At 41.0% G+C, this 138260-nt stretch overlaps 1 protein-coding gene, 1 long non-coding RNA gene and 1 other non-coding gene across 3 annotated transcripts; 2 read left to right on the forward strand and 1 right to left on the reverse strand.

Annotated features, from left to right (window-relative positions):
• The first annotated feature begins 6324 nt into the window (after positions 1–6324).
• LOC118122382 lies at positions 6325–9648 on the forward strand. The gene is made up of 3 exons (XR_004698462.2): positions 6325–6462; positions 6839–6977; positions 8999–9648. It is a non-coding gene; the product is annotated as an uncharacterized LOC118122382 (long non-coding RNA).
• A 43689-nt stretch (positions 9649–53337) lies between these two features.
• On the reverse strand, positions 53338–120570 carry LOC118121701 (follistatin-related protein 4). The gene is made up of 12 exons (XM_035177758.2): positions 120384–120570; positions 116601–116721; positions 85746–85912; positions 81592–81712; positions 78007–78168; positions 74050–74184; positions 72866–72892; positions 71321–71439; positions 69439–69588; positions 63958–64065; positions 58784–58893; positions 53338–58549 (listed from the first exon to the last, which is right to left on the reverse strand). The coding sequence occupies exons 1-12, from the start codon at positions 120558–120560 to the stop codon at positions 57847–57849; spliced, it is 2100 nt and encodes a 699-aa protein (XP_035033649.2). The 5' UTR covers positions 120561–120570; the 3' UTR covers positions 53338–57846.
• On the forward strand, positions 88793–88864 carry trnaq-uug. Its single transcript has one exon. It is a non-coding gene; the product is annotated as a tRNA-Gln (tRNA).
• Positions 120571–138260: the final 17690 nt, after the last annotated feature.

The following is a 138260-nucleotide window of genomic DNA, read 5'->3' on the forward strand; positions in this document are numbered from 1 at the left end:
TTTGCTATTAGTCACTCCGCCACAGCTCCCTGGCTTTATGGAGAGTTTCCTGCCACGGTTCCTGCTTTTTAATTGTCATTTAAAATGCACTGACCAGTGTGTCAGTACTCCCCCTCTCGCTCGCTGCAAACCCACACTCCTCTCTTCCCTTATCGCTTTAACTCGCCGCACTTGACTGACGTGGGCTGTCATTTACATACAGCGTGGCGTGACAGATACGGCCCCCTTACCTCACATCTCACCAGCCGCTGTGACGGCGGGCAGCTTCTCTCCCGTCGGAACGGTTTTGCTTGTAGAACCTTGTTCTGTATTCTGCCTATCTGTACACGCACCAGCTTCTGTGTGTCAATGTCATTATTTCATGGCCTTGTCATGTGTTGGAAAAATAATGCAACATTCCCGTAGGAATGTGAAACCAGCTCCCGTGCGTGCAGCCGAGCTTTCAGATGCTACGAAGGGGAGGAGATGGAGACTAATGCCTTTGAGGTCAAAGGGATGCAGATCTATGAAGCAGAAAGTGCCGCTATTAATGCAGAGTTAACGCTCAGCAGGGACAATGGGAGCATACTGTGTGGAAATATACATTCTAAAGGTTGTTTACATGCAAAGTCTGTTTTCCTCTGTGTATACTGATATTTTCTCAAGTCTTCATTTAGTGCATTAGTTTTCCCAGCACAGAGGCTGGTAGATCTGACTTGATGTAAATCAGAACACTGGAAAAATCCACCTGAAACTGACGCACATGTATTAACTCTGCAGCTGATTTGAAAACGAGCCAAGGACGTCCGACCTCATCTAAACTAAAGGAAAACTAGACACACTCCAAAAATGCCATTGAGCCAAATAAAACGTAACAGGGCAAACAGAAAAGAGAGAATTAACAGTTCAAACTCGACAAAATAAGAATCATTCTCAATGAAGTAATATTCATTTACATGAGCTGATATTCACTTGAACTTAATGGAACCCTTGCAAATAGACAAAACATAAGCAAATTAAAATAACATCATTGAAATGAAAACACATGACCTGAAAATACTCACAGCTCAACCAAAATGACACATTTGCTGCAAATACATACAAGAGAACACACACACGCGCACACACACACACACACACACACACACACACACACACACACACACACACACACACACACACACACACACACACAAAACACATTGTAAATACTCACATCACAAATAAACAAAAGTTCTGCCAGTAACAACGGCAACAACTTCAACACCCCATTTCATTTACTTCATATCTCAGACAGGAGGACAGCTGCACATGTTTTCTTGTCTATTTGCAGTGCATTGAGCTCTCAGGGCCACCGTAGCTTTTACCTGCTCCTGGACACGCCTGTCATTCAGTGGACGTAATGATCAGCGAATAACAGAAAAAGACAAGCTGCCATTTGGATTATTCTCACCCCGCTCGTTGTCGGAGTTTAGCAAATATTTACATTTTACCAGCCTGTCACATCATTTATTCACATCCACACACACGTTCACACATTCTCACTCTGTGGAGCCTGGCTGTCATGAATTCAGTTCTGCGGTAAAGAAAGAATCAGACATTAGTTGATATTGATTCATTAAAATATGCCTGGATTGACTCATGTACTGATCCTTTATATCATTTAAATTTGACATATATTGAAAGATTGTTTTTACGAGCTGCAGATACAAAACAAAGTTCACAGGATTGTATATGAACAGTTTAATGTTTGCTACAACAGAACATCATTAATTGTGGTTTTACTGGCTCACAATTATTTTATAACATGTTCAGTGGTTTGAACAGAGAACAGCCGCACCTCAGTGTTTCACCCTCCGTTTCTTTTCTGCTCCACTTCTTCAGATCAATGAAAGGAAAGACCGCTGCGAGAGGACCACGTTCCTCTGCTGTAGTGGAACAAACCATTACCTGAGTCTGTTATTGTGTGGGCTTTCAGCTTATGCATTCCTGGGCAAATGTGCAGCCTGAGCAGAGCATGATCCTGAATGTGTTAAATTATGTTAGAATGCGCACTAGCATAAGCCATGTTTGTCTTTGTGTTTTAGGCGTAAGTGTTTTTGTGTGAAAGTTAGTTTTCCTTGGTAGTCAATTTTCACAAACGCCCCGAAAATCACAACTCTCAGAGCAATCAGACGCGACACAGGTTTCTGAATAGTTTGGACGGGTCAGTTAGTTGCTTGATGGATAGGTACTAGCAGAGAGCGCGAGAGGAAGATGGATAGAGGGAAGAACAGGCTGAGACAGGTGGGCTATTAGAGACAAATTAAAGAGGGGAGATGGAAAAATATAAAGTAATGGAAAGCGAGATGACACACACGGAGAGAGAAGGAGACACTGAGCGTGTGGACGTCATGCTGTGCAGCCAGGGTGCGAAAGCCAGTTCAAGGACACTCTCCCCCCCGGTAGTCGTGCTCTGCTGTGATGTTTCTGAATCCAGAGTTCAGGAGTTCACGTCCTCCAAGACCGGCAACCTGTTTCATCTGCTCTGCTTAGCCCACTGTTGATGGCCGGTGGGAGCCTGTGTCCCCTTCCCCATCTGTCACCGAGCATACACATCCCCCAGAAAGATGCACGTATACACACTTATATAAATGCATATGTTAGCTGAAGGGCAAAAATCATCACACAGACCTTCATGTTTCCCCAGTTCAACGGAATTATCCTGGTTTCACAATGCTGATGCCGAGATAGAAAACAGTTTCTGCCAATTACCTTCCCTCACTTTTAAAAATAGTAATAATAAATGAAGATAACATTTTAATTGCAATGATAATGGCCATGGCAAAGCATTGATAAAGACTAACCTCTGTTCCCAAGTAGGGCTTGGCGATGGCGATGAATATTATCAAAATAAAAATGTCATATCAGGTGATACTGATAATTATCATTATAAATGTCAAATTTGTTTAAAGAGTGATTTTTAAAGAGTGATTTTTGGTTTTTGAGAAGATTGTGGTTTACTCTTCACTTTGACAAACAGCAAAACCCTTTACAAATCGGAGGTAAGATTAAAACCAACCACGATTCTTACACAATGCAATCGATACATACTGAACTTCTGTGACATTGTTATTGATTAAAATTATTTTGCAATGATAATTGTTTTATTCCCCAGCCCTACTTACAATAAACATGTCCTGGAGATGACTCTGAATAGTTAAGAAGCATAAAAAAAAGCTAAATTTCGACTTCATTTTAAAGAAACAATCTTTTCCTTATTTCTCAATGATATTTGTAGATGATTTGTAAAATCATTTTCATCCAAGGGAAGCAGTCATGTTAAAGTAGATGATTGCTTGATAAATCCTTCCAAATCCATCAACACATTAACCTGCCGTCAACCTTTGGGCATTAGACAATATTCACATGTGATGGAATTGTTTCAATGTTCAGTTGTAAACTGCCAAAGTTAATGTGTGCGGTAAGTTACCAAACCATTAAGAAACACCTTTCAGACCTCTGAGCCATCACCCCTCTCTCATATTTGCCTCCCCAACTAAAATCAATAAATACTGCATTTGAAAGAAAAACACTTTTCCTCCTGAGCGGTCTCTCTCAGCTTTTTATTTTATCTTTCACTCAAAATATAACTGTCTAGTTGTTGTTGGTTGTCTGTGATGTTGTGGATCCCAGTTAATGTATTCCCTTGCTGCACTTATCATAAGTTGCTGTGGAGTGACAGATACATGCTTCAGATGTAAACACCTTATGTTGAGCTTGAATAGTTCCCAGCTTTCAATGCCGACTGCTATTAGAGATGGCAGATAATGATACGATTAAGGATTTTTCCGCCACAGAGCTGAGGGGGAAACCTGCTGCAGTTTTCAGTTTTATCACACTTGTTAATGGCTTCTTGAAGTGGCTGATGATGATGATGATGAAACTCAGTCCTTCCATTGAGAAATGAAAGATTGGAATATATTTTACTAACTTACTTTTCCTCGTAATCTTCTTTGAGTATTTTAGCCATTACTGAAAACAGGTTTCAATGCAAGTCCCAACGATTCAATAGACAACCTGTGTTTATTGTGTCTCCCTCAAGATTGGGAAAACTACTTTTGCCTTCTACTTTTGCTTTTTCTCACTTATGAAGTGTTACTAATGTTCCAGCAAATTATTGCACCTAAGTTTCATCCCACCGTGACATAAACTATTGTTTTGTGAACAGCCATTTTGATGTCTAAGCATTTCTGGCATTTTGTCCAGTGCCTTCTTGGTTTTATGAAACAAGAAGTAACAAGAAGTAAGGGGGACATCGAGGGCACTACAAGCCAACCTGCACCCATTGGATGGTACGATGTATCAATCACACAGTATGCATGGCCCAATGCATTATTTGTCATCTATTTTCCTGTGAATTTACAAAATGAACACAATGCTGTGTTGAAGTAGACTTGAAAGTATAGAGATTAACACCATCAACTTCTTATTAAAATGTTTACTGCAACACTATAATCATGAAAGGAGTATGGGCATTTTAAACCTCAATAGAAACTGACTTCCTTTTTCCACCTGGGGGTTCACCCTCTGCTGGTCAGTCTGGAGAATACAGGTTTCACTAATGCATTGGCTTCACTTTTTGAGAGCCGCGGTCTACGGCCATTTTTATACTCACTTTATAGCTGCACCAGAGTCTCCATTTTGTTTAGATCTGCTTCCCCATGAGATCATGTGAGTGATGCACCATTATTTTGAAATCTTGTCTTGTGTATTGAGATGTTTTTCCTTGCGTGAAGATGCAACCTGATTTTAATGTGTTAGCATTTTAAAACTCCCTTAGTCTGACCCCAGCTGAACATATTGTTGTCACAGCATCCAAAAAACTAAAACTAAAGTTAAAAATGATTTGATTGCGGGATCTATTTGAAGCTGATCAGTCTTGTTTGCTCTGTGGCCTTGGATTCATCTCTGTCGTCTTCAGACCACGTTAGACTTTCTGCTCCAGTCGCACATTTGACATCAGCTCGACAAACGTGATCTTGACTACAGCTCTGTCAGAGGCTGAGCCGTTTCTCTGGGGAAGGGAGACTGATTTTATAGCTCTGCAGAAGCTGCGTTTTGTTGATGTGAGCATATAACTGGGTTTGTGCTCCAATCTGTGTCACTTGGTGGCACACACACACACACACACACACACACACACACACACACACACACACACACACACACACACACACACACACACACACACACACACCGTTTGACAGCTGCATTGTTTTGAGATTTGAGCATTCATGCCTGTAAAAGTAATAATCTGTGACATTTCCACATTCCTGTTTAGTTACCCTCTGTCACCTATTGATGAAGCACTGTGGTGACTCACAACCTATAGCCAACTCAAAGGCTCTAATATATGCTGTTCTAAAAAGAACATAGAAATAGAAAAAAGACATTTCTTGTTTTCCCTCACTCAGGAAAAAAATCCTCTGGGCCACAGAAAGTTCATATCATGTCTCTGCAAGCAGCACACTCCCACAGCTCTTCTAATACCTGTTGTTTTTATAGCACAAAAACAGTCATCTTCAAATTTAATCATATGTGACCTGTGACTGTTAATCAGGAAGAAAGGTAGGTGAGAGGAGAGAAGCCTTCCACTTCTGTCTCCTCCTTTTCTCTGCCCTTCATCACCTCTTCTGTCCACATATCTTTGATTTCCCTCTCACTTCTCATCTCTTCCATTCTTCTCTACAGTTCTTCTCTTTGCCCACTAAGCCTTTTCCTGTACAATCCTCTGGTTTCCCTCATTTTGTAAAGATGCTGCTGCTCCTCTGTCCCGCGGTAGTACTTCATTAGAATTCCATTCTGAACAGCGAGGACAAAGATAAGCAATGGTAATGGACCCTGATAATGAGTGAATCAGAATTTTTCTAGGGAAAACCAAGGTAACGTTCAGGCAGTGTCTCTTGAAAAGTGGTATCGAATTAAAGTTATCTGTATATTTCATGAAATGTTTTTGACACTATTCACATTTCAAATTTCCATTGGGTGCACATTTTATTTAGTTATTACCTCTTTTCATATTATTTTGTATTGTCAGGGGCAGAGTCTGTCAGCCACATGAGGAATTCAAATAGCCTTCACATGCATGAGGGATTCACACGTTACTGTTTTTAATTTTTAATCAGCTTTACTGTTTGCTGTTCTCTCGTCACACTATATCAGTGGTGTAATAAGTTGCTGCTAATGCAAACCCAACCTTTCCTACCTGCTGCTGTGCGTGATAAAGATTAATCTGGCATACCGCAAGATGGCTTTTATTGTGACAAGGCCATGTCAGGACATCGTTTTGTCACTGAGCTCAGCGACGAGCTGCAGTTGCTCATCCGAAATACTCCTATGAAAGCAGACAGAGGTCGGGACGTGTTTGAACAAGATGAGCAGTCGTGGTGAACTGTTAGACGAAGAGTTGCAGGTGATTCGCTGCTCACCCTCAAGGTCACGGTGAGGCCGCCAGCTCCTTTTACTGTTACCTGCATGCTTACCTGTGGCATGAAATCAGATTGTGTTTGCTCATGGCCCAACATTAATAAAATAACATGATATGACAAAGTAGTAGTAAACCCAGAATTCTTGGACTTGTAGTATTAATGTAATACCATATGGGTGATGCAACATCAACCAGGACGGAAATATTAAGCATTTTAACTTTAATATTACAAGAATTAATCACAATATGATTACCAAGTTGTAATAGGTCTCATTACCTCACCTGTCTTACTACATCTTCTTACCCTGGTAATACAAACGATGATATGCAGCATTGTGCAAAACATTTTAGGCTCATAAATGTTTAGATTTTGTATCCATCATGCAACAGCACAAGGGAGGCGTCTGGTCTCAGATTCTTTACCATGACAACAACCCCAAGAATACAGCCAGAGTTGTGAAGAGCTATGAGTCCTGCTGCAGCCGGATCTCTACTGATGGAGCCAATCCCATCTGACACTGAGCGAGAGGTATAGGCACACCCTGCACAGGTCACCAGTCTATCACATGGCTCACATGCAAAGACAAAGAACCATTCACACTTACATTCACACTAATTTTTAGATTCCTCAATCAACCAAAGCTGCATGTCTGTGGACTGTTGGAAGAAGCCAAAGTTAATTCAGAAAAAACTGTACATGTCATTACTTTTAATAGCATCCTCACTTTACTTGTAGTTGCTAAAACTTTTGCACAACGCAAGTACCTTTAATTGAGGTATAAAAAAATACAGGAAAAATAAATGTTGTAACACCTTGTCACCAGAAAGTAAACCTGAAATTGAATTGTATTTCTTTCCCCTTTTGTCTCCACACTTCTCCTTATCTGTGATCGTAGTTCCTTTCCCACCGTCTCATTTTTATCATAATTCTCCTCTTTTCTCTCTCCTCTCGACCTCCTGCTCTGTTCTGTTGTCAACACGTACAAAAGCAGCCAGAAGAGGTGCTACTTGATAATGAGTTTTTACTTCCCCCATCCTGCCATCCTCGCTCCACATCAACCAAGGACTATTTTCACCCTTTACTTACCTGCCACCTCATGCCCCCCACCCCTTTCTCCTCTCTGTGTAATTTCAGCAATTAACATGACGGTGGTGGTAATGCCGCCATCCATTTTTTAATGTCCATGTAATGCAGTTAACTGCCTGGGAGAGCTGTAATAGATTGGCAACAAGTACAAGCAAAAAAATTATTATTAATACAACAGATTTTTCAATTACTTTTGTGTCAACGGTGTTGCCTGTTGACCTTTTTCAAAAAAAATATATTTCAGAGGCACACTGAAGTTTTCATGTTTCTTTCATTTTCACTTGCTAATTGGTCTCAGTGGGTTTCCCCTCATTAGCAGCCAGACATTTATATTCACATTGTAGTTACAACTTTAGACTGTAGCCGTGGAGGTGGCACTCAGTGACCAACTGCTTTTATTGATCTGCATCTTTTATAGTCATATCAATGCCACACAACTGAAAGGCTCTCATCCTTTGTAATTTCATATATCATAGACTAAATATGAAGATGGACGACACGTCTCCGCTCCCTCTCACTATCCAGAAGCTGAGCCAAAATATTCAGGATACCAACGCTGCCATTTTGCGCCAATGGTATCCTTTTGAGCCAGAGCAATCAGGTGGGGGGGAATGGAGCCACGGTGTCAAAATCCCATTGATACACTAGCTCGACCAATCGTGAGCCAGTCTCAGATGGAAATCATAACGTCTCACCCAATTTTTATGACATCGAATTACTAATTGAAATCAAACTTAATGGAAACATATATCAGTGTGATAAGAGTCCCTTTCAATGACAGACAACATCTTTGAGGAAAATAATTGTATTTAACTTATTTTGACTCAATCTCTATGGGAACTTAACTGCATATATGTTAGTTCTTGCAATACAAATGTTGATTAATGGAGCTTTCAGTTTAAGCCATTTTTCTTGTAATGTTAAACAGAGAATCCATTAATGATGGCTGTCATCCATAACTTCACACTCTGTTATTAAAAACTGCATCAACCTACAACCTTTTTCTAGATGTCTCCTTTAAAAAAAAAATGTTTTTTTGTGCAGGGCAATTCTTTTTCTCCCAGTTTCTGCATAATATTTGCATCTTAAGACCATAGTCATTGTTTCTCAAAATGTTATGAGACAGACCAGGCCATCTAATCACAGTAAAACCACATGGGAGTAATTGCTCACGCAGCCATAAACTTAATGGAGGTGTGCCACAAAGTGATAAAATCCTCACATTTTCTGTTATGTGAGTGAAAATCTCAAGCCGGTAAATAGCAGCTTCAGTGGGAGGACAGAGAAACATTCTGTGTAGGAAACACAGAAGGGCACAGCTAATAGGCAGAACAAAGTTGCAGAGTACACCTCCCACGTCTTCCCACATAGAATCAGATGTATAATACGAATCTTCAAATCATTTTTAGTTGGTCTTTGACAGTGTCTGCCATTTGGACCTTAACACATTTATGTCTCCACAGCTGAAAAGTCTGACAAGCCTTTCTCCACTGGGACGTGACTGACAGTGAAATGATCCGTCTCATGGCCCGGGCTCCTCAACAACGCTCTTTATGGCATGTCATCACACTGTGTTCCAGGCTGTGTTTATGTTCTGCATTTTACTTACTGTCAACAGACTCCATAAAAAGATCATAAGCAACAATGAATTCATCCATAATAACAAATATTTTCCCACTACTTTTAAAAACTATTAAAGAGACATCAGTGAGTCATCGTGCTGCAGCAGGTGACATGTTCCTTTATTACCATTGTCAGGGAATGAGGGACAAAGACACCTTTAATAATGTGTGTGACATATATTATGCCCCCCCCCCCCCAGATGTTTGATGCGGCCATTCTTCATCAAACATCTGTGCACAAGGGTTTTTCTTCATCAACCATGAACCTGGTCCCTCACCTTAACCATCTTGCTGATGTAAACACTCAGAACATCACATGTGCATTAATCCACCACTGAAAATAGCAAATGCAGAATTGAACCTGGATTTAATTAGTATTTAACCCTGTGTAGAAGTGACAGGGCAGGAAGGTCTGACACTAATACACCACAGCCGGGCTTGATCAGGATTTGTAACAACTGAATAAAGAGCCTTAATCATACCCGATTTGAGATATAAACATGTATTGAAGTTCCAGAGCAGATTGAGGAATTACTGGTGATTTTCCAACCAGATAAGATTGATATCCCCCGTAGGAAAAATTTGCTTTTAAAAGTTTTAATTGCACATAAAGTTCCATTTTCCTGGCTTAACACGGTACTTGAAGTGAAAAAAATAAAACATCGGACGTGAAAATGATAAATAAGGAGATAGCATGTCCATATCCGAAGAGCTCGCCAGAAATGAGATTAGTTGTTTGTGTTTTATCTCAAAGTAATCAAAGGGTTCACTGTTAATCCAGATGGCATCCGATATGAATGTAAAAATAAATGTCTGTGCGTCGGGGTTTGGATTTGTTAGAAGATGTGCCTTTTCATAACGTAACCTTAAAAAATGTTAAAATTAACCTTAATCCCTTTTCAGTTCCTTTTCATAGTCAAAACACTTTTATGGGATGTGTTTGCCATGTAACAAAAAAATCTGCAGACTGGCAGGAGAATTTCGTTCTGTATAATCCTCTGATACACACCAGCCTACACACACACACACTCCCACACTCCAGTATCTTCCTCTCTCTGAGTTTGTCCTGGAGGTAGCGTCACACAGAAATACACACACTTCAGTGTTTATACAAACACACACTCATCATGACTTTTCTAACCGAGGCTGTTCTGCGGGTATTCCCTATCTGTTGATAAGGGTGAGCAGCTGTGTGCTGACAAAGCAGAGCCCTGAAGCCTGCAGGCCACATAAAGGAACTGTTTAGTCGACTGACCTTCCACATATATCACTGAGTGACCAGTGTCTGTGTCAGCACACATAGGAAGGTGTGTGTGTAGGTTTCATTGTGAGGTATAACTGTATATAATATATAATACTGAGATTTTACATGTATGATCAGAAATGTGTATCAGTAATTGTGTATTTCTGTGCTTTAGCCTGTTCCCTGGTTTCAGGTTCAGTTTATTCGGTACTCTGAGCTCAAGTCAATACAATCTAAAGCTGTTTTCAGATATGAATAAATTTGCCTTCAACAAATGAAAAACACAGCAGGAGAGTGTCTCGGTCGGATGTGATCACAACAACAGGAAAACTTGCAGAACATTCAGGTGGGAGGTGGCAGGTCAGGAACAGTAAACATTTAGCGTTTGTGTTTTTGTCAGAACAGCATCGGCTCTTCTCGCCAAAAGCTCTCGAATCTCGTTGTCTGTTTCAGGTTGACATCTTTGTCAACCTGAAACATTCGTATTCTCTCAGTTCATTTGTTTCTGTCGCATGTTAGAAGCGTCATCGAGATGCTCACTCACTCACATACAAGTGTTTGTATTATGTAGCTGTTCATATAAACAGGGGGGACAAAAGAGAGTAAAACCTGTCAGTATCCAATGTAAGAGCACTATAAACACCACATTTCATTCAGTGAAGGATGATTTATTGCAGGACCCTTGCATTGGGATGCATTAGTTAACTTCCTCCCCCTGTCCCTCTGGTCCCTGTCTTTAACAAGTGCATTGTTACACAAAGGGCCCTGCATGGCTTACAGTAAAATTGAAATAAGGAAGTTGAGGGTATTTTGCAAGACAATAGTGACTTTAAAAGAAAATCCACATTGTTTAAAATGTTGCTGATTTTTATATTCTATTTAGGCCTACGAGCCCCGACACTGCCACGCCCACTGGTAGTGGCTGTGCTATGGAGGTGTTAAACTGGTGAGTCAGGATATATTTTATTTACAGATGTTGCAGTACAGTCTGTTCTTTTCAAGGCAAATTTAACTCTTACAATTATCAGATGCAACATTATACCAGACATTCTGTACTTACACCTCCCAGGGAGAAAATCTGTGACATCATTAAGGTTACACCTGAGTTCATCATCATTGACAACATTAAGAGATATAACATGAGAGCCATACCTCAAAATATGGGACAAAACTAATTAAAATCTCAGTAACTCAACTTACAATTTTAAAAGTACAGCAAAGGCTTCAGTGAATGGAAACCTCGGCCTCAAGATATGTAAAGAAGAATCTGGTTTTACAAACCTCACAACAGATGAGCAGCAGATAAAACCTTAATATTTTACACTCTCTTAATATTAATCTTTGAGTCTCCTATCCCAAGATGATCTGTCTTATATCATTATCTTGAACATTGGGTGAAGAGTTTATTTAACAGACCTAATCCTCATATTCTTATTCTTCTAACAGGTTGGATTATTATTCCATAATGAAATTAGATATAATGTGTGTTTAAAATACTGAGCAGCCTCAGAACAATGTATAATCAAGCACCAAATTATAATCTTGGGATGATGAGTATTTAAGTTTATGAGAACAAGGAAATTGTAAATGATGTCACGGAAAGATATTGGCAAATACTCTTTTAAAACTTCAAAGGAAGATTAAGAAATAACATAGTAAAAAATAGATAATGTTTTGGACTTGGAAAAAAATTGGAATAAAATATGCTCACCTGCTTTTTAAAAACCTCAGTTATTTTCTCTGAGCGCGGATAGAGAAAGAAAAAATACCTGAGAGAAGAAAAGCAAAAAAGTAAAAGAGGATCTCAAACTGTCCTTGCATCATCTTCACTGAGACTTTCTGAAATCTGTCCGTGTGAAAGTTTGATGGAGAGAAAAAGTGTAGTTGCGATAAAGTTGAGCTGTGCGAGACAGAAACGTTGAAAATCCAGTTCTGTTTTTAAGAAACTCCTCTCGGGGGTTTAAATTAATCATCAATAACTGATTTGCTTTTAGGATGGAGATTGTGTGTTTTAAACATGAGGAAGTCCAAAGGGACTATGAGGCAATACGCTGCAAACTGCTGCAGTGAGCACGTGTGACTTCTCCATGAGCTTCAGTTGCAGCGTGGAAATGCCCTGTACTTCCTATTGAACTATCTAAAGATGGATTTTAATTGGACTGGGTTGTATCTGCTCCAAACCCAGTGCTAAGGTAGGTCAAGCGTTTTAGTGGAGATTCTGCCTCTTGTTTCATGGTTTTTATTTTAATCATTTATAACCGAAACCACATATTGGACCACATGCAGCGTCCAGATACTTTTCAATCTGCAACCTGAAGCCAGTGTAAAAGGTTTTCACTAGTAAAAATCTGATTGTCATATCAGTTATAGATCAGCGCTGATACCGACCTCTTTAAGCCGATTGGGTTCTGGCCAGATTTAAATGTTTAAACGATTTCTCCTCTTCTCTGTTGGTTTGCTGAGCTGAGGCACTTTTCACACTTTGTCCTGCTGCTTATTTGTGAGGGCGGGGGAAAACCGTTACTTAGCAAACACTACAGAAGTGACATGATGTGTTGTGCACTTTTGATTGGTGGTATGTTTTGTGGCTCAGAAAACCTGTTGTAGCATAAGTAAAAAAAAAAAGTTTGTTTATATAACAGCAGTGATGAAGAAGGATCTCTGTGTTATGGTACATACTATGAAAAGGTTAAAACAATATAATTAAAACTAATAAAGAAGTTATCAATGAAGGATTACCCCATGGGAAGAGTTAACACATGCCTGAGCGAATGGGGGCCATTAGCCATGAGATTTATTTTTATGCTATTTTTAAATGTGTATGTATTTCTTTTTTTTATATTGGAGTAAATGTGAGTCTCAAAATGTCGCAGGATTATGAATTGGTTTGAATAATTAGTTAAATAGCAGATTAAAACACGTGATGTTATGTGGTATATATTCCGTCTGATACTTTTTACTAACGATTGCGAGGAGGAGTGGTCCTTCTCTGAAATGTCGAGAATTAAAAAGGAACTGGCTGAAGCAGCGATGACTCAACACGCTGTCACTCACGGTCATTCAGTCGGAACTCTTCCTAGAGTTGGACTTGAACATTTACTTTTCCTAAAATAAGGCCAGAAGGTTTAACCTGCAGTTTTGTGTGGTTGTAAATGCCTCTCTATATATAATCTGGCTCTATATACTACATTTTCATACTTTGCTCTACATGGCAATACAGGAACTAAAATGACAGTAATTTAACAGGTCAAAATAACAAATATAATTTTAGAGTAATATATATATAGGTTGCCCAAGGACACGCACAGTCCATCATAATCATGTGTTACCCTTACAACCAGTTGTTTTCATGCAGGAAATGTTTTGGATATGAAATATGGCAAAAGAGAAACCCTGGTATCTGATGTGTTCCCTTCACCCTCAGATAACCTCAGTTTTTATATCAGAAATGGCGAATGTGAAACCGTCGGATTGGTGCTTCCCTTGTAAACACCAGAATTTGGCCCAAAGCAGAATTTGTGAGGATGAAATGAAAAGAGGATTTTCAGTTTGACGGCTGTCAAACCTCCCTTTGCAGGGGACAGATAATGTTTTGATCAATAACAATCACTGAGCAAATACTTTGCCACAGGAATAAAAGGCCAGAGGTTTGTAGTAGGGGAGACCCCGCTTTTCTAATTCAACCACTGTCCGAGGGCAATAGGGTTGATATATTATGTAGTGCTCCTTACATGACCTCTGTCAAGGAGTTTATGTTTCAGCCACGATCGTTAGTGTATTTGTTCATTTCATTGTTTGTCAGCAGGATTATGCAAAAGCTTCTGAACGGATTTCCACAAAACTTAGTAGAAGGATGGGACATAGGCCAAGACAGAAACCATTAAATACTCAATACATTTTGCAGTGGCTCCATACAAAGGCACATATCCAGGAACCTTTTGACACCTTCATTCATTTCACACTGAATAATTCATAGATCTTGATGAAGCTATTTAGGGGAAATTATATCTGAGTGTTTGGAATTTAGTATGGATCCTAATGAAAATTTGGATCTAGTGGATTTAAATGTCCTGTTGACAAATGAGGTTCGGTCAAATAGTTTTTTTCCAAGAGTTTATGGTTTTGCCACTGTGAGAAGATACAACACATGCCAATACTATTATGTGTATTTCTCCTTAATTGCCCATAAGTCTTTTTTCCTATCCTCCCCTCCCATCTCTACTTCTGCCTCCATCTTTGTCTCCACTCCATCTTATGCTGCATCTCAGAGTTGGTCTTTATGGATGTTGTGGAGTCGGGAAAACCGGGTTGGGGCGCTGCGGGGTGTGAGCAGAAGATTGCCCAATACATCATAAAACCCATCATAGACTTGACCCATTAAAGAGGCTGTTATTAGGTTTTCTAGGTGGTGAGTTTGCAGGGTGCATACCATCTGTATTTGATATATTCTTTTTCATCCATCGCTTCTGCTGACTGGGAGAGTCTAGCTGGTTTAAATCAAACTTGACCCCAAACAGTGGGTGAAGTTGCATCAGAACTCCTCATATTGTACTTGTTTGTGAAGAAGTGGGAGACGATCAGCTTGTAAGAGGAAGTCTGAAATCTGTCAGGGGTCCGTATACTGCCGCCTCTGAACTTTTCCTGAATGTAAAGGAGAGAGGAGATGGAATGGCTCTCAGACTGCTGCAGTGTGTAATTTGCTCTGTGGTGGAGCTGCAGCAACATGGTGCAGTCACACGTTGTCGTGTGTGTGTCTGCCAAATGACAAAACTGGCGGCGTGTGCTGCCTGTCACCAACAGATGCAGCTTAAGGTACTTTTGCAACCTATAAACGGTGCATATACGAGCATATGTGCACTTCCATTGTTTCTCATGCATGAGTATTTGAAGGTCTTCTGCGCTACACACACACACGCACGCACGCACGCACGCACGCACGCACGCACGCACACACACACACACACACACACACACACACACACACACACACACACATATTGAATAGTTTTGGGTGTCCGTCAGACTAAAAGAGCAATTTTGTAGATAATTAAATAAATAGATAGATAATTTTCAAATGCAATATGTGTGTGTGTCACGGCAAAAATGTGTTACTGCTAATGTTGAGTACTTTGGCTGATGATTTTATGTCTTTATGTCAGATTTTGTGAGCTCCCAATGAAGGCGGAGAGTGAAGATGCATGTGATGTACTGAGATCTCATGTATGCATGACTAAGACTAGTACCTACATTTTGACAAGCGTTAGGGTGTGATCTGGTGGCGGCATTTTTTTAATTGTCAAATTAATTTTTCCAAATAAAAATAAACAATTAAAGGCCATTTTACAAACAGAGCCCCGTTGTTGTGCACATTTGAATGAGGGCTTAGGTTATGTATTTAACATATGTGCAGAAAAAGTACCAAATTTAACAAGTAGCAAATCTCCATGTATAGCTTCGTGCCCAGTGCAAAACGAATAAAACACCTGGTAAAATCTATCCTCTCCTCTACAAATGTAGTAAAATTAAAGCCATTAACAGATTTTTATGTTGAGGCCCCGGAGCCCTGTTTCAGCAGATGCTCCTCTGGGTCACATCAGAGAGGGCACACAGGTGATAAAAAGTAGGACTTCTACAGTGGCTGCTGTGTCCCTGCCCATCTGAGCTTGAATGTGTGTAACGAAATTATGAAGCGGGAGATTGACTTCACTCCCAGAACTGCAGAGCGAGGCATCATGGTAGATTGGCCACGGATCCTTGGTTCCCGGCCTCGGCCCCTGGTTCTCTGTCCCTCTCCCTGTCTCCCCATCTCCCCTCCGTGTGTTGCCTGGAGATGCCTGAAGAGCCTTGAATCGTTGCAAATGGAAAACAATGACAGTCGCCTTCGAGGAGAGGTTAGTGCCCACACATAACGGGAGAAATGGAGCAGCAAGTCAGGAGAGGGAGGACAAAATGTTGAGAGATGAATGTGCCATGAATGGATGGGGGAGAGAGGAGGGAGTGTGAAATCCTCCTCTTACTTTTTCAGTGGTCCGTAATGTCCGGAGCTGTCACAGTTAAAGAAACTTACTGCAGATACAGCGTTTGTGTAAAAACTCCTTTAGTCTCTTTTAAATGACAACACAAAGCACTTCTTTATCATTATTAATAGGATTTGTCTATTAGTAAGAATTGGTACGATTATTACAAAGTGCATTCATCCACTAGTTTTTATTTTTAAATTCCATCTATTCAAGTGATATGTTGTATATAGTAGATTTTTAACAAAAAATGCTGTGAAATATACACATGGAAATAATCTCTATCAATCTACTTTGTGTATTTAACATATCCTTTTTAGAGTTTTGACATTTTTACTGGAAGCAACTCTGAAACTGAAATAACACTGGCCAACAAATCCAATGGCAATGAATACAAATCATTGAAACAATGAGATTCCACAAATGGGACAATTAGAATAAATTATACCTCATACCAGCAAGAAACAGAGTGTTATCTGGGTCCAGAAGAATAATTGAAAGCAACCACAAGTACAATAAATTCTGTTGTTTGAATGTTTTAATGTCAGATTTTTGAAGAGTAAAAGGTAAATGCATCAATTCAGCAAACAAATTATGTATTTAATTAAACTCTGGCATACAACTGTAAATGGTCAGGTCAGGCTCTTGGGAGAAACACAAAACAACCAGTAGCTACTCGAGAGCTGAAATGAGCTGAAAGCTATTTGCAAACGTTAACTTGGGCTTGAGGAAATAACATCTCTTGCTGACAATTTATTCTCTGGACAATCAGTCAATCATTGTAGAAGAATAATAGTCAAATGTATTAGTACCTTTTTGTTTGCAGCCTTAAAGTATTAATCTGATCAAGTGATACTTACTTACCCAAGGTTTTCAACGTGTTAATTACCTGATGGAAATAAATAAAATGATAGGACTTTGATATTTAAATGCTAACCTTATAACAAATGAGCCCATTATAAACTCCAACAGTTAAAGTTTTGACACAAGACCATGTCAACAAGATGGGCCTCTTGTAGGCCTCGTTGATGTTATACTTCATCGGTGCATGTTTTAACACATGAAAGAGAAAGAGTGTTTTGGGGCCCCTGAGAGTGTTGGGCCCCTGGGCAATGGGTTCTTCCTCCTGGTTGGTAATACAGCCTTCTGTATAATGCTTGTGTAGTAATAAGTTAATGATCACTGATCTCTACAAGAAGAGAACATACAGATAATTCTCAAACATTTATTTGTGGGTTAGATTAAAAATGCTTGTCGATATTTGTTTGGTCACAGTAATGAAAAGATGGATGTGAAGCAGCGACTGCTGTAGACCTGTGCCGGTAGAGGTTGCTATAGCAACTGCATGTTCAACTTGACACAAACTGCTGGAGGCTGAAAACTTACAACAAACTGGTTTCAGCGCTGGGATTAAGTTTGGTTTTAACAGGCAGAGTTTAAGTGTTTTATTTCCAACACAACAGCAGCCAGACACAAATTAAGTTCATCCTGCTTGAAGTGAGCTGCCAATGTCAACTTCAGGTTCCAGCTCAGTGAAGTTTCTGACTTCCCTCATAACTTTACCAGACCTTCTTCATAAATCTTCACCTCAAACTAAATTCAAATCTCCCTCATCCGTCTCCGTCCCCCATCTTTCTCCCAACTCTCTGTCCATCCGTCTCAATTCTCCCTTCATCCTCTGGATCATGGTGTTTTGCAGCTTCATGTACCCTTCAAATAATTGGTGTCAGTGTCTCTTGATGTAATATGAATGGACGGCATTGTGTCTGGGGGATACACAGCTCCCCGAGAGCCTGTGAAACTGCACACAGTAATGGAGGGAGAGAGGTGGGGCCGAGAGAAAAATAGCAAGTACAAAGCTGGAGGGAGATAAAGAGAGAGGAGGAAAGTAAGAAAGAGAACGAGGGGGAGTTTTCTCGATGGAGTGAGAGAAAAAGACAGGCAGTGCAATGGTGGGAGGCTTGAGCGAGACGGGATGGTTCAGCGGGAGAAGATTTGATAACTTGGTGTGTGAGAGCGACAGAATGATGAAAGAAATTCAGACCTCCCTCCTCATTCTTCATCTTCCACGCAGGGATTTAAAGTGGCCTCTCGAGCCAATCAAGATCTCTGGATCGCTGGCTGTGTATCTGACTGGCAGTCATCGTCATCGTAGGCTGAAGCTGTTCAAGACCGAAACATGCTACTGAGATATACAGTGACATGGTCAGTGCTCAGTAACAGTCTCTATTGGAAAGAATCACACTTTTAAAACAGCTTAAAATCTTTTACTTCTTTTCGGGGGGGATTTTCGCCCACTGTTTCTTCCAAAAAGTTTTTAGTTCTATGAGATTCTAGCATGCACGGCTGTTTGGAGGTCACAAAACTTTGATTAAGTTTTTGTCATGGGACTGAGAGAGCCACGGCAAACTACTACCCACTCTATTGGCAGGCTTCAGATTCTGAGGTGTGTTTAGGATCATTTCCCGTTGTAGTTCCCATCCTTGTTTCATCCCCATCATTTTTACAAACAGTGTGATGTTTGCCTCCAGAATTTGCTGGTAATTAATCAAATTCATATTTTCCTCATTATGCCACCAGCTGCAACACAAACCCAAAGTGTGATCCGTCCACCCCTGTCCTCTACAGTCCAAACAAACCATTAGTTTAGCTTCACTGCGCAAAACTTGTTTCCAAATGTGTCCGCCTGACGGAAAAACTGCCTGAGATGCTTTGCTGTCGTCTTGTAGACTTCCCCTGCATTGTGAGCATCCTTTTAAAATTATTTGTGATATATTCAACTGGTTCGAGGAGCCTATGGCGGCTTATTGTTGTGACAAGGTTTGAAGAGCCAGAATATTTATAAAGCTTCAAAATTTGCTTAAATCTGAAAACCATAATTGAAACAGTTGGGGATACACTTTATCATCGAGAATATTGAACCCCTTGTGGTAGTCAGTGTGTTGTTCTTGATTTGTCGTGTGTCAATCATATCAGCCGCCCATCCTGTCTTTATCATATTGCTGCGTGAAGCTTTGAGGAGATCAATACTGTGTTAGATGTTTCTCTACGCTCACATGAGGACAAATAGGTGAACCCAGGATTTATGGGATGAAAGGTGCCAGACAGTGTAGAGCCCTGGTTAACCTCTGCATAAATGCCCCTAGGGCTATAAAGATTCAGTCTGAGTGTTGCTGTGGGATTTATGGGTTGTTTCTGGACTTTTTGAAAGTGATGAAGTAAACATGTGTGTGCCAACTTTGCTATGGATTATCTTGTATGCTCGTTACTAGCATCCCTTTTAACTGAGGTGATGGCATGACTCAGGCAGACGCCACACATCAGTTTGATTTTAAAATGTAATTAATTAAAGGTACAAGAAATCCATACTTCCCCCTCCTCTTGTGGGCAAATGGCGCATCCCACCTGAGACAATACCAAGTCACTCAACGTATAGGGGCTAAAAGTATGAGACCTGGAGTTGGCGAGGAACCGACTAGGGAGCACTGGTCTGTAGGGGTTAGCCTTTAGCCTAGCCTTTAGCCTAGCGCATAGCCTGGCTCGCATCCCGCGCTTCTATATCCTCTCCCTCCGCCTAAAGCTTTCAGCCTGACTGCTGGAAACCGTTGCTCTGACTTGGCCGGTAATCTGTCCTGACCACAGATATTGAGGACAGTTTATAGAAAAAGGCAATTTCTCCCTAATTTTCTCATTTGCTGTTGTAGGAGCTTTTAATAGACCTTCCTATTATAAAATGTATTCACATTTGAACTATATCAGAATGATGCATTCAAACCATTTTAAAATAAGCTTAAGGGTAAAACGAACGACCGCGGTTAGAGCCCTTTAGCAACTCCACTTCCAAGCTAAAGTGGGAGAATTGTGTAATAAGCACTTCATCAGTTCAGTGAATTCATTAAATCAGTTCCTTTGGCCTTGATAAGAAGGAAGTGAAGATTTGTTCTGGATTAAAATCCTCAAACGCAGACTAACGGCACGGTCGTAAAAACTAATTGAATTCCTTTCAGGTTTGACTCTTCTTGGACTTGCTGTTGCTTCCTAAATATATTTCATTCCTCAGCACATTTTGGGATGGTTCAACAATTCTTAGAGGAGCAGAACACGAGCCATCTAATGGTGAAAATCCCTCATTAAACAGGAAGTTTTCATGCAGCTAAATACTCTATAAGTGTTTTTTATAATAATACCTAAATGCACTGTTTAAATTAGTATCTTTATGATATTTTTCTCCCACCTTTTCTCACCTCTTTCCCGGCGTTCATTGATTGAATGAAATAAACAGATAAACAAACCCTTCATATAATCATCTCCATCACCTTGAGAATACTTCTACCTGCAATGATAAAAAATACCTACAACAAATCAATATCTCCATTATGAAAGTTTATTCTAGCATGCCCGGGCGTCTCCAAGGTGCTGAAGAGAAAAGTTTTGCTTGCATGCCTTTAGGAGGCAAACAAGGTAGAAGGATGGATAGAAGGGGGATGAATGGAGAGATGAAGGGAACAGATCAGAAGATGAGTGGAGGTGTGAGGGAATGGAGGATAGAGGACGAAATGCAGATAGACAGGTCTCCCTGTGGGCTGGCAGCTTGTTTTTACTTCGGGTTCGTCTTGATCTTGGGTGCAGTCGATCGGGGCAGAAACATTCGCCGGCTGTGGTCGCTCTGTCGAGTTTGTTTGCAGATCTTCATGTTGAGAGGAGTTCACAGGTTTGGTGCTGACTGTTCAAAATATCTGTCTTTTCTTCAGGAGATTGATGTACATACATGAAGAAAGCAGTTTTGTTGCTTAATGATGAATGTCATGTTTAACCCTCACAAGTCGACTATATATAGATATATATACGATCTCCATGTATGTGGCCATCGTATCCCTTTCAGAACCTTTTTAAACCAGCCTTGAACTTTACTGTCTTTTTGTAGACCATAATGACAAATCTAATACTGGATGTTTTCTGTGATTATTTATCCATTTGTACGAGATGAAAAAAGTTATTGCTGTTGTTAGCATGGTTGTTAGCTGTCAACCAGCAATCCCACAATGCCTTTCGTTGAGTCTGTCAACCAATCAGAGGCTTTGTTCCTGACCTGTCGACCAATTATAGGCTGTGTTTCTGACAGGGCAAACACACAGTGCAATTGAATAACATGAGATTGAAGCCATTCTGGTATCTATAGATTAGTGTGTTGGTTAGAGTTTTCTTTTTTTTCTCCTGACTACCCAGACTTGGGGGGGAAACTATTTTCAAAAGCCAAACACCTTGTTCATAATGGTTCTCTGTGTTATTTGAGTACATTTCTGTGAGATTTTTTTCTTCTGTCTTTATGGTTATATAACTATTCATATATTCATTGGACATCACTGCAGTATACATATTGAGATGTATATAGCTTGACCGTCCATTACAGGGTTGAGGTCAGACAAACATTATACCAGGCGAAACAAAAATAGGAAAAAATGGCTTAGACTCCAGAGGGTTAAAGTCAGTCGTTATTTGATGAAGGAAAGTAATCGTTGGTCTACTTTCACAACAATGTACTGAATAAGTGATTCATATTACGCCTGTTGCTTTTGAATAAGCCAAGTTCAAATGCATTAGAAAACAAAATGTGTTCCGACTAATTGAAATGTAATCCGTGGAACGCATATCCAACCCTGGCTCCTTTCTCGCCTCCTCAGAGTTGACCAATCGTGACATGAGGTGGGTGTGAATGTCAGATTGTTGGGTGCAGAAAGTAACAGAAATGATCGGAGACAGCCCGTCAACCTTAATCCAACGTCGAGAAGGTGTATGCATGTGTGTGTGTGTGTTTGTGTGTGGGCGTGTTATCCTGATGTGTAAACACATGTCAACCCACAGTAACACAAATGTCGTGTGTGCTTGCATAGGCTATCATATAATAAAATAGAAAAATAGAAAAGTAAGTGTTGTTTTCATAATTGATTGATCTGCTGATTATTTCCTTCACTATATGTTTTCGTATACGTTTGTTTTGTAGTTAGGCTACAAAATGTGGTCGGAGTATGTGGTATGGGTCAAGAAAGAATCCATTACATTTTGGTGTGGATTGGAATCAGGTGGCGGATCTTTTTTCGGTAACATTGCAAAGATTAAATGACATATTTCCCAGGGAATAATTCATGGATCTTAATGAAATCATTAGGAATATCCACGAGACAGATATCTAAGAGTGGGTGCTATTGAACCTGGTTTGAGGTATGTGGTCTACTGAGTGCCATTTTAATTTTCATTATAGGTTTGTAATAAAATCTAAATGTCATCAAATGATGGCATTCTTTTGCAAATCAGCGTAGTCTCACATTTAAGAAGCTGGGACCAAAATACAAAAGACTTATTAACTAACATATGCTGATGGTTCATATGACTTGATGATTGGAATGTAACACTTTTATTCAATCATGTTTTAAAACATTTCACTCATGAACATTTTTTACATAAGAACATAATGTGAACAGCAGACTAGAAGCAAAGAGTATAAAAGCAAACAAACAAGGTCATGGGATAAAACGTTGATCAAGGCTAATCTGCTTTAGTTAAAAGAAAATATGTGGTATATATATACAGTATTTTTGAAAGGTCCTTCTCATTGTTTAATAATAAACACATCCCAGGTTTTACTCCCAGCCGTACGGAGTAAGTCATCTGTTCTCCTGAATGTAGGTACTGGGAAACATAAACATGATTAAACATGATTTCTCCACCTTAACTCCAGCAGCATAGCAGAGTGCCAGTTTGTTTGGACTTGTGTTTGGGAGTGATTAAAAAAAACTGAATCAAGTTTTTCCAGCAGAAGGTCAAGGAGTTGGTGGAGGACGCTTGTGTTTCTCAGACACAGCAGCCACAAGCCGTCAGTTATTTCAATGTCAAGCTCTTTTTTCCTTTTTCTTTTCGTCTGTAGTGTCCTTATTCAGCAATGTGATGCAACGGTATAACTTGCTGTCCATTATTGTTTCCTGTGGTATAAGCATCCTGAATAACAGTTGGTGGCTCTATTGGATTGTAAGCTTTTACCTTCCCATAAAAATAAACACAACGCTTTAAAAGCCCACCCGGCTCGATCCACCTTAAAGGCCATCAAAATGATTATGCTCTAACTTTTTAACATCTTGCACATTGAGGTGATACCAGAACAGACCCATTTTGTCTGTGTCCCAATTCAAAGGTTGCATCCTTACAGTGTCGCGACCAGGTACGATTTAGAATTCTCCTTCATACGCTGCAGGCGGATGCATCCTTTCAACCTTCACCGGCACCGATGAGGACGCTAAAATGTTGGCTATGTGGGGGGGGGCTGAGCTGCAGTAGGTGCTGCAGCTCAAAGTAAAGTAGCTAACTATGCAATGGCAAGGGTGGGGTGACGCAAACAGGAGACCAGAATTTAAGTTTGGCCTTTGTGATCTACTCTGTCTATGAAGGTGTTTGATTTGAAGCATGCAGCCCTTGAATTGAGTCAATATCTACAATTTTGCAATGTATGCACATAGTCGGGGTCATATGACGGCCATCTTAGCAGTTTAATGCCTGTTTTGAAGTCCGAACCTTAACCATACTTTCACTGAACAACTTCCTATTTGAGAGAATGTGCCAGTGCTGCAGTCTTGTTATTCATCCCCTTGTTTCTCCTACTGGACAAAATAAAAGTCCACATTGACCATGTTAGGCCTTTATTAATCCAGTGTGACATTTAGAAAAACAGGGTTTTAGTGAAAAGCTGGATTACTTTCTTATTCTTCGGCTGCCTTGTAGTTTTTCTTCCGTTGGCTGCGGCTCTTTCTTCCTCGTACCCAGAGAACCCTCCCCGCAGACTAAACTGTGCGCTCAGGGAGAGAGCATTAACATTTATATAGAAACATGAGGCCGATGTTTGACGGACGATAAATGGGGTATTTTGCTAACTCTGTTTCAAAAGGAACAATGGGGACAAAACTCTGCACAACATTGTCCATTGGCAACACACTAACCCTGCCTAAAAGCTACATACATCAACACAATTGCCTTTATTAGTCTGCCTCTTAGAATTCATTGTTGGGTCGTTTATATGTGTGGGTCGCCTTGAGGGGTAGTTGGTGCGAGGATGTATGGAGCAGTGTGGGAGTGTGGTGATGGTGGTGAGGGGGTGTATATGTCAAGCCTGCTTATGGGTTTCAAAGTCGATGGCAGCGGCAAATTCAAAGTCACACACATGATAAATACACTATGAAAAAAGAACATGAATGGGAACAAACACAAAAACCCCAGAGCAGGAGCAACGTTATAAATCATATGAATAAATCCGCCAGCTGACCACTAGGGAGCACTAATAATCCGAACCCGACATGCCCTCTCGCTCTTTCTCTGTCGCTCCCTCTGTTTTTCTGTTTCTCTACCCCTCTCGCTCTTTTTTTTTTTTCTTAAATCTCTGCATGCTCCCTCCTTCCTTCTTTGTTGCCATCGTTCCCTTATTCTCTCTCTCTGCCTCCCCACTGTGTCTGCCTCTGTCCCCCTCCTTGGCTCCATACACACAAATCACACACATTATACTGTGCCTGGCCCTGTAATGAATTAATCAGAGCTGGGGCAGCTGTGTATTTGAACAATGCCAGCGCGAGAAGTTGGCTGGAGTTTTAAGCTTGTGAGTGTGCATATACGTGTGTGTGTGTGTGTGCGTGTGTGTTTCAGTCGGGGGGGAAAGCCACTAGCAGCAGCTAAAACAGTGATATTGTGTCGCGAGTTTCAGCAGTAGTAGATAAGGTTGATGTAGCGACCTCTACAAGTGCAGACCACTCAGAAAACTGTTTTAACCCTCTTAAACCCTCTCGACCCCAAAGTTCAAATTCACAATACATTTCTCTCTCACTACCCTGCTGTTCCTCCAAGTGTCTTCGTCTTTTATTATCTCTCTTTTTGTCCCAAGGTAAAAGGAAAAAAACGTCAAAGGTTTATCAGTTGCAGAAACGATTCTCAAAGCACCTTTTCTTTACTTACTCTCTCCTACTGTAGTTCATCTCCATGTGACGTTAACATGGTTTCCTTAACATTTACAACAGGCACTATACACTTTCATCATACTGTAGAGAAAGTAATATGTCATGGGTTGACCAGGACATTGGACTGGCTGATATTGCTTTACACAGACGTCTGGGTTTGGGATATACAGTATATGGGCTGAAATGTTGTGAAAATTTGCATTAATGGAAATAAAAGAACTTTATAAAATATTTGTATCCAAAAACAATTTAGAAACACCATCTCCATTATTTAGTTTGTCCACCAGATACTGACAGACGGTAAATAACCACATCACAAATGATGTGTCTCCCCATACCGTCCACATCAAATGTTTGTTTAAACCAGAATTGTATAAGAAAACCAATAATAAATTGAGTTTGATAGTTGTAGTTATAATAGTTCCCTATCACAGAGGATAGACGATTACACTCATGATTTGATCTTCATTATTCCCACAGTTCTCTGTTGGGGAATTTAGCACCATCCATTTTTGTTACACATCGTTAAAGAGATATTCAACCCAAATTTAAGCAGCTATTCCCACATGAATTAAATGTGCAGTTGTGTCCATCTACATCTTCTTCTATCAGACTACTCAGTTTAGTTTTCCAACTGTAAAATTGGGTTTTGTGAACTGGATCTTGTACAATTCTCAAATATCAGCATTAGTATATCAGTGGAACCACCAATACTGTGGTTCCACGAAGCACAAGATGGCGGCACCTGTATCATTTTTCTACAACAGGAAGAATTTAAGATGCTTCCTCTATCATTATGCACAATCTGTGGCATCCATCTGTCAAATACCCGTGAAACAGTTCTGCTCGATGTTAGCTCTTCAACTTGACCGACTCTGTTTGGTGTTTCTCTCTCACACGCACACGCACGCCTGCACAGTGGAGAAGTTTACTCAAACTGCGGAATGCTGTTTACTTTCCTGCCGCTCTGCTGTTCAGCTGTAGTCTGTCAGTAGGTGGTTCTTTGTCAGAAGTAAATAAATGTAGTATTCAAACCATAGCTGGAAATGGAGGAGTGGTATTTTATTCCATTTTCCTTTTTCATTGTCTGGTGACAGGAGACTGCACCGCTAACAGGAAAATGCAAATCATATGTTTAATATGCAAAGATTATGTTTGTGTACTCTACAAGGTCGTGGTTACCGTGGTTATTTATCACTTGCCTCTCTCCTGTCCTATTTTGACCCGAGCCTCTCAGCTGCTGTGAATCAGGTTCCTGTGTCTGATCTTCTACCCTCGCTGGAGTTCCTTTGTCAGTGGCTGTTGTTTCCTGCATTTTATTGAACTTACCTCTAGCTGAGGAGGATTCCACGGATAAGCTCTCATGCCCTGGCGTCATACAGAGAATCCATCAAGCCATGAAACGTGTGTTTGGCTGTGAGTCAGGGTGACAGTGCTGCATGTGGAGTGGGGACAAGCACACACACAAACACAAAACAAAGGTATTTGCTCACTCACAAGCACATACAAATACACACATTTACATACACTCTGGACACGGTGAATAATGATACTGCTTGTTTTTTTTCTGTTGTATGTTTTAGTGTATCGAGACAAAGACACACAAACACACACATCTCATGCAATAGGTTACAGACTGTTTGGGTTTTTAGCTTATTGGCATGGCTCGCTTCTGAAATTATAAAGATAAAGACTAAAAGCAAAGAAAAGGTAAGATGCCGAAATATCTCACCATTTATAACATGGGTTGGCACATGTGCAGTTATTCATGGTCCCCAGAAGATACACCCAACGACTTTGGTGATTCCATTGACTTTTCCCGTTGTTCCATGAAGAGGACAACATTTTTCTCTCTCAACAATTATCTGATGTATTATCCATTTTCTTTTCTGCAGATCTCCCATATAATGAATCCTAATGACTCCCAACCATTTTTTTAGTGGCACAATGAGTTAAATGCGATATTTTGAGGATATTTTTGATGGATTGGCATAAAATTGGCTACAAACATTCATGTTCTCCACAGGACGACTTATTATTACTTTGTTGATCCCTTACATTTTTTATGTTGAAACATGTTTATGCCAAAATCTTAGCCAGTGCCGACACACTCCATATCTTTTGAAAGAATTCCTAAAAAATTGCAGAAACACAAAATGAACAATCAATGAGGACTTATTAGTTATGTGTTTACTCGTGTTACTCAAAAGTCCACTCTAAATACAGTTAAACAGTTTTCCATTGATTGTTGTTGTGGACTTGACACACAGCTGTCGTGTTTGTAACAGCAGCTTCCTATAATTGGTATTTCCAGTGTTTAAGTCTTTGTTCATATTCAATGTGAGCTCAAGGTTGGATAAAGATGAGGAACACTGCACCACACATGAACTACAAGAGGCTGCACGCCAGTTGGAGCAGTTTTTTTATTCTGCTGATGTGGTAAATGATGTAATGAAATTATCATTAATGTTAAATTATGTATCTAAATGTCTTTTGTAATTACGTTTCATACTAAATCTTGGCTCCCGGCCAGGCCGCAGGTCAGTCAACCAGAGAAACACCTCGTTCTCCAGATGGCCGAGCTGCCTGTTACAAACACAAATACGCATCAAACCTCAGCCGAAGATAAATATTGTATATCTCTGTATATCTCATGGAGCCAGAAACACAAACAGTGACTGACACACATACAAGTAAAGGCTTGGGGGTAAAACCTGTTTTTATTTTCCTTCCAATCAAAATTTGTCAGATTCAGACTTACTTTACTTATTCTTTTTTCACCAGATAGTTTTTGTAGAATAAAAATAAGGTTTTGTTTATAAATATCCCTTATAGGGAGACTTATGTCTTATGTTGTTATGGTCCTTAAACTATATATTATGTATACTTGCATAACTCAGTCATATAAAAGTGTTTTATTTAAAGGATAGGTTCAGTTACTCTTAATTAAATAAAACAAGAATACTAAATACCAATATTTTTGATGGAAGAGAAGTTAATTAACTAGAATTTGATTTTTTTGAATATTTAGTTGTCAACTCCTCAGACGACTGAGATTCTTCAAATTAATCTTTTTTTTTTTTTTTTCCATCAGAGTACTTTTCTTCAGGGGACATTTCGGTCCCCAATAATAGCTGCAAAGTGAGTGCTCCTGGCTTTTATGCTTTCTGGCTAAATTATTCAACTACCTCATGTCACCTGGTCCACTTCAGGGTGAGTGTGTGATGGGTCGCTGATGGACCTCGACTCAGGGAGAAGTTGCGTGAGAAGGAAGCTGCTGCCCCAAAAAAACATCATCTCGTGCCTCCTTCTTAGAAGTTATGAATCAACAGCTCACAGAAACATGTATTAGTTTGAACTTGGCTTGTTTACAATATTGCTTGAATGTCACTGTGACCCTGAACATTCCACCGACCCTGTTCAAAAATCTGCCAGTTCAAGAAAACCTTGCCTGGAAATCTGTTTTTTGACAAATGTTCAAATATTGAAAGTCGTCTTCTTAACTAATGTGAGCCTTCAGCACTCAATTTCTAAACTCGTTATTTCTTCGTGCAAGATTTTCGATTGTGTTGCAAATGCTGAGCAATGGCAGGTGGATACAGCATTTTAGCACTATGGTAATTGTCAAACTCCAAATTGAAACTGGCAGAGATTATTTCCTTCCTATAATGTTAACAGAATATATAAACCTTCCCTAGTCCTTTGTAGAAGTGAGAACTGTCAAAAAATGTCTTCATCTTTAAGGATTTGGATCCTTGTTCCCATCTTATGGGCACATTTGGTCCTTATAAGTATAGAAACACATTGACACTCTTCACACTCTTCCCCTCACACCATCGACAGTCCCTTTTTCTTTCTGCCTCTCCTCTTCCCTTTGCAGGACATGTGTGAAAATGTTGAAAGCAGGCCCACCAGGCCTTTTGGATTGAGAAAAACAAATAGCATAATTCAGGAGAAAGCCCCACAACTCCAGGCTGTTGGACCTCACCAAGCCTTTTTTTTCCCTGTAATTTGGATAGATTTGAAAGTGCAGCCACACTGTGGCCACAAAAGCGAGAAAGGGAGAGACAGATGGAAGGAGAGAAGGTGAGGAAGAAAAGATATGCAGGCACAAAGATGGAGAGAGAATAAAGGGAAGGAGGGAAGGGAAACAAACACAGACATTTGTAGTATGATTGAATGAGGTTGGGCTAAGGCGTTGGACCAGCAGCAGTTTCCCTTTCTCTCTCCGTCTATAATATATATTCCCCTTCAAGGCTCCTTATGATAAATGAAAGAGTGTTGAAGAAGGGCCACAGCTTTTTCTTTCTTTGTCTTTTTTCTTCTTATTGAAGTGGAAGGCTTTATTCACGGCAACACAAAGGAATAAATTGGAAACATGAAGGTGTAGGGTTTGGTGCAGACGAAGCAAAGAGTGTCGATATGGTTGTATATTACAAATATGTAATATCACAGACAGTATGGATGTTATCAAAATAATTAAAAATGTCAACGTAAAAAACTGTATTATTTGCATGCGTGGTTTCCAATTTGGAAAGGACAAGGTTTCACAATAACATTTGAACACCACAGCTTTCTTAGTTTTACCTGGATTGTGTTGAAAGCAACCTTTCTCCACAGCTTGCATTTCAAAAGCAATACATTTTCTAGTTTAACTGGGTAAACAGAGAGTCTGAAGTGTGAGGAGTCACTTTCTACAGAGTCCAAGAAAACTATTACAAAATGTCTGAAAACTGCAAGATTCAACTTTCCAAAGAGCATGGAAATGATTCTGATGAATATCTGCGATGCTTTCTTCTGGTCAGATGAAACCAAAATAAAACTCCCTGGCTCCGGGGGAGATTACATTTATAGATGTTGCTATGAATGCACGAATATAAGTTCAAGAACACAAATATTGAATGAAAATGCGATTATCTGTCGAGCTTTAGCAGGAGAGACAGGATAGTAAAAAAGTTAAAAAAGTGAAATCTGTGACCTGACCAAATATGTCCCCTGACTTGAATCCAATAGAACACCTTTTTGAATATTTCAGAGCATGAGGTAGAGCAACAAAAACCCCTGCAGCTAAGTGCAGCTGAGCAGCGTCATCTTTGAAGAATAGCAGAACATCTCTCCACAGATTTGTGCGAGACTGGAATAATCCAGGCCCTGGAGGATTGAATCTGTCATCACAGGTAAAAGCAGACATACAAAGTATTGAAAAAATAAGAGAAGGAAGCTTCAAATTTATGTGGAGTTTTGTTTTGCGGCACAGTGACCTTTTTGCTATAGTTTAATCGATTCAAATTGGCTTTGTTATTCTTCGGCTTCTACCCCATCCTTACTAAACAACTTTAAAATTAAAATTAAAGTTTTATCTCCTTAAATAGGTGTAAGTTCCAACAGCCACATTGTGTGTCCCTATGTGAAGTGCAGAGTGCTGAGGTTGATATGCTTCCAATTTGCTGGTGCAATGCAAAATGAACAGTCCATTGGTTCCCTGCATACTCTGAATTTTGCAAGCTGTCCGCTGCAGCCCATTCCTGTATTTGTATTTGGACTCATTCCAGTAAAGGTAGGATATGTGATGATGGGAGCGCTGACTCCAGGATGTCAATCATAAGGTGTGACGCTTAAATGATGAACTCGACAAATTAGTCCAAAAAACACTTTTATTATATTTTTTGAAAGTGAAAAATATTCTATCAAATATAATACAAAATAACTATAGCGGTTAATTTCCAGCTTATATTGTTACTGATTAACGATATTATTTATGTTTTTATTTTTTCTCTGCAGGACGTTCTACTCATGGACGCCCTTTTCATTAACCTCCTTCCTTGTTTACTTCGACATGTTTTCAAGAGCTTCCTCGGTGACATTTGATACCGCTACAGTGATTTATAATGTCTGCAGCCATCATCCCCTGACTCGGAAAAAACTATTTTAAGAATCGATACCAGACTAAATAGCTGACGATGGATATTTTTGTGCCGTGTGGAGAACTGGCAGGTGCCCTTTTTTTTCCCTGTGTGAAATGATGCCCCATCGACTGCTCCTGTCCCGACCTTATCCTACGTGCTGATCTGACATTTCCTCCTAAAAGGCCAAAGATAGATCATGTGTTTGCAGACTGGGTGCAGGAAGATCCGCTGTAAAAAAAAAAAAATGTGATGAGTCTTGCTGCTGCAGTTTGTGTTGTAGTTTACGAGCAAGCTGACTTTACATGGAACATAACTTTTACACATGTTAATAATTCATGCTGATATTTAAATACATCCATTATCCACGTCGTTTATCCTTTCAGGGTCGTGGGGGAGGGCGCTGGAGCGTATCCAAGCTGCCATATGGAGAGAGGGTAAGGGGGTTACACCCTGGACAGGTCGCCAGTCCATCAAAGAGCCGGCATACAGACACCAACAACCTTTCACGCTCACATTCACACCCACGGTCAATTTAGAGCCTCCAATTAACCGGAGCTGCATCTTTTTGACAGTGAGAAGAAGAACATTAACATGGTGTATTTCTCTGAGGCATCACTGTGCTGCCCGCTCATATTACTATATATTTTTTTCAAATAAAATACTTTATTCCTGTACTTTTGTGGAGAATATTTATTGGATATCTATGATAGTAATCTGTTAGTTTAAATTACAGATTACAGAGAGTGGATCTCGCCATGTTCAATGGTCGTATCCAGGGAATTTTCTCACTTTCTTGGTTCGGATCTTGCTCCCAGATGGAATGGGTTCTTCCTTGTGTCATGCCACACTCCCCCACAAAGTTTCTTGGAAATCAGCTCTGTGGTTTACGTGTTATCCCGCTAAGAAACAAATATAATAAAAAATAACCTTCTTGGCGATGGTAAAAATTAGTAAATGATTCGATTTTAAGTAGAACCTGCACCACTCTGTGAAACACAGCTTTTCATGATTCAGGAGGTACGCTCTCCCACGTTGGTTTTATACAAACAAAGGTATATAGAATTATAAAGTCCACCGAGATTTCATTCAATTTTCTCAATTCTGTCTGCTCTAATCTTAGCGGAATCTGAAATCTCTTCTATAATAAGCATCTGGGCTCCATATAAAAAAAACAACAGCACAGCACAACTCTGTTTCTGATCAAAGCAGAGATTAACCACTGCAGCTTTGTTGATTTTTACCAGTTACCTTAAATCCTCCCGTCTGTGTATTTTTCATTTAAATTTTTTTCAGATCATCCACAATCTACAGATGCACATCTGTGAGTGTGTATTGACCTTGGCTCCTCTGGAGTGTGTTTGTACTCGTGGATGAGTGTGCGCATGATTATGAGCGAGAGAGTGGAGGAGTAATGAAGGAGAAACTACAACTACATGAGGGCACGGTGGAACATAACACATATGGAGATAAACAGCCTCACTCACAAACCAAAAATCAATCAAGTGTAACTGGTTTGTTTCTCCATCTTCTGGGGTTTCTCATAAACAACATACCAGCAGACTGCAATCTAAGAAATAAATAAAGCACCACATGAAGTAGAGAGTAAAACAAAACAGGAATATTATTCAATTGTTATTGGTTACAAAAGATGTGTCAGGAGCGGTGAACCTGTAAAGAAGCAGAATTAGCCATGATAGTCACAAATACACTTAGTTTTTCACATCAGTTGGTGTAATATATTATGTGCTACATCACAATATGAGTTAAGTCCTTATTAAAGGCACATCTGGACAGAAACGTGCTGTTTTGCGTCTGTCACTGCACCCAAATAATGATGTCACAATGTAATGTTAAACAAACATTAACAATGTAAGTTAAACAGTTTCTGGTTTGCAAACAAAAAGTTTATTCAGACTTTTAAATTAGGCAAGAAGAGACAGAAGTGTTGTATTTGGTTTATTATTGCATTTTTGTAAATGTAGTTATTGTCTCATTCAGTATGAGCCTGAGGGAGTTCTTGACCTTTAATCCTGAACAATATCAAGTAATATGCAAAACTAACTCAACATTGCTCTGCTTATTTTGTGATGTGGGCTGTTGGGACATATGATTGGTTTAAAGTTGGCTGAAATGGCACAATATGATTAGTTGTCACTATGTTGTCAATACATTTATCTTATTAAATGTAGATATTTCAATTTTTTTTACTAGGAAAACATTTTCATTAGTTTCCAAAACTGCTTTTATATGAAGCCATGTTATGCTGAACGAGCTGGATAAACACTCACCGTTGTTACTATTATTAGACATGAGCACAGCAGCTACACTGAATGGAAGACTGTGTCCATTGGAGTGTGAATATGTAGAGGTTTTAGTATTTTAGCCTTGCTTCAATTTCTTTTTTGACATCGGTGTGAACCCACCTACCAAAAAAACATTTGGGAACCCCGGATGAAACCGCTGCAGAAGTCGGCACAGAGGCAGGCTCGGTCCTGCGGCTCAGATTGTGTGTGAGTTCACATCAGCACTTTCCCTTTTCTCTCTCAATGTCTCATCATCCTTTCCAGCTCACTTGGCCACACTTCTTCAACACCCTGAGAGAAAGAGGGATTGGGTGGGAAAGACTGAAACACTGGAAGGGGTCAAAAACAAAGAGAAAGTGGATTAAAAAGTGAAAGAGTTGCGAGGAAGTGGAGAGGCAGAGAAAAAGGGGGAAACCTGTTGGTTCACTTGGCTTTACCGGAGAAGGCGTTTTGGGGCGAAGTGCACAGGATTTACAGACAGACCGCGGATGGGCCCTGACAGATCTCTCAATCGCACTGCTGCCGACAGATTTCCGCTGACGGTTTCTATTTAGAAAACAAACCAACCCAGAAAAATGTGCCCGGAGTTGATTTTTTCGCCTGCTCACGGCACACTTAGAATGCACAGGAGGAAGAAGCTCTGTGCCTCACACACCTCAACAGGCGTGTGACTTTGGATTGAAATCTAAATTTATACAGTGGAAACTCTAACTGCTATTGCACTATGCCAATTAAGGTCGAACTTGTGAGGATGCCAGTGATAACAATAAGGAAGGCGGCTTCTTTAAACCTCTGACGTGTTAATTGAGCAAATCTGCCCTCAAGGCTTCACACGGGCAAAAATAAATCCCAATCACCCCGTCTTGTCTCTTTTTCTTCTGTGCATCGTTACCTTTTGACAAAAAAAACCCCTAAAACATTATTTGCCCTTTTCAAGAAGTGTCACTCATTAACTGTTGTTGGCTTTCACAGTATTCATCTTTAGTATAATAGGTATTGTTGCGGGCAGATTGTAATTAGCAGCCTTTGTGTGAGCCCCTCAGTAGAAAGAATAGTGAGTCTGCAGCTTTGAATGATTGAATTCTCTCATTAGATGTCGGGCCCGGGACAATGTGTGTCGCTTTCAGACAGAAATCCATCCATAAATCATGATAATTACATGTTAGCGTTACAATTAGATATTTTTTCGTTGTGAAAAAATACACATCTTCATCATCCTCATGCTCGAACACGGTTCCCACAGTTCATGTCTCGTAAAGTAGTGCAGTAAGTGGAGCAACAGAAAACTCAGATCAATAGCTTTTTTAAAAATCCATCAAACTCTACAGAAAGGTTCAAATGAAAATACAATATTCTAATGTCTACTGTTCCTCCACAATATTACACCTTACCTTACTTTACTTTACATTGACTTATACCTTCCATAAATGTTTGTGGTACTATAAGTTGTCTTTAATAAAGCCACCTCGTTCTCTGCTACAGTTTGATGATGACAGAGTTTTCCCTGAAATTCTCTTGAATTTGTCGCTAAATATTGTTCAGAGTTAGAAAAAGACACAGCTCATAAAAAGAAGATTAAAGACATTTCAACTGACATTCCACCAAATCATGATCTTTATGTAAATCTAATTGTTTTTGTGCCTAAACCTGGTACTCTGTAGTTTGTATGCAGCCATGGCACATGTTGATGTCCTACAGAGGCTCTACTAACCCTGCATTTATTTTACCAATGATAGCAGCCATTTAATCGGGTTATAACCTTTGAAGCAGGTCTAATACACAAACAAGATAAATGACAGACACAAGTTGACATTGTAACGTGGCTCACAGAGCCTGTAGTGATCAGCTGACAGTGACCCTTCGTCTGGATTAGCTTTCTAACGCTAGTTCCAACTTAGCCACCTCCGTCAGTGACATTGCTGTCGCTAAACATACGAGGAAGCTATCTACAATATCACTGTCAAGGCTCAGATCATTTCAATATTATCGTTGCTTGTCATCCTCACTTATGACAAACCATGGAGCGTGTTTTCCATGTAGCTGTTTTGGAGACGTTTACAATCTCACGCCACTAATACAGATGCTGCACAAATTCAAAAGCTCTCCATCTCTGTCTCTTTTTTGGTTGAATTTCCACTTGACTTTGAAATCCCCGACGTGCATTAACACAGTTGCATCCATCTTAGTCTCTGTTTGATCGTTTTACAATATTTACAGCTTCATCTCTGACACGCGGTGAATTGTTTCCTCCCCATCGGCTCTCCTCTTTTGATAAGTAAATTGCTTTCTGCTTTCTGGCAGCATTAGCTTGTCTTGACAACACTGGGAGTGGGAGCTGGGATTTGTTGTGACACAGTTATGATGTACATCATTCAGCAAAAACCTGTCTGCTAAAGGCCCCAAAGAAGCCATCAGAGGAGAGAATTCAGATATTAGGCGAAGAAGTGCATTCATCATTCACTCCCAGACAAGGCAGATGACACCTGTATTTATTCTCTGCTGTGAGAATGTTGTCTTTTTGATTTTCCAGCCACATGGGTTTGAAAAAAGTGGAAAGACAAATGAAGTTGTTGTCATGTTGACAGGTATTATTTCCTTGTTGTTGAGGAGAAAACAGTGATTTATGGTAATATGGTGATCTTCGTTCAAAGGCCTTTAACTATCGCTCACAAAAATCTCTATAAAAATAATACGTTTTCATGTTTTTAGTAGTAAGTACTTTTAAAGTCTGGGACTGATGGAAGACAAAATGTTGCTCTACTGTTTTTCAAATACCACGTCAATGACCCACAGTGTACCTGTTAAATTTAGATATCAAAAATACATTTATTTTGAAACTGTCACAGATCAGAGGACGTCATTTGAGTAGGCGGCTCGTCGCATGTGGCCTCGGACGTATTTACATTCACACTGCTAGAAGAATATGGCCACATGTGTCCCAGACCAGCTCCTAAGGTCTGAGTGATCAGATCTCAAATGGAACCTGAATCTTGGGTTTATACAGACCTGTACTCAGAGCTGTCCATTTCTGATCAGATCACTAAGGACTTGTTTCTTTGGGCAATTCCACAGACACCGTCCTGCTGCCAAAAAACGATTCCAGTTTGGGTACGAGTGACAAACTGAGGGGGATTGTTTATGAGAGGCAAACTAATGTCTTTTTGGTTTCGTTTTTATATGATTTGTTAGACCAGACTCAGTCTTTAAGTTATGGCTTCAAACGTGTGTGTTTCTGGCAGTGACCCACCCGTGGTGTTCAGCTTGAACAATACAATTCATGTGTTACATATATGAAGATCCTCCTTGTCTTGTTTTTCTGCTACTTGCATTAAAAAGTTTGAATTGGTACATTTTTACGGATAAAAAACAATTTACCATTTTATAATTTATCTTAAAACATCCTGCCAGGCTTAAAAGAATACACATTTTCATATGTCTCTGGATATTCAGCATTTAATTATGCTGCTTGCACTCTTGGCTGATTAACAGGTAGAAATGATTTGACATTTTTTCTATTTAACAGAAAATTCACTTCATTATTCCCTGCCTGTCTGTCACGGTAGATGATGATATGCTGCTAATTGCACTCACTTATATCACCCTGCGCTAATGTGTGTAATTTAGGGCTCAGAGCTGATTTTGCTCGAGTTCCATGTGACTTGTTCTTTGTGAGAGGTCAACTAATGTGCTAAATTTGAATTTGAATGCATTCATCGTTAGGTGCTGGCACGTGCATTACCTGTGGAGATCTTAATGTTGAACACCAATCACAGTGTCATTAGGTTAATCAATGTTACATTAACCAATGTGTGATGTGGTTCAGTGGCCACACAAAAGGTGACTGGTAATTAATGAAAAATGTCCATTTAAATCCAGAAAATATTCATCATGTTTTAATTTGCTGCTACGTCATTAAGGCTTCAACATGTGAAATAAAAATATAAGAAGTAAAAACACCCAAAAATGCTGACCCCATTATAAGGACAGGTGCAATTTAGTTATATAACCTTTTGCAACATTGCCTTGAACAACTTCAGGCTTGAAGTGGAGGACTCAGTGTTTCTCCAAAGGAGGATTTCTCACGAAAATCTAGCAGAGCTGACTGTGTCCCTGTTTGGCTCGTCTGTTGTCCAGACAGGACAAGGACAAGGAGACTTACCTCAGGAAGGTTTAACTGTTTCTGCAAGGACGCAGAGCAGAAAGCGTTTAGTCAGCAGAGAGCTCTCCTTCGGCTCTGTGTGTGTTTTCCTTCAGCTCTGTAAAGGATTGAAACCTCTGAAAGCGGTGTCATCACGTCCTCAATGTTTGGAAATGTGATACAAATGTTTGAAATTTGTCTTTCATACATTATTTAAACTGGTATCAAGACGCATTAACAGTTGCCTTCTTGTTTTTTCTTCGGAGCAAACAGAAGTTGAGGGTGTCGTCTTTTACAACAGAACACAATCGCACATTAGACAGAGAAATGTGATCTCGACGAAACAGCCGCACAGGGCATATGGAGAGAGGGTGCTGAAGGAAGTGTGAGCGTGTGAGAAAAGAGCAGAGAAAGTGAAGAGATGCGATGTCTTTCCTTCTTCTACAAATGTAAATCTTCTCTCCAGCATAGAAGTGAGTCGCAGCTTCAAAGTTCATTGAAATTCAGAATATATAAAAAAAAAAAAAAAACGATTGTCCAAAACTTTGCTTTAGCTGTTTATACACACAAGGTGTTTTCGTGTGTGCTATTGTGTTGATGTGAAAGTTAAGAGTGTTCTGAACTCCCTGTCAACTTTGCAGACACACATTTGGCAGCGTTTGGATTTTCTCGGTAAACTCCGTCGAGGATCATCCAGTTTTTCTCGGACCACGTGGCCGCTGCTTGTTCTGGCTCGTCTGTTATGTGCTGTCAAACATTTGCTGAATAAAATTTTTTGAAAATCCTGTCAAACTCCTGTCTGTACGCTTGTGTATTTCCAGTGTATGTACACAAGCCGCGTGTGTGTTTGGGTGTTGAATGTGTTGTTTGTGTGTGACAATGCCTATCTCGTTGTGTGTGTGTGTGACAGGGTAATTGTGTTTGGAGGTAAGGAGTGTGTCACTGTGAAAGGATGTGCAGCTGTGTTCCTGTTCACAGATGACTGCCTGTTTGGATTTGTGCTCCGTCACTGCTGATGAGTTATTGACCGCTGTATTCAAACCCATATAAGCCGACACGTCCTCTCGCTGGAAAGCTCCCAGGATCATAAGCTCTTGTAATTACAAGGCACGCTGGACAACATGGATTGTTTCCCTCTGATTAAATTACAGAGGTCAAATCTGAAGAAAAGGTGCGGTAAACACGGCCGGCGCTTCTTTGTAGTCCACACAATGCCGCTTGATCGGAGAGCTCCTGTTGCGTTGAGGTGCATTGTGTTTTTTCCACTGTGTCTTATCAAGTGCTTTTTGACTGCCCTGTCCTCACGTCAATAAACCAATAGAGGAGCAATTCTCGATGCGTAAGCTTTTCCATTTCCTCCTCAGGGCTTCGAGGGAAGTGACCAATTTATATTTAAATAAACAAGATGCAAATGAGTTTGTCGTTCAAAACCAGCAAGGATGGATATCAACCATACGTAATCATACAACACTTGTCAATTAGCACTAAATGCAAAGTACAGCTAAAGTGAATGTCATTAGTTTTGCAGGTATGTCTTCATAAACTAAAATAGTGGACAAAATTCAATTTTGACCTGCTGATGAAACAACAATAGATGTGCAAAGGCTTCATCACGGTTTTCTTGCGGGAGACATGAATATTTATACCAAATGTCATGATGATCCACGGCAAAAGCAGAGTGGAGAGAGTTTACTGCTGATGACATAGAGGGAAACTTTCCATTACATTACATTTATGGGAAATTGCCGGAACCTGAGGTTGACTGGAGAGGGGGGATGTAGAATTGTGAAAAAGAATACAGGATAGGGGAAGAGGATAGAGGGCAAGTAGGGGAGAGAGAGAGAGAGAGAGCAGTGACAACAAGAAGACAGATGAAAGGAAAACAACTTTGTAAGGACCGAAAAGCAGAATGAACATGGAAACAGAGATTAACTGTGGATAGGTCGAGTTAGTAGTTTTGTAAAGGTGCTGTCACACCTATCCTTGTTTTGTGCGCACCTTTAGACTTTTCAGTTTTGTCTGAACTAGGTGTGAAAGGCGACGCAGGCCTGTCTACAAATCAATCAAAGTCAAGTAAAGGTACATGCAGCCCACGTAGGTGATGACGACAAGGTGTTTGTCATAAAAAAGACTTAACTGCGCTCCCTTAATAGCAAAGTGACACCAAAACTAACTAGATCCAATGTAAACAATCTAACACAGACTTAAAATGTGCTTCAGACGTTGATCTGGACTTTCAGGTGTGGAAACGCTTTAGATTGTTGACTAATGTAAACGATTCTGTTCAACACTAGGATGAACAGAACTGTAATCTAAACAAAAGTGGACGAACAACTTGTAACGACAATTTCTGCTTAGCTTTAGAACGTCCGTGTATGCATGTGTAGTAACCTTCTTATATATTATAGATAAAGATATGACCTCCTCAGCCAATCCAAATCCTCCTACAAATAAAACATGAGAAGCCCCAAGCAATCTTCCTCATCTTACCCCCTGATCTTTTCAAATGCTAGCAACGCCCCTGGCTAGAAGACACAGGATCGACAAAGTCAACCACTTTCATCTTCAGGGTACCGCGGATGTTTGTACAAGATTTCTTCCAGTAGTTGAGATATTTCAGTATAAGACAAAGTGATAGAATGGCTGAATGTCCGATAAACCATGAAATGTTTACGAGTCGAAGTAGGGACCACTGATGCCTGTCAGCATGAGGAGGTTAAACTGGAGGAGGACACTAAACCATTTGTCATTGTTCAGGTTTAATAAAGCATACAACTGATTTCTTGACTTAAATCTCTAGACACATTGCCACAGCCATCTCCTCAAGCTCTTCCCTGCCTGGTCACCACAGCCAGGAGACAGATCCAACCTGTCCCCGACACGGCATCGTCCTGACACACCAGTTCTCCTGCCTGGCTAATTTGTCTTGTCAGCACACATTCCTTACCTTTCTCCCATCTCAGACTTTCTTGGTAAGTGGCTCTGTCTTCCCGTCTGCATCCTCTTCTCAAGGTGGACATGAACTTCTTGTTCCAATTTTTTTTGTGTCTGCAGCTGTTGCCGTCATTGTCAGGCTTGGTGGTTGTGACTGTCTCCTCTGGGGACTGCAGTATTTACAGTGGACATTGGCTAGCTGCCCTTCCTTCTTCTCTGTATCCCACACAGGGTGGGTGGAACTCGAAGCAGATGTAAGGTGATGGAGAATGCTTTAAAAAGGAAATGAAAGCAAATATACAGTGGATTCCTACAAATTAAACCATGCACATTTCTTAGGACAAGAGAACAGGGGTGTAAATAAAAAACTTGACAAATCCCTTTTTCAGATGAAATAGAAATGCAGCTGTTTTTAGTTGCTGCCTTTGAATAGCTAACTGTTGAAGGACGAGGTTGATTCGCCAAAATGCAAAGATTCTCAGTCATCCAGGTCATGGACCTTCAGGTTTTGTAAAACAAAGGGAACTGGACTTGTTTGTGTTTCTTGAAGATGTTTCACCTCTAATCCAAGAGTCTACTTCAGTTCTGTGTGACTGATGAGGAATTCCAGGTGTTTAACCTCTGTGGGTCTTTATTTATCTTGAAAGTTTATATGTTAAACATGCGGGTAGTTGGACCCTCAGCCAACTTGTGGATCTTTACAGTCCCCTGTTAATTGAAGACTTGTGCTGCTATTCAGTGACACATAAGGGTCATATGAGAAACTGAAAAAAAAACACCCCATCTTGCAATGTTAAGGAAAATTACTGAATCTGCACCAAAATTTAACACATTCTTGCTCCATTCCTCTACCAAGTTTGGTACAAATTGGATCAGGACTTTCTGAGTAGCACTATTCAAGATTTAACTAACGAACAGTTAAATGAATTATAATCAGCTATATTGCTCATATCTTCCATTACTAATAATACACCTGCAGCAACATAGCACAGGAAGGTTGCTCTCTTTACCTCTGTCAGTTACTTGTTGTCAGCAAACACTTTAGAAGCCATCTATTATTAGATTTTACATTCTTACAAATGCAGTCTACAGAAACACCTAGAAAACGCCAGATGGGTAACTCAGTTTTGTACGAGGTGATAAAACGATACCTGTCAGATGAAGATGAGAGCAGGTGAGGGCTCCACTGTCCGACAGTGATGTCCAATCAGCTAATGACGGTTTACTTTAATATTAGCACAGAGCAGAGAGAGCAAGAGGCTGATTGGTGCTGTGATAATGTGTGACATCTATTTCTGGTCGGCACATTCTGCTCGTTATATTTACTAAATTAGATATAAACATGAACAGTCTGTCACTCATGATGCTTCCACCTTTGTGAGGAAGAGGTACAAAATTAAGTGTAATCAGTGTGTTCATGTTGCTGGAAATATACTCTAAGCCTCACAGAACACTGTTTCCCACTTTCTCCTGGCTGGCATGTTAAAAGACTCAGGGGTGTAATTGCGGCAGGATTCACTTTGAAGATTACACCTGCTTATGCCGAGTGGTCTGAACTGAAACGCGGATGAGATGATATTGACAGGAAGACGCGCTTCAGATTTTCTTGGCAGCTACACAGCTATCAACCAACGAGTCAAATTCTTGCCGGGGAGATGGAACAAGATTTTTTTTTTACTTTTTGGCAGCTTTGAGTGCTTTTGTTGGAGAGCGTCTGACAAATTCAGGGGTGCTTAAGTACCACTTTATCCCCACTTTTTAGACATGGTTGTTGCAGCGAGGTTCTGTCAAGAGGCAACTTCATCATCAATTATCTATAGTTTTTTTTTTTTTCTTGTGAAATTCTTTGAGAACTCCTCATATCCTGGAGAGAAGACAAGAGATGTAGGAAAGTCTCGAGGTATTTGACGCTTCATCTGCTCAACAAGTTAGCGGGGGGAAATCTTATCTGTATGCAACTTACAGTTTGAGCATCTTGGGAATGAGTGTGGAGATAAAGTAGGGCAGTATACAGGTGTAGTGAAAAACTATATTACATTTCCTCCACTTACTCAAACACAATTAAGTACTTTAATTCAAATAATTTTCCACATTGCTCATTAAAACTGGGCTAATTCAAAAATCCCACCTCTTCACCTTCTTCTATGCTGTTTCATTTGCGTCTAAATTTCTCTCGATGCAACATGTAAATTGATGATCACGACGTTCCTCCTGTGATTTGCACCCGTAGAACGTCAGATGCACATTTTTCTTTCTCGACAGGACTCACACACGACTCAGATTCTCCAGCCTCAGTCGAAACCACCGAGCGGGTCAAGGATTTCAATTTTTTTCCGAGCTTACCTGCACCGCCCGGCTAAATTGAACTCTTCAGGGATATCTAAGTGCTTCGCCTCAGTGGGCCCAAAATGCAATTCTTTTCACAAAATTCATTAGAGGGCACAGCTCTCCTCTGCCTCCCGCTCCTAAGCTGTCCACTCTTTTGCTATTGTACCTCGTTCCTCTGTCAGAAACTGGGGAGATTAGATTTGAAAAATGCATTTTACCGTTTCTTTAACCCCTCCGCTGGTACTAGCTGGGCCGTGTTCGCCTTCTCTTAGAAACATTTGAAAGTTGTCAAATCAATGCGAGTAACTGCAGGTCTGACACTGATTGGCTGTGACATGGCTAACTTATTTCTACTTGTGTCTCGTTCTGTTTTCTTACACTGTTGATCACATCCCTCTTTGGCCTTTATAAAGTTCAAGTGCTTGGTGTTTCTGCTTCGTCGTGGAGCTCTCAACACGCTCCTGCCTCTGCCTTTTCTCTCCTTTCCTCTGCTACACTCGAGGATGGCAGGCAAGACTTATTGGATGTAGAGTACTGACAGAAGAAGTCGTCCGAGATGTGCTGGCCCCGAGAGTGAATGTAATAAAACTGCTACTTGTCTGCATAGCAGAGGGATGCTCCGTGTTTGACCGTTGCATCAGCCAACACCGAGCACATCAGCCGGCAGTGTGTGTGGGCGTCCCTGGCCCCGGTGATGGGGAGACAATTGAGTGTGGAGCATTTTGCTGTATTAAGCACTGAAACTGTTATTCAGTGTTATATTGTTATAGTCGGGTTAGTTTTTATTCATTGTATGATTTTTTTAATGTAAATGTGCATATGTAAATTAAGTGTACGTTAAGATCAAGTTTCTTATCGTTCATCATCATGTTGAGCTTTTTGAAAAAAGAGCATTGGTTCTGGCACCGTTTCGGCACCGGGTGTGTTGTAAAAATATTGATTTGGTATCATAAAAAACCCCAGATGATACCCAACCCCTTGTTAAGATGCCACCAGAGTGAAGGAGTTCAAACAGAAAACAGCCGTTGGTGTTTTTATCCGCATCATATGCACCGTCAGCTTTATCTTGAAAAGCAAACTCGCATCCCACACAAAATGAATGGGATCACAAACCAGGCTAACTTAAACCACATCATCACTCCCTGTTTGACAAAGGCTATTTCTGTGCAACATATCTTCCCTCATCAGTTTCCTGTCTTCACAGCTCCTCTCCTTCTGTTTCCTCCTTTTACTCATCCCATAAAGCTGAGACAGGGCCACAGCTGGGACGAAGCCTCGCTGTCAGCACATCAGCGACAACATTACGTTCATTAGGCCCCGTTATATCACCGCAGACATCCTTGTTAAAACATAATTTGCTAACTGCTTTCAATACTCATTTGGCTGTCCCAGCAGAATTAACGGTAACATTAACATAGTGGGAAGTGAAGGCAGGAACTTAACGTTGATCAGCGAAAGTAAACAGAGAGGAAGGGAAGTGTGATGGAAGAGGAAGGAGGTACAGTTTCTTAAATGATTACGTATCCATGGCAGCCATACTGAGCTGAGATATTAAGGCTAAAAACACTGATTCAGTTTGTTTGTGGATTTATACTCATGCTTTGTTATTTAAAGGGATAGTTCACCCAAAAATGACAATGCACTCATTATCTACTCTCCACTATGCCAATGGAGGGGTGGGTGAAGTGTTTGAGTCCACAAAACACTTTTGGAGTTTCAGGGGTAAACAGTGTGGCAGCCGAATCCAATACAATTGAAGACAGTGCTGATATTCAGATTTTAGCTGGTGCAGCTTTTATCATATTGACCATCTTGGTGGTGAACGTTTCAGTTTTTACACACAGGTCAAACTAAATTACTTTAGTTTTAGTGCCCTTGGACAATTTGTCTCTGGGCTCATGTATGACCTTGAGGTCCGAGGTGGATCCCCCTCGGTTTCCTCAGCCAAGGAGATCTGTTTATTTATTTGTTTGTTTGTAAGCAGGATTATGCAAAAAATGTATTTCCACGTAACCCTTTGCAGGGATGCAGTATTTGTGAAGGAAAAATCCATAAATGTTTGGTGCTGATCCAGATCAGGGAGCGTATTTAGTTTGTTTTTTCACTGTCTTTAAAATCGCATTTTCCTTGAGAATAACCAATTGAGAATGGTGAAAAAAATTTGAACGTTTGGGGAACTGATATTTATGAGTTTGTTGAATTTGGTGCCGATCCAAATAAAAAAATCCTTTGAATGTGGTTTCCTTACAAGACTGTTGGGCCTTGGCGGAGGAAGGTGCTCCATCATTCTAGTTGAGTGTGTTAACACCTCATTAGCACTAAACACAAAGCACAGCTGACGCGGCTGGAAATTTTATTCTTAACTAAAGTGTGACAAAAGGAAAAGTTTGAGAGATCACCAAATGTATTACAGTTCATCCTGAGGGTAAGATGAACGCATTCGGAAAATTTCACGACAATCCAGCCAGAAGTTGTTAAAAAATTCCATTCAAAACCTGAAATGTCAAACTCCCGCTGACACTAGATGGGGAAGTCATTAGAGTAATGAGGATCTATTGTCTGGAAACAGGTTAAAACACATTTCATGGTGATCTACATTACAGTCATTGAAACATTTTTTATCTGACGTTAACCTCCACAGAGGCTCGCTGCTAACGAACTGTTAAAAAGTGCTGAGATGAACATGTCAGCAGTTTGTCTGATAAAAGACCACTTTGATATCTCTGACTTTGAATGAAATTAAACAGTCAAAGACCACTGCTCTACGCAGTGCAAACGAATTACTGCTCACTGCCACTTCTTCGTTAACTGAGAAGCAGCACGGGAGGTAAAACTGCTCCAATATGCCTGCTTTGATTCGATAGGAAACATTATGGGAGAATGTTTGAATGTTCTACCCCAAACCAGGTCCAGATTTAAGTTATGAAATCAAATGGCAATGGCTTTAAATTCAAATCAACTCCACCATGAATGCTTTCTTTAACAACCACACTGGACTATATGTTTGTCAGCCCTGTTTTCGGGTGCTTGTTGTGTATCTGCCCGTTTCTGAAGTCGGGCTGTGTTAATGCATTAAACCGGTCGTGTCTGCTCTTTCCCGCCTACAGAGCGCACTGTACCAACTGCTGTATATAAAGACGCTCTCTTTCTGGATGGCTGCTTATTTAACTGGGATAAGCCAGAAGCCTCAGTAGTTTCAAATAGGTTTGGGCCAGTGCCACGGCAAAGCGCAGTCCTGTGTCTGCAGGCGTCTGTTTACAGTGTTGTTACTGCTATTCTGGAGTTTCACCATGAACTGAAGCTTCTCTGTCTCAGGGACTGTTTTGCATCATCTGCTGGAAACATGGAAATACATCTTTTCATGTAAAAAAAAATAAAACAAAGACGTAACACCTTAGATGTGCATTGTTTCTTCTTGGGGAGAAATGAAGCTATAGATTAAATACACCTTCTTAATTTCATATAACACATGAATAAAAAGAGTTGTACAAGTTGTAAACATTTTCATGAAGAGTTTGTGGCCTCAATTACTGTTTCAAGTCTTATTCAATACAACATGATGTTCAGTTTGTAAATTATGGACCCATTTAAAGTAAAATAGACGATAAAGCATGGTTAGCGTGGGGGCGTGGATACCATGTGATTGACAGCTAGTACCGTCCGATGAGTACAGGTTGCAGGTGTAGGTCAAAAAATTAAAAATCGCAGAATTCGAGGCTTCGAAACTATATTTCACAAACCAGTGGTTGACGTTACAGTTGGTTTCCACTTAGTCCCATTTAATATTGAAAAACTGTATCAGTTCCGATCGACAACATGATCCTGATGACCCTGATCTCAAATGTCACACGGGTATATACAGTGATGTGTTCACTGACAGTTGTTACTGTCGCACGTACTGAGAGCATTCAAACACTGATGCGTTCTGGTAAAACCTTAGTTTAAAAGTGAATCAACTGCATCATCGCTGATTGTGAAACTTTGAAATGGACTTTGCAAAACAAATTAAATCAGCGAAGTCATTCATAGCATTTACCTCCGGTCTACATTTGTTTATTCAGTGTGGTACAGAGGGAATAAACTGCTCATTATAACAACTGAAACTTCACAAGTAGTTATGAACCTGAGGAAACACATTTTGTGAGATGAAAGCACGATGCGACTCAGCGGTCACTTGTTTTGTTCTTCGGTATTGTCCCACAAGCTGTTATTGTTATATTGCTGTTACATTTGTTGTATGCGTAAGGCTGTGATGGATAATGGATGACAATTTAGTTTGCAATTATTGTAAACTGTTCTTGACAGGAACATCAGGTGCGTGCCCAAAAAGTAGATGCAATGTTTTCCTCATAACCCCCGGGTCAGGTGGAAGTAGTGAAATCTGAAGTTTAATGGTTTGTACCATTGTGAAACCGAATCAAGGTGCCGCCTGTGACAGATCGTCCCTCTGCTCCTTCTGCTAAAAGAAAATTAAAACAAAAAAACCTACTTGCTGTTTTGCTGTGATTTAAAAGCTATTACTATCCCTGCCTCTGAAGACAGGGCGAAAGATAAACACAACAGTGCGTTCCACTGGCGTGTGAGAAGTGGTGTTAGCGTGTGGAGAGGAGCGTTTGCAATCTCCGTGGTTACACTGGTTCATTGGAGACGATTCCATCCATATTCCCTCCAGTTGGCTCTGGGACTCAGCGTGAGGAGGTCGCCGCCTGCCTGCTGCCGCTGAATGATTTTTAACTGAAGTGAAGTGTTGCATGTTTTCACACGGAGATGCGCACAGCGGCACAAGACAACATATCAATTATGCCCGTGCGACTGTGGAGTATCACACACAGGATCAGAGGAGGATGAGGAGCCTGTGCTTTGTGTCCAACTGAGCCAGAAACATGGAAAGCAGCAGCGAGTACGGAACTTGATACTTCATTCTATTCTCACCTTTAAAGTTCAGCCGAAGTTCCAATAACTTTTATTTCAAAAAAACTGCATCCTGTCAGTAGCCACTTTGTTAGCTACCCCTGTACAACAGCTCTGCCTAAACATCTCATTATCATTCACAGACTCATTAGCCTCCGTTTTGCTGACAATGTAAGAAAAGCAATTATGTTTTTATTGATGAGTGTTACAAACTAATTATTCATCGTTTTATCAATATAATACATATTGAGTTCGGGCAAGAGCAATTTGTACTTTAATTCCCATCGGTGCCCCTGAAATTCTTCATAGAAATGCTCCTCATTCTTTTTTTTGGAGTACTGGGGTATACAAAAGATGGATGCACCTGAACTGATGGATCAGAATTCTTGAACCTTTGTTACGCCCCCCCCTGTCTGTCTGTCCATTGGTTTGTTTCTTTGTTCATTTGTAAGCAGGATTACACAAAAAGACAAAACAGATTTCCATTAAATTAGGAGGGAGAATGAGAAATTGGCAAAGTAAGAACCCATTCAATTTTGGCACAGATCCGTACAACAGGGCGGATCCAGTACTTTTTAAAAAATTTGAAATCATTCTTTAACTATGTGAGATAGGATGTTTTTCTTTTTTTTTTACATTTTCATCAATTTCTCAGGGGATAATTTATGGTTCTTGATAAAAAAAAAAAAGAAAATCTGGCAAAGTTCGGGACTGATATTTATGAGTGGGTTTAATTTGGTGTGTATCCAAATAAGAATCTGCATCTGATGGATTTAAATTAAGTTTCTTAGTGAAGGGATGTGATCCACTGAGTGTCGTTCTCGTAGAAACACCTCTCTGCATAATGCAACTCTAGCTACATCCTGTAATGTCACACAGATGAGGGTGTGGAGATTTGACGCTCAGCAAATTAAATCCATACAGGTAAATCACTCCCTCGTGCTGCTGTTGTCACACTTCTGCTCTAATCGTTGTGTTTCTGCACAAGAATGTTTTATCAACCATGAGCTGGAGACAGTTGCTGCTATATGCTTCCTCACGTCTCCTCATATTCATCACTGTTGTTTGTTTATTATTTTTTTTTGTTGTTGCAATGAATGATGCATGGATGACAGATCGGTAGCAGAACATGTCTGTGTTACTGATCCTGTCGACGGTGAGAAGCAGCTCTAATGACGAAAACGTCACTCCGCACCAGCAACGCTCAGAAAGCGACTGTCAAACAGCTCCGCGTGTCTCGTTACGGCTCCGGGGTTTTTATTTTTAATTTTAGACGCATGTGGAGTAAACATGATGGGATGTTCTGGTGCTGTGTTCCTCACAATCATAACCTGGAGAGGCAGCTGGATTTCTTGGAAACAAGAATCCAGGTTTCCAGGCTCCAATGTATCTGCTTCTGTCCGAACCATCAGTCATGAGTTTGGATCGGTCTGTGTCCTCAGAAGAAGAACAAACGACAGGAAGCTACAGTGTCTCAATGGTAATCACAATGAGAAGTGACGGTTCATTGACAACAACAGCTTCTACTGAAGAGGTTCATCAGAAGTGGAGAGTATTTATATATTTTTAAGGAGCTGCAAAGAATGGATCTGACGACAGACAGTCACCAAGTAGCTTGTGACAGCGTCTGCTCTTTACCAAGAAGTTTCCAACAAAGCCTCAACAAATGATTCTGTTTAGACTCTGATGCTGATATTTATATAAACATTTTCCAAAACCAGCACATCAGCCGATATGTACAGTGTATTAAAAAATGGCTGTAATTCCTAATATGATGTTTTAAAAACCCTTATGACAAAGACATGTAACTGAGGCTTTACTAAACTTTATTATAAATAACTATGAATAAAAAGAACCAACCAAATATATAGAACTTGAATTAAGAAAACTATTTTATATACAATTTCTGCATTGTAAATAAAACGCTTTTATACCGCTTTTATGTGAAAGGCTGATAAATCGGCTGTGCTCTTGTTCTCTGGAACAAACCATCTGATGTGTCACTTTAACTCAAACATTATCAGACCTGACGTCGACCTGCTGCAGCTGGTTTCTCAGATTTTGGTTTGTTGGTGTAAATCTTTTATCAGACGTCTTGTTTGACAAGAAACAGATTGTCTCAATAAAATGAGAAAGATGTGTTTCCACTTCAACTAAACAAGCGATATCATCAGCAGTGATGCAACAGTGATATACTGGTGCACCATTTGCGCGCAAGCATTATATTTGATTTATATTGAGTGACAAGAACATTTCTGCTGCAGAAAAATATGTTAGAGTTTCCTTGTTTAATCCAAACCATGGCTTTGCAACATTAGTTTCCCAGATCCAATCCAGCATCATCCTGCTTTAACTAAAACATTACCTCTATTAAACTTTACTGACACTTAGTGTGTGTGCCTGGTCCGGTCACACACTCAGAGTTTGATCCTTTAATCAAGTTTTATGATGGGTGTTGTAGGATTAATTTAGTCGTATGAGTCAAGTACTAATAAAACTCTCGCTGGTTCCTGCCGCTTCTTAAACGTAGGTAGAGTGGAAGAAAACACGACTACTGGGAACAATTAGAGCTTTTAGAGGAAAGGAGACATAAATTCTACTCTAAGTATTTTGGGCACCGGTGGGATTCAGCAGTGGGGATGAAAACGGAAGTCTGTAAAAAGGTAAAAACGCTTGAACAGTCAACAGTTTATGTTACAGCTCATATAATTTGTTCTTACTGTGTATGTGAAGAGTAAAAAGGGGAGAGCAGTCAATCCAGTTACTGAATGTTTTAATATAAGGGGATGGTCCTTCTTGTTTGGTAATTACGAGGTTAATCAAAGTTCTAGTGCTTACTCCATTTAATAAAAATAATTTCTTTATAATCTTGATTAACGTTGGAGAGTTTAAGTGATTGAGGTGCAAACACAACCAACACAAACAAAGGACACAAAGGCTGTATATGGCCACCTCTATGTTTTAGTATTAATAATAATCACTGTTCCTATGGTAACGTCTGGCATCAACACCACGAAGTTTTGGAGCGACTACAATAGAATAGTTTGAAAACTCCAGGGCTGCTCTTTAGTCTGGATGTGCAAAGAACAGATGTTTGGAAACAACGATGCAGTCATTCACTTCCTGATTGGTCGTCATCAGTCACGATTTGACTACCAGCAATGAGGCAGCAATTTACTTTCCACCATTGTTGTCTCTCGTTTGGAGGATTTTCTGTAACTAAGCAACCAAATGCAGAGTAGACAATCTGCTTCCAGATTACATGTGCACGTGAATGGCCATGTGATCTTCAGGTGTGTTAGCGTGAACAAAGAATAAACGGTTGTTTTTCTGTTACAGCACGACAAACTTAAATCAAACCTGACAGTAATTAGTCGTTTGAAAAGTGCTTTAAATCATTGACTTTGAGTCGGTACAAATAAAGCTGCAGAGAAGGCAGCTCATGCTGTTAGGAGCAGGTTGTGGAAACTGATTTATTTCCACCACTTCAGCAGTGGATGATGATTGTGTTGCGATTTTTCTGTAAGTCTTACGTCTGTGGGTTTGGAGACTGGACTCAGGGCCGTGTCCTGGTTCCTCTTCTCTCGTTTAAAGGAAACTGAATCCCAGGTACACAGGATGATGATAGTTTGATCTCTTTCTCCTGCTTCACTGTTGCTTTGGCTCCTGAAGTCGTTTTTTTCCTCCTCGTTCCCCTCTTAGTGTCGCCCTGACGCTGATGGAGAGTTTATTGACAGCGTCCCTTTGCAGTACAGTGTTGCAAGTAATGGACATGGATTGTTGGAGCGTGTTGAGCACAGACACACAATAGATGACATTAACTTATACGGGAGTGAAGGGCAGCTCGATGCCAAGCTCATCAGCGGACCGAGACCGTAAATGATAGAAGCTGCGACGCCGACAGGGACGATGGATGAATGTCATGTCACAGACGAGGGCTTGTGGCAAATAACTGGTAATTCTCCAGATGCTAAATGATAATTCTGTGTTTTTGCTGGTTGAAAAACACCTGATTTATCTCATGGAATATTTCCAGAGACCTGTTTTATATTTAAGAAAGTATTCGATCAGTATGCTACTGATTCATGTACAGACAATGACATATATAATTGATTTTTAAACATCTCTGCAGCAAACAAATATTAAAATGAGCTTTAGTTACCTTTTCGTGAATGAATTTAAATTGTAATCAGTAATTGCGGCTTGTGTAAAGGTCTGGGCAGCGTCCTACATCAGTATTTCTATCTGTACTTTCCGTAAAAGTCTATTTCTGATTTAAGATTTTCTTTTTTTCTCCCAGTCCTCCTGCAGATCACTTCTGAGGTCTGAGATATTTTTAGGCTGTCGTCTTGCACACGCAGCATGTTTAAGATCCACCCGCAGATTTTCAAGGATGTTGAAGTCAGGGGGACCTCGAGGGTCGTTAATAAAACCTTCAGCTCGTGTGTCTTGAAGTGTAGAGCACAGTGAGGTAGGAATTTGAATCATTGCTCTGTTGTAGGAGCCGACCTCTTTTCACTCTGACTGCGGGACATTTGCATCCACATATTTTGTTTCTCTCTATCTGTGCCACAGTGTTTTCTGGTGTGACAGCCACTCTACCTCAAAGCAGAATATTTCCACCCCTGTGCGCAACATTCAGCAAAGGGGTGTTTGGAGGTGTGGTGGTTTAGTGTTTCTACTTCTGTAAATAAAAATATAGAGAGTAAAAGCACATGATCATTTGAAGGCAAGCAGATCTTAATGTCTGTTTGCTGCTGGAGCTGTATCTTTCATTTCCTCTCCAAAAAATTGGATAGATTCTATCAAAAATAATACATTTTATTAATTGTGAAACTGTGTGATTTGCTTATTTCCTTCATTCGTCCCAATTTACATGATTCATTACAGACCTTTCTGTAAATTACCAGATTATAGACCTATAGAAAAAAGATTAGCATTGCAACAGTGTTCACAATTAATTACGATATATTATATATAACAAAAATATTTTAAATGTCTTATAGTTTCCCAGAACCCAAATTTAAGTCTTACAACTTCCTGCTTTGTGTGATACACCAACGGGACGGATTCATTATCCAAGAATCCATTGATAACAGAGCTCACTTTATATATATATAGAAACTATTAAATGACATTTGTGTTGATTTAGTTGATAAAATGTGAGGATCTGTTACTTTTCTTTGTCAAATATGGCAGAGAAAATTTAATATTTAGAGTTTGATTGTTGTTTGTGACAAAACAAGTAGTAAGCATCACCTTGACTATTGACAAATTGAAATTTGTAGATTTAACCATTTTTCTTAATTTCTGTTGAAGAAATGAACAGATACTGAAAACAATACTTCTCTGTAGTCGTCTCTGTGAGGTGCAAGTGACTCAATGATGTTCAAAGAAACAGCAAAACCACTGATTTTTACAATATATTTAATTCGATTTTTTCTTACAAAACAATTCCCCCATAAACCAGACCACACAAAATGCATAAAGAAAACTGTACAGTCAGTTTTGTCATGTCGGAAACCAGTTTTTAAACATGAACAATGTTATCTACAACAGTGGCTCCTATAAATGTCTATCACACCAAGCGGTTCAGCTCTGCAGCCCCTTGTCTGGAGGGTCGGAGGAGAGGTACAGAAATAGTCGTGTGACACTGAAGGTAGATCCCAACAAACAACATGAGCTTAGCCAATAACGTAGTTATTACATCAGCGAGCGCGGGCGCGGCCTCTTTGTTCTTGCTCTCCTTGGCTCTAGTAGCGATGTCAAACTGCCGAATCGACCTTAAGAGTTAAGCTGACAGACGTGACAATGAGAGGGCGGAAAAGTGACGTTTTCACAAGCAACTGTAAACTGTATGAGACGGTGAGAGATCACTGAGGTCGATGATAATCATGTTGATGATCTATTTTCATTACATGCATTTCTCTGAGCTGTCAGATACTGTGGATAACGCGTCCGAGCCGTCGGGGAGTGACATTGAATGTGACAGTGACTGTAGGAAGCGTCAGAGCCTGAACCTTTTCACAATAAGATTTTTTTCTTTTCGTTGAAAAAAACCCCAGAGAAAACTGGGCTACCCATTCGACAAATTTCAATTCAGGTTAACATAAATGATGCTATATTATTTCTCTCCTCAGTGCAACAGTGGTCTAGGAAACTTGGTCAACATCATTACGTCATTGCCTTCAGAAGGTTAATCAAACAGGCTTTCATGCCAGAATGGTTTTCATGGCAGATTAGCAGCAGATATCTAAATCACAAACAAGAACGACAAATCTGTTTCACTCCTGTGTTTACTTTTTTTTTTTCTTACAAAGCTTGCTTTCTACCCTACACATCGCATCGGGGGAGTTACAGGCACAGCTACCTATTAGAAGAAGATGATTAATATTTAATTTGGGCTGTTGTTTGTTTGTGTAATGGATAACATCCATGAGCGGATATTCCCCCGTTCACAGGACTCCAGCTGGTGTTACAGTCGGACACTTTTCTTACAATCCCACAGAACTTTTTGTACATTAGAGTTGGACTTTGACCTGTTATTTTGTGGGCAGCCGAGGCCTTCAGAGATAAATGTGAGTTTAATATCGTTTGATATTGACCTGCCAAAAAAAAAAAAAGGATCAACAACCGCAAAATCCCAGAGGCTGTGAGTATTTGTGCAGTGATACACACTGTGTACAAGAGAGCTTCCCACGTTCAGTTTCAATCACATTTCGGCTCGAGAAAATAACACGACGAGTGTGCTGTGATGTGCTGTGATGAGGTTGAGACAACCTCGCAAAGTGAAGCAATAACAAGACATATTTAATACATATTTAAACACTATTTCTCAAGTGTCATTTATCTGTTTATCTATTTGAGATTTTTTTGTTCTGACAAATCAATTACTTAAATTTCCCAATTTCCGTTATTATCATTTATTACAATCGCGCTAAAAAGCCTCGGTACTATTCTGAGCAGCATTTAGATTAATGTGAGTTTGTATCTGACACATTGATAAGATTACATTGTGAAAGGTGGACAAACCAAACATTTAACAGAAAGGATCTTGTTCAGGATCTTTTTTATAGTTAAGACTATCTGGTCAATTGCAGTTGAGACAGCATTAAACAGTAGGAGAAGAACAAGAAGCACAAGCGTCTCACAGATTTGCTGCAGACTTTGAATTAATGTTTGAACAACAAAGACGATATTATCAAAATGAAACCGTTGATTCAATCCTGCTTTTGAACAGACGACAAAGGTACGCCCATCTACAAACCAATCAATGTCAAGTCAAGATAAAATATGTCGAACAAACATTTAGTCAACTTCATACATAACTATGATAACCAAAACTAACCTTGATCACACTTGCGTGAAAACGCCCTCAATTACTGACACAATACAAGTTGAACTGGGACATTGGACTACACAACCACTCTCTCCTTTACTTCAACACAATCTCCGTCTGAGTACAGACAGCAGCGAGCAGCGAGCACGTGGACTCGATAACCGCAAAGTGTTTTTTGGTTGTTTTTCTTTTGGCCTGTCATCCAGTTATTTTATTCAGCCACTGGCGACGTTTGTCATTTTAACCGGGGAAAGCGACAATCTCTACGCTAATGGGATTGCTAATGAGAAGGAGAGAGAAGTCGTAACAGATTTGTTGCTGTTGGAGGGTTGTGAGATTTGCCCACGCCGGCGTCAGAACAGAGTCAATCATCAGTTCGACCGAGTAATTTTTCCCATTCGCACGCTCCAGTTTTTCACTTTCCTCCGAGCCGCTGCACTGTGGCTCCATTAAAGAGAGCAGTGCTGCACGGAGAGCAGGCTGCTGTGGACACAACACAGCAGAGTGCATGAAAGAGAGGATCAGATGTTATCAGCTTTATTTCAGCCGATACTGATCCATTAAAACAAACCCGGATCGACCCCGATACAGATGTTTGGAATCAGCTTGGGACATCTATAAAGACAACACTGTTTCCTCCTTTCATGCTGTAAATGAGCCTCAGTGTTACTGTGTATTTAGAAGACTAAATTAAAACTGATTTCATCTAGCAGAAAGAGGACATTATGTTATCGTGGACTATGGGATACATTTCTTGCTTCTAGCTGTTCTGTGCTCAGCCTGAGAAGCTGTCAGAGTCATTTTATTTGCTAATACCAGCGGAATGTAGAAATACACTTTAAGAAGTATAATTCCTCAACTCTTCACTTTAATTTGGTGACAATCTTATGAGATTAGAAATGTGGATTCTGCCCACAATGAGAAAAATAGCATCTTATTTGCTTTTATCAAGGCGGAAAGTGGATAATACTGAGGGCTGAATATTCAGGGCTCTACAGCGAAAAAACGAAAAAGCCGATACCCTTCAACTGACATCCGTTTGATCCAATATCCATCAAGTGCGTTGCCCGAGTATTGATGTATAGATCTCAGCACTACTGTCACTTATAGGAGACACTGTGGTCCCAGTACTTTTTCTAAACATTAATTTATTACATCTACAAAGAAGCAGAACTGCTCTCTCCTGCTAATGGATCATCATTGTGATGGTTTGTGTAAATGACCAAAGCAAATAACACAAAAAAGACAATGTTCAACCACAGAGAGAAAATAAAATCTGCCGGTTGGTTTTATGAATGAGTTGCTGGTGTTTTTTATTTTGAGACGAGGTTTATGAAAAGTAGGTTCGTTATATTTACGTATTGATGATAAACGCGCCTGTACAGTTTTGTAAGTTAACAGTATGTATGAGTGGAAACAGCTCATGTCTATAAAAATGTATCCGTTCTTTTAAAACAGGCGGCAGGGGTTTGAGATACAGTTTATATTTCTCCTGTGGTAATTTACCGAATACAAATGTGGGACCCAGGAGCAAGTTTTCTCTTCTTTCTGCCAAAGTCCTGTTAGCAAAACTGAATCATTACCAAATGAAAAGTATATGTCTACCTGCCTCCGAGTTTGATCTTGACGCCCGGCTTTCTGGGAGGATGTACAAATGCTCACAGCCAGTCAGATTGCAGAGTTGATGCTACTTTGGCACGGCCTCAGCATGTGGGTCAGCATAAACCGAAGTCATTACCCTGAGGGAATCTGCTAAGTGGCATTTTCAGGCTCCACAGCACAGAGTCGTGCTGCAGGCACAGAATAACTGTGAGAGACAGCGTGGGACAGATTATACCATTCCGAGAGACCGCAGGGTAGAGACTGCGAGCGAGACATCCATTGTCGACGGCTAATGGACCAATCGGGCTCTTTGGATAGACAATGTAAATAGAGGGTGTTACACGTGTGCATAAAGCCAGCCTCTTCCGGTGTGAGGAGAAAGAAAAGGTTCAGAGGGAGGATACGGGACAATACCATGACGGAGGCGATGGACGGATGAGTCGGTAGCTTTTTAAAGGACTCAGAGCACACAACACTAAAGGCAGACGGGACAGACAGACAGTTTGTGGTGATTATATGCAGCACTGGTGAAAACGACAAACATTGTTGAGATGAACAGAATTGGAAAGCTTTTTACTCTAAAAAAAGTGAGCATTGTGCATAGTTCATAGTTCGTTAATAACCCCTCTTCAGGTACCTATTTGCTGTGATAACATGGAAGGAAGTGCAATAATGTACAATTCTTTATAGTTAAGTGCACATAGATCACTGTTGCACTGAACGGCATTGACACTTTCTCCCAATAGAAATATCACAACAGGGTTTCTTAATGTTTTTCTCAATTACTCTATTTTTTTAGTGTACTTTAGTTACAATAAACCCAGGTGTGTTTCCCTCGCGCTCAGTCCCAGGGTTGAGTCCACATCTTGTTTTCATAGAAATCTTTATAATAGGTAATTTGGCCTGATTTTTCCTCTCTTTTTTTTTTTTTTGTCTTTCCCTAAACCTACGTCCCCTGCTTTGTTTTTTTTTTTCTACTCATACCTCGCCGACCCAGACAACTGTGTTCCCTCTCTTGATGTCTGACACCTCGCAGTGTGGCGTTCTCTGTTTGCCGTTCAGGACAAAGAGGGACTCGGCCGATGGCGTGACCAGATACTGTCCGAACAATCCGCTTGAGACCACCACTCTGTTGGGGACGCCCCAGGGCCAGGCTTGGGGGGCCAGGGGCTCCTTCAGGCTCCGGAGAACCTCAGCGCGCCCCGAGGACAGATCGGCAAATAGCAGGTCCGTGCCTGAGCCTGAAGTGGCCACCACCATGTGCTGGTTGGACTCAGTGAAAGAGGGCTGGAAGACCAGATCGGAGACAGCTACAGGCCCCTCCATTACCTGGTTCAGAGCCAGCTCCCCCTGGAACGACACTGTCTGAACTGTCAGCTTGGAGCTCACGGGATCGGATGTCACAATGTAGCGGCCGTCCGGGGACACGAAGGGCTGCCCCGTGATGTTCGAGTTGGGACCAATCACGGCGTCCGTCACGCTGTCGATGAGAAGCTGGGGCGGGGCGTGCAGGCTGTTCTTGCTCTGGCATTGGACGAAGTAGAAGCCGCTCAGATGTGTGTAGGCCATGCTGACGGGTATGCAGCTGAAGTTCTTCAGGCTGATGGTCTTGACGCGGTGGAGGGTCTCCAGATCAATCTTGTGTACCGCAGGTTCATTTTTGAGGAAGACAAAGGCAAACCTGAATCGACAAAGTTCAGAGGAAAGGTTAATAGCCTTTCTAGATTTCTCTGGGCAGTGATTAATACCCATCGAGATTCTCATTAGAATTCTCATTTGCTCTTTTCTCCTTTACTTCAGCTGGACAGCTGTGATGAGTGAGCAATGAGGTCGCCTCTGTTTTAAGGTCAGAGGTGGCTGAACATGTGTGTGTGTGTGTGTGTGTGTGTGTGTGTGTGTGCGTGCGCTGATTTACCTAACGTGAGTGATGATGAGGTTGGTTGGAGGAATGAAGAAGTCGTTGACTCTCTGGAAAGTTGTGCGGACGGCTCGATGGACTTCTCCAACACTGGCTTGAGGAATTACCTGCAGAGAATGCATAGAACGACATGAATACAAAAACAAAGGTATACACTTTTCAAACTGAGGTGCATGTTCCCCGGTGTGGAGGGAAGACAAATCTTTCTGAGAAGAAAAATCTCCAAAAACACACATTAATTACCCCATTAAAAGGAAACAATCCCAATCCATCAAATCACTGTAATCTCACTGCTGTCATAACCACACCCGTGACCTTTTAGCTTCATTGAAAACGTCCTGTAGCTGTTTTTCTGTAAATAAAATAAAGGCTCATATCTCAGGTCGTGTCCAGGTGACGTGCTCATATATCCCGGAGCAGATAAAGCATCCTCCTCACTGATGGTTGTCTTAGGGGCACCCGGCCCAGTAAAAGCCCCATCTCTCATGTCATACACCTGGCACTGAATCAGCATGTTTGTAAAGTGCATCCGTGTTTGATGGGCTCCCGAGGCACCGCCTTGTCCGTGACACACGCTTCATCATGCATGCCTACATGATCAGGTCACAGACAAGGACGGGCGGGATGGTTTATGGGAACTTCACATGTGACACCGCGCATTTTTCAAGAAGCACAGTCAACTTCTGCACCGTGATGCTACTTTTCCAGAGTGCAACCAGCTCTTTCCCCCCTCGTCGTTTTTTTAAAACCGTCGCACTCTCAGAGAAACCCCCGGCTCATTGAAGTGGTTCTGGGTTTCCAACACCTAGGCAAATGTTGCTAGAGAGCATATAGAATATTCTTTTAAAAGGAAAGAACTGAGTGTGAAATCTATTTTGATGTCTACACCCACACCACTGAAGTAAAACCTCTACCTGATGCACAGCGGGGGGGCCGAACTCAACACTCCTTCCTCAGAACTACCGAACGCAAGGAAATAAAAATAGCAGTTTTAGTTGCCAAAGTTGTTAACTCTGCTGAAATATATTCCTCTCGAATATTTTATCCATTTTTAACTATATAGATCATCTCTTTTTTTTCTTCCTCTCTGCTTGCAATACATAAAAAGAGTCCTCGTTAAAGGAGCGGCCATTACAGCGGTTGTAGAACACAATGGCGGGAGTTAATGAGGTTCAGTGTAGTATCGCTCATGTATTATTAGGGCAGCTGCTGTGGTCTCCGGGGCTGCAGGTGCTCTCAACTCTAATGCCCCCGGTTTCCCTTTGTCATTGCTCATCCTTGGAGTTCATATCCATGCATTCAGCAACGAGGCCCGATTGAGTTTTTGCTCTGCTCCTGTCTCATACCTGAGGGGGATTTCGGTTCTGACTCAGTTGCTTTTTGCTTTACAACAACGTTCACAGAGGAGTAGCCCCCCCCCCTCCATCTACCCACAATAGATCCAAATGAGATGGCGTTTCTCGAATGCCCTGGTGTATTTGTGTCATCTAGGAATTCAAATGAATCTCACAAGGCACTTTACAACAACCGGATGCCGCGCATGTTTCTCGGGTCTAGAAAGCGAGGGCAGAATTACTTGTTTTGTTGCTGCTGGGGAGCAATAAAGGGACTTAATGGGTTCTGTGGAAGTCTCTGGGATTGTTACTCAAGATCAATGTTCAATGCCGAATTTAAAAATGTGAAATTAAAACTTTGTGATTTCCTCCCAGAGGAAAGTATTATGGGTTTGTAAATCTATGCATTTTTGATATCAGACAATGGTCCAAAGTCCGTTTCAGACCCTCCTGCATACAGGGCTGGTAATTGAACGTCACAGAGTACAGATAACTGTCAAGTAATAAACGTTAATCAACAAGCGCTTCAAATAAAACAACAGAATACGTTGTTTGTAGCTGCCCTCCAGACAATATAGCACTGATATAGCACTGATTTCTGATCCAAATCAGTGCTATTATAAAGAACTGCTACAAAAATAAAACTGCCTTAAAATATTACATTGGCCATTTTATGCTTCCATAGTGACGAGCCAAACAAACAATTTCCTAATTTGACACCTACAGTTAAAGTTTGGTTAGTAAGTATGAAAATGATTTGGTTGTGGGAGGAGCCTGGTTTGAGGTTAGGTGATCGTCATGATAAAAATCATAAAGATCATGGTCCGAAGAAAACAATGACGTTTGCTGGTAGGTGGGAGAAAGGAAGCTGTGGTCTTCTGTGTCAAAGTCTGACATTCTGTCTGCCCATCAAACTACCCCAACCTCCTCCCTCTGTGGACTTTGTTCCTTTATTTCAACATCACACTGTTTCCTCTGTTGCTCCCAAAAGAAACAAGTCAGAGATGTTTGTCCCTTACACATGAGCATGGAGGAAAGCCTCAGTGTAAAGGGTAAGTAAAAGGAGAGAGGGTTGGCTGTATATGATGTTACTGATGTCCCTGCTGTCAAGAAACAAACCAGGGATGTCGTGAGACCACTAGGCTTTTTTTTTTTAACTGAATTTTCTACTAAATGACATGTATAGTTTTGTATAAAAAGAGGCTTAAGTTTCTGGATGATAGATTAAAAACTAATGCGTAAAAATAAGGTATTTATACGACACAATTCAAAACCAAGTAACAGTGTCATTCACATTAAACAGAGCTGGCAGTGGGATTAACTGAGGAAAAAAAACCTAGTTTCCTGTTATGCTAAATAGTTGTTGTGGTTCATTTTCTAATAGCGACGATGATCAGTCTCAAACACATATTTGGCAAAGCTAACAGAGAGATAAATGGGCTCAGTCCAGCTGGGAAACACTTTGCCCTTGTGTGTGAGAACGCAGAGAAACAATATGGCCGTGAGTTAAATGTCTTCCTGGCACGTAGACGCAGCGCGGACTGACAGCCTGAAAGGCCATGTCTCTCTCCGCTCAGCAGAGATTCCTCCATTTGTCTTCTCTAATGAATTGACAATCACACTCCCTCTGATGTTTACACAGAGATATTGAGCCATCCCAAAACTTGGCTGCTTTAAATCACCGCACAGACACACAATCGCATGTCATGTGTGCACAAATTAACACGCACGCTCACACTGACGCACACGTATGATCCGCTGAAGCGAAGCGGTGCCGGTGGCGGCGACAGGCTGCTGCCCAACAGGTCAATTACATTCAGTCCAAATGATAATGACATTATCAGACCATTTATTTGTCGTGTGATCCACGTGGCCTCTAATCCATTATGCGGTTTCCCTGCAATTGCATTTTTGAGTGATTCATGCCCCGCTCTCTAATTATTCATTACTCCTGAACGACTGCGGGAAACCGGGAAATGAATTAAACCGAAAAACAAAACAAAAAAGGTGTTTTTCTGCAGTTCAGACAGCACACACAAAGGGAGAAATGTTATGCAAAGCTGCTTTCAATATTCCGATTGTTTCAAATTATATGAGGAGGAAATTGTTTTGTTTGTGACAAAAAAAAGGGTCTTTGCATAGAATTTTCTGCCTCATTTAAAACTATAACCTCGCACAGAAGTTTAAAAAACAACTCAGAAAGGAATTTACAGCGAGTACACCCACTCAAAACCTAAGCACAGGCAGTATACGTGCAAACACACGAGGCCTGCTTGGCTATGCAGATTGTAAATCAGTAGAAAACTGTTACAGCCCACTCACACACACATGGTTGTTTCTTTTACTATATTGTGTTGCCAGAACATAGTGGCACCTTTAGATCCAACACAATCTACCACTACTGTGTGACACTTGTAAGTGTCTTCAAAAACATTTATGGAAATAATAGTGTTAAGTGGAATTATCACACCAACATGAAGTGTTGTGTGTTGAACCATTTGCAATCAATAACAGCTACACAACCATCGATGAACAACTAATAATTCACAGGAAATCTCCAGTGTTAACAAACCAAGAATGGCATAAAAAAAAAAATCATTATGTATTCAGATGATTTTCTGAATCTGAAATCAGTCATTTCACTGTGAAGAATTATACATTTAAGAGTGAATCATCCCTCTGCAATCCTCACGTCGACAGATCATCCCCCAGCAGTGACGACGGAACACAACACCTCACACCAACATAATGGGATCCTTCCCTCCAATGGGACACAGCAGAACAATAAACATGTTTGTGTCTATTACAGAGATTACAATGGGATCCCTCGGTGGCTTTACCTGTAGCGCCGTCCTCCACACGCACACACACACGCACGCACGCACGCACGCACGCACGCACGCACGCACGCACGCACACACACACACACACACACACACACACACACGCGCACAGTAAACACTAGCCCCATAAAAACAGCATCATCCCTCTCCCCATGGACGCCGGCTCTGCTCCCTTTCCCTTCCCCTCCACCTCGTCGACCCTCTCTGACTTGTCCTCTCTCATCGCTCGTCTCACCCAATCCCCCGAGGTGGATTAAATACAACCACACCTGTGATCATTTCTCATTTGTGAAGCCTCTAACACCAGCGGTCCGAGGGGACGCCGGGTACAAGCCGACAGTGCCGCAGCTGTGAATTGCTGTTTTGCTGGCTTAGTAAACGCTCCGGAACGTGCACAGGCTCAATGTTGTCACGCACATAAACAGGAGCACGGGTACAAAGCTGAGCTCAATTAGTTATGAGATGCTGTTTTTTTCTTGCTTAGTGAAATTTTTACATAGATTATATTCAACCAGGCAAATAATCACTCACCTCAGTTCCCAAATACATGCATAGAAACAGTAGGAGGTGTGGAAAGAGAGAGACAGTAATAAAGAGGGGCTATTTTGTTCTTTTAAAGCTGCACTGTGATAGATTGCATGTTAAATAAACTTGCCAGGTATAAAAATGAGGCTGCGACAACGGTGAACTTCCTGTTCATTAATCAACGGCTTCATCAGATACAGGAAGTGACAAAATAAAACTCAAAGCCAAAATACCCCCAAATTACTTTTCCCCCCCCAACAAACAAGGCCTTTAATCCATCCACGAGGATCTTAAACTTGTCATCCCACTTACACGATCATAAACTGTTTAATTTACTGACATCATGTCACATCTTGGCTCCAGCTAACACCCCACACCTGAATCTCCAGCTTTTTGCCTTAGTGTCCAGCTACACATGTACTGTTATGACAGAGGCTTTGTAGTGAGACACTCACACAAACACACTTACCTGAAGTGTTGGGTGTGTTCTGTCCATGTCCCCCCATGTCAGCACCCACACCTGGTCATGTGATTTGTCATAGAGCATCTTCACTGGGAAAGCATCTGTTGCCACTGCCTAGAGAAGAGAGAGAGAGAGAGAGAGAGACATGTGGATTCGTCATTCTTGATCGCAACGTGCCGACATATTGCCATTTCTTTCTTTGTTCCCTAGGGGGCACTGAGACTTCAACTGACGTCACACTACTGGTCAGCCGGCTGCGTTTTGGGAGTTTCCCTATTGGCCGCTGCTCTTCTAAAATAAAATGGCAAGATTGGTTTCTACTATCGGAGACCTTTCTTGACTTTGTGGACAAACCGCATCTACTTTCCGTAGAAGAGATCAGTTCAGTACTGCCCTGCAAACGAGAGACGCACCTTTCTCTGCGTCTACTGCTCCATGGGAGGCAAAGAGCGAGAAGAGTTGGTTGTTATTGCTATTCTACACAAAAGTGTCTAGATCAGTTGAAGGGGACTCTAACAACACTTTACCCTGCTGTGCAATGTCCGATATAATATTGGAGCTGATATGCAAACATATAGATGACCAAGTATCTGTGTCACAATAATGTCATCATCAAATTGAAGATCAATTGAAGCTCTCTAGCAACACCCAGAATGCTTCACTCACAGAACACAGAAGTGAAAAAGAGGTTTCTATCAGATGATTTTCACACAGGATAATGGACCGGACAGAGCAACACATGACAGAAAATAACTGTGACCTTGTTGAGAGCAAATAATGGGCATATGTAGTCGCTCAAGAAATCATCCTTTCTCCAACTTTCAAGTGTAATTTGACATCACATTGAGACAGCGAGCGAGGACTAAGGACAGCATGTCTACTTTTACTGTCACGGCTGGAGAGGTTTGACTGAGGATATCTGACACACGCGTGAGGAGAAAGGCCAGAAATAGAAAATGACTTGCAGAGACAATGAACGGGGAAGAGAACAGGGCAAACGGCAAAAAAGGAGAGAGGGAGAAATGGCGAGTGTGGGGCACATTCAACCTCGGGTCTGCTGCAATGTCAACAACAAGGAATAACACAATCCATTACCCTGCTTCTGGCTGGGTGGACAGGGAGCTGCTGACACCCTCACCAGTGGAGCGAGACCACGAGCTCTGTGTTCAGTAATGGGAGGTCCGGCCCTCTGCTCTCCACCGGTCAGCCAAGTGTCAACTCAGCATGTGTGTATGCACATGTGTGTTATATACATTGGGTACAGTGTGTGGAGGCGGTGGACGGCTTCTGTGTGTGTTCAGCCCCCTCGATGATGGGAGCAGTTAGAGCTGAGGTCAGGGCCATTCCGAGGCAAGCACGGTAATACCCCAGGGCCAAGGTGGGCTTACAGCCATGTCACAAATCTATGCAGCCCCAGTCAGGCCCCCTCAGGCATTTTAGTGGGCTATATTTTTATTTTTTAATAACAAATATATACATGATAAAGACTCAGTCCCAACCCGATCCCAGGCTGCGTGCTCATACTGTGATTTTACCATATGACGTGTGTGTGTGTGTGTGTGTGTGTGTGTGTGTGTGTGTGTGTGTGTGTGTGTGTGTGTGTGTGTGTGTGTTGTGTGTGTGTGTAATGCATAATGCAGGTGTCGTTGTGGCTGCACTTCTTGTTATTGTGCTTTTGGATGTTGTTGTGTTATGAACTGTGGCTGCATGGCCGCTGTCCGGTGCTTAAGGTGTTTTTGTCATCTCCTTGTGGTCACTAGTAGTTTGTTGAATATTCGTTGGCCAAATTCAATTAAAAAACGATATCTATATTTTTTTTTTGCCCATCGACTTCTTGGTCCAGCTCCCCCATAGTACACAGAGAGAGAAACAAATCCTGGAACCTAGTTAAGAGGATTGAGAGGAAAGTGCTCATAATATGCTTTTCAGGGTTTTTCCTGTCCAAACAGATTACTGCATTGAGCCAAACTTTGTCGTCGTGTAGCAGCACACTACAATCACGACTGGGCAGCATTTTTGTAGATTAACAAAAGTAGCAGCAGGGGGGACTTAAGTTAACTTGCATTTGAATTCCAACACGCAGGATTTGTGTGCCCCACCAACCAACACATGGCATCTAAGAATGAGATAGAGCTGAGCAGAACACATGATAATGCATCTGGGATCCCACACTCAGTGGGCCTTGCTTTGTTCGATGCAGAACATCCCACTAAGACTCAAATATTTAGAAATTTGTTAAGAAAAGTACATAAAACTCCTCCTAATGCAATACATCTTTAAAAAGTGGAGGACATTCAAAGGAAGTCTGGCAAATGGAGAATAAGGACTAAGTCACATTGTACTTCCTGTTGATCATGTAGCTCCAATTTAAGGAGAATATTTCAGTTGTAAAAATAATCTTATTTCTCAGCCACCAAACTATCGCAAAATAATCTTGTTTTTCACTGGGTTTGGCTTGCAGCTGTTGTTAACTCAATCTTGGATAGATTTGAAACAGTGAAGAGCTCTGCAGAGTCAACAACAGATTCAAAGTGACAGATATTATATCTTGTGTGTACACCTTGACTGACAGGTGATTCCACAGAGGTGCAGAGCAGAAACCCCCACAGCAATGAGAGATTTCTATGTCAAAACACAAATAAAAATGTCATCCTTCAGGAAACCCGAATATTTACTTTACAAAACATAAAGCTTTTTTTTCTGAAGCCGCTTGAAGAAAAGATGCTAATTTGAGCTCAGAGAAAAAGAACAAGTGCAACAGAAATGGTTTAAAATTGCCTTCTGCTTCACATTGATTTACCGCGGCTCAAATTAAACAACCACGGTGAGCTAATGCGAGTACATAACCGGAGGTCTTTGCCCTGGGTTTCTTTTTAATTAGCCGATGTGGCGTTTTGTTTTCAGACAGAGACTTAGCCGGCGCAGGTCTGACACATCGGAGTCAAGGTTAGATCCCTTTGAGGGTGAGCGATCACAAAGGCGCCGCATTTTCAGGCAGGCAACAGCACAGAAACCATGAAAAAGCCTTTATCGGTGCAGCTTCTCCGCATGTTTATGGCCTTAATCTAGTGTCTGCTGGGACTCACGGCGGTGCCCGAGGACTGAGGGGTCTCGGAGAAGTGATGGTTTGAAAGGTGCACGAGGTGCTTTTGCTTGGAGAGAGCAAACGCACAAGGTGATGGAGGAACAAGGAACGATAAGCTATCCAAAGAAGCTTGGCCTCTAAGATTTACATTTCTGTAAATTTGTATATTTTCGTTTTTCCTGTAGAGAGAGGTACGTTGGAGGAGACGTCCATTAAGTTTGCCTCCTAAATTTGCATTTGATGGAGGGATTTTAAACAGTGACTTTAACAGGAACAACACTTTCTTCTCTGTCAAAGTCTGTGCACAAGCGTATGTAAGAAGACGTTGCTTTTTTGATATCATACTTTTCATAAAAGCTTCCCATCTTTGTGTTTAGTCTCTGAAAACCCCACCGTACTGACTCTACGATTTCAATCCATTGTTTTGTTCATGCATTCCCTCTGTCACCGAATGAACTACATTCGCTGCTGTTTGACATTTTCCTCTCTCGTCCTCAAAGCCCCGGTTGTGAAGACGCCACAAATGTGCTTTGTGGGAAATAAAAAAGAGCCGAGAGAAAACAGAGCAAGACAACAGAGAAAAAATGGGACGGTGCATTAACCTCCTGCACCCAGAGGCCATCGAGGGCCCTCAAGAAAGAGAGACAGGGGTGGGCGAGAGAAGGATGGGGCGCTCATGAGAAAGAAAGTGGTTTTACAGTGTTGTGAGGAGAGAAAGAGGCAGTTGGTGGACTGCAATACACTGAAGGTCACTTATCTGAGCTGTGAGTGTTGTGAGAGCATCCTTTGTGTATTCGGAGCTAAATAAGGGACGGCATAGATACAATTGTACTGGGTGTCAAACAAGTCTCAGCAAATATTTGTATATAAATATCTAATATGTATCTGTTTTTAGACTAATAACAAGGCTCAGTTACAGGTTTATATTGACATCTCCACTTATATCTTCTCGTATTGAGTTGGGCCTATTTCCTCTCATCCTGTATCCCTGTATAAATGATGCTGACCCTGGGAAGAAGCCCTCAGGGGTTTGGTCTCTAAACAGCCGTTACAGGGAAGATGAATGGGGAGCACCCACCTGGACACCATATTGTTTCAAGCGCTTGAGGTGTTTTGATTTATTTCACCTTGCATGTGGTCTTCTTACATTGTTGGCAGTTTAGTAGTGTGGCAAATTGAATTGAAGGCGCCACACGCTGGTGATGCTGTTTGACATATAGCCAAGCAGTGGCTGTACGCAGGTATATTCACTAGATATACTGTTGATTCTAAAAGAAATAAAAAATACAACTATACCAAGCAAATGGATATTAACTAGTTGACATTAACTCTTTAAAATTTAAAATTTAGATTTTTCCCAATCTTGCAGGTATAGAAGAATGGGAAAGTACGATAAGAAGAAGAATCAGAGCAGTATTTTGTTTTAAACCTGTTTAGATGTTGTTGTTTTTTAACAAAAGAGCAAAGTCGACCCAGTAACCCAGGAGATAGACTCAATGCTTTATTGTTTGTATTTTCAAGCAATATTTTTTCATATTTACCAGACAAAAGGCTCGAAGGACAAGGACTACCTGGTGTGTAAATGTAACACTACTTCAGATAAAGAGCTTGTCCAGGGCTGCAAAAGTGTAAACCCAAATCCAATAAAGAGCAGAGCAGTGCTGCTAACATTATTATAAACTGATACAGTAAGATACAGGACCAGCTTGTAGCAGCAAGGGGGTGATACACAGTGGAAATGCTAGTTGTGATCAGTTTTTCTAATGTTGTTCTAATAGGTTCATCCTGTCAGTTATTCATGTTAATATGAAGTATAGTAGAAAAGTGCTTCTGGGTTAAGGAAGGTTAAAAAAAAAAACACAACGCTCCACCCTCCAGACTGTGTTCATGCTGACTGACGCTCTAACGCTCAGTGTGCACACTACTTCATCATCGGGAGAAATCCAAAGCTTGACAGGCCAGAGATGGCGAGTTGTGGTCGCAATGCAAAGATCGTGCGGCGGCTGTTTAGCAAAATATGAAATGATAAATGGACTGCATTTTTATTACACTTTTATCCAAGGTGCTTTTCACTTTCTATGTCATTCGCACACATTCGCCTTCACCCAACGAGGGGCTGGCCGGACCGTCGGGGGGAAATTGGGGTTCACTGTCTTGCACAAGGACACAGGAGTTTAGAGGTAGAACCAGCAACCCTTTGATTGGGGGGAGGGGGCAACCTGCTCTGCTTACCGAACATCAAACACCAAGAATTAAATGGAAATAAAATCTTTGTCCTCTGAACCTTTCTCAGAGAGGTACCTTTGTTCCAAAGTTTTAAACCGCCACGAACTTCTAGATGAATAATTTCTGAGACGTTCTTAAACTGTGATGTGACAGAAGTGATAACCTGCTCCACCCACCTGCACCACCTTCTGTGCCTGAATATCCACGACCAGCAGTCGGCTCTGGAGGGGCTGCGTCACGTAGATGTACTTATCCCTGACGTTGACTGCTGAGGACCACACGCAGCGCTGAGGTGACACCCCCTCACCTTTAGGGCACATCTCCTCCTGCGAGGAACCAACAGAGAACAGAGAGGATGATGGGAGGAGGAGCGGAGCAACAAAGGGAGGAGAAGGTTGGCAGGATTTACTCGTGTGTCATAGATAAACAGTATGGGGCTTTTTCCACTCTCATCCATCACCGAGGGTTGGGGCTGGGCAAAACTCCAGAACTGTGCATTACCTACTTTCATTGGAATTAAATAATGATCATTTTACAAAAAATCACTGCAAGTTAATTATTTAAAGCAAACTGTGATTGAATACTGTGAAAACAAGTTGGACGATATTAATGAGAGAAGAATCTGAACCCTCTCAGCTCTGAGGAGCTACAACCAGCAGATATTTCACTTTTTACTTAAAAAGATAAAAGATAAAAACCAAAAAGTGAAATCATTAACAATCACTTAATATGATTATTAAATGAAAACTATACTGTGATTAACATTTATACAGGGAATAATATTCTTGTTAAGTTCAGGCAAGGTTAAGCAAATGAATCTCGAACACATCTCTCATCTACATGGCAATTCAAAATGCTTTAGAATAATATGTGTGATGTTTATTTCTTTTGTCGTAATGACTAAGAAAAAGCATTAGTACACACAAATATCATTTTAAAGAGAAAAATAAAATGGACTAAAACACCTAAATAGAATAAGATGCATGGAAATAGTGCAGTACAAGATATGAATAAATGGATCCAAATGAGTCTCCAACCTTGATCTAAACACTTTTTCAATATAATATTAGTCCCTACCTTGTTTCCCAGCTGCAACCAATGTGCATAGTGACGTCTCTACCAGTGTATGTTTCGTTCAAATAACACTTTTACAGTTGATGCTACTCAGTATGATGGTTTCCCTTTTTAAACCAGGGACATTCCTCTTTAAAGTGACATTTTGCACCAGTTTGAATCAACAAACTCATTCTGCTGCTGACTCAGGTCACATTTCACCTCCACGGGCCCAGAAGCCCACTGTGTTTGCTGACCACACCCCCTCCATACTACGTATACTGTATGCAATCACTAATGCACGTGCACGCAGCCACAAAGAGTGTGTTTCAGGAGTGTCCACCTCCTCCCTCCTCCCTCCTCCCCACCAACGTGGTGAAACTGCTGTTTGCAGCAGGAACTGGCTAACACATGGCTTATTGAGTTTGTATTGATCTCTAATACAATTACAGGCGCCTGTAAAACCCAAATCCCTCAGAGGAACAAGCAACTTTTGCCATCTAAAGCCCATTGCTCTCAGAGAGGGATGTTCTCCAGTGGATTAAAAACCTTGGGACGTGTGATATAGACTTTATACAGTCTATCACTGGGAACTGCTGACTAATGGACACAATTGAACACATTATAATTAGTGAGGTGAGGAGCCTCACTGTGACACATTCAGGGAGGAAGAACGACCTCCATTTTAGTTGTAATTCCCCTTTATACTGGGACTAATGGATCATTATGTTTTCTCTTTGAGGAACACAGCAGCTCCTACTGATCCGTGCTGCCTGTGTGGATTATGGTACATCAACCTAATCAAGATCTATTACTCACGAGCAAAAGGTGCTTTTAGAGGTTGTACCTGGCTACATGGTACATGTTAATGTAAAAACACACTAAGTGGCATCCCACTGCATTAAATGTAATTTGATTTTTAAAGATAATCTTCTGAGCCTTTGCTGAAATCTACTTAGTGAAATTAGGTCTTGATAAAAAAAGAAAAGACTTTAAATCACTCACGTAGGTAGCAACAATCCTCTCCGAGCGCTTCATGTGTCTCCGTATCTCACATTCACTGGGCTGCAGAACTGTGATGCCTTCGTCAGAAAACACGTAGAACATGTTCCCCACACTCAGACCTGGAGGACAAGACACAACACATGGACATATATATATTTTCAAAGCAACAAATACAAATGAAAAACAGCAGAACAACACAGACCCCCTCTTATGTGACATTGGAGTTGGACATTTCAATTTCCCTGCTGCAGGAAATTGACGGTGTACACACTCCTAGCATGCTATCATGTTGGCGTAGATGGGCAGTGTGTGTCTGCCTGCCATTTTGACAATGCCGACAAAGGGTCCTGTCAGCAACATGCCCACAACTTACAGCAGGGAGAGGCATCAAATTAAAGGCACGGTCTCATACGAGGAGACGTCTCATCTGCTCGCTGTAAACAGCTGCTGATGAGTTACCAGGGATCACAGTGTAACGCTGGACGAGACTATTTACCGCATATTCAGGAACATGTCACAGGAACGGAGATAATAAGCATGAGCAGGTAAACACAAAACTTTATAGTGATCGATTTGTCAGACTGTTTAAATCTAGTTTTGGCACCGAAGCGCTGTCAGATGAAACAAAGTGAACCACTGACTGAACACTCTGAAACGAAGACTCTAAGAATTACTGCCGTACGACTGCATGCCTTCGCAAACAAGTGCAGTTTCACTATTTTCAGATTCATGTGAGGTCGCCGTGAACTTTGTCCTCTGACCACTGAAAGTCAAAGTGACAACTAGTCAAAATTTGAAGGGATTCCCTAAAGGCAGACTTGAGATATCATGTTCAACCGAAAAACATTACGCCTCCGGCCACTGGCTGTTAGCAGCATGGAGGCATATGAACACAAAGTATAAATGCAAGCAAAGCAAGAGGCTGAGAAATGTATGCAGAGACACAAAAGAGGCACTTTCTCACACACAACTCTGAATACTCATATATGCTCATATATAATGCAAAAATGCTTAAACGGTTTTATAAACCACACTGACTTATTTTGTATCTGTGGTAAACCTGATATGTATATGCATATAAACCAGAGTGTATTTGTATTATACTCAGTGGATTTTAATTAGCAGCGGTAAAACTGTGCTGACGGCCAATGCTCATAATATATACACTGTAAAGACGGTATGGATTTGTATACCGCTGAAACCCACAGCTGTTTTCCTCGTAGCCACCGCACTGAATCTGTGATATTATTTGCCAAATACTGTATATAAACCCCCCCACCCCCCCCCCAGGTGATCTGAAAATCCAGATAAAACGGAGCATGAGCAGAGAGAATGAAACACCTTGGGCATGCGAGGGAGAAAAACAAGAGCAGAGGAGACATTTTGCTGGAGAGAAAACAACACTGTGATTCTTCTGGACAATACAGCAAACATTTGGGAAAGTGTAGATATCCAGCTGCAGGCCCCGGAGAGCCACAAAACATGCACGCCACATTTTGTTATTCACAAGAACACGAAGGCATTTTGAGAGCTGCGATGTATTACCTTCTTCTCGCCACAGAATGTTTGCAACTGCAGAATCGGGCCGCCGCCGCCGCACAGTGGAAAGGAGAAAAGGGGGACAAAAGGAGAGAGGAACACGTGAAATACTGTCAAGAAACAGAGGAGCTGATTTCTCTCGTGTCGTGTCAAAACAAATTGTGTTTGACAGCTACTAACGATTCCTCAGTGCTGTTGACATGATCGCATTTTCTCCTGAATCAAAGAATTTAAGAGGAAAAATTACTGAAGAGAAGTCGATTAGATTATTCTGTTTAATTTTAACTGGCCTGATGAGCTCTTTCTAGGTTAACTTGCCAACATGATGAAATCTAATGAAAGACCACATATCAATGAAACATAACACGCGGCTTTATTGTTAAAAGTCAATGAAATCACTGCATAATTTGGAGTGAAGGTTCTTACACAGCCGGAATCAAGTGACTCATCCACGGATCCTTGTGCATTATGACAACACAGTTGGAAATAAATACCATTTTATGGATCTGTCCTGTCAGATGTGTTCTTTTTTTTTTATATAAAGGATGAGAAGGTTTCGAAAACAAGTTGTTCTTTAGTGATGTGTGTGCAATTTGATGTAAAGCCCCTGGGGGTGGGGGGGTTGAGGATTGATGGTTTAGGTCGACTAAAATAAATTCAACTATTCCTCTTTCACTTTGCCATATTTACAGTTTAGCAGAGACGACCAGTGTCACAGTCAAACTAGTTCCAGATGGTTTGTCGTTTGGACTTTGACAAAATGAACAAAGGTTCTGTCTGATGGTCACTTTTGTTCCTGTTGTCCAAGGTCTGTCAGATATTATCAGATTGATATTAAATTCTGATCTTTACATTCGTGTAAAATATGTCAGGCTCTTGGGTGAAGTTTTCAGCAAATGCGTTGCACTGGCACTTAGCTGTTAATCTGTTTTTCCCCTTATGCTTCTCAGAAAAGGTTAATCTTCACTTTCTTTATTTTAAAAGATCACTTCTTTATGACCTTTACATCCGTTTCATACTACTTCATAATGATGTCATATATAGGCAGCCATGCCAGGGAGATTTCCGCCTTGACAGGTTTATGTTTGCTTTAAATGTTATTAAGTTAAAGTGTTATTAAGTTAAAGTGTTGAACTTGAAATCAATATACAATAACAGGAAAAGGCGAAATTTGGCAGCATGTGACCTACGGGTCTTCTTGGCCGAGTCTTCCACAAACAGAGAGGAGATATCCTCATCCACTCCCACTTCGTTCTTGGCGATGCACGTGTAGGCGCCAGTGTCCTCGTACCGAACGCTGCCAATGAAGAGCTCACTACCATTTGCTAAAAGAAGAGAAACAAACAGAAAAAGAACAAGTGTTAGCACTTTATTAAAAACCTCCATCGAGTAATTCCATGAAGAAAAGACAATATTAAGACGAGGCCTAACAACAAGCTAATCTGGTTTATTTTCAGACTCTAGACTGCACAGGAAATTTCCAGTTTATAAGCTTTAGGTGAAATGGATCTTTTGGCATGAACTTAACATAAAATAATCCTAGTGATGTTTTTACTCGTGTGTTTTGACTAAATTGTACAAATTGTTGTTTTCTTTACACTAGAATGGGCCTTTATATTGAAATACTATATATTTACATCTGGAGCGGGTCCTCTCTACGGAGGCCCCATGTTTTTTTACAGTCAAGGGAAGGGGAGGGTGAGATGAGGGGTATTCAGCTGCAACATGCAACTTCACCACTAGATGTCCCTAAATTCTACACACTGAACCTTTAAGATTTGATTATGAAGTTATGAATTTCATTAAAATACTGAACTTAAATACTTCTAAATTCAGTAGGAAGATACAACACTGGATCTTTAGTGTGATACAATGCTGTTAATCGTCAGGAAAATTAACCTCAAATGTTTCTTCAGGAGACGAGTAACCTCCAAAGTAACAAGTAAACCCTGCTCTGCTGAGATTACAGGGTTGTTTGTTTTGAGTAGGATAAAACAAATTATATAAATGAACAAGATATTTTCCTTGGGAGTTGGTGGAGCCCAAAAACAGATATAAGCCTAATGGACAGACATGGTTTCAAAAGAACAATAATGTTGCTTCATAATTCCTCCATGTATAAATTAGCAAATATTTACTAATATGTTATTCATATATAACTTAAAAAGTGATGATATGGCAAACTCATGTCATTAAAGAATTCATGCAATTCTTACATCCAACAGCCTTTTTGTCTTTCAGTACACACATGTCTAGTTAAGAGTCCCGCACACTGCACAGTGCTGCATTGTTTGCCTCGGGTTGCAGCAGTGACATCAGTCGGAGGTGACGGGTGACGTTAAGACCCAGGAGCCGCCGCCAGAATCAAACCCTCTGATGTTAACTGCAGCATCCAGCCCTGTGATGTACAGCTGCACTCTGATCTTTACTGTACACTATGAAACACTACATACACCACAGCATCACACACTTTGCAGCACGGTGGGATTGATGTTGTGGGTCAGAGTGGAGCTTTTACACAGAGTTGTGCGACGACATTAAAGGAAGCTTCAGTTTTCATCCTTTTCTGTACATGTCTATAAGTATCTGTAGCATAAGTGCACTTGTGTAACATCTAACATCCACACTTTCCTCTCAAAACCTCCTATTTCTTCATGTCCATTTTCTATCGTTTAAAAAAAGCCGTCGTACCATGTTTGTCTTCCTGCCGAACTACGTCTCTACCAAACAGCAATAAAGCCGACACTTGCTCATTTTTACGCCGGAAAATAATTTCCCACCTTCTGATTTATGCCCACTCGATCGTAAAATAACAAGACATTAAAGGAGTTGACGCAAAGCTTTTCACATTAGTGAAATGTCTTTTGGATTCTGATAATAATTCTCTTTTATCAGAGGAAAGATGTGTGACGCTTTGAAGTGAAAACCGCCTTGAAGCAGGCCTTCGTGGAATGAGACACCGCTTTAATTACGTCTAATTCATAATTGTGTTCAGATCAATTCTTATTGAAAAGCACTGAATCAGCCGCTCATTAAATTACTCTCTATATCCTTATTTGCAGGCATGTAGCAGTTCAGCGTGACAGGGCTGGAGTTGTGTCTTTAATTATGACTTCTAGTTTCAATCCCCACCACCCTTACAGTAGTGTATTATCATAATGGCAAATAAGGAATCTGCAATAGGCCTTAGATCAGCCACAATCCCAGTTTCAATATTAACAACGGACCACATGACTACTTTCATATGATAAGGGACACGAGTGACAACCCAACACATTATTAAAACCTGAATACAGTCTTCTTTTAGCTGGGCGGAGGTTTATAATGTCTTTCATCTTATTGTTTGAGTTTTCTGGCAGCTGCTTTACAATTTGGGATAACTCGCCACTTTCATTATGTCATTTTCTGCTGCAGCAGGCAGCGGCTTACAGTGATAAAGCTCTAAAAAGCCACTGTAAATTACCTGCCCAGCTCCAAACAGCAGACGAAACAAATCTATCAACTAGTTGGTGTTTGGCCGCACAAGATCATTCTGCTGGAGAGAGCGAATCAGAACCAAGAGGAGTGTAAAAATTATATGTACATTCACTCCAAATTATGGCTCATGCTGCTCTGTAAAATGTGATGATAATAGGTCAGTTTTGTTTTTACAGCTTTAACTGGCCAAAAAAAACATTTTGCTTAGGTACTGACCTAAGCAAAATGAATTTCCCATTGGAGACAATAAAGAAGAATCTAATCTAGGTCTCTTTGCCCTGTGCTGTGTAAGCGCGGTGCCCGTACACTTTGTTAACATCAGAGGAAATATTGTATAATATTTTAACTTTCCGTAACATTGCTGCTTTTACGATAGCTATGATGAATAATTCCCCTGTGAACTCTTGAGTACTCCTAAAAAGAAAACATTTAGCTTACTCAACAGCCTCAAATGCAGCTTACAGCCATCATTTCCCTTTGATTAACTAGGGATATGATGAGCTTTCTTCCCAAAATGCATCTGGGTTGAGAAAAATGATTTTTGAAGTCACACATAAAGGTGTGACTGTGGGCTGTGCTGAGTTTTTCTCTGTAATCCACCAAGCAAAGAGGAAACGGGCCTGAGTGGTTTCAGCACCACGGACAGGTCCTGAACTCTGCAGCACAAAGCTGTTTATTTCTTCTCTGTTCGACTGTGGTTTGTAATCAATGCTCCTCAGCATCAACTGCCAGCGTGTGGTCAACATAATAAACACTGCAGACAAATAAACGAGGACGGAGGATATGATATGTGGAAAAGAAGTGGTGACTCTCGCCTCATCTGTGCCGTGGTCGTTTGACAAACTGTGGCAACATGAAGACGACTATCGACATCATTTAATCCACTTTTCCACCTGATCATTTTCGCTTTTATCAACTTTTTTAATTAATATAAAAAAAACTACAAGTAAGACTCCTGCCCCTTGTCATCTCCCACATTAAATTGTAATCCGAACCCACCGCAGTGTTTATGTGTTGGTGAACCTTGCAGAACTTCCCTTGTTTGAGTGTCTGAGGGCTATTACCACAGGTAATGACCCACACACAGCCAATAAACTCTCTCTTAATGAGAACTGGGCCATAAAGAGAAAAGTCATGCTCCATTCTGCTCTTTTTTGTCTGATAGCGAGAGTGTGTCTTTAATACCGCACTTATAGCCTGAACAAGAAGCTGCTGTCTCCTGATGCGCAGTATATCTCATTTTACTTCCACGCTTTTGATCTACCTTTTCAATCTCCTCTAAAAAACAAGTATGTTTATTTTGCCACAGGAGCAAATTGAAGAGAGTTGAAGAGGGCGACTGCAATCTTGGTTTCATCACCTTCGTGTGGAGTGAAGCTAAATACAAATTGCAACAAAATATTACCGCTGACAAGTAGCACCGCTGTCTTTTCAATCAACAAACAGATTTTAGTATGAAAGAACACCAGCTTGATTTTCAGCCTCTGTTTTTATTGTCCACATGCATTGTCGTGGTTTATAGAGATTTCTGCAGTGTTGGCATACTGCAGTGGTGTTGCTATGTAACACAGCAATTTAAAACCACTGCACCAAATGGAGTTGACACTCAAGATCTTTTAAAGCGCACAATATGCTGACAGCACATCCCCAAATAATAAAAAAATCCTCACCTATGAGAGAAAGCTGTTTGCTGGATCTTGGCTGCAAGTCCATGCCGTTCTTCAGCCAGAGGAGTTTGGGATTCGGGATGCCGTCGGCGTGGCAGTGGAGGCTGGCAGATACGCCGGGTTCCTGGGCCTGCGTCTCGGGATAGACCAGGATCACTGGAGGGACTGGACGCACACACAGACCAACAAAAACACAAACAGGGAGAGGGGACAGGGGCGAGTGAAAATATAATTACACACTGTTTCATGGTAGAATGGGATTCCTGGGGGGATATAGCACAGAAACCCACACGTGCAGTCCACAGAGAGGGATCCATCTCCCCCCCTGCATGTGATATATTCACACATAACAACAATCCACAGGCTCTGGGGCTGCTTTACTACAGCTCCAGTCCTGCATGAGAAGGATGTTGGGAGCCTCTACACTTACTACCGACTCCAGGGAGAAGACCACAAATCAATGTGGAAGAGTTTATGGGGGAATGAAATATGAGGTAATAGTTTACATGAACAGGTAACAAGTTTGGATGCTTCCTCCTCAATCATCTTCTACTGAACGTACAACCCTGCCCCTCAATCCTAATGTAATATTCACATCGCATTTGCTATATGCTTGTTTTCTCTCTTAAAGTCTCTCCTTCCCCCTCTTATTACTATTTAAACTTGAATGTATTGATTTAAATTTTTTACTAGTGGAGTTACTGTGGCAATGTATTTACTGTACTGTAATTCCGAGGTACTTGTAATCTATTTGGGTATTTTCACTTTATTCTAGTAGACATATACATTCAAGATAGGAAACTTTATTGTCCGATAATGCAGGCACTAATCTTTCACTGGTGTACGGCACACCAAAGAATACAAAACGTAGATAAAAACAAAATGCCAGTAAAATACATAATACTGAAAAGTACCAGGAGTAAAAATGTTGACCTATGGCAATTAAAAACTAAATATTTAATACTAAACATGAAGTGCAGTGTGTCTGCTCAGCTCAGTTACTCCTTAAGGGCATAACATATTTTTTAAAGCAACACTTTGCACTGGGGGCTCTGAACTTTCGTCCTGCCGGCATCAACTCAAATAAGACATGAAGCAAGTGGGAGGTGTCATTGAGAATTTTGTTGGACATTCTGTCAACTGCTTTAGCTGATTTATTGAGAGCTGAGTCCGTGTGCAGCCTGTGACATAAAACATTAAACTCCACATCTGGCACCATATATATGTGCCTAAAAGACTTTTATATGTAGTGGAGTATTTTTTGTGGTATTGGCCATTTTCCTTCTACTTGTTAATACTACTCCCACTGCTGATTACCTTTTATTTATTTCCTTCTTCTCATCTTCCACACACATGAGCAACTCCTCACCTCTACGCTGCAGCCTCAGTCTGTCTGAATGTCTCTGTAATATAACGTAACTCTCTGCATGTATGTTCTGTCATATCACCTATTGTACTTTTCTTCAGAAGCTCTTCCTTTTTTTTTTGTGCTTGACATTGCAGAAACATTCCTGAACATTGATATCATGTTCTAAAGTACCACGATAACACATATGTAGCACTGGACCACGAGTACGGCTACGTCACCGACACTGAAGCCGCGGCACTGTCGTCCCTCTCATTGCAGTATATTGGGCTGCTATTGCTCTAATAGCACAACAGGATACAAAGCGGTATGCCGGCCGCCCACTTAGTTTAATGTGGCACTTGGCTCCCCTTCATTCCACCTTATCTCACCTCTCGCTATCTCGCTGGAAATACTTTGAATCCCCAACACCAACATTTGGTAATTGTGCTCTCCTGATAACTCACCCTCCAGGACCCCAGTCTATCTCCACGAGTCCCCTCCCATCACTCCCTCTCCCTCCCTCAGCTCAAGGTCTAAAATACAGATGCATTTCTTTTCAATTAGCATCACAGAAAAAAGGAGACAATCACACCTATTGTCTGCCTTAATTGAAATTGGCCCAGCGGAATAATCTCTTTCCCTCCTTTGCATATCTGTCACCCTGAGACTAATGTGCAGAAATTAGAGAGGGCGGTAGCTTTGAATTGTTGTTGCAGACGGAGGAAACTTTTAAAATTCTTCTTCCATAGATTTTCTTTGAAGAGATGCCAATGAAAAAAAACTTAAGGTGGGGGAGACGAGGGCCCTTATGCATATGAAAATGATGTGCAAGACAGTGCTTTGAAAAGTTCAGGCTGCCAGAAAGAGTTTTGTCTCCGCTGGTTTTTCGATGTATTTTAGCTTAAGTTGCTTTTATCCATCTGCAAACTGCAATATGGACTTTTCAGCTTCATACACGTAGGGAAACTAATCATTTTGACAAGCAGCTTCTTAGGACACTAAAGCAGAGTGTAACAATTAGGGAAAAGGTCTGCATGCCTAAACTGAAAAAGGCCCGGAGAAGGGTCCTGGACCTGGTGTTCTTTGGTATTTGTTAGAACACCAGGTTCTTGGTCACTACAAACTATGACAAAAATAAAATGTCAATTGCATCACATTGATTTAGGAAAAGAACATGTGCCTTTAAATATATATCAATATAATAAAGTATAAAAAGTTCCCAGTGGGGCCTCTTGCTGAGCTCCAGAGATATCCTGTGTGGACACATTAACGGACCTAAAGGTTTGTCAGACTGAGGAACAAGATACGATGCTCTGATGAAACAATGATTGAACTAAAAGCATCATGTCCGTTCAAACACAGGTTTACTTGAGGTATCAATCCTAAGAATTCCAGAAATCTCTGTCTGTCTGTATGTGGGACGCATATCTCGACAACCATTTATCTTATCGGGGGCCCAAGGAAGTGCAGAGTCAGATTTGGTGTGATTTAGACTCATGATACATTCAATATTAATTACAATTTGAATAAACAGTCGACCAGCGCTCTGTAACGGCGGCGGCTGAGACATTGTCGTTCAAGCCAACAGCAATGACACCTGATTCTCCATTCCTCTGACTACAGGTCACTTTTGACATTTTCAGAAAGAGAAGCTGCAACCAGCGTCACCACAGGCCAAACAAAACAGGCCATTCCAAACCGGAAGGCTTAGAAAGGGCATTGCACTTGTAATTAAAATGTACAGCTTTAAGCTGAAGGAACACAGAGGCAAATCTATTGAAAAACGACAGAAGCCTGTAGCCTTAAAAAGTGCCAGCTGCAGGATCACCATGTTTTGTTTTGTCTCTTAGGATTTACATATGCCGAGAGCCGCTGTGCTTTCTCTGCAGTGGAAAACAAACCGTTTCTTGAAGGCATCTCAGCTGAGGAAGGGGCACAAAGTGTTGCACTCAAGCCCCTCGGAAAGGGCCGAGGGGCTGTGAAGGATGGGACCCATCGTCATGTGACGGTTCTGCACGTACAGTTTCTATGGTATCCTTGTGTTTTCCTGACATTTCAGTGGAGAGCAGGTTGTCTTAACTGTTTTTAACCAAAGGCCATTTGAGTGTCGCTGGATATTTATCTGTTCTATCACAGTAACCTGAGCAGCCAGTAAGAAAATCCCTCACTGAGGAACAGAGTCTAAAGCATTTTGTCCACACTTCTCCCACAATTTGAAGAAGGAAATAGCCTCTACTGACCATTCACCTGCAGCACATGTGTCTGATAGACGTCTTCATAGCCGTAGGCATGGCAACTGTAGTTTCCCATGTGGATGGTTGTCACCTTGGTGATGTACAGGGAGCCGTCGTCCCCAAAGTCCTGCAATACAGGGAGGAGAGGGAAGGGGGCAATTAAGTAGATGATTGTGAGACGGCGGTGGAGGTGAAAGAGAAAGGAAGAGGAGTGAGGGAGGGAGGAAGAGAGAAGGTGGGAAAAAATAGAGGAGGCGCAGGGAGAGAGGGAGAACAGAGTACATGGGGATGCGTGGAGAGAGCAGGGCGAGGAGAGAGGAGGCCCACAGCAGCAGGGAGTGATGGGAAAAGACAAGAAAGAAAAAGAGTGATGTGAAAAGGAAGAGAGACCATGAATCAACGGTTTCCCCGTTGAGCCGCAGCAGACGATGGGGAATTTGATCCCGCTCCTGCTCCCCCCCCCCTCATCACGCTGCCTCAGCCTGATAAATGGCAAGGGTTAAAAATATAAAGCCCATTAGGTTGATGAATGGAGCCGGTTGTTGTTGGTGCAGCACGCGACAGTCACCAGGGGGTTTCCGGCCACAGCTTAGGGTGGATTAAGGCATTAAATAGTTTGCTGTCCCATCAAGAGGCAGAGCAGATGTCCCGATGCAGCTCTGTCGTGCCGCGGGAAAAACCTCCAACGGCTGCTTTCTTTCCGAGGCCTCTGGAAATGAATGTGACCTGACAGACGGTTGCTTTATGAACCATTTGAAATACTTATATGACAGACAGGGGAGTTTGGGGAAACCTTTAAAGTTCAGAATTTAGAATAAAGGTGAAGGATGCAAGTACACCAGCGAGGGCAATTAAAACTGAATGGGCCATTTGGGTTAAAAAGTATGACTGTAATATATCTGGTAGATTCCTGATATGGTTTAGTTTAAAACCTTAACTACATGTTGTGGTTCCTGTGGAAAAATGTTTTTATGTTTTTGTCTGTGTTTGTTACCAGCGTTACGTAAAAACAACTTGACGGATTACCATGAAACTTGGTGGAAGGATGCATTATGGGTCAGGAAACAACCTGTTAAGTTTTGACGGGGGAAACATCGAGGAATTTGATTTCCAATTTCTCAGAAAAAAAACATCAGGGATATTTAGGGAAGTGATATTTATGAGTTTCTGCAATTTGGTGCAGATCCAAATAATAAATAAATTCAAATCTGTATCTAGTGAATTTAAATGTGGTTTCATATGGGGACTAGTATTATAGTTGGTTAATTTTAATGCTTAAAATTGTAACCTTATTGTCTTATTCAAAGAAGTTTGGTCAGCTACAACTTTTGACTGCATGCAAATGACATCCAAAGCATTAAGAGATTAGTCTCAGAAGTGTTGGTGCCGGCCTGGTGGCTCAGCAGCTGCATGCAACTGTGGCACAGAAGCCACACGAGCATGACTCATGTTTCTAAGTAATTTGTATTTTGGAATGAGTAACCATGAGTGTTTAATATTTTTCAAACTGAAAGTGATGACTCAGAGTCAACGTGGCCATTTCTGATTCAGGTTTTAGTATTCAGGCAGTTTTCTTTCCCTTTGATCCCAGAGTCTTGCACTGTCTCTGCTGGCTGGTGTCATAAATGACTGAGAAGATGTACATTTAAATTGCAGATTTGGGCTTTGAACGCTCCTCATGACATAATGGGAATAGTTGTTAACCTTTTCAGTTTGTGTGATGCGCTCACGGTACACAGCCAAACAGAAAAAAGGAAATGAGATGTGTCTGTAATGGAAGGAGCAGCGGAGGAAGCATACATGAAGATGGAATCGGCCACATTCAAAACAACACAATGCACAGCTCCATTAATGTCTCTTTTGATCTGTACTGCAATTGTAATCATCGCTGCGTTTTCCCAATTCACAGCGGTACTGATGCAATAAAGCTTTCATATACTTAAGAACCACATTCGTGTTGTTTCCCAAAAGGCTGCGACGCACATGCAAATAAAAGCAGCAGTGTAATAACCATTTTTAATAGAATAAATACATTATTCATATAATTTTGGTTGGTGTAATACCGTCGCAAGATTGCTTTGCTATTGTTCCTTTTCAAAAGAGGAAAACAAGTCCCAGTTTTACTTTTTTAACCGCAAAGGTTTCATGAATTCATAATGGGAATGTAGATTTGAATGGAATGATTCTATTTCAAGGAGCGCAGCACAGTGTTCAAATGCATCGTATTAACGTGCAACATATTCTTAAGGACACATTATTAATAGACTCTAGCATGTAGATAAACACTTTTCTAAAATGAAACAGGCACTACAAGATTATGAAACATAAATCCAGGCACTTGTTTATTTAAATTTGTTTTATTTTAATGTCTACATTCTTATTCTTTAATGACTTTTTGTTATCCTTTATTGAGCCAGGAAGTCAATTAAAATGACAAGAGACAACTGTCACAAATGTTTAAACTGACCAGTAGAACCTGGCCCATACTTAACATATATTATTTCTCCAGAGTCTGACCGATTTGAGCCTTTCACAGACATATTGTGTTGTGTTATGTTTGCTGATATGCGTCGACAATGTATGTGGGGGAAAAAAATCTCATATACTATATTTTCTCTGATATAGATCCTTACTTAACAAAGCAGTTTGGGTTGTATCTATCATTTTTGAATCTATTTGATAGTTGACAGTGTGGATGGAGACAGGAAACATGGCAGAAGGAAACATGGCGTGCACTGAAACTGTTCGGCCGCCGGAGCGCTCCCCGCTTAGGGATTTCTTTTGTTCCACTTTGACCTGAATCGATGAAAAAAAGAAAGTCAAACACAGCCGGGGTTCCACTCTCCCTCCTCCGCACGGATCACTGCGCTCTGTGGAAATTCATTATGTACGGTCAGGAGCCCGAGGGACCTCTGGTGCCATTACCTCTCCTCCAGTCTCCACCTTAACACTTGACATTGTTTATCGGCTCATCATCGCGGCACACCAACAAGGTTGCTCATTAACAGGCAATTAGTGAATTGTGATGGGGTGGTGCGTAAAGCGAGGCCGGCACTGTGCTGTCACCTGTGCAGATGAGTCTAAACAGGAATGTGGTCACACACATCATTAAGTACCGGCTGAGATATAGTTGTACTGTTTCGTGGGAAAGAGCTGCGGCAGGCAAGGGAATTTGTTGTTGTTTAGTTTACTTCCTCGAATGATTTTTTCCGTCACCTTTCCTCACAAACGAAGATAACAATCTCCAAACCTATCAGCATTTTGTAATTACTGCATCCGGAATGTGCAAACAATGTGCTCAGAAATAAAAAAAAACACTCGATGAGCTCTTAAGATTTTTAAAGTAGTAATGCGCCCCCTTACTGCTTAAGGTTTTCAAATATTAATCGGATGGTCCAATTAAATTTCTGGAAAGAAATATCTTTGAAAAAAAACACAACCACACAGCATGTTCCCTCATTTGAAAACGACCTAAATCTATGTTAATAAATTTGTTTTACTGTTTCACTGACTCAAATATCGGTTGCTCACTGTGATGTTTAGATTTTGTCTCTTTGCTGTAGTTCCGGAGCAAATCCACTATATGGTCCCGTCATATCAATTTCCTTATTCTCATTCCCAGCAGCAGCAAAGAGCCATTATTGGAAAACCAGCTCTGACAAACCCACTCTGCTCCGCAAAACAAATACACTAAACCGACACAATGAGATGAACATCCAGTCGCTAAAGAATCACATTTTATCTCAGGAGTTACACGGAACTGAAAGAAAAGAAGAGAGTAAATACTGGATTTACTTTTTATCAAGTAAACACAAAAACAAAACCTCAATGGGAGGATGTGAGCTGATGTCTGTTTAAGCAACTGTTTCCTCTGCCCCCTTGTGTCCAAACAAATATTTAAAAAATTGTGTAGGCAGTGAAGTTGTCTTGACCAGGAGGATGAGGACTAAGAAAACCTTCAGATATAATCAATGTTAACAAAACAAAGCAAATTCTTAGTAAATGTTTGCTTAGAAATTAGTAGATAATCATTCACTGACTTATCAACCATTATCTAATCCATTTGTTTGGGACGTATTTTGTTGCCCATTAACTCAAGAACCATTATCATCACCAACCTCAACAATCACAGCCACAAGAAGAAAAGCGCATGCACTCACATTGATGTCCTCCAGGTCCAAGAAGTTCAGTATGATGCCGTTCCTCTTCCAGATGATGGGTGGGCGCAGTGTCCCCTGGATGGCACAGGTGAGGACGGCGCTGAGGCCCACTGTCACCGTGGAGACGCTGACGTGCTGGTCCTCCGCCAGGCTCAGCTGGATGACCTCTGTGAGGATGAGGGGAGATGTTTGGAAGAAGAGATGACAAAAGAGAAGAAGAAAATCACAAATCAGACGGAGTGTGCTGATGCCGTGGAGCTGTAGCCAGAATGAACACACTTCTGAGCAATCTATCTTATAGTTAGTGGACCGCAGAGGATAAACAGCTGTCCTGGGAGTGAAGGATATCCTGCATGAAAAAGACCACATGTCGGAGGACACATAGCTCGCCAAATATCATCCCTCTCATTAAGCTGGATTTATGTTCATTGAAATGGCCATACAATTCAATTCACCTTTACGGCAAATTAAGAATTATCCTTCAGCGGTTCCGCTCGCCGCCATAAATAGTGTCCGTCGCCAAGCTGTGTGGCCAAGCATCAAATCCACAGAGTCACAGTATCAGTGTAAATCTGAAATCAGCTGGATATTTCATCTACCGAGCCTCTCCTTTCATTTACTGTTTAAACGGACTATGAGACGAATATTATAATAATGTTAAAGCAGTGTTTTTAAGCAAAGTGAGCTTTGTGTGTACCACACATTCTTACTATTAAATCAATTTCCATGATTTGTATTTCTCACATTTTTCTTTTCATCTTCTGTTTACACACTTTACAAATTATTTTGAAAACAACTCATCAAGACAGAAGGGTTTTCAAAGGACATGTGAGACAACGATAAGACAAACACTTCGATTTAGTAGCTGAAGAACATTCAACAGTATCTTCTTTTTGGTTTAGTGTATTAACTGCTGTTGCATTTTTTAGGACACACCTCCACATTTCTTCACCTGAGGCTGTGGCTGAATTCATTTCTATTATCATTTTCTGTCATTTTCTTTGAAGCTCTCTTGCTACATTGAAAAATCCTTCTTTCTTGCTGAGTCGTTTCAAAATCCTTTGCTTGCTTCTTGTGGAAGCAGCCTGATTGGATGTAAAACAGAATTGCTTCCTCCCAGTCTGGGATTGGCTGGTTTTGCGATACATTGATATGTCCACACGCCAACTCGAAAGACGCTGTGGGCAGGACAAATTTTAGTTTGCTCAGATTTTCTTTTCAAAATAGGTATGTGCTTCTGAGAGTCCCAATGAGCGCTCAGAAATGTGGCACACAAAAAAAAAAACGGACACCTGAGTGGAGTCTTAATGCAGCCAACCAAACGTAACACTGAGTAAATCTCTCTCTCTCACACACACACACACACACACACACACACACACACACACACACACACACACACACACACACACACACACACACACACACACACACACACACACACCTTGGTTTGGACTTTCAGGTCTGAAACATATAATAACTAGTTGCAGTATTCCTGTCAGATTTTATCATTGTCCGTCCAAAGCATCAATTCTTCTTTCTTTCACCTCCTGTGACTAACAGCCAAAGGTGAACTTTTATAAAGCGAGACATTCCTCTGACAGGGAACCGCTCTTAGCTCACAAATATAGTTGCAGAGTTGTCCCAGGATAAACTGCTCTCGCACTGTTGATGTATGTTTGATGCAGCTTTTGTTTATTTGCCTTTATTTATCGCCGCCAAGTTTGCTCTGAGAAACTTTTGGAACTTTCCTGACTTGTGTTTCCTCTCGGCAGCTCTCTCAAATCTTTTCTTAACCTACGGTGCCACATAAATCTATGTGGAACTCAAAGATCCAAACACAAATAGTGACTTTTAGGACCTGCAGTGAAGAAGTCAGTATCACTGGAGGAAAATATATCAAATGTCCGAAACCAACTTCAAGTAGATGGCTAACGGACTTTGATATGTTTGTGGGGAACGTAAATGTAAACGACCCCTGGATATTTGCTGTCTGTTCCACGTATAGCTCTCCAGGTGACAGATGTATCCGGGCAGACAGCGAGGTCTGTCAGTGATACTTCAGAACGCCCTGGGTACAGTTCACTGCCAGGTCCAACAGAGTTATAATTCAGCAGGGCATTGATTTGGACACGTGGACAAGTGAGGGATGAAGTGCATTGATGGCTTGGAGGGGCGGTTCCAAGGGGGGGGTACTGAGAATTTCAACTAGACTCGTGCTCACATTGACTTTAATACCGTGCGTGCTGTATTCAGGGAGGAGAGGACTGCTGGGATGGACATCGAGTTTGGCTTCGTATCGATTCTTCTGCCGTGGAGGAGATTTTTAAAATCTGCTGCTGAGGACTGTCTCTTCCAAGTTCAGGTGAATTCATTAAAGCTATGACTCATCTCCAAACGTTCTGTTTACCAAACAGTTGTGTTTTTGATGGCTGACTCAAGAGTGGCTCTAAATAAAATCGACTGGTCACTCTCAGATAGCACTTGGCTTATCTGGTTTTGGAATGAATACATTCATTTTACTTTGCGGTGAAGCAGCACTGACAGCAGTAAAAAGATAACCTTCAGCTCAAAGCACCCAATGCGAGGCTCTATCACCACTGTCTACAAACCCAATCCAATACGCCATCAGCTCCAACTCCAGGTTTAGATATTTATTTAATATATATATTTACCATTTAACTCATGTGAGGTCAGTAGCAGAACTTCCTGACTTTCTGTTGATGCCTAAGTGTTCATTTTTAATGTTTAACAGAAATGCCATCTTTGTGAAAGATGGACCAGTTGTAAAATGAATCCTGACACATGAAATTAATCCTGAAGACATTTAAACTCATCCCACTGAGATTATATTTAGGAGACGAAGAGAAGATGAAAATCCTCTGTATATTTACACAATGAAAAACAGGCATGTGGTTGTTGATGACACTTTCCGAGAAAAACTGGGTCTAGGAGAGTTGTTTTAGGGCATAAAGGGTTCAAATGTACTTGTTGTCTACATGCATCTTCATTTGTTTGTTTCTTGATCTTTACACATTGTTAAACATGGTTCCATGGTGTAATGGTTAGCACTCTGGACTTTGAATCCAGTGATCCGAGTTCAAATCTCGGTGGAACCTCAAGTTGAACTCTGCCTTTAAACAGAGGAAACACTGCAACTTATTTAGTCACTTGTGGTTAAGGGTTACCTGTGATTATAGAACCGTGGATATAATGTGTAACTATGAGTATCTTTAATACAGGATTTTTAATACAGGTCTGTTGAGGGATTGAGCTCAATTTATCCAACTCAAGTCAAAGTCATGCCACAGTTGACCAAAGTGCTGGTCCGGCCTAAAATGTAAAAATGAAAGAATGTAAAGATAAACATAAACACAGAGAATACAGAGAAAATACAACATGAAGAATCCACATATTTGAGAATCAAAGTTTTGCACAATAGCAGCAGAAATCAAGGCCTGAACTTGAATTGACTGCTCAGCACCATCTCACATTATAGAACACCAGCACTAATTCCTCAGCTGGTTTGGGTGAGTGTGTGTGTTTGTGTCTCAACAGCTGAGGCAGGGACATAAACTCAAGCTGTTGGCTCTTAACTTAGCTCTAAAGCTGAGATAAGTGGCTTATCTACCTTATGTGAAATACTTCAACTATGGTACCGACAACAAAACGTTTTTAAAATACCAAGTAGATAAATAAATAGTGTAATTATAGTAGTAGTAGTTGTAGTAGTAGCCTAGTAGAAGTAGTATAGTAGCATTTAGAATCAGAACACAGAGTCCATCCATCAGACATTTGGGATTTTATCTGACTCTTCTCTTGTCCAGGAGATTTAAGATGCCGACAAATGTCAATAATGATAAGTTCTGCCCCTTAATAGCTATTGGATGGTTCATTGTTTTTAATGTTGGTGTTGACAAGGGATTTACATGACAGATTTGAAGTGAAGCTCCCGTTCACTTGTGCTCCACATTCACCAATGATAAAGAAGCAGTGAAGCTAATGAACAGGTGGATCAAGCATTCGATGACAGTTTTATTACTTGGTACAATGGAAACAATTTAAACTGAACTCACGGGGTAGTTGCGTTTTATCAGCAGCACTAATATGTTTACCTCAACCATAAAGGACTGTTTCCACTTTAAGAGCAGCTCTATAAAAATATATATCCAAATATCTGCCCCCATGTTCTCTCCCATTCTCAGATGACCCTGGACAAATTGCATATCCACAGGCAGCACCTGCTCTGCCCTGGCTGACTGGGGAAGGTTGTCATGACATTATCTAGTTAATGATTCCCACAGCGCCCCCCCCCTCCAAAAATAACTCCAATGTGTAAGTTAGTAATTGACTTTCAGGGGAACTCAGGAGCTCCTCTGATCGATCAGCCCGGCACTAACTGAGCTATGGACGGGGCCGACGGGGAGGTTTCCTGTATCCCGCTCTGGAGGGACGCACGATACAGCATGAGTAAGGAGAGGAAGAGAGGGAGAGGGAAAGAAGGAGGAAATGAAGCAAGGAAGAAAGAAGTTATAGACTGAGAAGAGGAGAGGACTTAAACGGCAGAGATATATAGTGTGCAAGGACGAAGAAAACTTACATGTATGCAAAAGAGGATGAGCAAATGAAAGAAAAACCCACAGGGGCATAAGAGGAGTAGTAGAAGTGTGTGTGTGTGTGTGTGCATGTGAGACAGGAGGAGAGACATATTTGATTCAGAGCACGTAGATGATCTCCCAGGGAATAACTAATGTGCTGAGCTCAAGACTGCGGCTCAGAGAGTTGTCCCTTTCCACTTTTATGAGACCAGCCTCTCATGAGCTGGAGTAAGACATCAAACCACAAAGCAGAGGAGCAGAACACCGTGACTTTTCACAGGCCATGACATGACATTTGGACTTAGACGAGAGATAGAGAGGAGGTGAGGGGGTGGAGCGAGGGAGAGGGGGCTGATGGAAAAAGGGTTACAGGTGAAGGAGTGGGATGTGAGGAGTCATGCGAGCGACGCCGGGAGGTGAGAAAACAGCTGACGGGCCCCCAGTGAGCACAGGTTTGTTGATTAATCCATTCGAGTTGAAAGGTGTCTATTGAATTTGCATATGACAATATGTACTACATACAGATTATACAGGTTTACTAAGCTCTGATGCTAAAATCATTGATAAGAGATCAATCAATTAAGTTAAAATTAAAAACTGCTGCGTGGTTCATTGCTTATTAACTTGATATCCGGCCTAAATTACACATGTGGTTAGTTTGTGCGCTTTCTGCACATCACTGTCATGTCAAAGATAGTTTATGAGAGAAGGAACCACCACTCTGTAACACCAGTGTACACCCACAAGTGTTTCTGCAGTTCCAACTACTCCAACAGAGTGAGACATCTTCAGCCGTTTTGTCAGGCATGAACTCCGGAGGATTTCCGCACAATTGGGTCCGGACTTTCTCTCGGGTGTTCGTGTGAGGGGCCACACAGCAAACAGGATTTAACATATTAACTCCACTGGGGAGATCACATATTTTTGTTTTCCCTCATCAGCAAACATGACTGACATCTTGATCAGTGTCTTCTACGTTTATGGCACCACTATTTCATTCCGCTTTCATGTCTGTCCTACGTTAGAAACGTCATCAAAGTGCCCACTCGCTCGCAGTGAATCCTGTGACATCGATCTGTTCCCTTCTCACGTGTAGCACCTCTGGAGAATGTCAGGAGACCAGGAGAGTTCAGGGCAGCTTTTGTGTTCTGATGCATGTCCGCAATGTCCATGGATGGTATTCTCCAAAATGAAACTTCATTCAAATCATATCCAAACACTAAAACTTATCTCAGTGTAAATATTATTATAATTATTTGTTTTATGTTTCCCTACAATGTAACCTAAAACCTTCAGCTTGACGATATCATCAGAAAGAACAGTTAATAATATGCTGCAGCCTCAAGTGCTTTGCACTACAAGTCACATTCATCGGTTCACACACTCTCATCCAGCACTTCCATCACACATCCTTCACACTCTGATGGAACAGTCCACAGGGTCAATATAAGGTTCAGTGTCTTGCCCAAGGACACTCTGGCATTCAGACTGGTTAGTGCGCCCCCTGCTTTACCTCCTGAGCCACATAAATTTGCCATTTTGGAATTCATAAAATACTTTAATAACCATAAAAAATAATTAATATATATAATTCCTACAATAATTGGATATAAAAAGATCAAGTAAGCCTCACAGCTTTTGACTAAATATTTCACAACTCTTCTTAGATCTTTGTCTCTCTGAAGTCAATGCATGTGTGATAAAGTCAGACACATGACTAAATGTGGCTGATACATGTTTAGGGAGAGACCAGAAATCTCTTTATAAGCCAGTCCCACGGGGCAAAGCAGCACTTTGGATGTCACGAAGCATCTCGTGAAACATCTTTTCCTTCGGCTGTCCTCAGATAACACTCTCTCTCTCTCGACTCGCCCACCAGCTGACACCACTGAAGTAGGGCTGAGCCATATGCAAATAAAATCTTTTTGTGATTATGTTTGACAGATTTTGCCATGAATCACAATTTTTGTGCCTTTCACTTTCACTGAAGGAAAATAAAAACATAAAAATGACAATGATGCGATTTTTACTGGAGTCTGTTCCCTTATGTCCGGGGAATATGAAACGTTTGCTTTACCTGATAAAATACTATTTGTAACGATATGTGACATATTTATCCTTGATTAAGAATTTGAAGTTATAAGTCATTGTTCAGTCCAACCTTTATGTATTGTTTACATATGAAAAAAAAACAAAAACAAAAGTCTGCAGCACATCAAATTGCTGAAGAATGTCTCATGTCTCTCGATAGTTTGGTGTTTGAGCCTCTTACAACACTTGAGAGGATAAACAAACACACAGCAAGAGTGACACACTGTACAAACACATGCTCTCCTGATGGATGAAGTCTTCACTGCTCTGAGCTGGTGACAGTGACACCTCAGACACCCCTCATTAGAAATCCACAGAGCTCTCTCGTGTGTCACACTGAATATGTGCCTTGAATGGTGGGTAGTGTCTCACTCTCGTGATGTGTCATGTATGTGAATACAGTATAAGATTGTTCATATTAAAATCTCGTGGATGAAAGATCCTGGTTCGGCCTCAGTTGGTAAATTAAGATTCAGGCATTAATGGTTAAGCTCACCACTAAGTGAAAAGCAGCTGCTGTAGTAAGAAGGTTTGATTTGCCAGCCTCCGCTCGTCCTACATGTTTCCTGCAAAGCTGCCAAACTACTTAGGTTACTTCAGGATTGAAATCAACATCATGCTGGTGTTAGCCTTGTACTTCAGTAAGCCCTAAACCAAAACTGTTTTTAAAAACAATAAAATAGATTTTCTTATTGATTGTTGCTATGCAACCACCAACAAGTCAGGACAACAGGCAATCTTCAACCACATGGCAACCCAGCACAATAATAATATGCATCAGGCGTAAAGACAGGTTGCTCAGCACCTCCAATCACATGCTCACATGCTGGTGTTATCTTTTATTGTGCTGCAACTTAAGGAAAATGATTTGAAATCATACGGATGACATGAATTACCATGAACTGCTGCATGGTGCAAGCATGTAGGTTTGTGCTTTAAAGTGTGCGCACACATTCAAGGTGTGATCATGTATCTTTCATGTGTAAAATATAGATGAAGATGGAGGTACTATATAAACACACATTTAAACAAATTATTAAAGTTCTGTTTAATAGTTTGTCTTCTATGAATGTATCATGAAACAAGTCTAGTGTACACACACACACACGCATGTATGCACGGACACGGACACACACACACAAACACACTCACAGCAATGGCAGTGTGGATGCTATACAAGACACTGGCCTGCCCATGGAAAGTTATTTGGGATTTACTTTCTCAAGGACACTGTGACATGTAGAGCCTTTCTCACTGTCTGCACTGTCGGTCACAGAGTGTAGTGTACCCTCTGTTTGTCGGGTGAAGCACCCTTCATTAATATGTAGGGTGTTATATATATATATATATATATATATATATATATATATATATATATATATATATATATATATATATATATATATATATATATAGTTTAAGGACAAACTTCCCTCTCTCCTAAGAAAACAGGAACTGTTGCACTTACTGGTAACCATGGTTTTGTCTCAGCACATTAAACACAGCACTATTAATAAGCTATATAAGTAACATTGTAGGCGGTGCAGTGGCAGACTGCATTCATTGCTCAGTTGGCCTGAGCCTATGGACAACTCACCCCCCCTCTATAATGTTTCTAAGCTGGTCGGATGCTTTATAATAACATAAAAAGTTCCACTCCCTGCCTCTTGGTTTGGGATGGGACTTGTTGTATCGCCCTATAAGACAGTATCAAGGTATACAGTGTGTGATTCTACACTGTGACAAAAATCTACAGTATTGTGATTCATATTAGTACAGTTTTTGAGATCACATTGTGTTGATAAAAATAGAATGACTGCCCTGTGGTTGTCAGTCTACATACAGTTGTTTCAAGATTCATATGAGGTCACAGTGACTTTTGACCTTAGACCACTGAATATCCAATCCACTAATCTTTGTGTCCAAGAGACAACTGGTCAAAGTGAAGAAAACTCATGAAAGGCAAACTTGAGATATAATGTTTAAGAGGCCAAAAACATGTTTTGTGAGGCCACCACGACACTGACCAGCAAAATGTACAAAGTTTATCCTTGAGTCCATGAGAATGGGGTTAGGGGGTTACTGAGAATGTCAGTATTTAGCTATTTCAATTATTCAAATTCCCGAAAACTCAAGGTAGTCCATCATACTGAGAACAAATCCTATTAAACAGTCCTGCCCATGATATGCAAGATTTCACACATAATCATAGATAGTGAAATGGTAGCTACTATAATAAAAATCTTTGCTGCATGACAAATTCTTATTCATTTCAATTCAATTATATTTGTATAGCGCAAAAATCATAATATACATTATCTCGAGGCACTTCACATAGAAGGTCGCGATCTTCAAAATCATAGAGAAACCCAACAGTTCCCACAATGAAGAAGCACTTTGGCGACTGTGGAGAGAAAAAACTCCCTCATTAACTTTTAACTGAAGCAAATATCATCAACCGATTTCAGGCTCATACCAAAACAGCTCAGTTTACACAGTTTTATTTTTTAATATTTAATACAACTGAGTTATCCTTGGAAAACAATCTCTCTTTAAAAACGTGCCACCTCATGACACCAGCAGGTCTGCACAGTGCACTGGGAGACAACATATTCCCGCTGGGAGCCCACAGTGCGCACAAATGATCTTGACGTGTCACGGTGGATTCAGTGTGAGAGCTGCTCCCTGCAGGTGGGCCGCAGCTATTAGTAAATATATCATCCGTGTTTCCAACACACTGACACGCTGAATTAATGTCATGTTGCAAATTATGCTGCACATGTAAACACACTCTTCCCAGTCAATCAATAACCGTGCACTCGCAGTGAGCTGCATGCATACGCTGTGTTTCACTCGCATTGTACATATATACTGCTCATTTACCGTCTCTCACATACACTCTGTCTTTCCTTCATCTCTTATGTACACACAGGCTCTTATACTCTCTCTCTCTCTCTCTCTCCTCCTCCTCTCGCTCTTTCACACACACAGAGACTCCTGCTGCCGTGGTGATTATTCATGGGAGGGAGATAGGGATGAGCAATCAGCGGCCAGCTCATTAATCACACTGGATGCAGACCCTTAATCTCCTCCACAGGTACAGAGGAATCCTCCGCCGCCGCTCCTCATTGCTTTTCTAACTTACCCTTCTTCTCTATCTCGCACCAACCTCCTCCTCTCTCCCACCCACCACCTCATTCTCTCTCTCTCTCTCTCTCTCTCTCTCTCCCTGTGATGCTTTGTTTGCATCCTTGGCTACTTCTCTCCGTCTTTGTCCTCCGCCGAGCCTCTCACCCTCTTGATACGTCTGTGGCTCTTCGCCTGTCAGTCTTCCTTTCTGTCTTACTCCTTCCTTTTCTCTCCCCTTTTAATCTGCCTCTCTCTCTCTCTCTCTCTCTCTTGCTTCCCCCAGTTGTTCAACTTAAAGTGGCTTCTTGCTATGGCAGAGCAGAGCCAACTTGATGCAACTTCTCCAGTAGGTCTTCTTAACTAGGCAACAATAAAGCCTTGTTAGAATCACATAGAGAAGATGAAGAGCAAACCAGTGGAGGAAGGGTATATAGAGAAGGTGTGTGTGTGTGTGTGTGTGCAGCGAGGAGTGTTTTAAAACAATCTGTTCCAAGCCGTATTAATAAACCAGCAGGAGTTTGGCAGGAGATCCTGCTCTGCTCGCTCTCATGCCTCAGCTGCATAAGCATTTAAAGAATAGGGTTGAGGATACTTCACCTCACAGGAGCTGGACCCTTTAAGCACACGTTTTAAGACGATGCAAATCCCGACATTTTCCAGAGATTTCCTGGAGGGGCCGTATGTGAGAGCGCAAATGTCCAAGTCAGTTGCTCCGGACGATTTCTGCAACTGTTCCCACCGGCCCCCCGAGTGAAATGTCCAGAAAATGTCAGAGTGTGCAGAATATAGCAGGAAAAAGTCTTAGATTTACGCCGTGAAAACACCATATCCTGCCTCCTTCATGCTCCACCCAGGCGCCACCCCTTGTTCCTGTAGCCGTGAACACGTCTGACCTGGATAATCTCTGTTGTATCCTCCATAAACTTTAGTTCCATGAAATGTCTGTTGTTGTCTGTTGGCTACAAAGTTGATGAGAACCATTTGTGCTGTTCTGCCGCTGAATTAAAACAAAACAACGTCAGATTCTGTTTTGGCGAGTGCATGATAATTTGACAGAATTACCCCTAACCCCCCTAACCCTAACCAGTTTTTTTTTGAAAAATGACCTCCGGCTTTTCCCAGAGCAGAACACACAGTGTGATGAGGTAGACAGTTAAATTACAGTCCCTGCTTTTGAAAAACCACAGGTTTAAAAAACCAACACAAATCAGGACGCCCCCTCAGGATTATAATGAGACGTTACTCCGGTTTTCTGACTGATGTGAGAGCCACTTCCTGAGTTTATGCTTACACAACAAAAAAAAAGACCCCACTAAAAATATCCCCGCTGCTGTCAACAATATCTATTACTCAAGAGAAACACAGCAGTCCTCCTGGATCTGCACACTTACCGGCCATTTAAAGGGAACCATTCTCTCCCCTGCATTATTCAATGACCAATTTTGCAGGGACAGGTTGCAAACAACAGAGACAATTTCAGAGGGGGGCGTTGCTGTTAAGCGCCCGAACTCATTGCAAGGCGACAGTGGATTTACAGAGGACGACTCTCAATAATGAACCCGCATCAGTCGGGTAATGACAGGGTAGAACGTTTCATTCCATCCCTGAGGCCAGGAGAGCAACTTCTGGGAAACGAAGAGAGGAACTGTCGGTCTGGAGGGTTCACAGAACTCTACAGGTATTCACTTTTACATTGTTGCTTTACATTCAGGTAGTTTGTCGTCTTACAATCGCTTTCGTCATTCGAGACAGAATCAAAAGCTCCTGCTGCAGAGTCCCTCTAATACAAAGTCAGTATCATGACTGTGCTTTTTTATTTATAATTTTAATTGACTTTAAATCAGAAATATACAGTATATGATAATATATACTTTATTTTTTTCTTAAGTTTTAAGAATGCGATTATGTGTTTTTTTGGGAACTTTGTTTTTTGGTAATTGTACCTGTTCCTAACTAAGACACATTTACATATGCATTACATACATATTACACTATTGTTTAAACAAATTAAACTTTTTTAAAAGATATTTAGAATCATGAATAGAACAAAACTGATCATCCTATTTGCTTGCAAGCTTTATCATGATGCATCTTGTGTAACTTGTGTAAAGTCTGTTTCTATTCAAAAAATTGTCTGAAAATAAAAAATGGTAGCAAAATCACGTTCCAGACACAGCTTAGAAAAAAAAAACTTACATCCTTTGATTTGATAAAATGGAAAACATTTTAAATCTCAAAGGCCAAAAAAGTCACCCTGCTCTGAGAGGCTTAATGGAAACAAGCTGACAGTCTGGAGCTAATCTCCCATACTTCATTTGGCTGGATGAGACCCAATTCATTAAACCCATACTCTCATCTGATAGAAGCATAAGATCTATGACAATCTGGATAATCTTTCATCTTTATGGAAAGAAAGAAGCAGGGGACCCGACACCACCCCCTCCTCCTCACCCCCTCTCCTCTCTCCCTCTCTCTCTCTCCTTTCCCTCTCTCTCCCTCTCCAACAGCTATACCTCCTACTATAAACTGCAAAGGCCTTTTCTGACAGGGTCGGCTAAGTGGTCTTACTAGTTTTAAAACCCTTTCAGCCTTGTGGAGGAGGAGGGTAAAAGAGATTAGAGGCCTGCAGCACAACTCAACACTGCAGGAGTCACAGCTTGACCTGACCTGAGGGTCTGCCTTGATAGAGACAGAACGCACAATGATATACTGAGAGCTGCATGTATGTGTGTGTGTGTATCTAAGTTTCTGATGATTGCTTGCATTCATCGGTCTGGGAAGGGCTGCAGGACAGAAGGATAAAAAGACTGATAATATTCCTAAATGCAGCTGCCATGAGGCCTGTTAGAGATGTTAAAGGACCCTTGAATCCAGACAAGTGAAATGAGAGCACGACTCGAGGTGCCGTTTTGAATTTAATTAGTTACAGTGCAATTTGGAGAGCTTGTGTTTGTTTCTTGAGGGAAAGAGAGGTCAGCGTCTGACAAGGTAAATGTGACGGGGAAAAAAACGGAAGATTACAAGACTCTACATCCACAGAGAGGAAAGAGGAGGGTTTCTTTTTTTCTATTTCATCGCCAGTGAAGCTCCGGAGACATGTTATTTGCTCTTCTTTTGTTCTGACAACACACCACTGTTTTCCGTCACAGTCAATGGAGGCTGTTTTACAGCAGGATACGATGAAAACACTTCATAAGCATAACAGTCCTCCGCATACTACTAGATATTTTAAGATATTTCCCTTTTCTAAATATTAGAACTATGCTGCAGATGCTCACACGTGTATTAACAATCCATTTGCCAGCAGTTCTTAAAGATGATGGTACTAAAAACATTGTTCATCTATCTTGGCTTGATAAGTATCACTATATGTACAATTACTTGAATTTACTTTAAGAATAGTAAGGTCTAATGAATCTAATTATCATTTATAAGCTTATAACCTAGTAAGGTTAAATACTTAGAAGTTGCATAACAGCACATCTGGGGTTTCCGACCACTTCAAAACAAATACAATTACCGGCCTGTTGTTTTAAGTCTCTGCCAATTAGTGCAGTTTCAGTCAGCATACTTACTTTAGACTCATATGAGGTCACCTTTGATTATTATAATCAAATCAGTTAATAATTGAGTCTAAATGAGACTAATGAGTCTAAATGAATTCGCAAAAGAGGCTCAACATATTTTCTTAGGTGAGGCACCAATGACTTTTGATGAAATCTGATCTTTGACCCCCCCAAATCTGATCAGTTAATATGCGAGTCTGAGTGTGTTGCATTCTGTAACACTCACTGTTCTGGCAGCTGTCGCTTTGTTTACAAAGTTAATGTAGTGCGTATTACATTACATTTCATTTAGCTGACGCTTTTATCCAAAGCGACTTACAATCAGTGCATTCAACCATGAGGGTACAAACCCAGAACAACAAGAATCAAGAGAGTACAATTTCTTCAAAAAAAGCAAAATTACGAAGTGCTATAAGTGTTTGTGCATAACTTGAAGAAAACAGAGCATATATAGACTTAATACTACAAGTATAATATGTCTGGAGTTGCACTTGTACGTAAAACACAAGTTGAGTGTTACAAAGAACTGCTGGAAGGCTGTTTTGATTAGAATTGAAGCTAATCTGTTCCATCAGATAAACACCCTGTTGGATGAAAAGAGTTCAGGCCACAGGAAAATGAACATATTTGATTGTCACAACTACTTAGTAAAACCAATTACTTATTGGTGTGAGTTGAATGTAAATACCATAATAGTGTGTGACAGTTTCCCTGCTGAGGCTGTAGTACATACTGTACATGTTCACACCTGAGCGCTGTCAGGTAAACACACATTTTGCTGCGAGCTACTGAGCAGCTGCACCGGATCAGTTGGGTTGAGTTACTGTGCTGAACAGCATCTTGTCTTGTTCGGGCACTTCACTGTATTTGTGATGGATACGTTTAGCTTCCTGACACCAGGGTGATGCCTGGGGTCAGTTTGGAAAATATCTGAGTCAGTCAAGGATCTGCGATGTAGCCGACCTCTGCAGGGACGGGTGACATGGTGATATATGCCCGGAGAGACCATATTAGTCATGCTGTCATATTCTTCATACTGCAGTAGCTTTCTAGTGAAGGTATTAGGCTACTGTGGGTAACGCTGCAATACTGTATTTTTCAATAGCAGGTCAAACATATCTTTTGTTTGAGTCCCTGCCAGGCGAGCCCCACTTCTCTCTAGAAGCACAAGCTTTCTTATTAGAGAGTTGAAATGTAGTGTGTCCCTGTAAACAGCTATTACCAATGTACCTTAAATGGTGATGAATACAAAATATAAACCAAACCTTTCAGCAGCTGAGACATTAGGCAGGTGAGACTTCAAAAATGTAATGTTTATTATCTCCAGCAGGGAGGAAATGTTTTTATTGCCGTTTGTCTGTTTGCAGGATTATGGAAAAAGTACAGAACCGATTTTTATGAAACTCGGTGGAGGGGTGGGGTACAGGCCAAGGAGGAAGCCATTCAATCTTGGCTCAGATGCAGACAAAGGGGTGGATCCAGGAATGTGTCATCACTTTCTTCAACATTTAAGATAGGGCCCTTCTTTTTTGACATCTTCGTGGATTTTCCAAAGAAAAATGTATGGATCTTGATGAAAGAAAACTGACATATTTACGGGACTGATATCGATTGGTGAGTTCAATTTAATAGTTTGGTGGAGGTATCGCTCTATTGAGAGCGACTCTATATGTGATCAATGTAAATGTGTCGAGTTTAGCCTGATGACTAATTGGTCCCCACAGACTATGACTATTGATAAAAAGCCTTTTCTACATAACAAAGTTACAATGAAAATAAGTGTAATAAGAAACCGGAACAAATGAAACACAGCCTGGTGGTATTAAACTAACAATGCAATCAGACAAGTTTAAAACACTACAAACAAGTTAATCAAACAGGATAAACAGCCTCTGAAATAAAATCTATACAGGAGAGCAAATTCTCCTTTGAGAAAAATGCCCTCCAGCAAACAAATAATGTACTTGGCTCAAATTTGGGATTCTTCATCATCGCATGACAAGGGCTTGACTTTGTGGAATTATGAACCAACATCTGTGGTTTAATACAGATGATGTATCTCATTTTTCTATTAAGAACATTCCTGCATATTTCTGTGCGATCCAAGAAGCACATTGGACAGCTGGAAAAAGCGTCATTTGACTTAAGTTATTACAAACGACTCATGTTAAAAACTCTAATGTCAGTTTGTTCTTTTCTCTAAATCCTTCCACACATTACATTTACAGTACATATGTTATTTAGGTCTGTGTATCGGAACTAGTGTCTGTAATTTAACAACATCTAAGCTCCTACAACAGAAACCTTAATAAAACCTTGGAATAGAATCAGATGCAGTAAGTGGCCTGAGGCAAACTCCAACCGACAACCATTTTAATCCAGTGAGGACAAAACAACTCACATTTTCTTTTGCCATTGAAAAATAATTGGCTAGAAATACCTGAAATACATTTTTTAAGGTTGAACATTTTGTTTGTTGAGCAATGAATAATTATTGTCTTAGTTAGCAGTGGTATCAGTTGACCAGTATGAAAAATAATTAGTTTTATCTCTCCCCCGCAGTAACAATGTGTGTTGATTAATTAGTAGGCGAAATAAACTGTCATTGTATCACGGCACTATTATAACCACGCTGTTGATGAGTTGATGAAGTTGATTAATGGGTCTGTATTTTCCTCTGTGTGTGTGTCTGTGCACCGTGCAATGAATTACAGGAGAATAATGTTTGTCTGCACTACACCACCATATTATTATGGATCCTCCAAGCATGACAGGAGTTTTGCAAATAATGATATATATAAATATATTTAAGTTTTAGGCTAGTGGTCAGATATAGAGCTTGGCAGATAGAGGAACAGCCGATATGAGCCTTTCACATACATATCTACATATCTGGGTTAATGTTTGTTGATATGCAACGAAAACCTTTATTATGACGAATAAACATTGCAGAAAATATGTTTATGTTTACATGTGTTTTTTGCGTAAACATGTTTTTTTAACTTCATTTGAGCATTATTTATGAAAATAGTTATTAATAATAAAGTGTCTGATGTGATCTGAAGCCAATATGTCGGTAACACAAATGTTTTACCCCCCTAGTTCTGTTAACAGCACCGCCCGTCACAGATCCATATTGGTCAGACTCTAGTCAGACAGAGATCCGATAGGAATTGGAAGCGATTGGGATTGTAACTCTCGGCTCGTTGGAGCTTCCCAACCACTGCAGGAGCTGTCGACGTGCCACTGATATCCTGACTGTCACAGCTGTGTTCCTGACACCGCGCCATCCAACTCAAACCCTTCAGAGTTTCTTTTATGGATTTCCGATGTGGAGTACAACATCACATTAAAGAGCTCTACATGCATAGGACTTGTAACTGGGGTTTAACCTGGTGAACCAAAACAACTAAATAAATAAATAAAAACACTGCATCATCTCGGAACAAAACAAGCCTCAGAGCCTCAGAGCCTCAACCCTGGAGCCGGCTCACTGCGTGTTGTTTGAGAAGACTGGGCTCGAACTGTTGCTACAGGAGATAATGTGCACCAACACTCAGCCGGGGGCATGCAACATCGAGCCGAGTCAGAGAATCAGACCGCACTCCGGAGAATAAAGACTTGAGATATGGGATTACCTGCTCCTCTATCGTCACCTTCCCCCTCTTTCATACACACTTACACTTCAAAATGTTTGACGATTTCGGCTTTGTGAGGCTGTCAAAGCCACACACTTTCAAGGTCTGCTGAACAACAAAACTCCGGCTTTGGAAATTCTGTGAAAGCCACTAAATGATATTGACTGCTGGTGTGAGCCGCATGCAGGAGTAACAATATTCTCTTCAACGGGTCAGGAGGTTCAGTGTTTGGAAACTTTAAGAAAACTATGGAACTAGTGTTTCAGGTTTTAATGAGTTTGGTTTTTCAACAAATCACACTTCAACTCACCCACGAAGGAATATGTAGACACATTAAACTGATCTGACTTTATGTCAAAGGGGATGTGTGTCATTAATTTCAGTGATAAACGCTATTTGTACAACTTTTCCTTTTACAGTTTGTTGTGTTTGGATTTTCCTTTCCAATTATGTCAAACTGTGAAATTAAATCAGAATAAATTAACAATTATAGCTTCTGTTGTTGTGCATCTGTCCATCCATCCATCCATCCATCCATCCATCCATCCATCCATCCATCCGCCCATCCACCATCTTCCACATATCCAGGCTTGGGTCACACAGGTTGCTGCCCAAATACGGTATACCAGACATACCTCATACTCTTTCCAGCTCTTTCTGGGGGGATCCTGAGGCATTCCCAGGCTGGTAGGGATATGTAATCCCTCCAGCAGGTTCTGGGTCTATCCCTGGGTCTCCTCCCGGTTGGGTGCACCCAGTAGACCTCCAACGGAAGGCGCCCAGGAGGCAAAATGATTAGGACCCCCTGTCCCCTTTCGACGTAAAAGGAGCAGTGGGTCGCAAAGTGTTGTCATTTTTAAGATAATTAAACTGCTTTTGAGGCACAAAACCTCCTTCATGTCCAAAACAATACTGTTACAACTCTGCCTTGAAAAAGTGTTTCAACCTCCAGGTAATAGATCAAGTCTTCTAATTACATGGTTGGTAAACTGCGGGGCTGTAATTGAATCAGGATATTTAGAGTTGACTAAGTCTGCACTTCAGGTCAATGCATCGACCTCAGTATTTTAATTTGTCATGCTTGTGGTTCACGCTCAGTCTTATCTATAGGGGCATCTCGCCTGATGATTCATATCATCGAAGTCCTCTCTCTAACCTTTCGCCTGATTTTCAGAGCATCAACAGGGAACGCACGGAGCGAAGCCCAGCTGCTTTTTTTATGGACTGTTTCCCAGCCAGCGGTTTGCTTCCTGAATCGCCTTTGGACCCGTAGTCATCATAACAAACTTGACTGAGCAGGTCTGTTTGCTTGTTGAGAGTAGCAACAAATTGCACAAATTCACAACCGTAAACTCCTAACTCCTCCACTGCCTCCAAGCATCGCTGAAGTTTAACTTGACACTTGTTATTCAGGGAGTCAAGAGAAAGTATGGTAGTATAGTAACTGTTTCCCAGAATGTGTGTTGTTAGTTATCTTCCATGTCTATTCCACCGGCATTTTTCCCTCTTCCTCTTCTTTCCCTTTCCCCGCACTTCTCCTCGTCCTCACTTCTCTCCTCTGCCCTCACTCCACTTCCCAAAGCTTGTCAACTCTAATCTCTCACACCCTGCACATCTTCGCCCGGTCTTTTCCGCCGCCCCACGCTCTCGTAAACATGAAATAGTGTGTTACCTACTCCTGTCTATTATTCACTTCTCTCTGATAGGTCCTTACCCTGCTGCTCCCTATAGCCCAACGCTTCTCGAGACTTTGACAAACAAGTGGAAACATAGAATTATGCATTACCTGCTTTTTTTCCTTCTAAATCCTCTCCATCTCTCTCTGTTCTTTTCCTTTCTCAACACTCCTGGCCTCCTCCCAAACCCTATTCTCTCCTTCCTCTCTGGTAAACAAGTGTAAACAGGCAGCATCGCCAGGTTAAATTAGCGCCTTTTTGTTATGCACCCCCGCAATCGCAGTCCTCACTCTGATCAAAACACGATTTGAATGTGGGGGAACTCGAATGAGTGCCTCCAAAGGGTGTTTGTTTGGGTGTGATTCAGCCGTTTGCGTAACAAGCATTGCAGCTGGGAGCCGCCGCACTGAGTCAGTTTTACTCTCATTCTCTCATTTACCTCGTTTCACCTCTACCAGATCTGAGTTTGTTTTTCCTTGTTTGCCGAGTTCAGCTGAGTAACGTCAGCACTGGCATCTGTTCAGCTCCAGTGTACAAGGGGGAGATCAACTCTTTCATTAAAAAAATAATCTCATCACCACAACCGAGCCATCGATATATACCAACTCGCTGATGGTTCACAAAGAACAAATGTTTACCTGTAGAGAACAACTCCAAGTGCAATCTATGAGAAATGTTTCCAGAAGCTAAGGGTGCCCAGCCATGATGGTTTAGGTGCTTGGACTCTAACCTCGATGGATTGGCTTGTGCTCTATGAATCTGCTCCAAATTATTCTCTTCCCTTTTCTTTCGTCTCCCTTTTCTCCCTTTCCCTTGCGCTTTTTTCCCGCTGTGTTTATCTCCTTTGTTCTGAGAGAACATTTTCAAAGCCGGTGAAGGTGGAAGCTGGAGGGGATTGCGTTGAGGAGATCAGAGGAGAAAAATTAGGAGGAGTACCACTCCCATGCAAGCACACACAACCGGAGAGGCGAACACGCAACCATACGGACGCGCACTTGTTTGAAATTGCAGGGGAGTGTTAAAACAGGAAGAAGGGAGGGAGAACGGGGGGAGATTGTTCCACCAAAGAAGCAAGAGAAAGAGCAAATCAATGGCGGCATGATAATGAATTATTTCCTCGCCAGAGAGGGAGTTAGAGAGGAGAGATAAAAGCAGACCACATGCTGTGCCACTAACAGCCGGAGGGCAGCTGCCTGTGAATTATGGCGCGTTGGAACACACTTGCTGCCCTTGGGATCCATTGGTTTGCAAAAGGAAGAGACAGTGAAGAGAAATGGAAGTGAGAGAGCCGCAAAGAGATGGGGTGGGCAGAAAAGAAATGTTGGAAGGGGTAACGGTAAAGCCCCCTGAGTTCATGAGACGCATGGGTTTACATCTCTGTGGCTAATTAGAGAAAATGAAATTAAAGTGGTGGAAATGAAAGAGGGATAGATGAGGGAGATGGAGAGGCGTGGGAGGTGTCGGAGGGGGGGGGTGTTATTCGGCATGTGTAATTATGAGAGATATTAGACGTCTGCCGGAACAAGTACGTCTGTCCCCATCGCCACGTCACGTCCCAGTGGACCTGGAATACCCAGCAAGTGTGAGTCATAGAGACGAATGAATTGCAATTTGTACTTCACCGCAGCCCGTTTAACACACCCACAGTAGACATTAGTCGAACTCTTTGTTCTCTCTCAACAAAGATATCCCGCTGCGGCCGTCCCAGTTTAGGTGCTCGATTTACATTCAACTAAAAAGTGTTTCAATATATACTTTAAAATTTTTCAAATATGCCGTTAGTGCCTATATAATGGTTCACAGCAGAATTCCTGGATACATCCAATCTGTGGTTGCAATCTGCTCGTGGCTTATTATTTGTATGTTTCACTTCTTCAGCAAGCAGCACACGAGTAACCTCAGCTGAACTGCTTAGTTATTTTATGAGACGAATTGTTTGCAACTCTTACAATTTTATACATCATCCATCTGCGATGTTAACTATTTATCCCTTTTTTTTACTTAACTCACTGTTATGATTTAGTTTGGATGAACTGTGTTTTTGCCTCATCTACTTTATTTTCTCTAAAAGTAATTTTCTCAGAGAACACGTCTGAATTAAACACATGGACACAGTGGAGGGATGAAATGCACAAGAATTTAACAGAGCCCATTTTTGTTAAGCAGCAGTAGAGCTATAATCTTTCCTTGTGTTTGCTTTGTAAAAACAAAATCTAAAGATAATTCTTCGGGCTTAAATTCAAGCCCTGAACAAGAGCCCCATCATATTGAAATGATATTATCTGACCATGCAACCACACAAACACAATTTATAAAAACAATCAATTTAAGATGTAACAGCTTTTTAAAGTGTATTTTTTAATTAACACCTTCAATTTCTGTGTTTTTGGGAACAGCTGCCTCTCTGTATTTCAGACAAATTCACAGATCCAACATGCACAAGCCAGTGCAGCCAGTGTTGGTTAGTAGCAGAAGGCAGGTAGTGCAGTTTGAGATGCTGTTCCCTATATATTTGGATGATGACTGTTGAGCAGCAGGTATGATGCACATTTTATTTTTCTGCCATAAATCCAGATGCTGGGGCTTGGATGAGGCACGTGTTGACACCAGGGACCATAAGAGATACAACTCTGGGGTATTTACTGCTTCAGGTTTTAAACAAATTCATCCTGAAAAAACAAGGGAAACTTCATTCAGAAACACAACATCTGATGGGCAGAAGAAGAAGAATCTTAATATTTGACAGCCAGCTGTTGTTTATGCTTGAAAAAACCCATTACAAAGTGATTCAAGGATAAAGTCTGAAAACTACAGTTTCTTATTTATTTTTTTTTTACAATTAACACAAAATAAAGGGTATACATACAAGTTTGTGAACTGCTCAGTTTACATCCAGTTTACTGGCAATACTACAAGTACTATAATGCTGTTATAGTGTCACTACTAATCTCTTACAGACAGTGAACGCAGGTTTTCTGACGATGCTCTTTCTTAAACTGATGTGTTGAAGTGTTTTAATCACTTTAAACTAATTGAGCTTCATTTCCCAAATATTCTGTGAATAAAAAACTGCCTTTGAACACAATCGGTTTGTAGTTAAAAAGGAATAGTTTGACATTAAGGGAAATATGCTCCTTGCTTCATTAATTATTGAGAGATCCATGACGGCAAATGCTTCTTCTATTTACTTTGGTCTATTATATTTGTGTGTTTTATATATATATATATATATTTTTAAATAAACACAGACACATGTATATACACAAAGTTTGTCCTTCCCAAAGGATGTTGTCGTTATGTTGACAAGATCTTCAACCTTTGGGTTGGCCGGACTGTGCTTTATTAATTTTTCATTCGTGAATAGGTTTATCACAGAATTGCACAAACAGTATGTAATCTCTATTAGGGGAGATATGTTTAAATGGAAAATGGGATACGCATATATCATATACATGTCATCCTTTATTGCTGATTATGTGCATATTGCTTACTTTACTCTACCTGTTCTGGACTACCACTCTTCTGACTCTACTCTCGTGTCCTCTCGGGAATTTGCGACATCGACTAAGTATTGCACCAAATAAATGATTCAGAGATTAAAGAGACAGCCACAGTTGCCATGACAACCCGCTGGGCATCTCTCATTATTGTATTCAAAGCAGACTGCTGGATGACCACTGGCTGCATGGTGCTGTGTGTGAGTGTGTGTGTGTGTGTATGTGTGTGTGTGTGACTGCATGTGACTTGTGTACACAAGTGAGTGCCTGTGTGCGTGAGGTAATTATGAAGAACAGAAAATGAAATTGGCTGCCAGCCCTGTGGTTTCTATGTTGCACGCCAAGACATTGAAGGGAAAGTGGCTAAAAATACATGATTAAAGCTGAGAGATGAAGCTGTAGGAGTTATACAGAAATACATGTCCAGTTTAAAGTCAAAATCTGATATGTCCACACATAAATGAACACACCACCATTGATGGAACCTAACATGGATTCAATCAATCAATGATCTTGTCAATGGAAGTTATATCTACTACTCTCAATCTACAAGGTCAAAGCAGTGTTTCCCCTTAATTGTTTAGACTTTGACGGCTCAGCCCAGTTTCATAATGAACCAGATTTTTAGTTTTTTACACTTCATATCGTATAATAAAATAAGATAACAAAGATCTCTAACTTGTTGTTTGCAACACTCTTCGCCGGATGCTTACTCATGATGTCACACCACTGCAAATGTTTTTAGCATCCACACAGACGGTCACACCTTCTCTTTCACTCTCAAGTCTGTGTACCTGTCACCGGAAATCTGTTGTATGTGAAAGGAACCTTTATCCACTTCTGCCATATTTGAATCAATTCTGTGGGAAACACTGCAATGTTTTGGCCAGACAGTATAAAAAAGGGGAAGCTATCATTTGTGTGGATTACATAGAAGATCTTAGTACTGATCATAGGCTTAAATCAATTTTTTCAATAAAACCGATAGGACACTTACAGCTGCTTTTAAGTTACCGTTGACTTCCATGGAAACAGTATATTTTCAATCGAAAACACAGAAAGATGATTAATTAGAACAAATTTGTTTCCCAATGTGCAAAATTATTTTAAAAATATCTAATATTTTTCACTTTCACTGGAAATATAACTTTTTACATTGCAAGTGTGATGGATACTCAAATCAATACATGGATCACTTCATTCAGTGAAATGTGTAACCAAAGCCTCAAGAGCCGCTCACCTGTTACCGCAGCTAAACTGCAGCCACTGGGTAATTACCCAGGAATAGAGATGACTCTTGGAAGGTGCCATGAAGCCCCTTATACACACCAGCAATTAGCGGCAAAGGTCCATTGAGCGGTAATAAGGCATCAGACAGAAGCTCGGGGAGGGTGGGCAGGGGAAAAGAGAGAAAAGAGAAGAGAAGGAAAGGAAAGTAAGAGGAAGGAAATAGGGAGAGATTTTAAAGACAGAAAAACGGAAAAAAGAAGGATGGGTCAACAAATAAAGGGAGAGATTAAATGGAGAGGAAACAATGGAAAGCAGATAGGAGAAGAAGGTGGAGGGAACCTGAGTGTGTGTGTGTGTGTGTGTAGAAGGAAACTCCAAGACCTCCAGTTCCAAGTCACTTTGTTGTTAAGAGCTTAGCTGGAGGTCTCTCGCCCACTTGGCTGTCAGAGAACAACAGGCGCCCCCTTGTAAAAGTGATATCTGATCTCAGCGAGATTATTTGTGCAGATTAAGGGCAAACTTGAGTAACATGAAAGATCAAACCTTGACGGCAGCTGCCGGGCAGCAACACAAAGATTTTATCTTGCCTGAAGAGGCACCGGGGCTCTTCTTAGAGCTTCACTGGGCACTTACAAGGTGGAAAATGGAGACAGAACCAAGCATGACAAATATTAACCATTTTCTGCCATTGCAGCTCTGAATACCTGACTGATCACAGGTTTCCGTCTGCATGCACACTGTATATGTATTTTCGTACAAGGACGTTTTTAACTGGGTTTGCCTATAAGTCCCTTTACTGTACAGATATGTGTTCAACAGGGATGTTGCACACACTATGGAAACATATTATTACAAAAATGTAATAATCTTTGACAATAATATCATCTAATATTATTATTTTAATCGTTTAATACGATGGCATACATAAATAAATACATTAATTTGCAGTTTGGTTATAGTAAATGTAAAGATGATTAACTTAGTTTATCATTATTTAAACTGACACCTCTAGGGCCAGGACAGTTTTTTTCCTACAGTTTTAAAGGCTGCACTCTGGACTCAGAGTTGCTTTTCCTCTATTTCTACTTTCTCTCATTTTTTATTTAATTCCTTCCGCTGGGCTTTTCCCTCGAGATAGAAAAAAGGCTCTTCTCCCTTCTCCGACCCCCGTTTCCTCTCCCCTCTTCTCAGTGTCCCTTTGTCTCCCCACGATACTCTCTCCTTTCCTCCTCTTCCTCCATTTCATCCTCATCGCTCCTCCTCACCTTCCTCCTCGACTCCATCTCTGCTGCTTCACTCTCTTGAATAATTAGTCAGACGTGCCGTCTGGCCCCTGCCAGTGCGGCCCAGCATCTCCATATAATTGCACTATTAACTGTCACATAGGTAAACATGGGAAACACATGGACTCACAGTGGAGGGAGAGCGTTAAGTGAAATAACAAGACTGTAAGCTCTGAGGGGAAGAGCTGCAAGTGAAAGAAAGATGGAGGAACAATGGGTAAAAGAAAAAAACAGCCTGGTGCTAATTAAATAGTCACCAACTGTGTGTAAATAATAAAAAATGGACCATTGGTTCATTGCACCGCAGCTTCAATGGTTCTGTTAACATTTTATAACAATCCCCACAGTTGTATGGTTAGTTGTATAAATATTCCTTCCAATTTGAAGCAAATTTGAAATTCATGAAATTGGCAACCTGCACAGTTATCAGAATACTTCCATCATGTTGCGTCCTAGAGAATTTAATTTTTTTTGAATGTGCCCGCTGCTTGGTTGGGACTCCAGGATAATCAGCTGTCAGATGCTGAGTCTGTCTACAAGTGGATGTGGAGAAGCCGTCATTCCAGGAACCCCTCACAAACTGTGGGTGATGATGTTTGCAGCACTGAGAGTCCTGCTACCATCTCAGGCAGTGAAAGGGTCCTAATGTGGCCAGCGTGAGTATTTACATGATGTTCCCTTAAAGTCCTCCTTGACTGTGGTCACTACAGGTATCAAGGCGTTGTTAAGATCATTAGTAAACACCTGATCTTTATCATAAAGCAGATACCTGAACTCGTGAAGTGAAGTCGTGTACAGGGTATGCTCTGGGTTCATGTGATGTAAAAAAACACCACTGTGAAGTCGCTGATATGCTTGATGGATTGGTCATTGCCAACTGTGACATTGACACCTTTCCCTCTTCACTCGCTGAAGCAAACCAAGGGAAAAAGGCAAAGGAGAACAGTTTTTAGCTTGTTTCCCCCAGGAGCACCCTTTCTGTCTGGTACGCACTTATTTGCCTTGACGAACCATTACAAACAGTTTCCTGTTTCCCTCCAGGTGCCACATGGGAATCTATATGTTTCCCTGCAGCTCAACTTTCTTTTTGCACTGGACCTGAGCACCAAGTTAAAAGATTTGGGGAGTTTTCAACCGGCCAGAACAACTCTGTGCATAATTTTCGTCCTTTTTTCATACACAGGGAAAGGAATGGCGAGCATAAACTAAGCTTTAGACAATGACAACAGGCAGATAATATTAACCTTAGTGTTGATGTCGAGGTTCACAATTTAGAAAGCAAACGGGCATGTAAAGAATTGCAGGAAATAAGACGGCCTCTGAAGAAAGAAATAATTACTCATAACCTGACCCTTGTGGAATAAGAGGCACTCAGGCTAATTAGCCAATCACGGTCTGCTTTTGTTCCCTTTTGTCCAGAAACTTGCTGAGTCACTTGAAAGTGCTGAGTAACTGGTTACCATGGTGATTTTGGCCTTGAGGGGGTGGAGGGGAAATACACAGACTCTCTATCTCCAGGGAGACAACAACTCTGATCGAAAATGCCAACTCAGATCGAAAAAATACAAGTTGTATCGACAGAATTTTTTCACTGTAGGCGCCACAGTGCTGTAACGACAAGACTGATGTATTATCTGTGTACCTATCCTTTAAAGCACAGGAGCTGTCACTGTTTTGAAATGCAATTTGTTATTGAGCTCAGTCTATGGGACTTTTGGTCAGAACTCTCTACACTCACAAGCAATTCGTTAATAATCAGTGAGACAAATCACAATGCGGACAACACAGGTCGAGAGAGGAGAGATTCTTCCACCGCTTTGTAAAGAAATCGTCGCTCTAGGTCGGAGCTTGAGTAAATTAAAAGCGGTTTAGTGATTGCTGTTCAAGTGTAGGTCAAATAAAATGTGCTCTGGTTGGTCTAAAAATGACATTAAATTGAAACTGCAAATTAGTTAAAAAAACCATAATAGCTTGAAAAAAAACATTTATCTTGTCTCTAAAACTTCTTACTGCTTGTCTTTCTCCCACTCTCTCGCTGCCTCTTTGTTGATTTACACAAGTCATTTTTCTTCTGGGGTTTTCCTCCTCTGCTGCTCTGTTCTCCTCCCGATATGCTGGTTTGATGACCCAGAGTCAATCATGAGGATTTAGTATAATAAACAAGCCAGTGGGCTGACACGGGAGCAGGACTCCGGGGCATTGGTTTGAATTCACGGCCGTCGCTGTTTATCTTTGTACTGCTGCGTTTATGCTGATCTCTGCAGGATGTGGAGTCACCAGTCCCCTAGTGCCTGCATTTAAATCAGGACAATTTTTTTTAAATAAGCATTTGACCATAATTGCACAATAGGAGTGGCACAGTGGTAAATCGAACATATGTACTTTATAAAAATATCTTTCCTAACTCTGTGTTGCTTCTCTAATACCTGCGACCTCTACCTCGCAGCGACGGGGACACGTGGTCTACTGCAGCTGTACGCAAGGAATGCTGAGGAAAAGCCATTATTATGAAGAGCAGCACGGCTATCTCAGGCAGTACATTTACAAAAGGTTACTCACCATACAAAGCACACGTGCAGCCCATGTATCGCCTCGGGGCAGCTTTATATATTACACATGTATCCACAAAGGAGCTCTGACCTTGTGTGACTGTGTATATTGCATCTGCAGGCTACAGATAGCTCTCAACAAGCCTGCTCACCAATCCGCTGCAGAGCCAACGCTGCTGAGAGGTGAGCAAATGCGAATCATCTCGGCTACGGCATCTCTGCCAGTGAATTCCTGGACATTTATTGTCGTGTAAATGTCTGGGTACAGTGGCTCTAATTTGGATACAAAGGGCACGTGCACAAGCCGTCCACTCCTGCACAATGTTGACACTAGAGTAAATGTTAGGAAACAAACCCTAGTGAAACCAAACACCATTAGGAGGGCTGCAGAGCTGAATTAAAGCCATTACGCACTTATCTCTGTCCTGCACTGGGCTCTATGAAAGGAAAGGTTGATTATTCACTTCTGCTGCAGCCCAGAACAAGAGGTTGTTATTTTTCTGGCCTTATTGAACGCCTCGTCCACAAATGGCAAATGTTCTCTGGTGCCTCCGTGCTCTTTTCATTTGAAGATCTCTCTCTCTCGCTATTTCTTTTTAAAATGAGTGGGTTTTGCACTGTTTGTCAGACAAAAAAAGAAAGAATACTGAAGACATTACATTAGATACTGGAAACTTAAGAATTTGGAATTTGTCAATAAAATAGTTACATATTTTATATTGCTTTACTTCCCTGTGTCTCAATAAATGTTTAATCAATTAACCATTAGACCGATAATCAGTTGCAGCATAAGTAGAATATGTCGTTTTTTTGCTTTTAAATCAGCGACCTCGGAGTAATCAGAATAAACTTAATTTACACACAACTTTAGATTTGTGTATGAAACAGACGAGACCTTCTGTCCATACTCGCTAATTTTATTCTTATTTGTGCAGGTCTTCTGAAAGCTGTCGTATACCAACAAAACAGAGCAGTACCACCGGAGACCATGGGGGGCAGTGTATTAATAATTTAAGGGAAACGACCATAGGACACAACAATAGCGAGGAGTTGGTAAGAACTACAGGCGTCTAAGGGTTGGGAACCTGGACACAAAGACAAACAGCAGATTTTGCCTCTTTCTTCAGACATACATTATCCCAACCTCCACCACTGTTGACAAGTTTGTTGTCGGGATTTCTGGTCTCTACTCTGCCCTCTTGTGGCCGTATTGCTAAATAACCATGTCAACGTAAAGGACACATGTGAGCAGTGATGATCATTAGAAAAGAACACATCTCTTTCCGCACGATAAGGCCGCATGAATAATTGAATACATTTTTAGGATAGTAATCAAATGGTGCTAGTATCTATCACCCTGTGAAAGTTTTGCATTACTGCTGTGAAGGGTTATTAACGAACAGATGGGACACACACTCCAGTCGGATTTTGCTAAAAGAAAGCTTCTACTTCTACCACTAGAGGATGAAATGTCGTAAAGCACCTTTCTATTTGTAAATCTCTCACCAGGACTTGAATATAACCACACATGACTATTCTGTGGTTGTGCTGATTGGATTACAACAATTTCTACAGCTCTGTGATTAATCTCCCTGGAGTTTTCAGCACTTTCGGAGACTCCATGAGCACCGTTCACTGAGCATTATTCTTTGATTGTAATTCTATATCCAGCATCTGCAGAGAGAAATGTGTTTAAGGAGAATCTGCTTAACACAGGTGCCAAGGAGTCAGGAAAGAAGAAAAAAAAAATGCATAAAAACACCCTGCCGGGCTTGTAAAAGGTAAAATAAGTGAAGAAAGAATCAATAAGAACGCAATCATTTCAGCACTATTCTCCAAGTATATTCAATTTATGGTTAAAAAAAAAAAAATGTGGGTGTCAACAGAACAGAGCAGAGAAGCGTCAAGATATGTAAGTTAAATAAGGCAAAGACGGCAGAGGGGGCAAAACAACAATCAGCGTTTCCTAACGTAAGTTCAGTGACTGTGGGAGCAACAATGAAGCTGGAGTTATCGTCTTGGGGAACGGCCAAAGGGCTTTTATTCTTACATCAAAGCTGCAGAACAGAGAAAAAATACCAACAGAGGAGAACCATGCAAACTGAAAGAGAATCGCTGAGTGCACGTTCTACTGCTTTTGAGTTATAGGGTCTCCGAAATATGACTAAAGCTTGTGCTGCAAATGTTCGCCTGAGATCAGACGCCGAGCTCGACAAGAGAATATCAACCGGGGCAAAACACTTTCTCACATCGTTCAGGTTTATTATTTGTATTTGGTTTTTCAACCGTGTGACCATATTGTAAGTTTCCACCCTGCTACACACACCTGTGATTCCTGGCTGCTCCTCTTTTTCCCGAGCGCTCACTGGGGAGAGCGCTAATTGCATCCCAACAAAATACACAATACCTGCAGTTACACACACACACACACACACTTACATGCATCTTCAATTCAACACCATCAACATTATCCAAAGCAGCAGACGCACCGCTCAAGATGTATGACTCCCCCTTTCCTGTTGCCTTTCTGCAGCCCAACAGTTAACCTTGAGCATCATCTGATCAATTGCTCGTATTATTGCTCCCAAACTATTCCTCCGACTGCTTGTCAGGCATAAAATGCATTGACCAACCCGTCCTCAAACCCGCAGGCGGGCCCGTAGGTGGGTAAGTATAGCAATCTGCTCACTGCCCATCTGGTAGGTGAGAGAGCGCACCCAAATAACAGTGGGATGGTTCCCCCCACAACCGGTCATTAGGAGGTTAAATTAGTGCTGAGGCCTAATGGAGCTGCACTGGCTGAAGGTAGAGCCTCAGAAATGAGCACCTGTCACACCTAACTGCTGAGTTCATCAACTTAAGCACATTTTTTATAAACGTTTTGGATTCAGACCTCGGTACTTTCGCTGAGTTGCGGGAGGTTGCCATGGAATCCAGCAATTCTGACGGCGATGCCCCGGGAACATTAGCGCTGGTATTCTGATTACGGGTCTTAATAACGTGGAACCTGCCCGAGAGCTCAGCTGCCGTTCAGACCTAAATCTGAAAGGCCATTATGGCTGTTCCAGATGCTCCGACCGGAGCTGGGTCTGGGCACACGGGCGAGTGAGCAATTATCAATTTGTCCGTGGCTGAAACACTTTTATCCTGATGTGGAGAGGCTGAGTAGCTGTGAGCTTCAGGATCTAAACACTGGTGACAATAAGCTGTGGATTACAAAGGACGGGCAATTTTCTGTAGCCTGTATATATTGCACTTTTTCAGCTTAACCAACTAAATTAACTTAATGATGTACTATTACTAAGTATTAGCAGAAAACAGCACATGCTAATACTGACAATGAAGATTCGGCAATTATAAAGTGATTTATAGAGAAATACCTATGTTTTATATTATAAACGTAGATAGAGGAGAAGCATGAGAAACAGTGTAAAGGTCAAAGTTGTTTGAGACATTAATAATCATTTTTCTGCATGTATTCATAATGATCTACAGATATAGATCCTGTTGTTTCTGGTGTGGGTGTCAGGGAAACAGACAGAAAGAACACGGAGACTGAAACTAAAAGGGCAAAGTATAGACGGACAGAAGGACTTACGGAACGCCGTGTAGAACTCGTGCAGGCTGAGGTGGCCGTCGTTGTTGTAGTCGTCGTAGCGCAGCAGGTCCTGCATGGTGCACTCCAGCAAGCTGTCCTCCAGGTGCTCCTTCATGGAGATCTAACACACACAGTGTATTAAACCAGACGTCAGAACATAAAACCATCTTGGTAAATAACCTTTGTTGAGACGTTGACACATTATCAAACACAGGTAGGAAATTACCGCAGCTTATCGTAGCCTTTTCTTATCATTTCTCTCCTGGCTTTATCTTTTTTTTGTATTATCTGTATGATAGACCCACAATATGCACGTTCGGTATAAAATGTAAATCTGACATTTTACATAGGACACCACACGTATTTCACGTTTCTGTATTGCTCTAATAGGGTAGCCTTGGCCCTTATGCATATAAAGAGTCCGGCCCAGCCTGTCTCCTAAAGTAGCCCAATGGGAGAAATCACAGAATCCTGTAAAGAGATCCAAACAGTACATGTTTTGCTACTTTCTGTACTTTATACGTTAAGAGTTATTGTAAATCATCCAAACTCTCTCTTTTACACACAGATAATACAACATAAAGCTTTCAAATGTTACAAGCTGTAGAAGAAAAGATCAATGAGTTTCCAGCAAGAGCAACAGTGATTTGAAATAAACTGCATAACTGAATACAATTAGCATAATGTTCAGCCGGAACTTTTCATTCCAACAATAACTGGAATAAGATTTTCTTCAAGAGTAAAATGCCTCATGTACATAAACACCTGAAAGTGGCTCATTGTGAGAGTAATTTCATTCTGTTTAGAAGGAGTCGCTTAAATATGTAATCTGTCATCTAGGTTTCCGTCTCTGATTGCCTTCCATCTCTATCTGGCTCCCCGCACTCGTGCATACTGCACCTGAGTTAATTCAAAGATGTTCCCCTGGGAGGAGGCGCCACTCTCTCCGCTGTTGTTTGTCATTTGCGGGGCCCTCTCCTCCACTTTACTTTTAGTGCTGCAGCTTCCTCAGGGGAGCCATCCCCGCATAGGCGATGTTAAGCAGATTTGACGAGATAAACAGAAAACTCAGCGTCTGTTCCAAAAAATTTCAATCGCACTAAATTCGGTGAAAGCGTAGAGGCTACTACTAAAAGGGCCAAACTCTCAGCGCAACAGTATCTTTGTTGCTTGTGCTGGGAAGCTGGGGTCTGGAGTGATGGGGGAACATTTCACCAGGACACCTCATCAAATGGTTTTCTTTTTTTACTTGTTTGGTCAACCTGGCAAAAGTTAAAATAATAACAGAAGTGATACCTGCAAAGTAAATGTATTTTTATACAGTATATACAGAAACTGTAAAGACTACAAGGGGAAGGCATAAAATAATGAACGTGTGCGACCTTCACAAAGGAAATTTGAAGGATTTGCATTTGATCTGTATCTGTAGGTTTAAGACGCCTTATTCTTCTGTTACTGACATTTTTGCTTTGACGATCTGTGCACACTTTCTTCTCTTGTTCACGTCTGTCGCATATCCGTCTCTAAGCTCTGGTGCTCGGCTGAAGATTATGTGATGTTTCATTTAAGGAAACATCATGGTCACAAGACACGTGTACCTCAGAACGCTCTTTCTGCAAAAGATGATTCATTTCCACGCGTTTTTTATGAACATATAAGGAATGAAACACGTCGATAGTGTCTCATGATCTATGCCTCATGTGTAATAGATATTTCCCCAGAGACTTTTATAAACCCTGCATGTCTTTGTCTGTGTCAATATCTTCTCAAATGCATGCTGAGCCTGAACATTGACCCAGAGCAGCACTAAGGTGAAGCCTCAACTGAGAATCATCGTCTCTTTCTCACTGAGAAGCTTTCACCTCCAACGCTTCCTTGAATAACCCTGACCTCCATCTTCATACACATTCTTTAATATAATTATTTTTTTTCCTTTTACATACATTGTTAAGTTGTTTTTTAGGCCAAAATGTTAAGAAGACGATCACGAGGTAACTTCCATGTTAATAATTCCTTCAACTGAGACTTTCCAAGTATATAAATATAGCCCCGGTGCTTCCTTATCGCTCCCCAATTGATTCTATATGGAGCAGCACATGTGACATGGCAGATTAAGGGATGCCTACAGCCGACTGCAACCATGTGTTGACTGGCTCAGACTGATCTCTCCTTGGGCATTTGAATAAAATATATTTTAAACCCAAAGTACAGGAATTTAGCCTCCAAGCCCATCTGTGTCACATTCCACACCAGAGACCGTCTGCTGCTCGGATGACTGAAATCCATCTGTGAATTGCTTTGATTCTTAAAAGCATTATCTCGCCGAACGTATGAATTCCTACAGAATAAGAACGTCTTATCTGAAGACTTCCTGGCAACATGTCAGCATTAGTAATTGCCCGCTGTGATTGATCAAAATCTTTTTGTCGGATCTTTAATGCAGCTCTGGCAGAAGCGGCTTTATTATTTATTTTCCCGGTGCTGGAACTGGGTCAGAAATCACTCAATCTTCTTAATTTAAGAAGAGGACGGAGCGTGTTGTCGCTTACAACTGCACAGAGATGACAAAAGATTTACTGGGGTGCTATATATTCAGATGGCAGATACAGTCACTCTCTTTCAATGTTCACGTAAAACTAAAGATGTGCAGAATAATTCAAATATTACAAATAATAACCCTAAAAGCATGTGTTGCAACTCTTTGTGTTGCAGTCTGCAGTGACTGACATGGCTCACTGCATCCTGGCTGAAGTGACTGACATCATAGCAGTGGTTGGGAGGAATCTAATCAACAATTATCACTGATGTCCACCAGATGATGCCCGCGATGATTTCATTTCCTCGTCCGGCAAATATCAATATCCTATCATTTCCCCCGTCTCCCCACTGTTTCCCATCAGATCCTGGCGGGAAGATAATCTCAGTAAACATTTTCCATTGTTAAACATGACGATTAATTGTTCCAGTCACGTGCAGCAAAACTCCAATTCATAGTCAAACCAACATTTAGTTGCAACTGTTGTGAAGACGCACACGAAAGAGGAAATAATCAGACTGGTCATCAAGGTTGAGAAAAAGATCTCATTCCATAGAAGAAAGATTTTATGTGACTGTTAGAATTATTTTTCAGCAAAAGGCCGATCCCACTCTTCCCCGGATGATGTTTTACTTTACACTCATAATTAATCAGCAAAAAGCATCGCTAAGAGGTGCAGCATGTGCACGGGTGGTACTATAAAAAAATATTTGATTAATTGTAACTATAAATTAACTCCAAACATTAGTGCAGTAAACAGGCATAAACCAAATTATTTGCTGTGGCAACCCTTTGTCTTCCAAACAGCACCAGTACTCCTTGGTAAACTTGCACATTCTTTAATGTACTCAGCGGATTTGTCGTTCCAAGCGTCTTGGAGAACCTGTCCCTCCGTGGACTGAGGCTGTCTCAGTGTCTCTTCATGTTCAGCCAGACTGTCTCCATGATGGTGAGATCAGGGCTCTGTGGGGGGGCTGAACCATCTGCTGGAGGACACCTTGTTCTCCTTCTTGCTGAAGATGGCTCTTTATGACTCAGGGCGTAACATATTGTGCATTTTCATGCTGCAGAATACGACCGATCAGGCATCTCCCTGACAATACTGCGTATAGATGGATGTAAGCATCGGAAAGTTTTGCACAGTACCGTATTTTCCAGGAACATTGCTTCCTTGTGCACAACTCCTATTCCACCTGAATCCTTTATCTTTCCATCTATATATTCATCAGATTTAGCTTGATACCCACCTTTTCCAGCTCATCACTGACCAGCCGGCCGTCCTGGTTCACATCCAGGTATTTGAACATGGTGTCCACCATTGCTCGCTTCTCATCCATGTCTCTCTGCTGGCTCTGATCCCCAGTCCTCTGCACTTTAGGCTGCATATCCAGAAGCATGCTCTTCAGCCTGTTGTACTCCGACATGGTGCAGGAGTTGACTGCAAGAGCAAACACACAGATATGGAAGAAATGACTTTTGATTAACCTCAATTATATGAGCCAAAGCCTTCAGATTAAAGCTGTAAATTGGATTTAATGTGTTTGTGTGCTCTACAAAGGGAAGAGAGGAAAAGAGGGGCACATAATGTGTGTATCTGTGCATCCATGTGTGCATCCTTGAGTGTTTGCTCATTTAAAAAATGTTAGTTTTTGTTGCCATAATTTGTCTGACAGCTTTTCAGTGCAGGGGGTCCAATTAATTACAAGTAATCCTTGAATCCACATGAAAACAAAAGGTAAACATCCTCATTTAGACCCTCTCAAGCTTCTTGTCCCTCTTTGCAATGGGATTAGAGCTCATGTTTTAAAACCAGATTGGGGCGTCAAGCTGCAGATTCTCTGCAAGCCTCTGCTCGATGAGGACGCGCGGAGGAAACGAGAGACAACAAATTAATCACAGGCAGCACTCCGCATTTAGTCTTCACACTTGAAATCAATAATTATGCAAAACAAGTATGTCACATGCTGTGAGGGACGTGATACTAAGAAAGAGGAGGCAATGCAAATAAGCGTGAGACGTAGGGTGAGAAAACGAGGTATTCACTTTCTCTCCTCTCTAGTCCCTCCTTTGCTTTAGTACCGACGTGAAGGCGGGAGGGCGCAGGGCTTACGTGCGAGTGAGAAACATGGTGATGAAAGAACAAAAATGGAAAAAATCCTATATGAATAAATCATTAGGTGACGTCTCCCCGCCCGATCACTGCAGAGCAGGAGACCCCCCTCTGAGCGTACATGGGGATGGATTTGCCTTATCTCCTAATCTCCTCCAACAACTCCGACAAATATCACGGCAAGCGAATGCAAAATGAGGGGGGATGACGAAGCTCAACAACAATCTGGAAGTTTACCCGAAGCATCACGTTTTGGTACAGGGTGCGTAGCAGTCGGGAGTGCTGCCCAAGCACATTTAGCAAAACTGTCACAGCGACGGAGCCGGCGAGGCTTCAAGTAGGCCACAACAGCACGACAACGTCCCCCCGCTGCGCTACTCTATGTTCCAGCAAATACATACATTAAACATGCAAGTAGTTGTATGCTTATGCACACACTCGCAGACACACTCGCGCTCGCAGACTCAAAAATGTTTCCTGGTGTGAAAAATGTGTCCTCGTCTCAAAGGGGAGCTCAGGGTGACCCATTATTAAGTCCTCTACAAAACCGCATGCTCCCTTTTAATCTTTTGAGTCGTGACACAACGGGACAGTGAGCGAGGCCCCGGGTGAAGAAAGCAAACATGACTTGTTTTCGCTACATGTGCTGCTCTGTGTGTACTAAGGTGTAGGGCTACCACAGGCCATCAGAAGAGCTTTAATGCGTCCTGCAATGGCTGTGATCTTTCCCTCACCTTGACCAAGTGATTATAGGTGTGTGTTTTTACTTCACCAGACCTTAACCTCAGGGGCAAGAGATTACAAACTAACAAGGGTGATTTTGGTGAGACCTTGGTGAGATCTTTGCCGTCAAGCTCAAACACAGTTATGGAACTGTGTTGGTTTTACAGTGTTGTTCTATGCTTTCATTTCGGAGCACGCTGAGACTTTTCACAGCAGTTTATTTGGAAAATTCTGTTGTATTTACATTAACTGAATAGTGAATTAAACTGTAATTGAAACAAAATTAGTTTTGTGCTTAAAAACCTCAAATGGCACAGATGGCGCCGAAATGGCCAATTTGGTGATGACGCATAAACACGTCTATTAAACCCTCTTTAACTTTGGATTGCTGCACTTTATTAGCACATATCAGGCACATGTGTTGTTCATAGGTTGAGCTTTGGATTGCAGGACGTTTTGGGCATTAATGCATGATTACATAGGGGATCTTCACTCTAAAATCGTAAAACTACTTTGGCGGAAATTATATCTTTCACTTATGTTGTGTTCAGTTTTCATTTATTCTGCCCCAGTAACATCTATACTGAAGAAACCCTGCGAGGGTTATCTTAATATAGATACCGGGATTATTCATATACACCTTGTACTACTCAGAGATATACTTGTTTTCGGGCATGTCATTTTCAAGGTGCCTGAGAAAGGGCCCGGGTATGAAGAAGTTAAACGATGTAATTTTCAGGAACAACTGGGGAAATTGTGGCATTCCAAAGTGTTTAAAGAGAGTGTATCTTACAAGCATGAAGCTAATATTGTTCGGAGATAAGATAAACGTTTGTGATTCCACACCAAATTCAAAAGAAAAACATCAACAACCAGCGACTTCCCCAACATCTACTGTATACCACTCAACATGGATCCAGATTATTACAAAAGACAAAAATCTTTAAAAAGGAGTCACACATCTGTAGTTCACGTTTTCATTCAGGCTTCCACAAATTGGTGCCGTCACTTTAGTCACTGTCTCTTAATCAGGAGTAGATGACTTTGTCTTGTGGATAAATAGACGCTTGATGCCGTCTGTTGCTTTGAGAAGGGTCAACAGACAGAGACAAGAGAGTGGAACTTGCATTAAGGTTAGTCGTATTCAGATTCAGTAATCATGTACATCTATCACGGTGTTGTACTGTTTTCCTCGGTGCTGGACATCAATGCAGAAGACGGTGAGTGATGAAAGGAGGCCCTCGATCCAATAAATCTCAGTTATCAATGACAAACACACAGTCTGCTCAACACTGGCAGCGCGTCTACGCATTACAAGCCGCCGACTCTCACCCACACAGCAAAGACAATGTGCACTCGTCTCTCTCTCTACGAGCAGGCAGTCAAGTCAAGGTCTTGGCTAAATCCCTGTTCAATGTTATTCCTGCGAGGGGAATGAGGCGTGAGAAGGATCAGACATGAGGGATCATCACCTAGCTGTCATCGCCGTCCCCGCTCTGGAAGGACAGAAATAAATTAACACCCCCACGCTGATTTAGATCTTGTCATATATTGAGAGAACAATCCTCTCTCGGCTCAGACTGTCTCTGCCCCCACGAAAATCTATTCAGAGCGCAAAAAAAAATATTGTGACAGGATATTTGAAAGGAGAGTCTACTTGTTTTACACGTAAGACTAGAATTACCGTCTGGAGGTGGTGTGCCTCTGCCAGCCAGTCAGTTCACATCCATGTCTCTCCAGACTCACGTATCAGGGTTTCTGCGGAGACCTCAAAAGTCTTAGATATGTTGAATATGTTGAAATGTTAAATACGTTTAAGTTTAGGTCTTAGTTATTTTAATGTTACTTCCATCAAACTTTGAACAAATTCTTTAGGAGAACTGTTTTGCACATAGTTTGTAATGTCTAATGTGCGTTGTAGTTTTTTCTTAAAGATACAGATTAGCACACTGTAATAAATCTACATGACCAAAATTAAACTGATAACTATGGTCTCTGGTTATTCTCTATTCTGATTCTTCAATTATAAGGAAGTTTAAGTAAATCCGGGACCCTGATATCCCTTCATATCTGTCATGGGTGTTGAATTTTGTTCATTATGTTCTTGAAAAGTCTTAAATTTAACTGTAAATATAGTTAAGACATTGAAGGAATTTGATAAAAGGTATTGAAGTCTATTTCATCAGAATATTTAAATGAGTTGATTGAGTTATGGCCAAAAGAGTGTTTAGCGAGGTGACACTGATCTTGACCTTTGACCACCGAAGTCTAATCAGTTCATCTTTTAGTCCGACTGGACGTTCATGAGTATAAAGTACAAAAGCGTGATGCCTCTGTTCGCGGCTGTCACTGGCGAAAAGGTTGATTTCCAAAAGGCACTTATTGACCAACAGATGCACTGACAGAGGTTGATTAAGGTCAAACATTTCTTCAGTGCCCTCACGACCTGTTTACCCCTCCAGGAACATCTGTTATTCCCTGTCCATGGTGAGAGAGTCGGCGTTACACCTGGATGTTGCAGTGAATCTTTGCCGAAGCGAACGTCCTCAGAGTCGGTCTTTCACATTCTGCTGAGCACAGCAGCTGCGGCAGTGGCAGAGAAATATCTCTCTGTATTACAGTGTATCCATCCTTGACTCAAACACTGTTTTATTGTTCTAGGGGGACCGCGGCTCTCTTCATTGCACGTTTGAAATGTTAGCCGCTTAAGTGAGTGATCCGCAGCCGCTCGCATCATGGACGCCCAATGTCCCGGAGATGGAGCTGCTCTCCACCACTCAAAGCATCCGCCATGCTCGCACTCTGTAAATGTCAGACGGAGGGGATGACAAACAGAGAAGCGGAGAAGAAAGTGCCTCCATGCTAAAGGGACTGAATGAAAGGACAAAAAGTCACAGACATTTAAAGGGGGTTTATTCAAGAGAATTAGGACGAACAACAAAACACTGATCCTTGTACAGTTGTAGAGGAAGTTTTATGTTAAAGCTTCCCAAACTTTAAAAATCCAATTTACTGTGTGACACACTCTGGTTTAGCCAGTTACTGGATAATCGATACCATTGTGGAATAACCAGCAGCTTATTTGGATCCTCCTGTTAAGAGTGATAGGGGATCAAAATGTTCCTTTTCCTTCCTTTTCCCCTCACACTTTGAAATGCTTTTACATTGAGAAATAATAGTGGTGGTGAAGCTGTGGAGGCTCGATGATGTCCTTGGGCCTCAGACTCTCGCTCTTGCAGCAGTTGTTTGTTATGACATAATGAGTCTCAAGTGACAAAAAACCGGAGCTGCGGATGTATGACAAGACGTCTGATTTGAGTTAAGATGCTGCCACAGCTTCAGACGCTTTGTGAACTTTAGTGGAGAAGCTTGTTTGGTTTTTAAGGATCCAACCTTCACCACCAAAACACTAAACTGGGAGACAATGACCGAACTGTGAGACAATGACAAGGTCGCAAGTGAGCCAACTCCACTTGTTTCTCTGGACTTAAAAACTAGTTCCAGGTAACACTCACTCTAGGTTCGGGCTAGGATAGCATTTTATAAAACTAACCCCTATATATCCCGAGTGTAACACTTGACAGAAGAACCTAATTTGATGTTGAACGTGAACAGAGAATAAAACAAAACATACAATTCGGGTGAAAAACAGTTTAAAGTGGTCTGGTCTTTTTAAAACTAAAGAAATGGGTATTTTAAATTTGTAAAAAACTAAAACTAAGCCATCAAAAGTGGGAAGAGACAGGCTGTTTATTTTAAGGCATGAAATTTTAAACATGGTGCAAACCTTTTTCCAACACTATAAATCATCCAGGTCTGACATGACAAGAAAATATTTCTTTATAGCAGAGCATGACCCGGTGCTGCTGAGGCATCAAAACGGATTTGTTGCTGGTCTGCTTCAATCGTCGCTCGCCAGAACAATTTGTTGAGAATTTGCGGCGGAGCATTTCAAACGGTAAAGAGCAGTTGTACATCCACTGCAATTCACAAGTGTATGAATCAAAAAAAAGGAAGAAAAAAAATGTTCACCTGAACTTATTGGATGAATTCTTAGCTCCGGCTAAAAGACGCGAGGGCGGGAAGGGAAATCCAAAGGCATCAATCCTTCAGATGATGAAACGTCCCTACACTGCCCTCCAGGATGTAAAAAGTGCTCTGTGTTAAATTTATGTCTGCCTGACCTCCTCTGGCTGAAATGATGGGATTATTTACTGCCATGCTGTCTGTGTGGCGCTAATATGCAATGGTGATGGACCTCCCTTCCAGATAATTATGAATATGATGGACACTCTTTGCTCCCGAGGGCAGCGGGGTCTGAGAGAGCTGAGCCAATCTTGGAGGGGTGACACAAGTCGCAGGAGAGCCTCATATTGCATAATCGCTGTTGGCAGCTGTTTAAATCGGCTTACTGCGAGCGTCATAGTCTATCCACAACTTCCTCTGTCACTGCTGTGACTGAAAACGCTTAAACCTGTAACTTTCTCCAGTTTGTTATCCATCTTAAAGTTTGCGCAACTTACAAGGAAATGCACGTCAAGCACATTGTTTGCGAGTATGAAATATACAGTATACAGTTGGAAATACTTGAGTTGACAAGCATAACACGGAGAAAGGTAAATGATCAATAAAATGACATGATAGACAAAAACTGTTAAAAATCATCTATTAGGCCAAATGCCAACTTTTTAGCTTCTCAAGTAGGATTTTTTGCTGCTTTTTATCTTCTTAATGTCACTTAATAATGTAAATTTAATACTTTTTAGACTGATTGGACTTGGTTGGAACAAAACATGCAATAATATTACATCATTTTGGGTTGTGGGTTACCTTTATGCAGCAAATGAATAATCAATTAATTATTACTATTATGGATAGCTACTGGGATGGGATATTTTTGGATCAATGGCAGTCAGCATTATCGTCCTTGATTTCACTTTCAATGGCTCCTTCACAATAAAACTCACCTCCTGGTTTATTGAGCTGGATGCTTTTAATATCAAGAGGCAGCAGCAGAAAATGTTCAGTGTTTACACAGCTCTGACTGTGTGAGGGCTGTGGATGAACAGACCTGTTTCTACAAATGAGATCAAATTACAAATTGTAATGCTGAAGCAGGTGCATACACTGTTTCCTGCAAATGTGATGGAGGTGCAGGTAATATGAATCAGCTCAGGAAAAGGAGGATAATAAGCGAGAGAGCAAGTTACTTAAAGGAAATAAATTCAGTGACTTTTGCAGAAAAAAATGGCAAAAATATTTAAAATGTCATCTGAAATGATAAGAAACCTGATGAAGTCTAATTCAGACACAGATGCATGAGGAGGAATGAAGAATTTAGTAGCATTTATTAAAATCAAGGTTGCATTGGAGAGTATCCTGCAGTTGAGGACCCTTCTCCAGATGAATCCATGCAGCATGCAAGACATTCTGCAGGAAGTGCAATAAAAAAAAAACCATAGACATATATTTCCATAAATATGAAACCATGGCACAAACCCAGCCATTATTCAGAAACAGCTTGCACAGCATCCATCTACAAAGAACAGCTGGGGGAGGTGGAGGGAGTTTGCCGCAACCTGGGTCAACAGCAGCAGCAGCATGAATGATCAGTAGAGTGAGCGTGTGAGCTGTCAAGTTATAAAGACCTGGCCGGCTGTTTGGATGTGACGGGGGGGACCGGAGGAGTCAGCTGATAACATCGGCTGTGAGCTTTTTCACGACTGACCACGAATGAAATATCAGAGTGCTGCATTATGGGAGTGCTCATGGGAAGTTGTTATTGACAGTTTGAGAATTAATCCCGTATCAAAAGCAGTAAAAAAAGTGATGATTTATGGCCCAGAGTGACTCCCACATTTCTAAACTAACACATAACCCCCGCTGATTTAAAACGACGCCTCTAGATATCCTGAGTACAGGGAAACTGTCTGCCGGTTTGCCTCGCCATACATTCAGCAGAATGGATCAGTGTGTGCTCACGGAGCCTTATCAGAGCGCGTGCAGCTTGGCACCGACTAAACGAGAAACCCATTGCAACACCAAAGTTATTGGCAGAGCAGTGAAGCTGAAATAGTACAGTAGCAACACCCCCCCTCCTCCCCTCCCCTCCCCGCCTGCCTGTCTGTGCGCAAGCCTATCGTCTAGAGCTGGCTCCTCAAACTGCACATCAGCACTATATCTCCTCCCCTCGCCTCCTCTGGATCCAACTCTGTCTCCCTCGTACTTACTCACTCTCACAGACAATCAAATCAGTCCGACGCAAAAAGTGTAACTCACAGGGACAGCGCGGAGTTTAGCAGTTACATGCACCTCGGAATAAACTCAGTAGTTAATATAGAAGCTATTGCTAATATCAACACTGCTGCTGCTGTTGTATCAATAATTACAGTTATGAACCCCCAATTTGACGAGTAATAATTCTGTATACAGTGTCAGTATTGATCACAAGGTAATTGTTTTCCTATCCAACTGAAATTGGTTTACTCAGCAGGCACACCTAGTTTTTAGTACAGCATAAAAGCTGTATTTGTATTGAAGTATTTCTGTGATCATTTTTAGCAGAAGTATTCATGCCCCAAACTACAGAAATCCTTCATCTCGCAGTATAAAATATCTTGCAGCTCAGAAATAAGTGTGCAAATTAGGAGATGCACATTGTTCACGTGTCAGTGGCGACGGAGGCAGAGACGTAAAGAGCTGAGAGAGCGGCCGTTTCAAAACAGCGGGCAGCCAACAGCCAAATCATAAGGACCGGAATATCAGCAGCGCACTTCATCTCTAATAGCTAGTTCATGGGTCATTCCATTTTCCTTTCAGACACCACTTCTAAAAAAACTAAACAAAGTGGTTGTTGAAGTTTCATTTTAAAATACAAAAAATAATAGTGTAATACATAACATCATGCATTTGGTTGATCTGTGTTGATGTGGGAAGGGATCTCAGTAGAGCTCATACTTCTGTCAAGGCCCAACAGTCCCCAGAGTTATAAGAACTTTATTCAGTCTCATCCAAAAGTCTCCATTAGCTTGATTTGTAATTTTTTGCAAGCTATTTCCTAATGAAATGTATTATTCCATCACTGCAGTCAATGCTCTTTAGTATTTCCTGCTCTACGGCCAAATCCCCAATCATCCCCTTGGCTTTACCACTTGGCCTTACCCCCTTGTTTTGCACGCAGCTGCATAAAGGGTGCCCTTGTTCTTTTGGGACTGAGGAGTGGTGGTCATCTAGCTAGCCCTCCAAGTGGCGTTCCAAATGGAGAGTTTTCAGATAGAGATGCCAAACAGAGCAGTAGGGCAGCGGTAAGAAAAAACACTCCATCATCCAGAACTATGGGTAGGGGCCGAGGAGCAGGGAAGCTGGGTTCGGGCCCACATTTTGCAGGCTCTCCATATGTGATTTCTCACAAATTGCGGCCCAGTCAAACAGAAAATTGCCTCCAATCTGCATGCTGCTTTGGCTGTAGCACACTGTAGCAGCAGCAGCACACTCCTGCCTAATGGAGACTCAAGAGGCTCTTTCCGATGAACTGTACGATGACCTGTAGGAGCCGTGGAGCAAATAAAAGAGAGCGGAGTTTGTTCCACCACGGGGTCAACAGCAGCACAAAGAATAAGCAGATCTCTCAAAACAGAGACAGAATGTAAATACAGTTGCACTTGCCCCCTCAGCCCATGTGAGGCAGATTTAGCCAAAGAAAATAATTACAGAGCCACCACTCCTGCTAATGGATTGAGACTGGGAACAAGCTCAGGCGTTGATTACATTTTCAGCATCCCTCCTTCTCTCTCCCCTAAACCTGCAGTGTAAGTTACAGTGATCTCAAGGCCCTTCCATGGGTCTTGCTGAGGCTTGCAAGCTGCTGCCTGACGATCCCACGAGTATACAGCTTTTAAATTGCCTGGACGTGGGGACCGGAGTAGACGGCCGCCTCTGGCTGCATGTGGCCCAGCTGAACCCCACTGACGACGGAGAACCCTGGACCAACATCCGACATTACCCCGCGCAAATACCACGGTGACCTTGTAGGGGAAAGTTTCAGAAGGCGCAGAAAGAAAATTGACAATTCTAAGTAACACAAAGTGGAAGTTACACTGAAACAGGTAAACGCTATGCTATTTCTGAACTTACCCCACAACCCTACCCTCGCCCTACGCCGATTCTCTCCCAAGACTACCACCTCCACCAATGGCTTCAAGTCCCCAGTCATCCTTAACACCTGTTTCCGTTGCAGTGCCCACCACATCCCACTCATCCACTCTACTGGCAGTAGACTCATCATTGGTCTCCACAGCCTGATAACATCACAGCATGTCCAACCAGAACAACGGGTTATGTGAAAACAAACTGTTATTGATATCCGTTGGGTCCAGGCGGATGGATGATGGCACTTGTGTGACAATAGTTTCCTCCATTCCGGTCTTGATAGGTAACAGAAAGAGGATGGTGCCCTCTGCTCAGTCATCAAATCCAACCAATGTGTGAACGATTCCATACTTTCCACTTCCCACCTGCTCAGTGCCCCACCGCTAATTCTCCAAAACTACTTCTCCTGAGTATGTGATCTCTTACCAACAAGGCATTTATATTTAATTACCTTATTGTCACTTATTGTCTCGATTGTATGCTTTTAACTGAAACCTGACCAGATGATTGTCGCAGGGTAATTTCATGAATGCCTCCTGACCGGACAGAAAAGATTGCAGTTAAAGATCTCTAAAGAATGTGCTCTTTCAATATGTTTCCATGGTGATCACAGGGACAACATCATTCTGTTAACAATCTATAATTGACTTCCAGGGCCCTCGAACAAAAGACAACTTCAGCGAGCTGCTTTCTGTTATGTCGACAGATCTTGAGTGAAGATTTTAACATTGACGTTGATTATCCAAAACACAAAGCGGCAAAGGAAGTCTAACGATGACAACACACTGCTGCAAATGATTTCGCAAGACTGTCAACATCCTAAGCTATCAATACCGAAACTCAGAAGTGTATGTACATATGCAGTCTTATTCTCCCACCTGCTGATTTCACACACTGTCAACCACCTTTTCCAAAAATGTTTTTAGTTGCTTGGAAACAGATGCGCTGATAATCGTGGCTCACTTCTTCAGGCACTTTCCAACATCACTGAAAGTAAAGTTGTTATATGACTTCGAAAAGAAGCAACTTGAAGTTCGGACCAATCTCTAATCTTTTAAGAATAAATACAAAGAGAGCTTTTATGATTCATCTCAACTGTTTTAAATGTCACTGGCCTTTTTGTAGAGATTTCCGCGCGGTTTCAGACGACATCTCAGCACTAAGACAGGAGTGTTAAAGACGTTAAATGGCATTCACCTAATGAGGAATTCATGTAATACTTAGTTTTCGGTGCCGGTTGATCTTAGTGCAGCTTTTGTGAACCACAGATGAAATGCTGGTTGACTTACTGGAGAAGTGTGTTGGGTTGTCAGTGCTCAGTTGGTTCTGATGTTACCTTGAAGGCAGCTGCCATCGCTTCACTCACATGGAACCAACTTCCTGATGATAAATGTGCCCCAACTCAAACCACCAGATATAAATTAAAAAACTCTGCTGGTCCCTTGTGACATTGATTGATTGGTCTCTCGACTGTACTTTTATTTCCTTTGTTGTAACTGCACCAGGGCTGTATTATCAATTTTTTATTTTCTGTATTTTATTTCATATCATCTTTTTCTGTATGTCTTTATCTTAGTTTTTGGTAATGGTTTTATTTTAGAAGGAAAATTCATATATATATTTTCTGTCTGAGTTAAAAAATGATTTGCTCAAACTATTATTCCCAAAGATTAATATTGAATGTCCAGGCTCTTGTTTGGTCAGGGTTAAGAAAAATGGTTTTAGGCACTAAACCGGATTAATGACACTTAAAAAGATCCCTGCGGTAGAAGTCACACGCTTACACAGCAAAAGGTTTTGTACAGCTGATAACAATATGACACTACTTCATCCTTTTCTCTTGTGATTCTGATCGTGGCATTATTGAACAACATGTTTAATATGATTTATATATGTTTTTGTACTGAGAGGTACAGGTGCCTGTTTTAAACGAATGGGTAAAAACTGCTTTTGGCCTCTACTGATCCTCAATATGGCCACAAAATTAGCAAGTAATGCAAAACCTTTATTAGCTACAGTTGTACAAAGGTGGTGCATATTTGAGACTAATTTACTTCTATTTTAATGCTACTAACCATAGCTTGGATATTGACATCATTGCACATCTTTCTAAAATGTGGAGATCAAAATCAAAGATCCAAAAACATTCCTTAGATAATTCATCAAATGACAACTTTTACAGTTAGTGCTGTTTGCAGACAAAACTGCAAAACGTAGCATCAATGAGGATGGATGGTGCCGCCACTGTTTCAGCCTGTATGAACAAGCGGTTAGCACGTGAGAGTAAGATTTTCTCCTGCACACATTGAGGGATTGTCTCATGAGAATCCGGTCTTAGATTTTTACTGTATGTTCTGTACTTTTAAGAAATTATCAAACAATGAACAAGATAAAGAACAGGATATACACGGAGAACACAGCTTTCATTTTTTTTTTCTCTGTCAAAGAGGAGATTCATCCCTTTTATCTGAGGGTGTTAATCATCTAAATTCTGTTTGTGAACATTTGTCTTAAGAACACTCTTCATCTTTCAGTCTTTTTTTCCTCTTTAGGTCACAACTTTGCTTCAGTGGCAAAAGCTGAAGTTTTTTTGTGAGAGTCTCTTGACATTTTTTTGATTCCTCACATAAATGTGCAAACTTCATCACAAAGACGACACATCAACCGGTTCTAAAAATCTGAAAATGGCATCTAAGCAGACTATTATTTATATTTTTAATTTTACCACTCTGTCAAAGTGAGGAAAACTTACTTCACTTTCTGGCAGCGTACAATTTGAATTTGAAATTGGATAACATAATACAATCAAATATTTAAAACAGATATGTGACTATGAGCCGTCATTCCAAGAGTAAACCCACTGCACATAATCATTTTAGTCCCTGGTGTTTTTCCAGGAGGGAAAATGAATTGGTCGGCAATATTTGACTTTCCACAATCATAAAATACCAATGGTGTTTTCATTACCATCAGATGAAGCAAACATAGGGAGCTAATTTCAACTGTGATGACAGCCCTCAATTATAGTGAGGAGGTTTGGCACTGAGCTAATGAGAGACAATGCAGTCAGTTGATAATATATTCATTTATTTCCCTCCCAGTAATTACAATACAGTCATTTGCTTGTTGGTAGGTAAAGATGTTTTGTCCCTGCTTTTCATTCTGTAAGTTCATTGCTGGGTCACTGGGGACATTGTTCATTGCCTCTATGTCAGTGGCAAAATAAAAGTGCTGATAAATATAGTTGTGTGTGGCATCATTTAGTTTGAATTGTTATAGGATGAGAATTTGTTGCAGATCTGCTCTGCACAAACCCTGAAAAACTAAATTCATATCAACCAATCAATCAATCTTAACAAGGTGCAACATCATCTGCCCTCATATGCAAGTCATTTATAACAATTTCAATAGGTGATGTAATGTTTCCCAGATTATGTATCATTAAGGTTTTTTTACTGTTGTCTTCTATGAACTCAAATAATCTGTTTAATAAAATAAAAAATCAATGTCCAAGGACAGGACAAGATGAGATGTGCTTTGAGAAGCCCAGATGTGACTCAAGGTGAAGGCAGCATATCATTTAGCATTAGCTTAGCATTGGTGCCTTCCAAACAAAAACATTTGCATTCCCTTAAAATATGCCTTTATTTGTTTAAGTAAATTAAATTAGTAAGTTATTAGTGCCCTCACATCTTCCCCAGGTGATATGCTTTTCCTCTGAGACAACACTGAAAAACATGGAATTCTACAACCTCCCTTTTGATTTAAGTTTAAATAATACTTTGTCGTCTACTTCCTATGTCCTTTGGAAGGAGCAAGTCGTAAAATTAGCATTTTTACATTGAGCAGCTGTATTTAACGATGGCTACTGGAGTTCCTGTATTGTATATTATCCACATTAATCCATTTTTGAAATTAGTGTCGGGTTAATGACGTCTTGTTTTGACCACCCTTTGTTCTGTTTCCCATTTTTTTGAGGCGCAAAGGAAAATAAATAAATCAAACAGAACAAGAAGTCAGAGCACATGTGACTGCACCGCATACCCAACCGTTTGCCCCAAGGTGCACTGGCAGTAATGGACAGATATCGACTCATTACAGATTTACAACTGGAGTCTGTCTCTCTCTCTGCCAGCTGCTGGAAATAGTAGCAGAGCAGGCCATTAAGCAGAAAACAGAACTAATGAAGGGGGAAATTAACAAAACGCAAACAAATAACACATGTATTTCTGAATTTCCCCCGCCTGGCTTCTGTTGATATGGGTTTCCTGTCTGCACGCCGCCTCCTCAGTTCATTATGTGAAGCTATCAGGGTCACACACATCTTCCACTGTTGGGGGAAATTAATCAAACCGGAGGGGGGGAAAAAAACACCAACAAAAATAAATAAATAAAAAATAAATACATGTTAAGTTGTAGTTTCCTATTAATAATGAGGTGACCTGGATGGACTATGAGCTATATAGACCTTTCTGCCTCCAGACTATTTATAGAAATGACCACAGTCAATTTATCACTGGTGCTGGGCAGTTAAAAGACGTGTACCACATTTCAACTCTGTGTCTTTTCAGAGGATTTCTTCCAAAAAGGAACCAGTGACTCTTAACGGTTGTGATATTTTGCTTTCTTCCCCCCCGAACCTTTCCGTAGCTGTGCTCTTCTCGAATTGCTACAACAGAGCAGACTATCAGGGATGAAGGGCATTCCAACATAACAATTTAGTAACAGTGGGAGCCAGTCCTTCAGACGGCAGCTTGTCGACTGGGATGACATGTTTCAAAGCCTGGGATCTACAGCTATTTAAATACCCATTGGCTTTCTGGCCCCTCAGGATCCAGGGCCAAGCCTCCATATCCCCTCACTCATGCCAAAGACTGTCACTCATCACGCGTAAATCTGAGACGAGCTGTCTCGGAGCTGATTTATTTTATGACATGCCATGCCACGCAATTCTTAAATAAATTTCTTCTGTGATGTAGGTTTTTTTTTTCTTCTTCCTGTTGTGTGGAATATATGATAAGATATTCAAGGCGGAGGAAAGTGAGAGACAGGAAGATAGAGTGGGTTAAGCTTCCAGTGCAACTGCGAGTTACTGCTCCTACAAGACTAAAATTAAAACATGCAGGATTTGTCTTTTCACGCTGATTTATTTATTGATAGTGTTGAGACTATACCGAGGAGTTGTGAGTGAGTGACGTGGTCTTAATTGCCACTATAGATCAGTGTTGGGAGCAAAGCTGAATGTATAAATGTTGGGGTGCTTTCATGAATCCAGGAGGTGCCTCACATGAAAATTAGATCTGCGAGTTCAGGTATATTTTAAACAAACATCTTCAGAGACTGAATAAGAAATGAGAGAGTTAGCTGGCGGAGTGCATTAAAATATGCGGAAGCAGCGGAGCAAATTTAGGCCAGTTGGTCACATGCACAGTACAGTACCCTGTAACACTGTATACCCTGGAGTACCCCTGCGTGTAGCAGTGACTAATTTGAGAGCATCAGGGAAACACAGTTCATCACTGTACTTTCTGTAATTACCAAAGCCCTTGTCTATGATGACTGAGAGGGGATATGTACGCTCAATTTCTCAAGAATAATAAAAGAAGTACAGCAACGTTAGAGATTGAGATTCTTGTGATTTGATATAAGTGCACGGTTTTAACTTAAGAGTGGTAGTTCCCAAACTAGGGGTTGCGAGATGATTTCCAGAAACCAAATAAAATCCATCCATCTGTTATTTCTACTGATTGTCTTTAGAGAGTCATGTGAGGTGGACAGGTCACCAACGTATTGCAGTGCTGACACACAGAGTCAAACATATATCCATGCTCATACAGACAATTCAAAGTCTCTAATCCACATAACCTAACCATGAACCTCGTTGCTGTGAGCAATTTGAAAAAAAAAATTAGTTTGAGCATGTTTTAGCCACAATTGTAAAAAAACTGTTAAATTTATCAAAGAAAAAGTCATTTTCATTGATGATTTTCTTTGTCCCCACATGACCCCTGTGGTCATGATGACTGATTAGCGACAGCATCAGTAGCAGCAGGTCAATTTAGAGCACCGCAGGAAACACTGTGACGTGTGCATGGACGTGACTTCTTTTGCAAAACAGCTCAAACAAATGTCCTTTATGTGTTTTAACCACCTCTGGGGATGATGGAGGTCGCAAGTCTCTAGGCACCGTTATTTTTGGGGGTCGGCACCTGAGAGGTTCGGGAACCCGTCAGTTTGAGTGAGGAAAGTAGAAGTCTATGTTTTCTATTATTCTAAATCCACTTTTATGCAAATTCGTTAAGAGTCTGAGCAGCTGGATTTCAGGGATACAGTTAGTTCAGTCTTTATTTTTGGGGGATATTACACTACCAGACACACACGGGGTGATTATGCCACAAACTCAGCTCTCTCCGAATCTACAGTATGACTACAGGCGGAGAGAGACTGTGGAAAAAGGTCTCATTAAAAATGGTTAGTGGCATCCGGGCATTAACAGGAGCTCACACGACCGCACCAGGGAGCCGTCTTTGTTTTAGGGAGCTACTTCAGTGTCAGTACACGGAGGCATGATGTGCGTTTTTTACTACAGAGTCTTTTGTCTCTGGAGCTTTCTCATCATCTGGAATAATTAATTAAACGGGAGCAATTAATGAATAATGCAGAAAGAAAATCCGAGCAATTACTATACCAAACAGTGGATTAACAGTCATCGTCTCGAGGGGTGGGAGATGGAAGTAAATCTCAATAATCATCTCTTCAAAGCTTCAATGGGACAATTATTAACTGCCATTTCAAAATTGCATTATGACATTTCCAATTTAAATGTATTAGTAAAGCTACTCATCTGTGCAGAGCTGCATTTTCACATGTTGCATAATGTAAATAAAACCATTTGTGGCACGAGTGCGTGACGAGCATCTTCACTCCTTCATAAGATTTTCATACAGTATTTCTACAGGACTTTTGATTCATATAATAAGTAATATATAATTCTACATTTAGTTTTCCTTCTAATTAATACAATTTTAAAGCCTGTAGCAGTAATTCCCAAACGTCATCAATCTTAATATTATTTTAATTAAGTGTCCAAAATTGCATTGAACCGCTGAGCCAACTTTGATCCCATTTCAACTGTAACACAGACAGACGATTATAGATAATGTTAATCCAACACTCACTCTACATACTTGGGTGTTCTCAGCACTTCTGGAGAAATGAAGTCTCACTCAGACAAGCGGTAGTTGCAGGTGTCAATAAAAATGAAGTAAATTTATTCTACCATAGTATTTGATGTTCTTGCTCTGAAATAACTTGATTTATTTTATCAATGAACCAAATAAAGTCATGACCTAAATGATACTGAACATTCAGCATTTTCCTACTCTTTGTCAAATCTTTGGTTTTTCACATTTCATGTTGTACAATATTTTAGACCTATGTCCGCTATGTTACATAAATCAAAGCAGTGGATTTCATAGCTGGAGCCACTAAATGTTTTAAGACTAGAGTAAGAGACTTGATAGAGTCCAAGGAAGTAAGAAAAAGTTGAACAAAATGAAAAAGTCTCATTTCCTAAGATCCCTAAGAATCTTGCTGACACCAGTTAAAAACTAATTGGCAGTGCTCTGCCTCCTGAACCATATTTGACATGATATGTGAAGTCGAATGAGTAATTCAGTTGCATATCAATTTAGTTTCCTGCTGAGAATCTGCTAAATGAGTCAATGAGCTAACGATTGAAGCTAAATCGACGCTGTAGAAGATGTAGTCTAACCTCATTAGGAATTGCAGACACACACAGACACACACAGACACACACACACACGCTGCCAGGGCTGAGATCAAGAGGATCTAACATTGTCGGTGCCAGGCAACAGGTGTTAGAGAACAGGGAAGGTTAGAGTCCGCCAACAAGTGATCACACGAGACCGCTGTACCAAACAGACGTCTTTACATGTAATGACATGAACTTACATGCCAGTAGAGATTTCATGCAGATCTACGAACAATGGTGTCAGGATGCTGCAAAGCCAAAATATTGGAATAACAATGTGTTGATGGTGTTGAAGATTTTGGTGTCAAATAAAGTGAGGACCCAACTGTAGATGTCACGCAGAACAAATACATGAACTGTATTTTGACT

This window comes from Hippoglossus stenolepis, chromosome 15, assembly GCF_022539355.2.
Source record: "Hippoglossus stenolepis isolate QCI-W04-F060 chromosome 15, HSTE1.2, whole genome shotgun sequence".
Taxonomy (NCBI): Eukaryota; Metazoa; Chordata; class Actinopteri; order Pleuronectiformes; family Pleuronectidae; genus Hippoglossus; species Hippoglossus stenolepis.

What these genes read in the sequence shown, in the direction of transcription:
- LOC118121701 (XM_035177758.2), bottom strand. Translation starts at nt 120,560, where the DNA reads ATGTCGGAGTACAACAGGCTGAAGAGCATGCTTCTGGATATGCAGCCT. An exon ending in AGAGGATTGTTGCTACCTAC is followed by an intron (nt 69,589 to 71,320) that starts GTGAGTGATTTA and finishes GGTTCCTCGCAG; the next exon opens with GAGGAGATGTGCCCTAAAGG. An exon ending in AGGCACAGAAGGTGGTGCAG is followed by an intron (nt 64,066 to 69,438) that starts GTGGGTGGAGCA and finishes TCTCTTCTCTAG; the next exon opens with GCAGTGGCAACAGATGCTTT.